This window comes from Eutrigla gurnardus (assembly GCF_963514095.1).
Source record: "Eutrigla gurnardus genome assembly, chromosome: 13".
Taxonomy (NCBI): Eukaryota; Metazoa; Chordata; class Actinopteri; order Perciformes; family Triglidae; genus Eutrigla; species Eutrigla gurnardus.
The window spans coordinates 6,746,731-6,890,909 of record NC_139936.1 but is presented as its reverse complement, the minus strand read 5'-3'; the positions used below and the strand labels follow the sequence as shown (position 1 = coordinate 6,890,909).

At 40.9% G+C, this 144,179-nt stretch overlaps 1 protein-coding gene across 3 annotated transcripts; it reads right to left on the bottom strand.

Annotated features, from left to right (window-relative positions):
* Nucleotides 1–35,291: 35,291 nt before the first annotated feature.
* Nucleotides 35,292–128,743, bottom strand: edil3a (EGF-like repeats and discoidin I-like domains 3a). Of its 3 annotated transcripts, none has more exons than XM_084025630.1 (10): nucleotides 128,454–128,743; nucleotides 103,069–103,092; nucleotides 94,164–94,292; nucleotides 79,513–79,626; nucleotides 69,782–69,963; nucleotides 63,350–63,505; nucleotides 62,139–62,283; nucleotides 61,783–61,967; nucleotides 45,440–45,595; nucleotides 35,292–38,404 (listed from the first exon to the last, which is right to left on the bottom strand). In XM_084025630.1, the coding sequence occupies exons 1-10, from the start codon at nucleotides 128,515–128,517 to the stop codon at nucleotides 38,255–38,257; spliced, it is 1,305 nt and encodes a 434-aa protein (XP_083881756.1). In that variant the 5' UTR covers nucleotides 128,518–128,743; the 3' UTR covers nucleotides 35,292–38,254. The 3 variants fall into 3 exon arrangements, with proteins under 3 accessions (XP_083881756.1, XP_083881755.1, XP_083881757.1); XM_084025629.1 differs by having other exon boundaries at nucleotides 103,069–103,095; nucleotides 128,454–128,742; XM_084025631.1 differs by lacking the exon at nucleotides 103,069–103,092.
* Between the last annotated feature and the right edge of the window lie 15,436 nt (nucleotides 128,744–144,179).

Genomic DNA, 144,179 nt, shown 5'->3' with positions numbered 1-144,179 from the left:
ACACTTTGTATAACATAACTCTCTTGGACTGCACCACATTCATGCTGTGGGCCCTGCTGGGCAATAAAGCACATTCGTTACTGAACATCTGACTGTTTCCAATCTATTCCTCAGGTTTTTCCAGCAGCAGGTAGTAATGTGACAAAAACACATAGTTGTTGAAAACCTCAATGCAAGAGAATGTCGAAAGCATCCAAGCGGAAAAGCCGCCTCTTATCCAATGAAAGTCGGTAGCAGCACTGGATCCAGAAAGCCACCAAATCTAGCGAGAAAGTCGCTGAGTCAGCAGCACTTTTCTTTCACGTAATGTGGAAACTCTAGATGTGCTGTAACTTTTGGCTACCATCATCTCAGTGTATCGAGGGAGACAACATGCACCCTGTTGTTTGAAATTGTTCAGTAAAAGCTGATTATTATATTGCTTCCTATTACTTTTATTTCTTATTTCCACACTTGAGCAGTGCATAGTTGTTCCTACCAAGATTTCAACACCTCCACATGCGTTCCAGCATGTAAGGTCAATTAAGCATGATGTAAGTCAAACGTGTTTGAGTGCATGACAGTGGGCACAGACCCACAACAGTGGTAACCTGTCACAAGGGAAGTATGAAATAATTAGACATCAAGAGCAATTTCCTGTATTAACAGGATGTATTATGCTGAGGTTGTCACATTTACTGTATGTTTAGGTGAGATTAATTCATTTTGGAGTGTGCTTTAGGTCGACCCCTGGCACTTTCTCAGTATTTGTAAGCTTACAGGATCGTTTTTGGCCAGTATTTGTCACTCCTCCACCCCGTCACTAAACCGATTCCCTGTGAGAAACAACCAGTCACAATGTTGGCTGCTCTCTGGTCTTAATTATTTCTCCATGCAAACTGAAACTGTTCACACAGACGTTCATTTTTTGGATTAATTTCACACGTACCGCAAAGTGAAAAGAAACCTGTTTGCACAGCAGGCTGACAGCAGGATATGGATCCTGGGATCCTATCTGTAACATAAAGCTGATTCAGCAGAGCCGGAGGTCAGCGCTGTGTGTCGGTCTTTTCTGGATACCTCTCAGCATGAGGTGCTTAGCTTTGATGGAGGCCCACGTTCGCTTTCAGTAACAAGTGGACTTCAGTGAGATTACGTAACCCAGTAGTCCTGCCATCTGCTACACCATCAGTGTTCTAATGTGCATGCTCTGTATCCAGTCAGCTACTTAGCTAGGGAACATATGTATAAAAATATGCAAAGACTACATCATGAATGACTTTCAGGTTCTCTATACAGTATTCAGAGCATTAATATAGCAGCAAACAACTATTAAGATATATTGTCTACCCGAAAAGAGAATGAAGTCGCCCTCCCTCCGTGTGCGTTGTAGTCCGAGCTTCTCTGTTCTTCGTACGTAGCCAGGTACACTGCCGCCGCTTTGCCCTGCTCTCATTCGGCGGCTGCAGCTACCCTCTGGTTCCCCCTTGAGTAAACACAGCTAGCTCCGTCAGCAGTCGTTTGCATTGCCAGCGTTATTTGCTGCAATTCACCCGCTCAGCCGTTGCTATGTTGAGAGCGTAGACTGTACGATGTAGTCCTTGTGTCCCCCACTGGATTGTGGACTACGGTTTTGAATCCTTGAGTTTGCCATTTTGGCAGGCGCCATCTTTGATTTTTGCTACCGTCATCTTGGAATGTTGTGCAACCAGTGAACAGAAGTGACCGTTTTTGAACAACCTTACTGCATCTGTCTCAATTTGGCCTCTGGTGTGAAGCTGTTAACCGCGGTAGCTTCCCTAATTCGAGGTAGACTTTACAGCTAAGTGTTAAAGTCATCTTCGGGGCTAATTGAGGTTGAGAGCTGTCGAGAGGCAATAGATATAGAGTTTTGTGTTTAACTCCTTTAAACTGGAAATGTAAGAGCAATATAAATGTGATGGATTTTTCACATGAAGCCTTTAGATCAATGAATTATCCTTTCATAGATTTGGAATGGATTCGACCAATGAGCACAATAGGAAAAAAATGAGACATATAGCCCCTTAAAATCTATGATTTCCTACAGTTTGTCTCTTGCATATGTGCTGGGTCGACTTGAAAGTCCATTGAAGCCAACTAATTGAGGATTGAGGGGGAGGTTAGCTTTTACATTTTGTAAGCTTAGATCAGATTGAGAGAACCAGCTTCTCTGCTGTGCTCCTGAGAATGATTTTGCTCAACAGTGATCCATTGTTAAAAAAAAAAAAAACGGAGGGGAAAAAACATTTGGTACCAATTATTTCTGAGGAGTCCCATATGTTTCCTTTGGCATGAAGGGCTGCTGGGAGGGACACCTGAGATTTGTCTTCATCTGATAATGTACTAAGGGAATATTTATCTTATTTATTAGGACAGAGCAAGGCAGGTATAATATAATATGTATAATAAATAAATAATTAAAAATTAAATTAAATTCATTACTAAGTCTGAAACATAAGCAGTCTGCACATGCCAAGCAAGTCAAGCCAAAGCAGTATGCAATGCAAATTGATGCCAGACTCATACAATACAGTATATCGGCATTGTTTGACTGTTGTGGTTTTTCTGACTTGCTGTGCACTTTTTTCCCTCGGAGTTTCCCGTACAAACTTGCATGTATGACCCATATACCGTAAACTATAACTTCACTGGTGTGCTGACAGCGTACAGAATTTGCATGTGACGCACAAACGTAAAACTCAACTCTTCACAGCAGGGGTGCTGGACATTCAGGTCGGTGAGGACTGTTGTTTAATGAGTCATTCAGGCACAAAGCTGGCATGTAAAATCCATCTAATGATGCAGATATTGTTCTGCAGGACTCGGTAAATAAAGCTCATATTGTGTATTGTGTATATATTGTGTAAGCAGTGGAGTAAAAAACCTGGACTGGATCAGAGTGTAGAGAGAAAACTACAATCTCATATTCACACCTTTTGAATTTCCAGTTCACCTAATCAGCAAACATGCAAACGTCACACAAAAGCATCACATGGCAGATTCAAACTCAGGAGCTTTTCCTGTGAGGTGACAACTGATGCAAAACCCCATATAAAGCATCTTAATTTCAATTAAATACATAAAAACAAAGACAGCCAGGTAAGATGAAGCACATATTATTTAATGTGTCATCATCTAAAATGCTACTGACAGGATAATGAATATCAGTAATCCTGAATTTAATTGAATCTCTCAGAACACTTCCTCTCAACACAAGCAAAAAACCCTAATGTGCCCTGGCCTCTACTGGCCTAACAGGGGCACGGCATTTTAATTAACTGAGCTAACTCACAAGTTGGTCAACAAAACACTACTGACTATGACTGATGATTCACTGCTACAGTGTAATCATGGCTTGTACAACATAAATCCCACTCACTAATTCTGCAGCATTAAATAAAGAAGGAAATGTTTTGTTTTTTCTCCTCTGGCCATCAGTTACATTTTTGTAGACTATAACAGAAAGTAGTCCTAGTAATAAAATATGATTGCAGAATACACATTAAAAACTCAAGTCACACAACTGTAAATCCGATAGATTGGGCGACAGAGCCTTCTCAATTGCTGCCCCTCCCTCTGGAACTCACTACCCCCACACATCCGAGCCTGCACTGACCAGACCACCTTCAAATCACTCATCAAAACCCACCTCTTCAGAATTGCCTTCAACCCCCCTTAATCCACTACTTCATCTGTATTGCATCACAAACTTGTTCTCAAATGTGCCTGCTTTTAAACCGTTTTATAACTTTATATTACTTGTTTTTAACCGTTTTATAACTTCACAGTACATTTTTTTAACTTATCTCTTAAGAATAGCCTGCTTGTTTTAATGCACTCACTTGTAGCCTCCCTGTTTTTAATAGTACTTGTTTTAAATGTATTGATTTTTAACCATATATGTAAAGTGTCTTTGAGATCCTTTGAAAAGCGCTATACAAAATAAATGTATTATTATTTATTATTATTATTGTTAATCTGAATAAGGTGAAAAAAGTAATAAAACCCCTTCAGATTCACATGACCAAATAACCTTCAAAAACAGTTTGCTCATTAGGTTGATCAGTTCCAGTACCAGAGAAAGTCTGTTACTGTTAAGAAAATAAGGGCTGATTATTTTGTACACATATATGTGGATTTGACTTGATAACTTCAATGTTGCTGCCATTAGAAACTTAAGTTTGTTAACCAAATGTTAAAGTACATCTCTGCTGATTTCAGACTGAGATTGCCACGTTAGATAAAGTGAAACACTTTATAATAAAATATTTAAATAGAGAAAGTATTGCATTAATGTATAAATGTTGCACCAAATCCAATTCTCTCATTAACTAATTTGAACCCAGTAACCGAATGACAGCAATTATTCCAAAACCTGATTTCATATGTGAACTCCATGAGATGGCACTTAATAAAACAAGACAGGTATCTATACAATACATTTATAAAAGACAGTAAAAATCAAAACCTTCACCATACTGGTCTCCTGAGCAAATGTAACCATCTCAGAGAGAATTAGCATTAATTAGCACTTCCATTGTGTGTGAACTGAAAAAAAGCCTGACCTCTGTGTACGTTGTCACACATCTCAATAAAACTTTTCTTGTTACTCTCTTGGGACTGTTCTTCACTTTCCTGCAGTAAAACCTGCTCTGAATGGCCTCCAAAATGACGCTTTAAAAAATGTGTTGTAATTCCTTCAAACAGCCTCGCTCAGGGGTTTCCTCATACATATTGATGTGCCCCTGTTGGGTAATTGCCTTGAATTATTTATTTCATGTCGCTACTGTATATACTGACGTTCTCTAAAAGGCCCACACGGTCTCTAGCAGACAGGTCAACCTGAGTGTCATGGCACCAAAATCCTTATTCATCATTACGGAGCTAAAACATTTTTGGCTACTGCTCACTAAGAGAGCAGGTCTGACCAAAGCTATACTTGTATCAAAATGGACTGTATATCAGTATTATTCTGTTAAAACACTTCTAGCTCTGGTTAATGACTGGATAGTGCAACAATGACTGATGCCATTAACACAACAAACGCTGTGTAATGCTGATAAGGAGCCACGGTGACCCTCAGAGGATCCCGTAATTGTTGAGATATGACACAATGGTGTAATGTTCTGCAATAAATGTAAAGTTAATCCCTGGCTGACTTTGGAGAGAAGCATGACTCAACACACTGACAGAAAACATGCATGGAAATAAGCTCCTAACTGTAGGAATGGCGATGTACAGCACACACTGTTCTTGGTCAGTGGTCCCATGGTATAGTAAACCAAAGCAGAGCATTAGCATCAGAGCTGGCAGTTACATGTGCAGCTGTGCTCTTTATCAATGTCGTCTTCTGTTACAAACGCTCTATTATTATGGCCAATTCATGGAGTTGCTCAGCGAGTTGCCTTCCTCTTGCTAGAAACGTTTTATTTATTAGAATAAAGACATGTATATATACTCTGGACTAAAAGGGGGTCCATAAACAGATACAAAATGCAAACCTGGAGCATAAAGAGTAGATAATTTTATCACTTTTGCACAGTGATAAAACTGACAATTTTAGTGGGCTGTGGAGTAAAATCTGCTTCAATCATCTATTATCAGATCATCTATTTTGAGATAAACTGCAGTTTGGAAGGCGTGTGATGCAGGTAGTGTGGCCACTGGCCCTTTATATTTAATAGACATGAGAAAGAAACAGTGTTCTACAGTTTTTGTGCTGGTTCTCTCACTGTCATTGTCTGTTGGAATAATGTCTGATGGGTTTTTTCCCTCACAAGACACCAAACTAAAGATAAAGTTGTTTTTTCATTCATCGTACACCAGAAATTCACAATTCAAATGCCTGATGCTGACTTTAAAATGCAGCTTATATTTATTTACAATTGAAATAATCGTACTATAATAGATTCTCCACCACAACATTGATGCATCACTCTTCTTGAAAGCGCACTCAAGTGACAAAAATCGTGAACGGTCACTTTGTTGCTCAAATGGCAACAAGGCAAACAGCCTTTTTATGTCTGAGCCTAGGCATAATGCCTTGAGCAAATTCCCCTGTGTAGCTCGCAGCGAAGCAACAGCTGGGCGAGGAGACAAGATGAATCGCTGGAGTGACAGCCAGCAAAACACCCACAGAAAAGCTCGGTCAGGCTCAGAGGCTGCACATGGATGTGCACACTGACACACAAAGCCAGTGACAGATTCATGCAGGCACTGGGTTTGTGGTTAACACAACCACAAACACACACACACACACACACAAATCATTCGACCCTCTGTTCTGTATCCTCTATGTGCAAATAAATGAAAACATTCCAGCACATATGGGCGCCACACAATTGAGGATTTTCTAAGCTGTGAGCATATACATATATGTACCTAGTATATGAACAGCAAAAAAAGGTTATCCAAGTATCTTCCACACATGCACAGAGCACACGTGAGTGCTGTTTAAAAGTGAAGCCAGCACGGCCCATAAAGTCTGTGTGGATTCAGCTGCGCGGCGACTCAAGGCAGAAGACATGCCGTGCAGTTTATTAGAGATGATGAGTAATTTGACTTCACAGTAAACGCCCATCACGCAGACATGGCATGTGTGCGTTCAGTCACGTGGCAATCTGTGCAACTGGGTATTGTGAAACAGTCAACATGAAAGAATATCCTAGCTTGAACACTTACCATGCACATCGTTGTAGAGAAACGTGTTCTACTCTGATCGATAGCTAATTGCACTCATACTTTTTGAAGCACACATTCCCACACACAAAAAAAGAAAAAAAAGAAAAAGAGAATGCAGTCGCAAATGAGCACCAGGTTTGAAAGTGTTTGGGACATGTTCACATTAAATACCAAATGTTACCCTGAGGAAGTGACTTAGTCATGATAATTGGAAGCAAACTTCAAAACAAATGCACGGAGTTCAAAAAGCGACCCTCCCCTACTCCCTCTGTGAATGTAATGACTCTACTTCTCACTCCCGGGGCACAATGTGACATTCATACCAATCAGCCTGCCACAAAAACACTTACTTTTACTCTTACACACTCTTACTCCTGCTTTCTTTCCCTCCGTTTCCATCCACCCCTTCACATTTTATTTTGTATTATTTCCAGATTTTTCAAAGGGACTTTTGTGCACATCAAGGACACATTTCAGTCCTAAAAAAGTAAAAAAAAGCTTCTAATCATTAAGAACATGAAACATCTGTTATAACATATAATATCTGTAATAAGAAGGGGGGATAAAGTTGGGAGAGCTATTTCCAGACACATTGTTAGTGGAACCGCGAACTGGACGACGATCCGAGGCCAAACAATCCCGAAGGCTACGAGGTTGTTTCTCATCATGACAATGAAAAACAGCATCAGCAACAACAGTTTATAGTGCACCACCAAAAAGTAAGTTGTGCCCGTGCAGTGCAGTAGAGTCATGACAAATGAAGGGACACTGAGTGGAATCCAGGTGACATTCTTTGGCTGCCTGCCTTTTCTCTGCCCACCCAGGGGAGTGATTTCACACCGTTGAGAAGCTCCTGCACACATTTTTCAAACAGGAGAAAGGAAGCAGCTGGAATGGATCGTACCATTTGATTTCCCATGTGTGCGCCTGATGATAAGTCCGGTTTTGAGAAGTGTTGTGGATTATAGAACCTGGGAGTTTTCTGAAGACTGCTTCACGAGGTGAAATTAACTCTCTATCTGGGCAAAAAGAGGACACAAAGCATATCTGCTATGATAGTTCAAAAATGAATCTCAGAAGCACTTGTTCATTGTTTTTGCCCTTTTGTTTTGGTCCTCCACTTCTCTGCTCTCCTCACACAGTGAAGGAAAACAGGGGGAGACAACTGAAAACAAACCAGTAGTCTGTGATATAGGCACGCCACCAACCCAATCCTAGTTTTCTGGGTGAATTCTCATAAGGATTGTCTATGGTTTTTCTATTTGTTGACAGGTCGATTGAACAGCACTGGCTTGTTTTCTCTTCTAAGAGAGGACTCAGAGTCCTGGAAAATACTTTGTCTGCCATCATCAAAGGCTACAATAATCCCTGTGCTGAGATACAGTAGAGACTCCTGTCATAAGAAAGAAAAAGCAAGTGGACACGAGAGGAATACAAGAACGTAAAGCAGCAGCAAATACACGTTTTCTTTCAGTATTCTTAGACAAGGTTTTCCTCGACAGGCTCGTCCTGAATTACCTAATTAGTATGACATACTTCCACCACATATACATAGCAAACATAGCCTTCCTATATGATCAAAGCTCAACCATAAACATATATAATGTAGGGAGATAATTCTGCTGACTAGATAAAATTCACAGTTTGTAGACTGCAAAGTAGCCCCTCAGCGCCTCTTTGGATATAAGAAGCTGCTGGACTCTTTAAACCTCCTTTTAACTGCCGTTAAGTTTTTAGCTCAGTGTGTTTCCTGCCAGCGTTCAACGAGTGAGCCCATTCGATTCAGATTTGTTCAGGGTCAAAGGTCATACACAATCATTTTGCACTTACATGTTGCAATAATCATAATTGCATCATAATAAGTGAGGGGTAATTGTACTTAATTACCCTTAAAGGTGCTCTATACGATATTCAGAGCAAAAACAAAGCAATTTGCTGTGAAAAGATGTAGTGGAATAACGTCTACCTGAGCAGAGAATGACGTTGTTCTCTCTCTGTGTGTGTTGTGTATGGCAGGTCAAAGGTCAAAGACAATCAGTACTATTCAGCGAAGGTGACAAAGCGGGAAACTCTGGTCAATATTGACTCTCTCTGTGTACCTACATTCTTCCTACTGGGAAACCTGAGGGAGACAATACAAGGACAGCAGACTTGTCTGGACCTTTCATCTCCCTGTACACTTATAAGACTTTTAATGAAAGGAGGAATGACTCAGACGGCATTTTTAAGGGAAGAAAACTTCAGCCAAACTACATGAAAAGGTTTCAGAAAACAGCTATCAGCTTCGTTCAGATATATACACATTTTTTTTTTAAGTAAAAAGCAATGTTTGTCACTTGGTGAAGAATGACTTTGAGGAGAAAGCTGTCACGGTGTCAACGCAGACACTTGTTCCTCATAGCAAACGTTAGGTCCTCTTCTCGCTGGCTGTGATAGGTGTTTGAACAGGCAAATAACAGCACAAAGAAATCACAGGCATCCTGAGAGTTACACGCCACAAAACAGCAGGAAACAGACAGCTGTGTGAACGCAGGCAAACGTGTCTCTTCCCCTCCTCCGCTGATCCACCACGTTGTATTCGATTCCTGCAGATATGAGACTTCAGGTAGGACTCTGACACCGTTTTCACTTGCTGCAGTCCAAACGTAGGAGTAACCACATCCAAATTAAACCATTACACCCTGACAACTTCTCTTTTCAACCCACACAGGATCTGCCCTGCTGTTGGCCTTATTGAGCTATGATTGGCTGGTCACATTGACCTCAGCACATCATCAATCACTGCCGCCTCCAGGTGCCCCAGTTTTTCACTCCCCTTATTTGTCTCTGAAGGGCCAATGCTGTGATGGATATCACCATAGGGATATGTTTTATTTCTTCGGGGGCTGGTAATGGGGAGGGACCACCCCCACATTCAGGCAGAGACATAAGAGAACATAAAGACCATGAAGAGAACAAGGAGGTTAACCAACGGACCATTTAGTGCTGTATATCTGATGATACATCATAACTGATGCTCTTCACTGAGTAAGATGTTTGTCAGCGCTGCGAGAAAGGCGTCATTCTCCGCTGAAGATTATTGCATCCAGCTCCTTTATCGCCAACATAATATTAAGGCTCTGGAAGAAGGATGCATGCAGTAGTCATCCTACATAAGATATCCATTCTGCTCCATTTGTCGTTCAACGTGCACCTCAACAGAGCTGCTGTGGCATATAAATAAACTCCACACAGCAGCTGAAGCTGTCTGTACAATTAATGGACCAAAAGTAGATAACAATGCATGTTTAAATAGATTGTCCTTGTCTGAAATCACCATATCTTTGTGGAATAGAATACCTTCTATGGTACATAATGCAGTATTATCTATGTTTTTATAACTCTGTGTTATAGTATGGAGTTAGCTTGTTTGTGAAAAGGATTCCATGATTTGATATGGTAACGTTATCGTGATCCTTGTGTTTAAATTGGGCTATTCATAAAAAGATAGTGTTAGTAAAAATAGGCTGAGATTAGACAAGTCAACACTGGATCATGTTACGTACAATCCTTGAATACACATGCAAAACAGAGCGCACAAATGAGGATTTTGAAGTAGCAGTTGTAGCTCCACAGCTCTCCGTGGCTGAAGGAAAATCACACATATGCAGTTTGAACTAATGTGACATCAGATTGAATGTGACAGGTGATATTGGAAAACAATTCTTGCACAGCATCCATCTGATATTGAAGAGAACATGTCAATACATTTTGGCGTGACGTTTCCTCCCACAAGAATTTTAACATCCAAGTGCACCATGCAATTAGATGCAGTGTGACTCAGTGAACAGCAGATGGCACCATTGGACACAACATGCTCCCCTTATTTCTCCTCTCGTCATACTGGTATGAGATGGGTTGAACAAGGTTGGTGGATGCAGTCGCTGCTCACTGTATGCTCATAATGTTCAGGCATTAGTCTCTCTTGTCCTTCCATACCTTCAAACTTTCCATCTAAAATTCTCAAATAAAGACAAAAAAAATACAATACAAACACAAAATCCAGAACCCTTCTGTGATACCTGTAGTTCACGCATGTTCTCACAGATATGTGATTACCTGTAGGCTACATCAAAGACGTACCCTTATCTCAGTGGAAGTGAACTGAAGTGCATTGCATAATGTACACTGGGGTGCCTCATTACATGAATACACATGCTGTAACTATGCTGCAAGAAAGTCAAAGTATGATGGCATGCACTAAATATGAACAGATTTAATGCTCAGGGTTTAATGGCGGCTTTGTATTGTGCAACTCAGTCTTGAATCATTATAGTTACTTTGCATTTTATTTTACACAAAATTTTACGCAAAATATAAAAAATATGATCGGCTTATACAATGTGTTCTATTGTGATGGACTTAAACACCAAACATGTGCTTCCCCTCAACAATCTACATTTGTTGTGCATCAGTGTGGTGGTGGTTCGACTGAGTCCGACTGAAATTTAATTCAGTCATTATAATGTCAACCTCTTTTTTAAATGTGTAATTGAGGGGGAAAACTCTGCGGAATGTTCCTTTTGCTCTCAGCAGCAGCAGGAGGGGCTTGTTGGTGTTTGATTGGCAGCAGCTGACAGGCAGGAAGAGCAGCTAGCAGCTAGCTTAGCTAGTGCACACTGTCTTGTAAGCTAGTCTAGCTTACAAGACGTGGACAGACAGTGTTTTGTTGTAAGGACCAGACCGGCGTTGAACCGGATCAAAGTCATATTTGCAGGTACGTTTGCATGCTGTTTCTGCTGCAGCTCAGCAGCTATTTAGCTAGCTAGCTTGCAAACTGACACCAGCAGAGAACTTTTCCTCTGTGGATGTTGGAGTGTTTGTTTGTGTTCATATTTGTAGGTTGCATTAGAAGGTGACTGAAGCAGGAAAGCCGGTGTGGATGTTAAAATCTTATGTATTGCTGGTGTTTATGTTTCTTTATGCTAATATGGTTTAAATTGAATCAGTTTGATTGACTGTATGGAAACACGTTCTCAATCTAAATAATAATGATCTGTTTTCCAGTATCAGCCGGTATGTTTCACACAGGAATATATTTAAATCTACTGAATAGAAACTCTTCTGTGATGTATCCCAAAGGCCAGTGGAATCATTGAAGGATAATGGCTTTTCCTGAATCCCCTTTATTAACTGCCAAATGTGACCCAGACACTTTTACACTCGGTGTGAATTTTGCTCTTTTAAGATGAGTGTTTCTGAATAGTGGCTTTATGAGTGTAAGTCTTTATTCTTCCATTCGATTATTTTTGGATATTCATTGGGGACCGGCAACAACACACTTGGGAGTGAAATATTGTGTTGTTCGGTGTGTCGTCCTGAAAGTGCGACGACGCTGTCTGGAACTATATCCCTGCTTTTATGTCTGAGAGCGAGAGAGAGACAGAAAGAGACCACACAACAAAAGATGCTGTTAATGATTCTATTTAAAAGGGGAAAAATAAGTTTAATGGAAATGGACTTGATAATAGCAAATGGATGAATAGGCAAAGGAGCATGAATAGTGGCTTTGGGCAGAAGTCATTGGTGTTTCAAAGTAAAAAAAAATCGTTCAATGGAGCTTTTAATTTGAATGGTGGACAGCTGAAAGACTGGATTTAAACATCTAAAGTCTGGAAATTGGAGATGGATCCAGCTCGATCTGAGGTGTCACTTTTTCTCCCAAACAAGCCATTTTATTCATGGAATAAAATGGCTTGGTAGTGATTCATGGAATAAACATTCTTATACTGAAATAAATCAACTACATAAAAAAACAACCTTTTTTTGAGCGGAGCGCCTCGCCAATCTGATTAAATGTGTCCAAAACAAAAGTCGTCTCCTGCTACGGCATTTAACCAGGTGATTATAAATTCCATTAGCGGATCTTCCGCTGTGAAAATCCAACCTAATGGTAGTGATTAGTCCCAGTGGGTCTTTTGTCAGTTTGGAAAGCATCAGGCTATGCTCAGTGTTAGCATACTTCCCCCAAAAGTCCCCCTCCTGCTCAGTCCAGCTGCGAGGTCACTGAGCTCCAGCTAAACCTCGGATGTTGTGCCAAAAGGAAATTACTTTTTTTTTTACCATGATATTAAATGTACACGGTTGGTTTGATTTTTAAGGCAACCTTTCAGACTGTCTCCGGTGGACTGTGGAGTAAACACACGAGGGAGAATACACTTTTGGTGACTTAAGTCAATAGGTTTTCCGTTTCTCGATACCCTCAACATATTTGGACATGGAGTCTTACCCTCACTCTGTTCATGTTGTCTTTGGTTTTTAGAGATCTCCTTTTCCCTGACTGCTCCCTTCCTCTCTTGCTCTGTTTGCTGAGGAAAGAGTAAAGCGGTATTGTGGTATTGAGGTATCCCCACCACCACCACCACCACCACCACCTCACTGCCTTCTGGCCCTGCATTATTGAACATGCTGCAGTACGGCCAAGCGGAAAGACACCAGGTCAGTCAGAGAATCAGGATCAGTTGTAGTGGACAGGCTATATTTAAATCGGGGTCAGGGCTGTTCTGAGACAAGCATGCGGTGCATTACCATTTGTTAATAATCTTTGAGTGGATCCTGTCTGCCTTTTAACATCATTGACGTTGAGTTCAGAGGCCCTAATCCCTATCAACAAGAGTTAATGGGAAAACGAATAGCAAAGCAATACGCCCAGATTAAAGCTATACTGCAACCATTTTCTAAAAAACAATGCATGGACTGATACAAAAATAATCCATTTCTAAAAGGAAATACTTGTTTTATCGGTGCTGTTGCTAGCTAAACTATAGGCCTAGTCCCCCCCCCTGTGGATCATCAAGCATTTCCTCCTAAAACCCCCGGAGCTCTCCGATACTTTCACACATGAGCAGTTAAACCATCCAATACCCTGCGTGGGTCAGAACCCTGAAGTATCAGCACTGCACAGGTCATCAAATGTCACACTGTAGCTCTCCTGATGTCTAATTTCCCTCACTTCTTTCATCCATCTGGGTGTTTTATTCTGAGCTTTCACTCTTACCAGACCATGACATTCCAGTTGGGTGTGTGATGCCCATACGTAAAGAACTTTAAGGTTGGAGAGGGATCACCGGGAATGCCAAGGCAATTAATCCTACGACCTGCTGTACTGAAGGTCACAGGGAGACGTACATGGGCGGAATTTCATCACTTCTAAGGAAAACGGTCCAGAACTGGAACAAAACTTTAATCCAAGTCTTTACTGCCACGACTATAATATGCCTCTGTGCGTGCTATTATTCTTAGTCACTACTTGCACTTTTTTGTTTGTTTGTTTAATACAATTTTGGACTCAAAATGATGCAAATGACAACCTCCCATAACACAATAGATCCTTTAGTAGTGTGACACATTTGTGAAATGAATATAAATGTGCCATCTGCAGAGCTTGGATCATTGGCCTCCATTCAAGAGACACAAAAGTGGGTCGCAGTGTGTTAGACGGTCCTGGAAGCTCCAGCTCTGTGAAGACGGTGTGAAAACTTCAGCAGCACAGTATGAAGAGCAGGAAAAACTTCAACCCAAATATTCAAGTGTTTACATCACTATGCAATCACTGCCACACACCAGTGTAGGAGATGATGAGGGGTTTAGTGCGGTGTACCGGGAGACCCTGAGCTGAAGAGCCGCTGTGATAAGTGAGCGAGTGTGTTTCTGTGTGTGCACAATGATACCACGCAGCAGTGACTGAGCTGCTCAGTATGACTGGAAGACCAGCTGGAGCTGAAGTTAAGATCGGATGTTTGCTTTTTCCTTTCCTCTTTTTCTCCTCCAGGTGTTTTGACAGCATCCATGTGTACACTTTGACTCCCTTTTTGACTACCATACTAAAGTCTGGTTAGCATCCGCCACCTCCGGATAAACGATGGGGAAAGAGTCAGAAACCAAGCAACAACATTATTCTTATGACTCAGGCGTATACTGATTACTGGCTGGATGCGGAAAATTACACAATGATTCAAGCACATAGTTTCCCATTTTAAATAAAGGGTTTGGACTAAAAGTGCCAAGTCTTTTGTCCTTATCAGAGTTTTTCTGGTGTAAGGCAGAAGAATTAGGATATTGGAGCCATGACATTTTTTTTAATAATGTTTAATAATGTGCCCCTTGAGCATTAGGTAAGGTTTTATGGGAAACCCCCCATCGCAAATGGCAGGGTTTGATGTGTAACAACTGACCTGAAGTTTAGCTAGGGAAGTGTCTTCAGAGTCTCATTTGTTGACATACAGAATTCATGGCTGGAGGCTTTGAGAATGTCCCAATTATCCGTGTGTGCCATAGAGCAGCACCGTTTGACTTGGATGTAATGCTTATGTTTGACTCCACGGAACAATCTGGAAAAGGTGCTCAGACAGTGAAGCTAGCAGAGAATCAGCAATTTAAAGCTGTGTGTGTGTGTGTGTGTGTGTGTGTGTGTGTGTGTGTGTGTGTGTGTGTGTGTGTGTGTGTGTGTGTGTGTGTGTGTGTGTGTGTGTGTGTGTGTGTGTGTGCGCGCGCAATTAACTGGTGGTTAACTGGCGATACTGGCCGTCGTCATTAAAATACTTTTAGCCAGACAGTGTACATTCTACAGTGATGTGTATGATAAACAGCATGTGAAATGCTGGTTTCTTTCCAGGTTTTAATGTAGGTTGTTGCAGCAATGACATTTATTTTACAGATTCATAAACAACATGGGGATTCGATCTCTTAAAGGCTTAACAGAGAAACTGAAGAGAACGCCACTATTTCAGTACGCCGTCGTAACAAGATGTCTCTAACAAAAAGCTGTCTCATAAAAAGATGACAGAAAAGTGGAGTCGGTCCTGTAGAATCACCATACTTATCACAGAGCAAGATTGTATATTGTGTTTTCGCCTTGGTCGGGAATTTCTTCTGTACTGTGTAGACTTAGGAAAATGTCTCCAAATATAACAAAAAAGTATTTTTTTAATAATAAGACAGCTGCAATGTTATGGTAGTTATATGTCGATATAAAGAACCATCAATACATTTATATACAAACCACCAAATCACACATTTTATTGCAGTTAATCATTTGGGGGTAAAGCACATCTAATTGTGGAGGTGACCTAAAAGTGTACATCTTGGGGCAGCCGATGCACATGCAATACACAGCCTTTGGTTTTCTTATCAGCCAGTGCAACGAAAACTCAACCAAAAAATATTGAAAAGGAATAAAAGTGCAAATAGCACAGCCAGCCTAGAAGCAGAGTGAAAATCAGTTGAAACTAAAAATAAAAATAGACATTGCTGGGGGAAAAATGGTATAATTCAGACTGAATTCATCAAACTACTTGCTGTGCAGGCAACCAGGTGCTTGTGTTTGTGTACTCGTGTGTCTTCACAACCGGTTTTGAAGAGAAGTCCCCTACAGGTCAGAAAACTCTTTGATACAGAGAGAGTTAGTCGCTCAGACAGAGCACAGGTGACAGATATGCATTATGCATGGGAGAGGAAGGAACGGATGGCTATAAAAAGCACACTAAGATATTCACAGTTATATACACACATACAGATGAACAGAGCCATACTGTACTGTTGCCTGTGCACCTTTATTAAAAAAAGACTGAGACAAGCACAGAGTGCAGTCGGTACAGTTTCAAACACATTAACGGCAGAGACTGCACAGGTATATATATGTATGAATAAAACAGCGTATAGATAGAAGACACATAGGACACGCACATATTCTTGTGAGCTTTTGTGCACGTATAGCTGACGTACAGCTGATGTGGCGCTCCTTCTCCCTCAGGCTCAGAAAGCAGTCTGAGGCTGCACTTCAGTGCCCAACGGCAAAGAGCAGCTTTAAAAGGAAAGTCTCAGGTCTCTCCATCTGTTGTTCTGTGCTGGGCCAGGCAAAAAGTGCTACAGTAAAATCGCTTCAGTGATCAAAAATGTCAAACCCCATGTCAGCAGAAGCACAGTATCCCCAGCAGTCCCTCCACGTTTGTCCTCCTTTGTTTTTGTGATTGATACTGCAGGTAGAGTGTTCGCTACTCTCCGTTGGTACAGGTGTTGATGATGTCTCTAATTAGCTGCAGAAGATTAATGATGCGGATTAATTGGCTGTAGGAATTTCTGCGTCGTCCTCGGAGTTAAGTTAATTTCACGGAGACGTGGATGATTTGGTCCCTTGTCCGTCTTACGTAGCTGCCTTACAATGTTTCTCCATTTTAATAGGTGTAATAGGAGTGTGAAACCCTTAAAGCATGATGGTGAATTCTTAAAGCTGTATTATATTGATGTTACTAATCAACTTTAAGGGGTCCCTTGTTGTGATGAAGCAATAGTAGATGGACTCCCAACTCTTCAGGCATTTTAGTATCTTTAAGCTCATTTTTTTGGCTAATACAGCTCCTTATAATTATTCTTATGAATACATTTCCAGCCACAAATATTAAGCCGCTAAAGAGCTACATGTTTCCCTCAGAAGTTGGTGGAGATCCTTAACGTGATGCCAATGACTATTGCCACGTGTTTGCTAACACTTTCCCATATCTGTTTTTTCAGGTGATTATTTGGGTAACACTGCTCCCAAAGGGTCGAAATAATCAAGATAAAACAAAAGTTATTGTAAGCATAATCCAGCTTCATGACTTCCCTTTTGTCACAAAATTACTTAGCATTGATACGATTTATAAAAACATAAAAACAGCTTCTTTACAGTAACTAAACCCAAACTTCTTGTTTCTTCTTCTTGATAGATCTGAACTAATAATGTCAGCTGAAAAGTAATATACTGGATTAGAGGGGGGAGGATCAGAGGATCTGAGTTACTGCGTGAAGCCAGGCAGAGTGGAAATAGCTGACATGGGAAACCTATGAAGAAAGAGGCTTAGTGAAGACCCCGAAGACTCAGAACAGAGGACTAAAGGGAAGACCGAGGGGAGGGGGGAGTAACACGCTTACACACATACAAACCACAAGTGGACATACTCCACGATGCATTTGTGAGGTGCTACCTATAGTACAGAAATTAGCAACTGCCCAGAGCGCCTCATAATTAGTCTTTCAACAGGCTGGACACTGTTAATCTTAATCTGTCTCTTATCTCTGGTTCCAGATGAGGGGAATTAGTGGTCTTCACCCCGCCACTTGGCCTCTCTTCATGCCTCAGCCATTTCTCCTCATTATGGCATTACAGGACCATGTGGCCCAACGCGATACCGCAGCAGACCAAAGCTAGCTCGTTAGCCCTATTCTCATTTGTCTGATGAATGATATATGCCCTCCGTGGCATCGGTGTCTCAGCGCCATTGATTTTTGCAACTCGAAAGGTTCTTTAATCATGTCAGAATTATAATAGAGTGCTCATTGTGTTCTTCAAGTGCACATGAGCACCAAGGTAGTCTTGCGTTCAAGGTGGGATAAACTCGTGCACACACACTGAAACACAGGAAATAGATGTTCACTATCTCATTCTTAAACACACACCTGAATACCCTAAATACCCTTAAAGCAATGTGTGCATATGAAATTCCTCAAGCTTGTTTTCCCATACGCATCATGTGGGTTTACCTTGGCATAGTTTAAAAAGAAATGATCATGTCGAATTTGCATCTGGCATCCTCCCTAACCACCCAGATGAAGCTAATTAATACATACACGCTAAAGCCATTCACAGACATGATATATATATATATATATATATATATATATATAGTGTTGTTCCAACAGAACCTCTGCATTTACTATTCACATGTTGAAGCTGGCCGCTGCTGCAGAAATCTGGTGAAGTCTCTCTCGACATCAGATAGTTACATAGCAGCTCATAGCCATTCCATTCGCAGCACAGTAATCCCACAACAAGCTATGCCAAAAACAAGAGATAAATAAGTAATGAAGAAGTGAGCGAGAGAAAAACAACAGCAAGAATGGAAGACAATATGAGAACACTGAGTGAAAGAAGATGAAAGCGCTTGTGCATCTTATCTATGAAAGGTTTTATCCCCCTTTCTCGTTTCAATTAAAGATATGGCCCTGGTCTTGTCTCGGGAGGATGACACTTTCTGCACCATCTGATTGCTATTTCACTAATGTTATTTTTATGCAAATGTGGGTTTTCCCTCATCCTTTTTTCCCATGTCCTAATGAAACGTCTGCTATGCTGGAAGCGTCGCCCTATCTGGCTACATGGAGGAAAATACATGTCTTCTGAGTGTCGTCTTCACTTCCATGATGCTGTTGATGAGACGAGCTGGAAGCCTAAAGCAGTTCTGATGATACAAGGAAAAGAGGTGATGCTGTTTATAAATATTTAAGATGTAAACATCACAATAAGGGATTACATACAAATATGACAAGTAGCAATTTCCTGCTATCATAAAATGTGTCTTAGCGCTAGTCTATTGATTCAGAGAAAGGACTTCCTCCATTTAAACTCCTAAGAAAGAAAAAAAAAAAGTGAGCCCCCTTGTTAAATACTTAAGCCAAACTACTTAATCAGAAGGCAAACTCATGTTTTGTGCCTCCGCTTACATTAACTGTATTGGGCTCGGGTCAGTTTGGATATAAAAATAGATAGATTGTCTGTCGGGTTTGTGTCGTGTTTGGTTGTTATTTCAGACAGAAATATGTCAGAACTGAACTGGAAAAGAAAGCTTTTAGATTTCCTGCGTCTACTGAACAAGCTTCAGACTGATCTTATAACCTCTAATAACCCTGAGGAAGTTTGCAATATTGCTTCCAGGATGTCTCTGTGCAAATGTTTGATCTGATAAGTAATAATGTTACTGAATGCTTATGCCTTATGACATAAGGCTTATGTCATTTGTTGAAGCTCTGGTTTGCTGCTCTTCTTGTCCAGGTCTCCATTGTGAAAAAATCTCAATGGGACAAACCTAGTTAAATAAAGTTAAATAAATACAAATAAATATTTAGTTCAAAACACTTCTGTGCTGAAATACAGCCTCACAAAACCACTAGCTTGGCTCTGGACTTGTAAAAAAGCCAGAGAACAGTTTGTCTTGCTCAACCTACACAACGCCACTGTTAGAAGATTTATATGATGCATTTACAATAAAAACCTGAAAAACAAACAAAGCCATTAGACAAAAATATTCTTGTAATCATGAACTTACTTAGTTTTTATTGGTCAAATTAATCAGCAATATGCTCGACTGTCACTATTGAAAATGACCTGATTTAGATTTTTTTGAGGAAGAATGCTATAAAAAAACAAAAAAACAATGAGAAGATGAAAAACAACAAGGAACCACTTCTCATACACCAGCCAAAGAGTACATTTCATGCTTGCACAGTTATTGCAAATGGTAGAGGAGAGAACTGAGAAGGACCATCTTTTATCACCAATCTGTATCGCTACAACACTAGAAATCATCACATACACATGCATCCTGGAAAAGATGACACTTCTCCAGGGATATTTTAAATGAACATACGGCTGCACATATTTGTGATGAGTGACTGTGATACAAAAGGAAGTGTTAAGTTTGAACTGCAGACTTGTTAGCTGAAATGAGAGATTGTTTTTTTGCCAGGGAAACCAGACAGTGTGATTGTGTGAAAGTCGCATGAGGTGTGAAAACCAGGAGAAAAAGGAAGTAGAAGTTAGAGTTGCAGAGATAATGATGGATTACAGAGAGGTGCCAACGAGGTTGTCTCATGAAGAAAATGTATTGATTGGATAGCAAATAAGTATGCCTTTATCACCCTTGTTTTCTGTCTTAACAGCCTTCATTTTGATTGATATTAATGTGATATGTTAACATTGCACCCCCCATTGTTGTCTTTTATAGGGCAGAGGGGCTGCAAAGATAGGGTAAGCCACCATAAGCATCCTAAAGGTTATTTGACTGTCCTTGTTATAAAACAAAGGCAGAGAATCCAAATGACTCAGTAATTAAAATGTCATTAATTTGTGGTTTCTTATCAGACCCCACAGACAGCCCTTAATGCGGGCCTGCGAGGAAGATAGCTGCGTGTTCCCGGACGGCACCGCATGCTGGCTCTCACGTCAGCTATCTAAACATGATATATATATATATATACACATTCACGTATGTGGCTGCCACAGACTGCACCGCATTTTGACAATTAGCCAATTACATTTCATATGTGTATTACTGGGATTGCTTTGAGGGAAAATATTCGCCACGTGCAAATATCTCATTAAAAAAAGTAAATTAGGTTTCACGATCACTCGCTTTGATGTTTCATAACCTTTTCACCTCACATCACTGACACATGTTCACACATGCAGCTGTGCTTGTGTACATCAACACGCAGTGTGGAGCACATACACATATCCTGTCGGATGCAAATTACGTGGGCCAGGCCAACATTTTAATTTCAACCTCATGTGGAAGCGCAGCCTGATAAGTTCCGTTATTTTCCCTGAATAATTTGACACATACAATATGATAAATGTCCACTGCTTTTTCATTTTACCTAGGTTCCTATACCACAACATGCAGTAAAGGAATATTCCATGTAAAATGACAGTAGAGAAATTCAAAAGATGGACGACATTATGAGATTGAACATAGCACAGAGGGTCATTTTACAGCATCGCGCTTGTTTGAACAATTAACTCTCTAAAGGTCCGTGTTGGCTGCTTGTATCCATTCAAACCCTCATTTTCTTCTTTCTGTCTCCTGTGGAATGAAAATACCTATGAATTGTAAGTCCAGGTTTGTAGGCAGGAACAAACAAATGCAATTGAAGGGCTTCCCTGATGTTGCACAATGACAATACATGATCCTTGAGAAGCACATCTCTACAAACAGGAAGCAAGCTAGGATGAGAGACACAGAAGACACGAATAAATGAATAACAGAAACGAAACCCCTAAGCTCTGTGCTTTATTTTTATACCAGCAAACAATAGAAATCAACATAAGTGACAGACACTAGCCAAAGTTATGTGCAACATCTGAATTTAGGGATTTAAATGTTTTCTTCATTTGGCGCTCGCTAGTTCAGCTTGAACCCGTTAACAGTCACTTTTGTTTTACATTTTTTCAGTAATAGATGAAAGCTTGAGTCCCTCTGCCTACCGACACATAACTGAAAAATATTAAAACATGTAAAAATGTAGAAATAAGTTAGAAAACAGTTTTGACATGTGTAGAACATTTAGAGCACTGCCAGATATTTAGATATACCAATCCAGGTAAGGGATTACATTCCTTATTTAAACAGGTCATTATTTACATCAAGTGCCAGTTCAGTGCCGGTGTATGGGGTAATATTTCTTTAATGTAGCAAATGAAAGCAGTGGATGCGAAGGTACGGGTGGTGGAAGGGCTTCGATGTCAGGTGAGTTCAGGTTAAATCATAATCTAACATTTTATGTGTGTGTCTGTTATTTTGCGAGGAAGGTTTTTGTTAAATATGAGAGGGATGGGAAGCAAACAACAGATTGATCATTTTGGCTATTTTGAAGCAGCAATAAGTGATTATCTTATTGGACATAATGTGCTTAAAGTAACAGAAGAGTTCAGCGATCCAAATAGAATTTTGGACTTCCAATCGACACATAAACTATTAGATAACAAAAGATCTTGTTTGACGTATTAGATGAACGTGATGAATTTCCTGTTTCCGTCGTTCCCGTCTGTTTGACCCCCTGTGAGAGTTGAGCTGCTCATGCTTGAGCCGTGGCCTGCTGTCGAGCAGAGCTGGCTGAATGCGTCGCGTTACACACGGGGCTCGCGATGCAGATCACACAGTCTGAGCGATGACTGGATGCAGCCAAGCCACCTCACCTGGTCCTGGTGGCTGAACAACTGGCAACATTAGTCCTGGTGATGTTGGATCCTCCATCCGGCCAAAAGAGGTCGCGGTAGGTGGCCGACCTGAGCACGCGAGAACACGAGCGGGGACAGCTGCCGGGGACAGATGCCGCTCCGAGAGCAATAGTGGGTTTTAACTGCCCGCGTTATAAGGCTGGGTTGTCGAGGCAATGGAGTCGCTGCTACAATAAAACGTTTTCAAACTCAGACGGTGCAGACTCGCTGGTTCTGCTCTAACAGGCTGCTTTATTAAGACAAGTGCTCTGCTGTTCCTTTTCTGAAGCTCATTCAAGAGATCTCTCTTCCCCCCAAACACATGCAAACAGACGCACCATCCTTATATTACACACAAGGGCGCTTTATTGTAGCCAGTAGAGCGTTTTCTGGTGCGTTCATCTGGCATGTTTATGACACAGTGTGATATAAGGACTTGGTTTTACACAGCTCCCTTACATTCAGAATGATCACACACAGGAAGCAGAGTCAGTACTGAGCTATGAGCTATATATAGTGCAGCATCCCTATTAGCAGCCAGACTGAGGATGTTAGAAAAGCGGGTCTCACATGACAGTGTGTGAAATGAGATATCAGTCATATTATCACTTCTCTCGGGCTGTTTGACTCCCACTTTCCTCTGATTCTCGCATCACACCTGTAAGGATGCATTATTTTCTTTTTCTCAAATAACACCTTCAAGAAAATCCCAGCGGCTCCGTAGCTCCCTCCGCCACAGCACCACACAGACCGAGCCGACGTTCCACCCGTTTAGCTGTCATATCACATCAGCAGCAGCCGGGCGGACTCCTATGTTGAAACCCCTCATTAGTCTTTCAGTGCACTCTGATTGCTGATTGACCAGATTGTGATTGCAGGCATCAAAGCTACTTCCTCTTCCCAGTCTCATATTCTCCATCTAGATCCTCTCCTGCTTCTCAGGCTTTAAGGGTTTGTAGAGTTTGGTTCAGGGTTAGACCTGATTGCTCTCATTCAGGTCTGCTTTCTCCTTTGCTGACTCTTATTTTAAACCCCAGTAGAGATCAAAAGGACCTCTGGAACGGCTACAAAACAAATTCTCCTTTAAACCAAATAATGATTGCATGAAAAGTTTAGACAAACATGTAGCAGAGCACGTAATGGACTGAAATGAAAAGAGGATTTCATTTGTATCATATCCCCCCGGATACTCACAAAATATCATTTTACTGAAGATTAAGAGATAGTGCTCTCATTGGCTTACAGCCTACTGACATTGTTTAAAATGAAAACATCCCTTTCTGTTATCAGAGTCATATTTGCTGCCCTTGTTTCTATTACTATGTACCTGCTGTTTACAACCATTAACCAGCCATCAGCTTAACCTTTCTTTCATATAGGATGAGGATTATATTTCCCGCATGCACGTTTCAGCTCCATTCATTTCTCTGAACTCAATTTCAGCGCTGACTATATTTCATGCAATGAAACACATGTAACTGCAGAGATGAGCTCTGTGCTTATTCCTTTTAATTTCCTCCCCTTTCTCCCCATCCTGATGTGGATTTCAAGTCACAATTTTTCACTCTTGATAAAACTACCGAGTCGCTTCCTTTTCCTGTTTTGGCATCGAGATTTAATGACATGCAGCATTCATTGGCAGAGATGAGAGGGCGGTGGGTTTGAAAGGCTCTCTGAAGTGTAACGCTGCACCCAAATGGCTCATTGGGCTTTCATGTCAATTTGGTATGATCTCTGCCATCTCAAAATGTAAATAAAAAAAAAAGCTTATGCAAATGGTCTGATTTTATATTTCCGCTAGGATTTGAATGTTTGTTTACTCAATTGACTCCCAGGGAGGATATGTGTGGGGTTTTTTATATGAAGCCGAATCATACTGTATTAATATGCAGATGGCTTATTTTTGCATTTGATGATGTTTTGCTGATTCTATTGGACATAATATCTTTAAAGGTGGGAATTAAGCAACATAAACAGATTAGATAACAATAATGCTTAAAAAATGTAAGATATAATTGAGTCTCATATACTGTAAGCCACCACAACAATACAACTAAATAAAGGATCACTTTGACGTCAAAGTTAGTCAAAGTTAGTCAAAGTTCATCATTATGGCTAAACTTGACTGTATTTAGTTTCATTCTGCCTCTGTTTATCAGTTATTTATTACAGATTCTAATTCTAATACACCAGGGTTGTGTAAATTCAACGTCGTTGTACAACTGTGTTTTATCAGCAAAGAAGCCACTGCATCCATCACAGCGACCCAGGGATTCAATCTCTGTCGAGGTAAAATGTCCTTTGGATTCTGATCATGAATGAGATAGCATGTTTACCCTCTAGATAACAATCCCACCCTTCAAATGGGCCCAGAGGGCATGATTTCAGCTCTGATGCTGGAGGAGAGGCTCAACGTGGCACATTTACAGAAAAGAGCTTCCTCAGTTAAATTTGGCTGGGTGTTCACCTCCTGCACCTCAGCTTGTGAAGCTGCTCAGCTATTGGAACACTCAAACACTGGCTCTAGGCATTGAACTAGATAGCACATGCAAAGACACACATATTCGAAATGTGCAGAATGTACAACTATGCACATTTCTGATTCTGCTTATGGTCTTGTACGTAAGAATTTAGTCACAGCACACTGTTTTCATCTCATTAATTACACGTGGCTGATACAGGCCATACATCCACACAGTCCACGGGATGCAATGATGGAGAGAACATTCAAGGTACTGGGCACTTAACTGTGTGAAGCACAGTGTGCAGAACCGTACCAAAGTAGAACAGACAAATACCTGGTGGTCAACTATAAAGATGAAATAGCTGATAAAGAAATCACAAAAATCATCGTTTCTCATTATAAATGTAGAAGAAAATACATTTCCCAGTCATACAACTGCATAAATGTGTGGAGTACGATCACAAGGAGAATTTATCTATTCAAATAAATGTAAAAAAAAAAAAAAAAAATCATTGTTATTAATATGATACATCGAAAAGTGTGGAACTTAAAGATTTATTTTCAATTACATAAAGACATTCATAGGTTATTGCAATTAGTGAACTATGTGGAGTTAATTGTGCTAAAGAGCATTAAATTACACTTTACATGGTTTACTACTTTGTACATTACGTCGAGTGTTTTTGCTAAATCAATAGGAAGATATAAGCTGTAACAGGGCAATGAAAAAGCGGTAACAGTATTATACATGTCTAATATTGTTGGTTCTACTGTTCTTCAGAGCCAAAAACATGCTTTAAAAAGCAAGAGGGACAATCCCAAATGATGCAAGGCAAAAGCATTGTTACAAAATATATGCAGTGAAAATGCTTTAGGCTACCCGGCACGCAATATCACTGCAGATACAAATATCCAAGCCACACTATTACTTCCTTGAGGGATTTTGTTTGTATTATTTTATTCTAATTGGGTCCACAGAGGGTCCATGGAGAATGCATATTTGAACCACCAGGCAAAGAAGTAATTTAAACATGTTGGTTGGGTTGTACCAGCCTACAGGATCAACAAAAGATAAGAGCTGCCCAAATGTATTCCAAAACTACATTTATTCAAAAGTCAGTGGTACTAAACCCACGGATCGGTGTGTGTGTGTGTGTGTGTCTCCTTGAAGTTGCAAGAAATGTTTTCTTATTTTTGAGACACCACATCTAAACGTTTCCCAATACCACTTCAGTTTAACCTCTGATTAAATTGACAATAGAATTAGTTGTTTAAACAGGGTACTTTAAAACACATTTTGAAAGATTATGCAAATAATTGCGTGACCACTTTACGGCACTGATTATTGACTGATGTCTAGTAACATATTATACGAATAATATAAGATCAAATGTAATAGCAATCAAACATATTTTATAGCTCATCTCCTGAAATACTTTAAGGTTTGGAGAAGGAGCAGAGTAAAGAGGTTTGGCTGTAAAAGGTGACGTGGAAGCTCACAGTGCAGACAGTGGGAGTTCACCCTGCTCAGGTCTCCGGGTCTAATTGCACCGAGTCTGAAGCTTTCACTGTGTTTTTCGAAGCTTTAAGCATGGAGCACAGAGGTGACTGTCACATGCCCTACACTGCTTTTATGACATGCACTGGAGACTCATTGGCGCTCAGCTCATGTAGCTTTCACAGACTCTGCTGCAAAGTCCTCGTCACCTCCGTCAAACAGTCACACCGCAGAGGGACAAGGACCTCGTCTCCAGACGTCTCATCTACACTTTGCTTGATATTCAAATTAAAAAGAGAAAAGAAGCTCTAAGACTGCCGATATCTTTAAAAAAACACCTCTCAGGATAAAAGACGTCATCCCAGAGTTTTTTCTTGCAATTATCGCAAGCAATAACGTTTTTCTTATCATTAAGAATGCCTATTAAGGGAACTATTCTGCCTAAGTTTCAATAGTTAATGGCTCATTTTAGGGCGATTATTCTGTTCCAAGCTCTGCTTTCCTTTAATTTTTTCACCAATCATTTGGATACTGAAATGTCCACTAATTCTTCTCATTTTCCTTTCACGTCCTGCTGCCAGAGTCATAATGCTCAGCCCTGAACCACACAGGAAAATACAATATTACATTTAAATCATGACAAAGCTACATAGGAATTGAAACCATGGGCCACCATATATTGAGGTTGGACCCCCACCTTTAAAAAATAAAAGTCGTTTGGACCCCCCACATTTGCCATTAAAATATGAGTGCATGACGAGTCTAATTGGCCCCTCCCAACTTGGACTGCTCCACTTTTTGTTCAATCTGATTGGGTCGGCCTGACCCTGGGGTTAGGGTTGGGTTTAGGGTTTGGGTTACTTCCTTCTTCATTCTGGCTCTATCTCCGGAACGGTAAGTCGTAGAGACACGGGCTAAAGGCTTGTGTCTTCAGAAGGGTCAAATTAGGTCTGACACCCTCCGTTTCCGAGATACAAGCAGAAATGTAGTTAGGATTAATTCCTTTTTTTTTATTTTGGCTGTATCTCCGGAACGGTGAGTCGTAGAGACACTGTTAACTGATCCGTCTTAATTTCTTTGCTATGTTTTGCCTGCTAAGATGTTACAGTTTCATGATGTGTCCACGGTTTCCAGAGGGTCACTCCCACTGTTGTGGCCAGGGTTTATTTTCTGGTCCGAGGAGCATGTTTTACCACCACACAATCACAGTGTTTTTAAATACAAAGTCATCACACCTCATCAAACAGTTTGGCTAGCCCTTTCTGAATACATTTCCTGTGAAATAATCACTTATCTTTGGGACATCAGGGAAAGCATGGAGTCTAAATTAGCTTCTGAAATGCACCTCAATGAAAAGGTTATATTAAAATAATGCATAAACCTTCCTGACTTGGAACACAGTTTCTATCTCAGATGCCCTTGTGATATCTGTTTTGATTGAATGAGGCTTTTTGTTCGTGCACTCTTTTGTTTTATCACATCGAGACTTTTTTCCGAATGCTTCTTGTGCACAATACATATGTAAGCAAGTATCCGAGCCGACCTCAATAATAAATGACAAGAGCTTTATGGTTTCAGAAGCCTTTTAGTGCTAATTTCTGTCCCACTTCAATGTTCCACAGGTACAACAACTGAACCCAAAATAACATTTGCATCAGTTCCATTAGATAGGTGATCAGTGTACACAAGACTGGCCTAGTTCTGCCAAAAAAAAAACTCCCCAAAGATTACACAAACAAGATAACAAGAGAGATATCACAGGGCACATGCATCTCATTTGCCCTCAGTACTCATTGTGACAAGCAGAGCGCCGCGCAGACAAATTTAGTCCATATGATAAGTGACACTATATATAGCTATATACACAGTATAATCATTTGTCCCATAGAGCAGACAACAATACACATCCGGTTGGCAGAAAGGGTGATCCAAATCAAACAAATTGTATTTGATTTATTTTTATAACTTTACACAGGAGACTTCGGTGGCCCTGAGGGTCGAAACACTTTTCACAAAACACAACAGCATTAAGGTGAGACTCAAAGCGGAAACACTAGGTCTATATTGGAAATGAGTCATTCTTCTTTTCTCACAGGTCTGGATGATGCGATACAATAAAACTCCATATTTAAGGCAAGCGGACCCAAAGACAGCCGAGGATCACGGCTCTCGTCCACCCGGCATGTGTTGATGATGGGTTTGGGGTTCTGCCAGGAAGAGAACATGGAACATGGAGGATGTACATAGACCTCCTCTGCCTTTGTTGTATATTCATGTTAATACACCAAACAGGATAGAGCCCATACACACAAGCTCAGAAACATCCAAAGCTGGATTTACGAATGAATATAACCTATTACCTAATGTTGTCAGTCAGCATCAGTATTGCCGTATGCCTCAGTAACAAGACATAATGTACTGTACTGGATGTTGTCTAATATACTGCATGCAACACCTCCTGACATGGATAACACACACAGTAAGTATTCACCAGGTAATATAATGACAAGGAGAGCAGAGCTTTCTACTAAGTAACACAGTTTTCATTCATAAGTTGTATACGCTTCATTATATTTCTGTTATTCTTATTATTTTGTTCAGAATAGTGGAAAGATCCATTACCCTGAGCAAACTTCCTCTGCGGATGAAGACAGTCGAGAGTAAGTGGACCTTAAATTGGGATAGTTTTATTCAAAATGTTTCTCTTGCCCCAAATAACTAAACAACAAGGACAGAGATGTAGAGGATGTAGTAAAAATGAGGATATCTACAAACATATTTCTACATATGAGGTATTCTGTGCTGTAGGAGGCAGCCTCAATTTCAACTCCTCTTTTCTTTCTTCGCCAGTCATGTTGCGGTCCTATCAGTTACACATGGGAACAACCGGAGAGCGTTTAATATGATCCTAGCCCTGTCATTTCTGCTCACTTGATAATGTAACATTCTCCAGCATAGGGGTGGACATGCTCCTGATGGAAACGAGGCCTCTAATCTCTACATGTTTCTACAAATAGCTTTTTACAATAGACAGGCAATCAAGGGAGACTCCAGGTTACACTGCACCATGTGAACATTTTATTCACAGCTCTTTTCATTTAAAAACAACCAGTCTGAATAATTCTGTGCTACTCATAATATCTCTCAGGATTCCTATTTAGTGTTAGTGAAGCTCTTTTATGTGAAGTACCTCTACTCTATTAACACTGCTTGTAATTGTCACCATTAATATCTCTGGTCAGCATTTGGTGTCATTATTACATGTGTTTGTGTCTCCTTTTACACCCTGCATTTTCTGATTAACTCTAAATAATATAGTGAATGTGTGCGTTACAATTCAACACATTTCATTTGAGTCAACAGGTTAATCTTAGTATTTAGATTAGGTAAAACAAAGAACAATCTCTTATGTTTACAAGCACCTAGTCATGTTTTAAATCATCAAATCACCATAACTTCTGTCTTAGTGAAAAAATGCCCTCTCTTCAACAAAGGACCTTTTAAAAAAAAAAAAAAATAAGACTCAGGCTACTTTCACCTCAGGTTTACTCTGTGCTGTGATGCTTTAATCTGCCAGCTCATTTCATCAGTTTGCAAAGCAAATTTAATCAGTGGGTCGGAAGAAATATGACATCCCTTTTGATCGCAGTAACAGAATTACGCTCCTTGGATGAGAACAGATAAAAGAAGTGAAATTGGAAAAGGGAATAAAAAGGTCATGAAACAGATACTGAGTCCAAACAGCAACACAAATGTTTCAATTAAGATGGCAAACAATGTGTGGCTGCTCTATTACACTGAGAGCTTTGTGCAGAAAATAAGCTATTGAAGCCAAATGAAGAAGGGATTGTTGTATAGAAGGTAGGAGTATACAACAGGGCAGACACAAAACAAGAAGTCAAAATTGAATTAACAGAAATGTTGTGAAAATTATAGCAATCAAGTTGTGAAACAGATCACAAAGAAAAAGTGAATGTAGCTGTGCTTTGCATGCTTGCAGCAAGAGACAGCAAAATGCATCCACAATATTACAAATATTAGGTATTATTTCAAGCAATATATTTCTTTTATATTTTAGGTTTATAATTCTGTTGTGCATTGCATATAATACTAATACTTTCAATGTAAGGATTTTGATATTTCTTATCAGTTTTGCTGTTTTAAATATGGAGTCCATAGTGGATATATTTAAATAATAATGTAAATTTGAATGTAATTCCACAATAGCACCACCATTTCCCACATATGTATATGCTACTTGGATGGAAATTAAGATTAAAATGCAAAAATCCAGTCACAAAGTAAAATGTTCTAACAATTGAAAATTAAATTGAACTGGAATTTTATTATTCATATACAATAAGGGTTTGCATGTATATGTCACTAAGCTCAAAATATCAATGCAATCTGTCAGTCTTCTCATCAAGGCGGGTCTTCAGTTGTTACGTAACTTCCTTCCTTCCTAGTCATGAGCAAAATGTCTGAACTTTGACCAGCTGACTCTGTTCTTTTTGGTCGGTGAGTTGCTTTCTACCGCAAAAAACGTCACTGACCCAACCATGACCAACCCCTGGTTTATTACAGTAGGCCGGTAATGCGCATAAAAAAATAAAAAAAAAGTTTAACATTACATCCACATGCTCCAGCGTTACAGGCTAATGCTAGCTAGATCAGGGTAAATTTGTCTGTGTGCTAACTGTAGCAACATACTCGAGCTAAAGCTTGGCTACGTTTACTGCTGGTTGCTCACACATTTAAATCACTAGAGACAACATCGATGGCAGAATAATTTCTGTGGCATAAAAAGACGCACACACGTGCATTTTCATACCAACTTTATTATTACATAGCGATCTGCCGTGTTAGGGCTGTACGTGCTGCTACCTGTAGCCACTAATACAGTCCATCATGGGTGAGATGTTAATTTGTTCCTCTCCGCATATAAACAAGTTAATTGAGCCCGCAGGTTAAAAAAAATAACTACAAAGCAAACAGCGCATTAATTAATGTATGATGTTACTACACTAAAATACCGAATAGCTAATGCTACTCATCACTTACTATATATATATATATATATATATAATTTGCTTTTTCTTTCATCTTTTACATATTTAGAAATCTAACACTTTTGGATATGCAATCTCCATAGATGACATGCGGGAAGGAAAGGAATGTTATACAGAACTACTTCTCTGTGCTGAAGCTCTGATATCTTTTGTCATTATCAGCGGCGTTGTGTTTAAAGGTGTCGAATATTGAAAGCATACAACATATTTTCAACTCCTTTGCCTCTTTAGCTTTGTTACAAACTTATTGAAAATTCATAAATTATAGTATATGGTCTATCAGAGACACAGACTTTCAGACATCATTCAGTACGATTTACATTTCCCGGGAATGCCATTGTCTCTGATGTTGAACTTGAGATTAGCAGAAGCTGAAATTACAGCCTGTTTAAGTAGCCAATTTGTCTTCTTTGTTGGTTCTCCGAGGAAAGATGCAAGGTGTTGAGGGACGAGCAGCACACTGGATGGCGACACATACATAAAGGTGAGGAGAAGTGGATCTGGAAATCTACCTATCTAACTATACACAGCTTGAAACTCCAACATTCGTGATACTTTTTTTATTTTTATTTGAATGAATGTGTGTTTTTGTTATTTTGTCTCTCTGTCCTTGAAACAACACTGAAGGAGCAGCTGGAGAACCACAGGGAGGCTCATGAGAAGCTGCTCAGAAATCTGAGCTGAGCAGAGGCTGCTGGATGAACTCAGATTGAGGACATACATGTAAAGCAAACATTTTGTCTTGAAAAAAGAAAAAAAGTCATAGTATAGCATGTCCAAAAAAGTCAAACTAAAAGTCATAGTATAGCATGGTGGTATCACTGAGCCCGGAAGTGATGTTTTAACTGAAGACCTGCCTTGATGAGAAGACTGACAGATCATTGATGAAGATTGCAAAGTGTGGTGCTCTGAGAGAAAAAAAATTAAGAGAATGAAGTTAAAAAGTAAAAAATAAAAATGAAGAAACCAGCAATTATTGTGTAGAAGGTAGGTGTCCTCAGGTGGGAAAACAAGAAAAATGAATAAACAGTAATGTGAAAATGATAGCAATAAAGGTATAAAAAAGATCACAAAGAGAGCTATATCCGGCATGCGTTCAGGAAGTGACAGCAAAATGCATTCACATGTACATTGTACACAGAAATTAATATTTATATTTTTTTACAATAATTTACATATATACATTGTACACAGAAATTTATATTTATATTTTTTATAATAATTTATTCTCAAAACATTCTTTCGGAATTACCTCATGCAATATATCATTCCCTTAATGTGTACATTTTAGCGTGGAGATTCTCTGCTCCATCTTCTTGCTTCCCGTCCTTCCATTGCTCTGCATTGCACATCGGTAAGTTCAATTGCTTTGAATGCAATTTTTCTTATCCGTTCTGCTTAGCTGTGCTGATTACAGCCAAATAAAACTCCGCTTTCATGATTGATCATTGCGGTCAGAGAAAATGACCTTCTCTGTGAGACGTTGCTGCAAACTTAAATGTTCTGAAGGGTATAGAAGACACAGCATGAGTAGCTCACTTGCATTCACTGCATGCAAGTTGTTTGCTTGACGCAAAGTCGATGTGTGAACGCAAAGTTGTGTTCTGTATTGGTCTGACGCAGGTAAAAACACACAGGAAACATCCATTTACGATCCAACCCAAACACCTCCAAAGAGTGGTTACTTTGAATGTAGAACCTCTAGTGAATAAGAACAAACAGACTAGACTGATAGTTTTCTAATCAGCTTTTAATTGTCAAGTAGCCTCATTCACCTGAGTTAAGAGGCAATTACCTTCCCCTGCACTGACACTTTGATAACAGAATCGTTACTGGACATTTCATCCACCGCCACTGTGTCTCACACTGGGAACTCCTGCCACAACTGTGAGAACTCATTTGAGACACAGAAACTGGCAACGGCAGGACAAAGAAAATCAATAGAAAGCAGCTTAATGTGGTAGAACCATGTTGACACGGAGCCCAGCTTGATGGAGTAGAGGCCCGGGCAGTGCAAAGCCAATAGATTATTTTGCAATCTTAACTATTAAGATCCAAAGATCTAAAATGATTTAACATTCCTATTATGTTAACAAATGTGTAGGGCAGTTATGGTTAGCTGAGACAGTAATGTTAACATTCCATGAGCTCAACCCAACATAATCATATTTGGAAACTTAAAATGTAATCAGATCTCAATTTTTATCTACTTGTAACCTTCTTTGTTGCTGCGTTACCCGTGACACTCTCATGAGTATCTAAGGGTGTGGCCATTTTATTCTTCTGGCAAAAATAAACACAAAAAAGTGCTGCTTATTATCTTAACAGTTAGAAACAAATTCTCCCTTTTTTTATTTTTATTTTTTTTTACAGTTTATCATTTGATTTTACAAATTGTCTGTAAGCTATAGATACACAGCCTTTCGTTCTTTACCACCTATGGAACCAGCTATGATTGACGTTGCTTTGCTTCCAAGGTGTAATACATGCAGAAACCACAGATTGGCTGCCTTCACATGTAGTGCTGTAATAACACCAACATTTACATCATATTATGCTAACTAACTTTACAGGTTCCTAAAGGCTCACAGCTTTAAAGCCACCTAATGTTACCGTGATGATATAGTGGTAATTTACAGTAGAGGACACTGTTTTTTTTGTGTTTTGGATGTTTTTCATATCCTGCCATCTTTCTACACAGAACTGCCACCATAACTTGTACTTTAAATACATATTTTGACATGTCGGAACAGCTGTATGGTAATGTTTAGTGAGCTTAGCTTGGGGACCTGTGACTTGCTGGAGTCTCAACTTGTTGCCAGGCAACTCGTCCCCACCAAAAAAAATCCAGCACATGAATCCCCTTAAAAAGAAGTGTAGTTTGGACACTTTTCATACGGATTAAACAAACGAGATAAGCCTGGACTACATGTGAATCGTGATCTTTAGAGGTGATAGTAGGTGGATTTCAAGGTGGGTTTTATTTTACTAATGTATAACTGACTGCGGGGCTGCACGGTGGTAGTGGGTAGCACTCTCGCCTCACAGCAAGAGGGTCCTGGGTTCGATTCCCGGGTCGGCCCGGGTTCCTTCTGTGTGGAGTTTGCATGTTCTCCCCGTGTAAGCGTGGGTTCTCTCCGGGTTCTCCGGCTTCCTCCCACAGTCCAAAGACATGCATGGGGATAGGTTAATTAGTGACTCTAAATTGCCCGTAGGTGTGAATGTGAGCGTGAATGGTTGTTTGTCTCTACATGTCGGCCCTGTGATAGACTGGCGTCCTGTCCAGGGTGTACCCTGCCTTCGCCCAATGACAGCTGGGATCGGCTCCAGCCCCCCCGTGACCCTGAATACAGGATAAGCGGTAGACAATGGATGGATGGATGGATAACTGACTGCTAGCTCAGGCTACATATTGAGCAAACAAACACCAGTTTCAATTTTCTGCAAGAAAGCAAGCAGCCACCATTAGCTAATATAATAATAATAATAATAATAATAATAATAATAATAATAATAATCAGCAAGTCAGATAATATTTAGCAGTGTCCAGCTGACAAAGACAAGTAACGTTACTGTAGTCTGGTAAAGTCAGAATAAACACAAGCTCAGGTTTTTTTTCTCACTAATTGCAGAAAAAGGCAGCAACAAGGCCAAATGGTAGAAGGCTGACAGAAGACTTTCACAATGGTATAGAAAAAACACTCCAAAAGAGAATAAGGAAGGTGGTATAGAGAGAGCATGAAAAAATAAAACAGGATACATGACTACATATTTAAAGAAAACAAGGCAACAACGTAATTTTCACAGATATGTTTTTATTTGTCAAACTGAAAGAGCTTTTATTTGAAGCAACATCTTCTTTTCTTTTTCTTTTTTTTTTACTGTACACAGTTTCTCACTCTCTGCAGGCTTGAACCTAACCAGCATTATAATAGGTACGTTTTCTAGATAGTGATTGACACTCAGACTGACGAGGTAAGAAATAATACGTGAACAGCAGACACAGAAATACATAGACAGGATGAGTTTACACTCTGCACCCCCTTTGAACCTGTGAGATGAAGTTTTACAATGCACAAGACAATCGATGGTTCAAAGTAAAGCCTATTAGATCTTTATGAGATTCAAGAACATAATGTGCCTGTGGACATCTTTGTTATACTGTACTGTTCAAACTCATACATCATGCAAACTTCCTCAAAGCTTTGTAGCAGGCCTGCTGTCAGGAAGCTGACTACAAAGCTCAATCAAGCAGATGCTGGCCAAGATATAGTTATTAGGCGATAAACAATTAAAGAGTGCACAAATAATCTGTTTATCCTTATCCTGCGTCCATGAACCTAAGGAATGACAGTCACTGATTCACACCAATAACACTTTTCACATGTTGGTAATCTACAGCAAAGTCTTTCACAGATCCAGTTTGGCAACATAAAACGAGTAAACTTTTCCAAGATACCCCAATGTGATCGCCAAACCAGAATAAAAATTCCAATTATCCAGATAACAATGGCAATATGTTTTATTTTTGTTTTTACGGTTACTTGTCAACTACAACAACATCCATGTTGATGGAATGATAGCTGAAAAAGCCCTGGAACACAACGATGTAAAGAAAGCACCAACATACGGTGACACATTTAATTGGTGTTTTTCTTGCTGTGCTTTTAGAAATAAGTAAAAAAAAAAGTTTTATACCAATGCATTTTCATTTACGGGATATAAATTGAGGAAAATAACAGTGGCACCCTTGCATTTCCAATGTAGTCAGGCAACCCAAATCATCCAGAGAGGTTGATGCATTAAATTAAATCAGGTTTTTCTTGATTTTCTTTTTCAGTTTGGGCTGCAATAACATAACAAATGCATTGCATTCCTACAATATGAAATGATTGGATAGTTAAGTGACTGAAAGCTGGTAAGTCTTAAGTGGAACACAGAGTATAAAAGAAGCTCCCTTCAGCTCTTATTCTGGCACCCAAGAGCTTTGGGAAAACATATATGAGAGTAATCCAGGCCTATTTTTAAGCCGTGTAGAATGGGGCTGTAAGGTTCGACACTGCTGCGATACCTCAGATACTTGTTTACTTCAATTTATCAAACCAGCCAAGCATCGCTGTGCGTTTAGACGCAGCCAACGGCAGAATCCATACAGTGAAAACTGCATAAATAGAACGCATTGACATATTGGCATAACGACATCTTTATTCCCTGCAACCATAACACGTCCAAATATTTTTAGCTCTTTGAAACCATTAGACCATGCAGAGAGCTGCTGTCATGTTGTGTGGAAATACCCACAGGCTCTTTAACATGTCATTCTATCACTATCATGATAATAGAGATCACATCCCCTGAAATAAAGAGGACGTCCACATTTATGTTGTTATCAACGTACATCATCATAGTAGGTTTGAGATAATGACAAATATTAATATGAGATAATGACATATATTAATATATTATATCTTGGACATTTGCTCTCTTTTGAAAAAAAAGTAGACATTAATTAATTATCATTTAACATATCAAAGGGATTAAATAAAATAAAAGACTGCTTTTAATATTTGAATAATGCATATTTGGACATGATTTAAATAATTTGACATTAAATTTGAATACTAATACAGAGAAATCTTTAAATATGTGGCCAAAAATGATACATTTGTGGGTTATCATTATGCATGAAATCTATCCTGAGCTTTGTAATTGATACAACTTAGTTCTCCAAGACAACATGAAGACATTAAACTCAGATATTATGCATCTGACAGCTGAGTCAAATACATCTAAATAAATAGAAAAAAAGAACAAGCACAAATAATAATCCCTAATATCTTAGAAAAAGTGTAGCGATACTCAAATACAAATAAAAAATTAAAATCCTTACGGGAGCATTAGGACAATTCAACCAGAGACATCCTACAAGTCTCAGTGTCAGTGCTGCAGTACCAGGTTTAACTGCAGGTTTAACATATCAGTTATCTTCAGTAAGCTTTTGCAGTGTGTTGTAATGTTTCAGAACTATTTAAAAATGCACATAAAAATAGGTCCCTAAATCAAAGCCATTGCTCTCAGGGCTGGAGGTTTTAAATGATTTGTCATTAATATACATTTATAATTCACGCACCATGCAATTTCTTAGTCTTTTACATATAATACAAGAGCATTAATAGTGTTTTGATTGATGTAGTAATGCCAGTGTCCATTGGGGTAAAGCATGGCTTGAGGAAGGGTGATAATCAAAGTAAAAATATTAGATAATGTGATAACGTGTGAGCTCAACATGGTATTTTCTTATGGGTTTAATTATGGCATGAAGTTGGTTAATTATGTCTAATGAAGCACGGCTGACAGATTTCACACCTTTGTTAAAAAGTGACATTGTACAATAGCTTCCATGGCAACAAGTTAAAACCACAGTGAGAACCCTCCTCCGACTCCACCCCCACCCCTCCCATATATATTACAGAAGTTCATTCCAAACAGGATGGCAAATCTTGAGAAGAATAAAAAGACACAGATCACGCTTTAAAGAGGAAACTAAAAGACAAAAGTGATCAAGGGCAGGTTTTAAATCATTGTACAAAAGGAAAAAACAGCAACCCACCACAGCCAAACACGTATTCTTGAAAAATCCATTGGAAATGTATTTCTTTTTACAGGTTGCACAGTTTATTTTTGAAATACTGGATGAGATACTCCAGTATGCCAAGGGACAAGGGACAATGACGAGAAAGATGAAAGGGAGGACTTTACTCGTCCTCTTTGCATCCGAGTACTTCTGCACGCAAAGTGATCCTGCCGTACCATGACCAGGGAAGGATCCGGATGAGGCGAGCGTAGATGGGCGGATCTATCACGTTCTTTCGGTGTGTGTCGTTGTCAAAGTTCCCTTGGAATACCTTGAAAGACAGCAGCAGGGAAGAATTATTCATTTGGAAAACAGAAACACATTTTTGGGCTGCTTAAGACCAAGAAAAAAAATGGAAATGGAATTTTAATGGTGCAACATTTGCCTTTTAAGACTTCAAATATGGTAATCAAATGCCTTAGAAGTCAACTTTGTGTAGGAAAATAATCTTCTGGGAAAAACAACACAGGAAGCAAATTGAATGTCCTTTTACTAAGAGGTTGCAGAACATTCCTGTTGCGTTTCCTGTCTGATTTCTCCAGACTGTTGCCTTCAAGGTCTTGAATGAATGAAGTGCAGCCAATCAGAGCTTCAATCCAAACACTGGCAATAACAGTACGTTCTCTGAATTCAGTCATATTCTTTTCTTTCTTGTAACACCATGCAAGCACATCAACAGTTTCCTTCTGTGGCAAATTGTGTGCTGGTAGAATGGCACAGCTGGAAGTCACACCAACACAATTACTGATAGACTAAATGCCATGTCCACACGTACCAAAAAAACAAAACAAAAAAAAAAACCTGGGACCTTGTTTCAAAAAAGTGCATTTACAGGCACCAAAAACTCCGGATCCGTGTGGACGGTTGGCCCTAACGTGCAAGACTTTTCCGTGTGGACATCATGTTGTTTCTCCTGCTTCCTCAGTGGTGTCATTAAATGCCTTATGCTTGTTGGTCTTGTTTTCCTTCAATTTTGTTGTTCTTTTATTATTTTCACCTGGCATTATAAAAAAGGTTTTGGTGGTTGCCAGAAAGGCTGCCACGAAGGGGGAGTCGTGTTCCTTGAGTATTGGCTCAGTATAACTCAGACCATATTGTCCTCCTGGATCAACACACCTACACTCTTCATTGAAGTCCTGAGAATCTAGTCCTATCTAATTTAGGCTGAACATTTAAATAATAATTAGTAGAGAGATTTAAGTTAATTCTATTTCAAAGCATTTAGATAAACCTTAAAAGCACAGTTCAAGGGTTAACTGGCTACCAGTCACAAATGAGTTAATTGGTCCGCGTGCTCTATTGCTGCTCACCAGAAGCTTTGTGTTGATGTGTGCTTAATAGACAGTTGTATTAAGTAGATTAGAAAGAAATGTACCTACAGAGCTGCTTCATTGAAGGATATGATCATTTCAATTAAACAGACATGATTATGCCTGTGTAATTAGGATGTAATGGGACTCACTGTTGTGTGAGATGGAAAATCAGTGGGCCAAATCCAAGCAGGCGCTGGAGACAGAGGTTGACCTTTTCAGTGTAAAGCTTCAACTCATTTTATTTCAAATAATCATAGGAGCTGATTCAATAAGTCGAAGCTTTAAAACGAGTTCTATAAATAATGACCATGCACCAAAAAGCACATGAAAGGTTTGGGAAAAAATGTTTAGAGATTGTATGGACAACATATTCACATGGCATATAGCCTTAAAATAATAATGAATAAAAAAAATACCCTAGATAGATAAAAGAAAGTTTTTTTTTGTTTCACTACAAAGAGAGTTTGGTTGCAAGAAAGAAATAATTCAACATAAACATTCTATAGAAGCTTAACATGAAAAATATGGTTTACAGATACTGTAATATATTCTGTTATGGACCATTCAGTTATCCAGTAGCAGCTGCACATATGCAATATAATCAGCATTGATCAATATGTGATATGATGATATAAGTGACGATATCAAACCTCGCCTCCTCTTCCAAGCTCGTGTTTCCATTAATACGACTGCTTTCATGTAATTCTTTATTCTGAATTCTCTTTGATAAAATCTGAAATTGTGTGACAGGTGTATGAATGCATTCCTTTTATTTCACGAGTGCAGAACACCTTTTCTTTTTCATTATTGTCCTCCTGCAGTGAAACCCATTCTCTCCCCTGTGTTTCTCATCTATATTGTAGCACTGAGCTGAGACTATATTCAGACAAGGCTTCTGTAGACAAGCAGAAAACATTACATCACTGCCCTTCCTGTCATCTCTCCCTCTTTATATGTCCTGTTTTTTCCTATAAAACCCACATCATAGGGCTTAAGGTGCTTTATATGCTTTAAAATATATTGAATGTTTAAATGTTGATGAGTATCTGATTTGAATCACTATGATGCAATGTAAAGAGGTTGTTTCAACGTATGGTTTTGAGGGCACAAAAGGAAACTTGTAATTGTAACTTGCTGGGGGAGAGAAGGTGACTCTTAGATTGAATCTGCTTCGCTTGAATTCTCTGCTTCTATCAGGACTGCATGTGTTCTTTGCTCAGTCAGAGGAGATGTGGTGTTGGGGACGAGGGAACAAAGGCAGTGTTCCTGTAGCAGGGATACTGATAACCTACCTTATGGTGTCACATTGTGTTTGCTACAGACAACAAAATACAATCTATTTCGAGATCAGCCCAAAATTGCAGATATGTTTGTGGACCTCTTAGTGCATGTGTCACAGTACAGTTGGTTTTGTCAAATCTCAGGTTTCTTCATGTCATGGGGCGGCACTAAACCATTCTGTTCTGGTGGGTTCTTCTCACTTTTCATTGTATTTCTGCAACATTTGACGGCGTGAGATGAGAAGTGTGTCATTTTTTTCCAGGAGGGTTGCCACAACTGTAATGTGACAACCAGAGCACAGGATGGCACAATATAAAAGGCAGGAAAGAAGACCGTGAAAGCAGCAGCTGATTGAAATATGACAAGAATCTGCCCTAGACTGTCTGGGGACCTGCACGGTGAGAGAGGCTGTGTCTCTGAAAAAAAAACGTGTCTGGAACAGGATGTGTGAAGAATCACAACAGGACCAATACTGTAATGCCAGGAAGAAAAACAGAAAAAAGGGTGAGGGAGGTGACGAATGCATCTTCAACAACAACATACTGGCAAACAACTTTAAGTGAATGAAATAAATTGGGGGCAGAAAGAAAGTGAGTAGAAAATGCTGTATGTCAATTTAATTCACTACACTGATCATGGAGAGTTGCTCAGTTCTAAACCAGAGGCACTCTGGATGTGAACTCTTTAAAAGCTGTGTGACTCTTTGCCATCTTCTGAAGTTTCCAATAGCATTCTAAACTGTGGCTGCTGCCATAGAAGCAAGGCGTCATATGCCATAGATGTATCGTCAAAATCTTGTAAATATATTTATTCCACATGCGTACTGGTTAGTTTAAGAACAGAGGCAGAATGGCTGCCTTTAAAGATACTTCAATCACATTTCTGTAACAACACTAGTTACATATGTGATGCAGCTGCAGCTGTTGAAGCCCAACTTGGTGTGCCTGACCTGTGGGCGACCTGCCTGACAGCAGCAGAATGAGGACAATGGAGGACGAGACCTCAGCTGCTGACAGGTGGAGCAGACTGGGAGGGATTTCTGCCAACTAGATTAGATTAGATTAGATTTAACTTTATTGTCACTGGCAGAGTACAGGTACAGAACCAATGAAATGCAGTTGACGTCTAACCAGAAGTGCAAAAGAAGCATTTAGAAGCATTTAAATGCCAAAGTGCTATTTGAGTGTTTCTGTGCAGTTAAGTAGGCAAAAGAGATGTATTATGTACAACAGTGTAAGGTTATAAATACAGGTTTGTCAGGAGTTTAGGGGGATTATGTACAGAGAGTATAAATAGACATTTTATATAAATACTATATATATACATGTAGTATATCTATGTGTATTGTGCAAGTGTTGGTAAATGTAAACAGGTGAACATTACAGAAAGTGACATGCAACAGGTAAGCAGGTAACCAACACTGCTGCATCTCATTTTAAACCTAGGTAACGCTGGATTTGGTTGCCAAAGTCCAAAAGAAAAGAAAAAACATAAATCCAAGCTTAAAGTCACTTTTTGATTTATTGTTTTGTTACATTTTTTAGATCTTAAATTTGAGTTATATTTGTGAAGGCTGGTTGGGAGTCTCACTTCATCGCCACAAAGTATATTTGAGACACAGGCACACAGGGCCCAGTTCTCTGTGTGTATCTTCAAACTGACCCAGGAGCCACAACTCTGCTCCCAACTATTGATTTTCCAGTCATGGGTACGCTTTCTAAAGGCAGGCCTTGAACGACCTCCACACTCCATTATTTAAACCTGCTGCACAGGTCAATGGAGCAGGAAGCTCAGATCTCCTTGCTCTCTGCCCTCATGTTGCCATAGCAGGCCATGGAGATAGCAGGGAAACTCGGCCACACCTTCACAGAAAGGTCAAGAGGAGCCAGTCGGCTAAGAAGAGTCGGTCACTGAACTGTAACTGAAAATGCTACTTCCTCATAGAGGAGTGCGATATGTAATCTAGATTTGTGTTTTCCTGATTTTGTGCTGCATGAAACCTCATTATTAGTGGTTAATCTTGAGATGATTGTATTCACAGCTGTCTAACATTCAGTTACCCTCTGACCTGGAGAGAACTTAACACTCTAATGGCTAATTAACCCCGTGTCACCTGAGTGAAACAGTATTAAACATAAATCAATTACCTTTGTGCTTGATTGCCCCCATCAACAGACTTGTGTAAATATTGACAACCAGGTAAGAGCAGTGGTGCCCGACTAGTCAGCGTAGTGACCCTGGTGTGTGCATACGGGAATGCAGCCGAGCCGATATGTATAATTATGGATTGTATCCCGGTTTAATTATGTTCAAACAATGGACTATAATGTTACTCGTCTCAGTGAAGGATACAGGTGTTTGGGATTTATGTTTGCAGAAAATGCAAACAAGGCGCTCTATGGATTTTGTAGAGAGAAACTGTGTGTGTGTGTGTGTGTGAGAGAGAGCCACTGTGCCCTGCTTTGACAACATCTGTATTCTGACAGAGCCTCCTCTCTCAATCTCGATCTAACTGCCTGCAGCCTCTGCCACACAGGAGCTGGAGGGGGGAGCTGAGAAGAATACTTACAAGCCTCCATCGCTGTGTTCGAATCAGACACCCAGACATACACATTACACAGACACCCACACGTTCTCAGTATATCCCTGCCAAGTCAAGCATTGTGGTGTGGCAGCAGGAGCCTCGGGAGTCCAACAGCCAAATGTGTCCTCTAGCATTAATGGCTGCTTCAGCTGACTGAAGGGGGAAAAGACTTTGAAGAATCATACATCTGAACAGCCCCATGGCTCTGTCTTGGGACAAAACTGATTGACATTCTCCGAAGCCTTGCTCAACCTGCCTGCCCTCTAATACAGAGCACACACACTTACACTGATGGCCTACTCTTTTTTTTTTTTTTTTGCCCTGACAATAACAACACACGGGGCGGCTACCGATGGTTATAGAAATGGCCTGTATCTAATTTAAAGATATGTTTAAATAATTTAATGTGTGCTCCCCACTGAAAATCTCTGAAAATGAGATTTCAAAATAAAACATAATGATCAGAAAAGGTCTCTGAGAAATACTCAGTGCTTTTCTCTCCTTCCGTTTGCTATCTCAGCCGATACTTGCCAGGCCTTCGGAAGTCATCCGCTCCTCAGTATCGAGATTGCTTGAGTGAAAATCATGCTGAGCATGCAGTGGCCCGTATCCAAAGATCACCGTGTGTGTTGAAATTATAAACTCCTCAAGCAAGGAATGTGAACTGCAGAGCTGAGAAAATATTTCCCGGGTATTGGCTGCTGCTCTGGCTCCACAACAAGGAAACAGGCATCTGGCTATCGAGGGAAGGGTGGTATCTGACTTAACAAGGTGCCGTCATATTTCTGCTCTAGGTCGACATCACTGAGGCAAAATAAATAAAAAGTCCTTCTTTCAGAAAATCTCATTTTGAAACGGCAGATAAAGTTACCCCGATAACCTTTACAAACTGCTCTGGATCGGCTTTCAGAGAAGCCTGACATGGTAGCTGATGCTTTTATGTGCACAGACTGCAGGGCATGGACGGCAGCTGAACCATGAAATCAAGTATGACGGCAAATTAAGGACTAAAGGATTTCAAGCCATTAGAAAACTATCCACAAAACGCTTTCATATTAGATTCTTATTTTTCAAATGCGAACATTTGCATGAATAAATGAATGCGTGCAAATACATATTAAAGATTGAACATAGAGCAATCAAAACCAATCTTTCTTCAATTATGAATCAAATGCTTTGCAAAATGAGGGTCTCTGGGCACTCAGACTGAATCATCAAAAGTGGCCACAAAATATAACAACACATTTTTCAAGGAAAACCCAATCTACAAAATCTTTTAATTATGTTTCATGAACTCTTTTCTACTCGCATTCGTGAACATATTGTTAATGAACACTAAAGCATTCACTGCAGATCAGAACAGATTATACGTTCTCAGATCTCAGTGTTTAACACTGCCAGTGATTTCAAGCACCTCTACAGTATTGACAGAGTCAACACACCACCAGTACATGGATACGCAGAGGAACTTTTGCTTATCTTTCAATAAGAAGGCTAGAGAGGAAAGCAGACAGTGGCTCTCTTGCCACCAGTGTGGAAGACAAGGGGCTTCGACGAGAGCAGCCCCACTGTGCCTGCTGCCGTCCTGATATCACGGCTGCAGCCCTGCTATGTCTCTGTTGTCGTGGGTGATTGGAATGGACATGTACTCTGTTGAAGGGCTGTAAACAAGATTTTCAGGCCAGGTCGCCAGCACGGTCTTATCTGATCCCAAACCAGAGAGAGAGGCAGTAGGACGGACCGGGATCAGTTTGAGCCACAGATAAGAAAATGCCGAAAGGAAGTGGAAAGGAGAAACAGAAATGGAAATGTTCACACTTAATATGAAAATAACAAACAACCTTTTGACATTTACGGCTTTGTGTTTTTGTCTTCTTCAGGTTTCTGTCCTTCCTTATCTGCTTTTTCCTGTTCACTCACTCTACCAAGAATGCTCCTTTCCTTCGGGTGCATGTGATATATAATGCATAACTTCAGGACTGACAGTTTCCACGGACAGACATTTATGATTCCAAATAATTTTTCTGTACAGTTGCCATGTGTACGTGACAAGGACGGATGTGTTTAACAGTTTTGTCAGTGAATATGCTGGTAGACGTGTTATAACCGTTGATTATTATGGGCTTACCTTGTCCTTCCCCTGTTTCTCATCCTGATATATTTTCCACCGCTCTCCATCATTACTGTAAGCCAGTTTGTATGAGCCGACGAACTGGACATGGCCAAAGTCTTTAGCTCCCTGGGTGATGATACCGGTGACCTTGGTCGGCACAAGCAAGTCCACCTGAGAGAGGGACGAAACAGAAACAAAGATAGTAGAATGACACATTTCTCAAGGAACGTAGCCATTGAAAAGGTGTCAGAGATGCACAATTTAGTCAGCAGCATTTTTTTTATGTCATCAGAGGATTTACTGTATAAAGACCCCAGGTGCAAAAAGTCAGTTTTAATTATTCACGGATTATTGAACAACACGCCTCAGTCCAGAACGTCGCCTCAGCAAAACAGAAATTGCACGGCGCAGCAGCTTCTGAGATCCAGTCTGCTCCATTTGGGTTAATTTTTAATAGCTTCCCATTGGTTGCAAACAATTTACAACGCACGGATGCTAGGCAGTAAACACACAAACTCTTACTTATATTGACATTTTATGATTCAATTACGCTTAATTGTTCAGAAAAGTACACAACACCGCTGGGTTCACATTCAAAACGTTAAGAAGACCCAGAATGCACGAAAACGAGAACAAGTGCTACAGCTCCATCACATCTACCTGGCTCCGTCTGCATCAGAGAATATTCAACAATAATGTAAGAAGGTCAGGCTTATTTTCTACACAACTTTTAATTATGTCAAATTAATGTTTGTGAAAAAGTTAAGAGGACAAACAAACATGGCAGTGAAGTGCAGAGAGGCAACATTGTGATGGAACAATAATGTGATGGAACAATAATAGAGTATTACAATAAGAGTATTAAACATAGCAATCCTGCTGAACCTTCAGAAGCATAAAGCAGTAGGTGTTGCAATGCAATGTAATATATATATATATATATATACACACATAATAGAAACAGTGCAGACATACTTTTATATCTCTGTAGCACATTACACCACGTTTGTTGTCGTTTTGTTTATAACAAAAGAACTTCACTACTTCTAAATTAAAAACAAATATGACAAATAAAGGATGTGAAATTACCATAACCTCCCATGCGAATCCCTGTCTTTAAAAGAGCACGTTGTTTCATACTAACCTGAAAAGATGTAAATAATTGATGGCACTACCTTCTGCATTCCCAACCCTTGAATGCTAATAGCCTAAATGTCACTGTAAAACTGTCTCACCTATCACATACGTCCATGCAGCACCGACTCGCAGTCAATACGAGGATGAAAAAGAGAGCGCGACTTGGCATTTTGCTGTCGCATTGGGAAGATAGTGGCAAAATTTAGAAGCAGAGAGAGAGAGAAAGAGAGAGCTAGAGAGAGAAACATACGCATGCAGATTTACTTCTTCTGCTGAATACACACAACATTGAGGCAACCATACATCACACTAATTGGCCTGGTCATAGGCCAACATATACTATGTCACACGGCTATGACACAACAACAAAAAAGGCCCCATGTAGATGAAAACACGTGAGTTACGACTCTGTTCATTGACACATTGCAGAACACCACTGTTCAAATCAGCAATGTATCGCACATTCATTGCCTGCAATAACTTGCAAACCCTAAAACTTCTCCTCTGAGCAGTCATGTGAATGAGCTCACTCCTTACATCTCCTATGAGGCTTCAACACGACACGAGAGCTTCTTTTCCCTCCCAGCTACTTTGAAATGGGTCTTCTTGAATGCAGACCCCCTGCCGTGTTCAGGCAGAGACCTGGGTCACAAGAGTGGACAAGGCGAACCCTGAAATTCATCCAAGTGTATTTACAATTCCAGTTTGAGATGTTAAACTAATACAAGTCGGACAAGCGGCATTAAAGTTTGCGTGCGAACGTAATTTCACTCTTAACAATGGTGGTTACAGGTATGCAATTATGCAGATGCTGCACAGTACATATGCATGCTTCACTTGTGGTGAACACACTATTCATGAAGTTTCTCCTTCAAATAGAAGCAGGCTCTGTGTCCGTTTTTTTGTGTAAAGCAATGCCCATTCCCGTGGCTGAATGCGCTGCGGCAGCAGTTTGGAATATTTACCTGTGATGTGTATGAATACCTTTAAACTCACTGGATGAAGGGAGCCAGGATGAAGTGACAGGGGGCTGCTTGGTTGATTTGGAGGGGCATGACACCTTGCATTGTGAGGCTTTGATTACGCTCCAGTCGCAGAATGTTGAGGTAATCTTGTTCTACTCAAGCAGTCAAGTCTGCCACCAAAACAAAGGCAGGCTTGAAGGGGAACCTGTAATTGCTGTCACAGGTAGCGGTCAAAAAATACAACCGCCCCTAGCGACGCCGGCTCTCAACACTTTGATGGCCCAAACCGAATTAGGGAGCGAGATAAGCTTGTTAAAGCAAGGCCTCTACCGCAGCCCCCACCGTCTGTTCTTTCTCCCATCACACTCTCAACACCGTCCCCTCCTCCAAGAGCTGTTAACCTAGACAATCTAGGAGTATGTGAAGTCTGTGTAGCAATCTCTGAGCACTCATGGCATAGATGTTTCAAACAAATAAACCATGGGAATCAATTTGGGGATTTTGCTTGGTGTGTCTGAGATTAAGAAATAAGATTCATGTAGCTCTAATCTAAGCCTCCAGATATTACCAACAATACAGCTGTAAAGGGACAAAGGGTCAATTACTTGTTTGTACTTCTCTCGTATGGCAGCGGGCAAAAGGGTAACACTTCTGCCAAACAAAACACTCATCTCCTCTTCTCATTTAGTTGGTGTGTAAATCTTGTGTCTATTTGAAGTGGCTTTGCCATTGAAGGATACAGAGATTAATGCAGTGAGAGGCAGCTTTATAGGGAGAAGAACAAGCCCAATACAGCCTTTGCATACATAACGTCCCGCTGACATTCCTCCTCCTAGCTGTGCTAATTTAACTGCATGTTTTGAAGAGTCATTTAATCTTCAAAGCCTCCCTTCAAAGTATGTGATGCATACTTTCTGTATATTCTCCTGGGTCAGAGTGCAGAAGTCAGACCTGCGTGCTCACAGAGGAACGAGGAGGACAGTGTGATGGCCCATAAGGCCCACAACAGGTCTGCTATCATTAAAGCTTAAAGCTGTGGAGAAAGCTTGAAAAAACACCCTGTTTCATTGCTCTTATCTCTACAGGAAGTCAGGAGAACTTAAAGGGGGGGCATTTTTATAATCATATGCTGAGAGACCACAAATTGCTTTACATTTTAAGGGATGTTACCCTCATGTTGCTACTTAACATGACATAAACGATACAAAAAGAGACATTTTTTAACAGAAAGTCTGCATCAAAACTTTTCATTTATTCCATACGCGTCAACAGTAAATGGATTGCAACCCTTGTGAATGCTCACAGGTTATGTTGTGGTTGCCATGGAGTGAAAGGTGGGGGCAACGGTGTGCTTTTGGCCAGAGGAAAAGTGACCTGACTGAATCTGATTTCCATTTGCATGAACTTTTAAACGAGACATCGGACCTGCCTGCTATCTGAACAGTGTTACACATCACATTCCAAAGAAGACTCTTCTGTGCTGCTGCAAGCTCACTATCTTCAGAAAAGCCCCTTAACCTGAAAAGCGAAGCTAAAACGAGTAAAAAAAAGGAAGGATGAGGCTGAAGGCGGACAATTTCCAGACAGATGGCTGACTGAGTGCAGCACTTCTCGACTGAGTGCAAAGAAAAGCCTGTTTGTGTCATGACACCTTTCTGAGTTTCAAAATGTGCCGTTCCACAAGGAGGTGAGCTGGCTGAGCCAATTCATCGAGATGAACCAGGAAGCTGAGTCTCGCTGAGCTTGGAAGCTTCTTATGTGACATATATGGTGTTTTTTCTAGGTGAAAGCACATCGTCGCCCCGGAACCAGGGATGTGAAAATGACCAGGTCTGAAATAGGGTGCAGCATACTTAGAGCCCTACTCAAGAAATAACATCAGCACTAACAAAATAGACTGATAATCATATTAATGAATCATTTGTTTGTTTTGTTTATTACTGCAGAAAACAAACAGCCCGCAGCTCTTCATAGACTTAGCGTGTTGGACAAAGAGGCCCTAATGACTTATTAAAATGTAAAATCTAGAGTGCTGATTATAAATAGCTGCTAGTAAAAATGTTAAAAAGAGCAAAACAAAAGTTTCCTAAGAGCCAACAGCTTGCTGATGGCCAAATTGAAATATTTTGGGAAGGTACACCTTTAGATCTTCTGGCGGTCTGTACCATGAAGCATGTCCTACCTGATGGATGACAATGATTTCATAATAATGGTAAAACAAACCGTTTAACACGGGACACAAGCAGCTGTCTCTTGGTAGAAAGTCCTGTTTGTTTGAAGTGTTATTAAGGAGCATTGAGTATGAAAAAGGCATTGTCACAGAGAGAAAGTCCCCTCAGACTGGCCGGCGTTCACACTAAACCAAAACATTTTCCCCTTTTTATAAAAAACTGACATGTTTTTGGAAGTGTTGAATATGGAATGTGAATCAAAAGCTGAAAGAAACATCTCCACGTGGAATGAGCTGTCTCAACACGAGGATAGCTGGCGGTCCGGTCAAGGCACATTTTCAAATTCAAAATGCTGAGGATATAAATACAGGAAAAACACAGCGCAGTGACTCACACTGAATTGGAATATGGTGGCAAGCACACACATTTCCAAGCCAAACAGTTTATATGGCAAGGACATTGCTATGTATTGAACATCCTCCCCCTCCTTCCTCCTCCATCACTGCACTCTAGTCCTCTTGCCAGCACACTTGCATGAAGCAATGTTGCATGTAACTAAATTCTTTGGTAGCTGTCTAAAAAAAAAAATCATTTTTTTCCACCAGCACGTTTGAAAACACCAGCATGAAGATAACGCCAGGCAATCTGCAAAGTCCAGAATTCTCTTTTTTAGAAGGAAGCCCACAGTGCAGTCATACATTTGAGCCATGATAGCGACTTGGCTCTGGGATCGCCACTATCTGTCTGGCAGTCGGTCCATTGATCCGCTACTGTGGTCATAAACTTAAGAACAGACATCAATGGTGCCCAGAGGATGAATCCTGATTCTGCTGATCCCTTTCTTATCTAGCACCACCAGTAGGTCATATTATATCCAATGAAACATCTAACTAATGGATGGACTGACTGCATTTTCACAGTCATGTTCCCCAGAGGATGTATCCTCATGACTTTGGTGATCCCCTGACTTTTCTTCTTGTTGTAGTTTTGCTGTGAATTTATTTTTAACAATGTTTAAATTGTCCAATACTTATTTTCATCAGTGGCGGACTGTTAAAAAAAGATTTTCTCAAAACGTCAAGTATTGAGGCATGCAGATTATAAATGCTAACATTTGAATAAAGCCTATAGAAGAAAGCAACCTTTTCCTGTAACAGCTTGCAGCAGAAAAACCTGACCTGTGTTCAGCTTTTTGTTTTGTAGACATCTCTTTCTCCATCTATAATTTAGAAAAAAATGACCTGAGTGCTTTGGATAGAAAAAAGTGCACATTAAGGCCATTAAACTATTATTTGATTCCTTTTCTTTCCTCTATAACAAAGGCAGCCGTCCATCAAAGCCAGTGCATTAAAGCACAATCAAACCTAAACATACCTTTGGTCGTAATAGGCCACTCAGAGCACACCGCCATAAAACAGATGGAGAATCTGTTCAGCGTGTCAAGTTAAGTCTAAACGGTTGCATGAAGGGAATTGGCCGTGGCAAGAGGAACAGGAGGAAATCAACCGTGGTGGTCTGGTCTGGATTATTTGGAGCTATTTCATCAAAGAGAACAGCACCTAAAAAAACAGCAAGTTGCACACTGTGTCAGCATGAGTGAAATGAAGGACTAAGACCCATATGTGTGAAAAAAAATAGCCATTGCGATGCAGTAGTATGGCTCTTGGGGGATTTCACACTCTGTTTAATGTTCACTGTGACTAGGTATGTGATGGACACTTGCTCACTGATCAAATCTAAAGCAGTCTGTCTCGCCGTGTGATCTTGTCCAAAATCTAATCTGTAATTCTTGCTGGAGGTGGGAAAAAAAACTGCTTTCTCTTGGAATATTAAGCAAGGGTATCATGTGAAATGATTTAATGATCTGAAATATGGTGTTCCTGTTCCAACAATGAGGATACAGGGTTTTAAATGTCCTACAAATAGGTGTGTTAAGAATAAAACCGTTTACGACTCTGGCTGCTGCACTTCCAGCTCATCATCCCTCCTCTCTCCCCGTTCCTGCTTCTCACATGGTATATCAAATATTCATATCAAATTCTCACACGTGTGCACACACACGCACGCCCACTTTGCACAAAAACACGGTGTGCTTCACACGCAATAAAAAAGGGGACCCGAGAAGTAGCAAAATAAATATAATTTATGGACAAGAGTGCCCTTTTAAAATGATCATTATGCTGAAATGAATCAGTGTCCAGTTTTCTACAGAGTCTAAGGGTCACTGTGGACTATTCTGAATTAATCATACCACTGTAGGTTACAGCGTGTGGTAGTGCTGCTTAAGTGCAGTCCACATTCTCCTGGGTGCATAACATAAAGATGTCTGATTTAAACGGAGGATACCCGGCTTGTCAGGCGATGGCTCACAGACACTCTGAAACCATAAGATACACGCGCACAACACATGGACCCAATCTCTGCTGCACTGATTTAAGTACTGGTGCCATCGCTTCTGACAATTCCTGCAGATCCCACGATTACAGCAGGCGCTGCTGCAGACTCATGAATCACTCATCCCAAGATAAAACAGATAAATGCTTCCCACGTTAGCTGAGAGGAGAGCGAGAGGGACAGAGGTAGAGAGAGGGAGATGAGGATCAGGATGTGGTGTTTCGACGATAAGATGGCTTCCTCGGATAATGAAAACAAAAGAGTAACATTACACAGGTTCCAAGCAGACCTGTACATTAAGGCTATAGTTAGAGGGAGGGGACGCTAAAAAGCACCCAATTGAATCAGGGAAGCAGACAGATTTAGCATCGCTTCCATAACTTCATTTGGAAGCTAATTGAATCAGCATACTAGCTGCAGGGAAAGTGAATAAAATAGAGACACATTGGACAGGATTTAAATGAGGCCTTGATGATAACGTCTTAATGGAATTTACATCCAGTATGATTTCAAATTAGTGTGGATTCTTTCTAAAATTCTCCTTGAATCCTTGGATAACGTTCATTAGATGATTGAATTGCTCAAAAAACTTTTTTTTTTTTGTGCTAAATAATGTATTTAAAGCTACGACGGCATATTAGGGACACTGTAGGAAAAAAAAATAAGAAATGGAGCCGAGAGATGTGGCCAATATTAAAAAAAAAACAATCCCAAATTTGCAACTATATAAAGTAGCAAATTTTCTCGTTTTAAAGTTGCATATTTGCTACTATATTACGATGCTAATCGGAATTTGCCGTTGCTATGACAACAAGTGAAAGCTACTGCTAGCATTTATTCAAACTGCCCGATCAATAAACACCCACAAGATGACAGTTCGGCTCATATAATGTTAACCAACTATAGCTGTCACCCTAAGGACCTTAACAAGGCGTTGTCACACATTGTGATGTATTAATTAGAAAAATAAATGCGAAATTCATGGGATTTTAGCTAACATAAATGCCAGTTGTTAGCATAGTAATAAAGTAGCAAATTTATGACTTTAAAACTAGCAAATTTGCTACTTTATAAAGTCACAAATTTGCCAGTTTTAAAGTAGCAAATTTGCAACTTTTTTTCTCTGAATATTGCCCACGTCTCTCGACTCCGTTTCTTTGTTTTTTTTTATATGAAGGAGTCTCTAACTGGGTAGCCAGCAGCTAGATATCTAGTATCATCCCCATCTGACAGGCTTCTCCATAGAAGTCTGATAATGATCCACAACAATCCCTCTTCATATGATCCTCCATATTCTAAAAAAAAAAACTGTCCAAGTCTTATAATCATGTACTCACCGTACATGGCTGCATGGTGCAAATTTGATCTTGCCGTTGTGAAACTGGGCTGGCACATCTGCCAAGACGAGCATTGGCTGAGCAACTTAAAGTCACATTCACATCTGTTATCCTGGCCTCAGAGCTTCTTATCAGTGTGCATAGCTCAGATTTTGTCGACAAAAATATGTGTGTGTATGTGGGGTTACCATGCTATTGGCTCAGTTGGGAATGTGTAAATCAAACATTGATGTATAATTAATATTTCCATGATAACTCCTGTGAACGTTGAATCATAACATCATTTACATGCAGAGAAGTGTAGATTGAGCCAGGCAGATTACAAGGTATGCAGTGTGCACATATTTCATACTTTTTCCCAGCCTCACAGCTGTGGATAAATGTCTGTGTGCTTCTCACTGATTGCAACAGAAACCACCTGGAGACGTAGTCCCTCTAACATTCTGTTGCTTTAATTAGTTCAGCAAGAAAACTTGTCTGCAGGTGCAGTTCTGGTTGATCCACTTCTGTCTGTAGAGTAGTAGGACAAATAATGAAAGAAAGCTGAGCAGTCGGCAGAATAAAGGATGTATCTCCTAATGTGATTAGAACTTTGAATAGTCATATCTGCCGGGAAGGGACGAGTGCTTTTATCTAGTTCCAAGCAGATCAATATAGTGTGACAGTAATAAAAATGCTGGATTTAAGAGGGGAGCGTGTGGACGCTGCCTAATATTTCATGGTTCTAAGGACTGTGTTTTCCATTGAGGGGGGGATCAAGCTTGAAGGACGCAGACGATATCTCACCCTTGAAAGTTCCCAATAAATTTCCATGCAAGTCATTTTAGCAAAGTACTAGTCACTTGTTCTTGAAATGTGGACACAGTCATTGCTATTCCAGATTATCAAAATCCCTCCCCAATCTTTTCATGTAACAATGCCTTTACTGTCTTGGAGGCAGCTTTTCTGTCTTTAGAAAGAACACTTCATCTTTGCTCAAGAAGAGATGAGTGTTTCAATGGGACAAATTAAGGCTATTCTCCTCTGTGGTTGGATGAAACAAACACCCAGCTAATTCTATTGATTAAAGGAAATATAGTTTTTTTTCAGTAGTGCTGTATTTATGGTAGCGGTTTTGATTAGGAAACTGCGCTCGACGATATTGCTTGAATGATAATACCCGGTTTGGTTACAACAAATGTACGCTCACAGACACTGAGCAGGAATCAATCTAGCATCACGTCTACTTAGTGTTCCTCCTAGCCTCTCCTCCTCGTGGGACAATGTTCTATGGGAGGTGTCAACATGTATTGATGCTTTAGGAACCACTGGCAGGAAGCTGGGATCATTTACTTGAGCAGGATATTCACTTTTCAATAACACTATTAAATAAAACGCCAAACTAATTTCTGTCAGGATTAATCTAATAACTACTATTTCTGAAATAAATTGAATGACTTTAATGGTTGGATACAACTTTATGACAAAACGTAAATAGTTTATTCTGTAATGTCTTCGTATTTAAGGAAAACAAAAGGTTGGTTACAAGCCCAATGGAATCCTACACTATGGAACTCTAACATCCATTAGGTACGAACTGTGAGTGCAGTAAAAACTACCCTTAACACTGGAATCCATTAACATTGAATTTCACAAGATTTATTTTTATTTCATATTTGCTCTCTGCAAAATGTATTCCACTGACTTCAGCTGTCTTGCGTGTGTCCTCGTCTGCTTCTGCCTCTCTACCTGTCCTTGTCCGTCTCCTCCTGCCGTCTCACCGGCGGAGGGAATCACTGATGTCCCTACATGCATTAAAGGCCTCGGCCCGCACTGCCACTCATTACAGCTACGCCCTATTTGCATAACTACATCTACTGCATGCACTCCTCTAGCTGCACTGCAGTACTTTAGTCTGGAACTGTTTGTGTCGGATTAATGAGACAGAAAAGGCTCTGTCACTCACGAGACGAGGAGAAGGTGACCCAACGCAGCTGGTCAGTACAAGATTGATGATCCCAGATCAAGTGTTGGGTTGCATCTATCTGAAGTGCAGCTTGTACTGTGCCCATCCTGAAAATGACAAGGCTGTCCTCTAACATTCAGCCTGCTGCAGTCTCCTCTGGTATAACCAGTGCCACCCCCCCCTGGTGTTGGTAGACTCTGGATCCACAAAGTGCTTATTTATAGCGCTTTCAAGCGTGGATTAAACCCACTTGACCTATAGAAATTCAAGTGGAAGCCAGAGCCTTGGATGAACAAATGCTTAGGGACTTTCACATTTCTCTATCAGGGATTCTAAGTTGGTTAAGAGCCAGTACTACTGAGTTAAATCAGAAGTATGCAAAGCAAGTATCTTCTCCGGTCTTCATTACCTTGAGGGATCCCTCAAACCCTTGAGTATGCAGATTTGTCAATAACTGACCACTTTTGCCCATCACAGATCATAGCATTCTGCCAGGCACTAGTCCTGAACTGTGCTCTTTTACAGAGTTTGAGAGGTTCATTCTCCCTCCACTTCACCTGCTTCCACTGCATTCTTCTTCATAGGTAAAGGCAGGTTCATCTGAGACAATGATTATAGCGTTTTGCACACTGTGCCTTTTATGTCGTTTTAAAGCTTGGCTTTTGCAAGCCAATTATCTCACATTCATTCACGAAAGACAATGAATGGAATATTTAAAGTGGATTTTAACCACGCAGTAACTGGTGATGCCTTAGGATGTCTTACCCCCCTGCTGTGTTCAAAGCGCTCAACAACAATGTTCTTCATGGCGTGTTCTTATGCTTCATCTTTGTGGGTCTGAAATGACACTTTTCGCAGGTTCCTCCAAGGCCAAGCTGAACCATGCTCCGAGGTCTCTCAGTGGGAGGGAACCAGCTTTTTGTCAATTCCAAAAAATCTCAATTTAGCGTCTGGACCACCTCTTTGCTAGGCTTCATCATCTCTGGTGGCTATGTGCTCTACAGACACATTGTATCAGTGCTTTGTACACTACACCATACACTACAGTATTTACTAGGCCATGCACTACCTATGGTACGCCGTACACTACACTGTATGCTGTACACCGTATGCTGTACACCACATTGTATACTATGCTCTACAACATTTCCAAAGTGCAGAGCTTCCTCTGTTTGGTAGCCAATTAAGGAAGCCAGCCAACGTCGCATTGAAGATGATGTCACGGCAGTTTCAGGCAATGTGGCGATTGCGTTCAGTGGAAATGAGGCATTACGATACACGGCCAGGTACGTAAATGACTGATGTGGTACAATAGCTGTACCTCTATGCTGAATTTCACATTAGCACCAGTACACCATTTGTTTAGGGGCAACTGTAGTTCTCTGAAAGTTTTCACAGCCAAGTTTGAGCTCACTGTGCATCATCAGAGGCAGAGGTGATTATCAGGGTGCCACAGCCACACACCGCACATATTTATCACTTTAGAGAGATAATTGGGTGTGAAAACCTTGGAGACGGGATAACAAATGAACTACCGGAACGGAATTACTTTCATAGCTTGTTTCGTAACCTTTGAAGGTGACAAATACATGATACAAGTTACAAATGAAGTGACACATTTTGCACTTAGAACTTCCCCAGATACATGTACATAACACGTTGCGGTGTTATTTAACGAAAACAACGGGATGGCGTGTAGTCCAATCATCATCTGCTGTATAGGTGTACATGAAATGTGTTAAAGAATGTACTCGATGGAATAAGGTAGGCTCTTTGATCCGATTGATTTGCGTTTGTTCATGTTACCGTGTTTATTCTTATACAATCTGTGTCTCTGCACTGGCCACTGATTGAAACTGAGGAAATAGTGGATGGCAATAGCTATAACTAGAGTAGCACAGCAGCACAGCTACTAGAGACCTTTTGTAAAAAATAAAGAGGCAAACAATAATGCGAATCAAAGATGTGAGCTGCAGCCATGTGGACCATATCTGATAGTGTTCTGAACCTGAACCACGAACAGACATTACATCTCACCTACACAGTGAGGCAATGATCTTATGTGGCACCTGAACTGCTTGCTTGCATCAGAAAACGAAAAAGTCCCGTTATGAAAGAAAACAACACAAAAGCATATTGAGTACAATGTGAAGTGCTTTTATTGATACAGCTCTTCTGTAGTGAAGTGTGTGCACAGCACTAGCTTAAGGGGCAGTGGAAGCTGCCCCTCTACTGTAGCTTAACTAAACGGTTAGTATTTTTGTTTTATCTTGTGTAGAAAGCTTAAAGATGGAACCCGAGCAAAGCAAAGTCAAGGACCATGTTGTGTTCATTTCTTTTGCTTTGCCACAGGGATTTGTAGGCTATAAGGGTGTGAGAAAACATGCTTAGTATTACTGTGATAGCACATAGTCAAGTTCATAGCCACATAATACTCTGATATCTTAACATGTTGAGGAATGACAAGTGGGTCTATGTTGAATGGATCAGTGAAGACAAATTCAATATTTGATGCTCAGATTGAGAAATACTGTATTTTTTTCAACTAAAGACACAATAAATAGTAATAGAAAGATACACTTTAAAATAATTAAAAAATATTCTAAAATGGTTTTCTGTCTGCATATTTAGAGGTACTGTGTATGTAACGTAATACTTCTTTGCAGTAGCTTGAGGATGAACAGTGTTTTAATATCCACAGTGTAAATAGACCTGCTTTTATATAAAGATCACTTTACACTATATTCAGACTACATTTACCCGTTCACACACATTCATACACTGATGGCAGAGGAGCCGCCTGCCCATCTTATCTAACGCACTTCTTATCTAATGCCCCATCAATAACAAGCTATTAAATATATTTTTTGGTTTATCTAATTCTTAAAAATAAAAGAAATGACACCGTCTTACTTGCAATGAACTCTTCTCTGCCAGCAGACAGATTTGAAGCTAGATAGGCTGATCCCGGTTAGAACATTTAAATATTTAGTGAAGGGTTTTTGAAAGCTAATTCAATTGGATGTTTAATTGCATCCTTACCTCGATCCATTGCTTCCTGTCTGTCTTCTCAGGCATGTAATTCTGTGAGTTGATACTGTGTTTTGTTTAATGCGTTTGAATGTTTGTGTGCGTGTTGTCTGATACAATGCACTCCCTGGGAAAACACAATATTAACAAACCTGGTACAATAAAAATCAAAACTTGGAGCTTGATGATCTCAAAACTGGTCTGTGATCAATGTCAGCATAAGTCGACCCACATTCAACATATTCAAGGTTTATAAAAGTTCGATTTTTCAGAAGTTTCAATATTTTAATAAAATTATGTATCGATATAAGAAGCTGGTCCATCCTACAAAAGATGATGGTGAGTCTAGTTATGTCAGATTTAGAGCAGCATGATTAATCGAAGCCTGCAGTTTTGATTCAAGCAGGAATATACAGTATGCCGCTTCGTTTCCACTCAATAAATCACAAAACTTGTGTATTGTGTCTTTTTTAGATATTTAATCTATAATAATTTGTTTTGCTTACAGAAGAAAATAAACGCTTTCCTTGAGACCTGTGATGCCAATTTCTACAAGACTCATGCAGGCCCAGTCTGAATGAATACTTACTTTACTTATGGTACATACTGCAGCTGCATGCAGTTTGCATTCATAGTATTTTGTCATAACATTGCACCGCAAATGTTGACCTCACATATCCACAGTACAAAGGATTGTGTCGGACATGTTGGTATTACTTGCTTCCTGCATTTGACATGTTATGTATTGGTGAACTATAAAGATGTGATTCAGGTTTCAACATCATGATCCAGGAAAGTGAATCCTTGCTAAGTAGTTTATTGACTGCAATGCAGTTAAGAAATGTGAGATAAAGAGACATAATCACGCCATTCCAACTATGTTTTTTTCATTGTCTGAAGAATGTTTACCATAATCCCCCAAAACACTCTAAAGAGTCCTGGAACACTATACGTGCCAGGAAATGTGCAGTGTGCGTGTTACATTAACAGGAACACTGTGAAATTGAAAAGTAGCTACTGTTGCTTTGGCAATTTCTCTTTGCTATGTGGACATGATAATGTGCATAATTAACTAATCAGCTTATGCCAGCTGGAACACTTGGCAGCTCCGTCTGACACTTTCAGCTCCTCTCTTGAAAACATCTTGAAAGATTCTAATTCGGCCTCCCTCCGTGTAAATCTGTCTCCTGCTCGACCAGAATAACTTTAGCATGGACTCCAGTTCTTGGTGGTTTTGTTAAGATTTTAGTCTGCTTAACAGCATGTTCTCCACTTGATGATCAAATGATTACCATTGAAACGCTTCATTGCATTGAGCTGTGTATTTCTACCACTAATTGGAACAGTGTGTATAAACTGATCTAGCCCTTAGAGACAGTTTGTCCATTATAGGCTACTGTAGAAATATGGTGGTGCAACATGGAGAGGACCCTTTCCGTGTAAACTGCTCATTCTAAGGCAACTAAACACAGTGATTCTTAGTTTCAGGTTCAGATTATACACTAATAAAAACATAGTTATGAATCTTATATTCCATGTTTGCCAATAAATCCCCTTTGACCCTACACACTGCTCCTCTGAGGAAACTACAAAAGGCCACCAACTATTATTGTAAAACATAAACCACAAAAAATCTGAATATTTACAGCTTGGGTGTACATTTATGTATTGTTAAAGACTATTTTTTTGAGTAAGAAATTCAGAACAGCATAGAACACACAATCTGTCAGCTCATTAGTTAGGGTTAAAAAAATACATAATATTACTATATTAAATCATGTATAAACTTATATTAACATGTATTTATTATTATTCATAGTCACATATATTAATTTATTGGAATAATAAATGAAAAGGCATTAGTATGCAACTAAATTAAGATCTTGTCCAGTCCATGCATCAACAAACCGAGTCTGATATTTGATGTAAAGAGTTCCCCACTGCTTCCACTGCACACCAGAGCAGGCGTCTTGATTAATAGGAATACTTAACTTGTCATCAAGGCTGATTAAGTCCATTAATTTGTTAGGTTTAAAGTCATTCGGTAATGTCACTGGCAATCAATTATTTGCCATGGTAACCAGTATGAAGAAGCGGGAGCTTAACAAATACAAGACGATCACTGAATATAAAAAAAGTGGTCAGTTACAAAGCTGTATCGGTATAAATGTACTTTACAGTATATCACTCTTAATGTGTCCTTTTCAAAAGCAAGATATTGTGAATGCCTGTGTGCACAGAAAGGGTCCTTGGCAGGGGAAGCCATTGATTTTCTCTCTGCATCTGTATGGCATCTCCCCTTTCCTGCCTGCACAGCATGTAATATGAGAGCACGAGTTTTCCTTACCCACGGCAATCAATTTTGCTTCGCCGAGCTCGCTGGGCTGGACGCGGCCTGTCTAAGTACCTGTCTCCTCCGACACACGGCCCTGCATACCCTCAGCCAGGGTGAAAAGCTTTCAGCGTAATAAAAAACATATCTGACACCAGACCCGGCCAATCTAATAACGGCCAGACAAGTCAGCGCGACTACAGAGCGCTAACTGTGTCACTGCTGCGAGGCGGTATGTGTGGAGCAAATGCAACAGAAAGGCCAAGAAATCACAGAAATCACTCTGATCTTCAATTCCCTGAGAAGATGATCCATATCACAATTTCTTCTATGCTATCGGTTGTACAGCTCTGAGTAAGATGTGGTTCCTTACTCTAAAAGCAAAGACCATTTACTGCCTTTTTATCTTAAAGGGACAAAAAAAAAAAAAATCCAATATATGAGGCCATACGTGAGGGCATAGTGGGTGTGATTGAGTTTGATTGATATGTACCCTGAACCCCGCAGGCCTCCATCAATCTCACATATTGTTAAGCAGAAAGACTGGGGTGTAAGCATTCACTTAGAGATGTGTCTTGTCCCTTTCAGGAGACATTTTCAGCCATCAGTTACTGTAATGAAAACAAATGGATTTGCTGTTTTCATAGAGATAGAAAAGCCTGGACTGCAGCCAAAGATAACAAGGCTAAACTCTTCCAACGGAGACAGTGTGGGTGTTGGATTCAAAAGGACTGGCATGAAGAGAAAAAAAGAAATGACTACCTATTACTGGCTGTTTCTAAGAATAATACTGAACGCTGGCTGACAGAGGGAGGATTTTAAGATGTAATTTGCTCCACAACTCACACTGTACACATTAGTGAAGTCTTTCCCCATTAAATGCTGTATAATTGAATTCATTGGCATGCAATACCTTGTACATCCTTCAGCGGAGTGAAAAGCAGCTATCTGCAAGAACCTCTGTTGTTCATTTCCCTGCTAATACATTGATCGAGTCTGGACAGTAGCCGGGACAGATAACACATTTAGGTGGAGATAACATCGTACCTGTAGCCACTGTGACTGGTCACTGTGTCCGGCTGTCCAAGCATTGACCTTGCCCTGTTTGTCCAGCCGGGCCTTTCCAGGCTCCCAAGTGAACATGTCCATGTTGAGCGTCCTGAAGATGCTGGAGGCCGTGACCTGGTAGTCCTGGATATGGCCCGACTTCATTCCCAGTGGTTCAGAGCAGCCTGACAACAACAAAAACAAACAGATTTGTTCTAACCTTCCTGACCACAGCCCCCTCCCCACACACACACACACTCCACATGCCACATGAAAAATGCAGCATGACACAACGGTGCTGAGGCACACTGCAGTGGATTTTCACATGATTTCATGATGAATTTGTGCTCACTCACCTGTTAGCTCACAGCCGAGCAGCTCCATGCGTAAGGTGCAGTGCCTCCTGCAGACTTGGGGGTAAATGCGCACATACTGGGCTTCAATGGGAGGGGTGAAGGAGTTGGCCGATGGAGCGTTGTTATCCACGTTGCCTCTGAAAATCTGTTGCAGGGGATGAATTAACAGCAGACAGGGGCGGGGAGGACGGTGAGATCAGTTTAGCAGTAATGTAGCAGTGTATCTGGCGCCGTCTCTAGTGTCTACTTCACACTCAACAAATTGCTGTCATTCAAGGTCAATGAGCTAGAATTGCAGGGAAAAATAGACAATTTTTCGCACCATTTGAGCCCTCGACTCATAAGAACAGTGGCTGTTTTAAATTAGCGGATCAATTATATCTCTATACCTTCCGCGGAGTTTAATCCCAAAGACCTGAGGTAGTCTGACAGAAACACTCTGATGTGAGTGGCTGGTGTGCTGCATGTGTGAGGCGCAGAGAGAAAGTGACAGAGAAAGAGACGGACAAGAGCAGTGTGTTTTCATGCGATACAGGAAATAGGAGCTGTCACTGGGCGGCAACAGGTCAATGTGAACAAAAACGTCCAATTTCTATTATGTCAAGGATCAGGGTGTGTAACCACCTCAAACACACTGACGGGTCCTACTTTGCACATATTTATCCCAGTCTACTCATACAGTTATAACTTCCACCTCAAAAATCACACACTTGCTTTCTGAAAGCCTAATTCTTACTGACAACTATGCTCCACGATAAAGAAAAACAAGGCAGACAACAAGCAGAAGTCACAGAATAATCAAGTCCAGAATGTAATAAATCTGAAGAGAAGTTTGGAAGTCGGGGTCATTCAGAGCTCGGCCAAATGGAGGAGAGCCGTGGTTCGCTGTCAGGAATGATAGAACGCCGTGTGGCCTATCTGGTGGCTGTTCATCCCCAAATAGTATAAAAATTCAATCTAGAAGCCATAAAAGTGGAGGGGGGTAAGGGGCAGCAAGATGGGCCCGGTGTGTGCTAGCTAATTAAAAAGCCATCTCATCATGTCCTCCACCCTGCCCTTGACTGAGTGCACAGTCTCTAGTCGCTGTGTGCGTGTGTGTGTGTGTGTGTGTGTGTGTGTGTGTGTCTGTGTATTACAGAGTGAGAGGCATAAGAGAAAGATGACAAGGGGTGTGTAAGCGTTGTGTTTGTGTAGCCACGTGCGTGTCTCACCATATCATCATCTTTGCCCTTGACTTTGTATGTTCTCCAGGTCTTCCCGTCATCACTGTAGGCTACTTTGTAAGACTTGACGTACTCTGGGCTGCCGATGCGCTTTGCTCCCTGGGTAATTAGGCCTGTGACCCTCATTCTCCTCTGCAGGTTTATCTGTGCAGCAAAAAAAAAGGCAAAATCAAGAAATGATTCCAGACAGTTTGAATGCGTGCATCCGTGTGTGTGTGTGTGTGTGTGTGTGCAGGAGGAGCATGCACGTGATGGGAATCAAGTCACTCCTTTGTATCTCTTCTGTCAGGGCCATCCATCTTATTCAGAAAGTCTGTGATCAAATGGAACATTTAATCAATCTTCCCGCTCCAGATCCAGTCTGTCAACCCCGTGCAGGCTGTCAATATAGTGCCGATGTGAAGCTGTTTGGAGAGCCACGAGGAAAAGAGGGAGCTAAGAAAGAGGAAAGTGATGAATGTTTCCATGGATCCCGCTTTGCACTCGCAAGGCAGAACCATTATTATCCAAGCACAAAAGATGGGTTTCACACCAGTGTTAGGTTTACTTTGACACCCTTTTCACTCTGATAGTCCATTTCAACAAAATTACAGTTTTCAGGTAGATTTCAGAATAATTTGGTCTATAATACACAGCTATAATATTACAGATTGCTCTTATCTTGTTACTTTATATGTTAAAGCTGAACATCACTAATTGCCTCAACAGGAGTCTTAGCGCATCACAGTCATGCTTCCTCCTCTGCACTCGTGATCCCACGACGTCTTTACCCAAAACTGAACAATCCACATCCCATTGCACGATGGCAGCAAGTCTCAGAGGCCTACACAGTATGAGTGATGTTACACATGCATGCTTCTTAAACCCGTCATTGCTGGTAGACTCCAGAAGGGCCTGAGTCTCCCTGTAATTCTGGGCAAACTTGTTAAAAAAAGGAGAGAAGTCTCTGGAGTTATTTTGTTATTTTTCAGCTGATGACAGCTCACTTCATATGAAAAAGCTTTTGGTGACTAAAAAAGGCACGCACACACACATACAGACACACACAAACACGCACCCTACGCCTTTTTCTTATTTCACAGTGAATATTAACATTGATGCAAAAAGAAGGGCAGATACCACAAGGCTATTTCAGTGTAATAATACTGTACGACACATGTGATAGTCTGTGAGAAACAAGTAAATAAATGGTGATGGCATTTATTCATTTATCATTTTGGCGCTACATTCACAACAAGCTGCTTCATTCTCAGGAAGAAAAGACACTTTGGCTCGTCTAGCTCAGCCTCTGAAAAAGAAAATAAAACCACAGCTGTCTGGCCGTCCATAGCTGCAGAACAGACGGGCCGCAATAATATAGTACTGAATGTGAATCAAGCAAAGGACCATTAACCTGAAACGCCCAAACCAAAAGAAAGAGATGCACGCTAAAACAGAATTTGAATTACTCATATGAATTGGACTAGTCGACTCAAGGTCACATTTATTCTCACTGCTTCTTTTTTTTTTTATGATCGTGCATTCTAGACAACAAAATCCATAACTTCATGTGATGCCTCAAACAAACAGACTATATTTCAGCTCATGTTTGTGAGGCTGAAGTCAGTTGCTATTTAAGAACATGAAACCGTTTTAAAGCTAATCCCTGAGAAATGGAAGTCTAACTTCTCCGACAATGTCGCCACATTCAGGATGGTATTCCGAGGACTTGAGCTCATTTTCCGGTGCAGGAATGTTATTATTACTATGAAATAAGGCAATTTACAAGTAAAATATTTGAGAGTAAAAGCTCAAAAAGAAAGTCTGAGCCCACTAAGTTATACTCTCCTTTTCTGTTAATGAAAAAAAGCCCTCTAAGCTGTGTCTCCTGAGGACATAAGAGATGAGAGTAGTGGCTCTTACGGATCCAGCACAGGAAAATAACTGCTGATGTTCACCAACCTTTTATCAACTGTCAAACTAATGGAGTAATGTATAACAATTATATTGCAGCGTTCATTTCCTTTCTATTTTAAATTTGTAGAGACGAGGCCCAATTAAAGCAATTTTTCTACGTTCTTAAACCAGCTTATCAAGTTAATTATACATAAGGAGCCCTCTTAGAGCTTCGGAGCAGCGATGACCAACTCTTTCTCATTCACGGCATTTCTTTGCTCTTTTCAGTTTCCTCTGTAGCGATAGTTCTCGCACTAATTAGAAGCCCTGTCACCAAAAGGCCACTGGTGGAGTAATTGGGGTGAACCCCCGCATTGTTAATGACCGCTCAGAAACATATGTCTGTCACTTCAGCGCTAATAGTGATGCATTTGTTTGTTTGACTGAGGCGTCGTTGGAAACGTTTGTCTACAGACGTATGCGTGTCAGTATGAAGGCTGAGAGGCAGATAAGCTAAAACACTTCAACTACACACTAATATTATAGTCAACAAACTTAGTAAATAACATATTTGCATAACGCAACGTATCATCTTCCTGGAACTAGAACTATTTCACACAATTAACAACAATATATGCAATGACCAGCAGGGGGCGACTATTCTGGTTGCAAAAAAAATCTGATTGTTTCGAATTATATGAGAAAATGACCCTAATTCTCACATGATTTATTACTTCAGGAACACTGTAAGCATGAGTTTATGGTCTCAATCTCTTTTTCAATACAGCATGATGTTCATTTAGTCAATGACGGCCCATGAAGACTCAAACGGGATCAAACACGGTATGGTGAGGCTACCTTGTGATTGACAGGTTGATGAAAACATTTTCTTTTCAGTGTTACGTTGCATGAGCCATGAGAAAATAACTTCATCAAATTACTTTAACCTGTTTATTTTCTCTGATGCAAGGCATTCATTGTGTGTAATCATCAGTAACATCCTGGAACTGATAAAGTCCTGTAGCAGTAATTCACACACAAAGAGGGAGACGCATCCTTGATACGTTTGGAACTGATTTTCTATAACCATTTTTAAGATGTTACAAAATGGATTTATGTTTTCATCTAGATTTAGCGTTTTTATCTATTTTTTTTAACTGTGCATCATTTTTTGAGCTGAAACTATGTTTTGACCATCAGGAAATGAATTGGCAACTATGTTAATATTCAATCATACTTTACAGGAAATGCTCTCCGGAGATCATTTTACCTTATTTAGACAGGCAAAAACACATTAATGATGGCCTTGATCATTTCAAGAACACGTACGATTACCAAACATATCAACCAACAAGCAAACGCATACCAAGATCAGGAGCATACAAAGTGCTGAACTATCCTCTGTTACACTCTGAGATCAAAACGGTTCAGGGAATTGCTGCAGGATTGTAACAACTACATTGTCCTGTGTCCTTGAAGTTACCAACGAGCCCTGTGGCAGTGTTGTGTAATAGCGCACACACACACACACACACACACACACACACACACACACACACACACACACACACACACACACACACACACACACACACAGATATTTTAAGAGCCTTTTCTCTCTCATTGTGCTCTCTTTTTCTATAACACACACAACATTATACTCAAATCATATCAGCATTTTCCATTTTCTTGTTGGTTTTATTTCTATGATGCTGGGATCGTCACCGTGGTAACTCCTTGAAAGAGTAACCCCTCAACCGGTGTCCCTCCAAGAGCACACAAGAGCCTATCACAACCTCACAGCAATCATATGCAATCATATATCATTGTGTTTGGCCACCAAGGACCAGGACTAGACAGCCCCACCAAGGACCAGGACTAGACAGCCCCACCAAGGACCAGGACTAATCAGCCCCACCAAGGACCAGGTCTAGACAGCCCCACCAACCACCTGAAGATGGCCAGTGTTACACAGCTGTTGGAGAATTACTCATAGACATCTAGGATTCTCTAGAGTGCTGCATTGAGGTTAGGCTCATGACTAATTTTCATCTAAGAATTAGATTTGAATATGAAATTTGATTATATTCCGATATAGAATTGTTATTTAATAATGTAGAATAACACTTTTTGTACTGCAGCGTATGCGTCCGAAAGCTTTATTCACCAATTAATGACTGCAGTCATGCTGTGAATAAACTGTAATGGAAAGGCATTTGTCAGGGTCACATCTCAACCACATAACAGACTGCCGAGTGGAATGTTTCAATTATACGGCGTGTGTGTGTGTGTGTGGAGAGTAAAGGCACCAGTGGTACAGGTGGTTATCGGAGCACTCGGGGCTCCCAGATATGGCCATGCCAAAGAATGTTGGAGATCTGCATTTGACCATTTTGTAATTAACTGTTTAGTTCCATTAAATTATGTATCGAGCCTCGAAAACTTCACAAGCCATTTGAATTGCTTCATTCTTCCAACGCAGCCGGCTGGAGCTACATTTTGCTGGTATTGGCCGGACCGGCAGCATATTTCCCTTGAGTCTTCAAATGCAATTTCATGTGTTAGCTAGTCATGGCGAGGCTGTAGAAAACTGATATTCTGACTGCACATAGATGTGTGAACAGCAGCAAGTTCAATTGGCACACAACCCAACGCAAATACAAATAAAAACATAGACAGTGAATGCATGCTTTGCTCTTCACTTCTATGATGTATTATTCTGTAAGTGTGGCGCTCTGTGTTTGATTTGAGAGTGATGACACTGGACGACATTGAAAAATACACACTGCACAAGAGAAAAACCTTGACGAATAGCCAGAGAAATGTCTATCCCTGGTAGAGTTGTCATCTGTCAGTTTAACCTGTTTCACATGACAGACATGCAAACGCAGTCACGCCACATCACTCTGCATGACTAAAGCACACCACCGACTCCCTAACATAATCCCAAAACACTGACATGACTGTACACCTCCTGTTCTCACGTCCCAATTATCCCGGCCCTCTGTAGAAAACACACAATGCCTACAGCATCCCGCGCAACATCCCACGTGGCATCATTAAAGTCAAACAAACCGCCTGAATGTTTTATGTCCCGTTCTCCTCAGCCTCTCTGTGTTGTCAGCCTCCCTTTCTCTCACTCATGTCGCCTGTATATTTGACGCTCTCTTTCTCTCTTTTCTCCTTTTACAAATCCATTTTTGCCCCGCGTTACTATTCTCTTGTTGGTAGGGACAGCTTCACTGTCTCCGTGGCGCTGTCACGCTGTAGTATGTTTTTCTATTACATTTTGTTCACGGTTCACCGTCCGTGTGTCATGTATCTGATAACAGCCCACTGCAAAGGTTGCTGTCAGCGTTTCTGTCATCACACAGGTGACTCAAGAGCAAGATAAATGTAACACAGCTGCAAACCCATTATTTATATAATAGTTCATTAATCTACGTTGACTATCTGTCTATATTCCTGTCTAAAATCTGAGGTATGAGAGCGTCATCGGGACTCAACCGAACCTTCGGACTGATCCAGGGACTGGTGGTTTTTATCTATACACCGTCATGATGTGTGACTAGTTGCCCAGCATTAATAAAGCCAGACATCGGTTCTGCATGGGCCATAAGCTGGAGTCGGATCATTTAAAGTGAGGGAGCAGCAGCAGTCAATACCATCGCTTCAATCAGCGCCTGATGCAACGAGGTCCCTCGGGTTACACGTCTATAAAAGAACACGTTGGGAGTGATCTTCTGCTTTAACCCCCACCCAAAAAAAAAAAAAAAAGCAATGGAATCTGGAATCCAGACTAATTGACAACATGAAGGTTATAACTTTGACAAAATCTGGTAAGAGGAGACCTGCATGTATTAATGCTTTTCTTTCCATTTCACAATCACAGGGTTTTGTTGAAGGGCTCGGGGTCGTCATAGAAACATCTGGAGGTATTTAGGAAAAAGACAAAGAAAGGGATTGAATTGTGCTGAATTCCAATTTGCAGATGAGAATTTGGACAAGGCGAAACAAAAACAAATTAAAAGCCTTGATGCGTAGAGTATTTATAATACTGTACGTCCTTACTTGTGTTGCAAGGGAACGTCTGCTGCGACACAAAGGGGCGGGGGGGCACTTGCAGTCGCTGTGCAACTGTGATCAAGGCACAACCGAACAGGCGACTCGAGGTGACACAGTTGAGTAACTGTGTAACAAATCGTAACAAATCGTCAGCACGGCTGAAAACGTTGATACCCTTTCACATTGGTGATCGCTCTCGAGTACACCTGCATCTGTTCTCCCCTCAGCTCACACACTTTATTACACACACATTAAGGCACACATTAATTTACAGTATTGGTAATTAGCTCATCAGTAAAACACTGGTGCATTTTCACATTTTATTCTACAAAAACAAGTGTTAGTAGGGGAATTAAATCATTTTGACGACACAACAAACAAACGAGAATAAAATGCATTTATAATTCAGACTGTGTTCATTCATTTGTGTCTGGCCTTGGCCCGGCCCCGTGTGTGTCCTGTGCTGTGACTGTGTTTTACCTGGATCCAGGGCCATCTGTCATTTTCGGCAGCAGTCCACGCATTGACCAGGCCCTTCTTGTTGAGGCGTGAAAAGTACGGATACCACTTCTGCAAGCCGAAGAGAGCGCGGTGGGTGGAAGAGGCCGTTATCTGTTGGTTGGAGATTATCCCCCCCTCCATGCCCAGTGGTCCAGAGCATCCTGAGTGGAGAGAGGGAGAAAGAGAACGATGAGCCTTCGTGCAATCAGGAATATGTGTCACTCGGTCTGTGCATTGCATATGGATTTCTATTCCACAAAAAGCACATTTTGTAAGGTCATTGATTTTGTTTGTCTCCACATCAGATATTCTTGTTTATCTCAAAGAGGGAAAACCTTCTGTACTTGGACAGCATTACGCTCGTATATTAAAACTAAAACCTTTCCTTCACTCTCCTGTTTCTAGTCTTTGAGGTCCTCATAGATTTATCCACCCTGACTCCTGTCCCTCTTATTAGAACTAATTTACTCATGCTAAAATATTTTCCAGTCACCACAGTCAGCAAGAGGACTGCCTTCATGCTGTCCACATCTGAGGGACTAACAGGTTGCGCCTTCATCTCCTCCATCAGTGACAGAGCCCTCAGGCTTCTTTCCAATGGGCTCATGCCACTTCTGGACAGCATTATCCCCAATGTTAACAAGGTTTGTTCCAGCATCAAACAACCAACAGGCTGCAGTGGGGAGGAATGACAGCAATGACTTCAGACAAAAACACGGTCCTTTCTTCTGGACTAACTTGTTTTCCCTCTTAATCCTAATTGGTATGTCCAGGCACATCAAGAGCATTTTAATAGACATAAATACCTGTGGTGAAAGGAGTTCTGGCTGTTTACTGTGCTGCAAAACAACTTCTTTGTGTCTCCAATTTACAAACAAACCCTATTGGGAAATTAAATACTAATAGAAAACACATAAGTAATGAAACATAAGAAGAAACAGATGGAAAGAGGTTGTGGATCCAGACGGTGTATTCAATAAATATGAGAGGACTTGACTTCGTCAAACATAATATACGTTTTTATTGCAGAAAATTGAAAGCAAAAACAAGTCACTGCTCCCTGAATGTGATTTTCATATTTACACACCAAAGTTAGCTCAGGATGGATTCAATTTTGCTGGGATTTGCACGTCAATAGTTTACCTTTAATCGTAAAATGACTCTTAATTGAGGACTCAGGTGTGCCAAGAAAACAACCTCAAAAGTCCAACTGGGGTTGGATTTTTGTTCCAGACAGCTGCGGCGTATCATCGTCAAACGTGAATCAGGTGTGACTGCAGGTCCTCAGAATCCTTCAGCCTGATTACAGTGTGTTATAGTGTTGTGGAACAGAGATTGTGAATGAGATTGTGACTCCATTGGATAGCATTCAACCCTTAAGTTGTAATAAGCAATTTATTCGCTTAAAATCAGCTTAGAAATTGGTTTTCCATGCTGTGAGATTTGAAGAAAAACAAGCAGCTGAGAGGTGAGACAAAGTCAGGATGCAAAGACCGCTGCATCGCTTATTCTGGCCATGCAGCATCGCAGTTGTATTTACTGTAAGATGTGACGTGTTAGTCACAGATGTTTAGGCTTTAATTAGTCAAAGTCGAGCATAAAGTTGGCAACAGAATGTAAGGATTTATAGCCAAGCATTTTTGTTTTTTTGTGAAACAATCTTTCCCTGTCATCAGGATTTGCAATGATATGAATACTGTGTAGTTCTGCAGCTACCACCTTCTCAGCTATGTGTGTCTCTATAAAAGTGGCTGATTAATTCAAAGATGAACATCCATTGCAAAATACACCGAAGATAAAGAGTCTAGTGAACAGGAGGAATTTACTGGATGTTTAGACGTGCTGTGCAATGACATGGTAGTGTGTGCTGCACAGAGAAATGACCTGAGATTGCAGTTTGGAACGTGCAATTCTCTGTCAGAGTTGAAAGTGATGTGGTTAAGCTAAAACCCCAAATGCGCTGCAAAATATAATTTTACTGACAGCAGCAAACAAGTAGTCACAGAGGAAGCAGTGTGTGCATTTTTCTTTTTTACTTTGCAAATGTATTTTCTGAATGGAGTGATGGTTTTGTATTACAGAGACGAAACGATTATTACTGATGCTGATGCTTTAATTTGAAGACGATTACATCGGGTTTATGGGAGGTGTTCCTCCTACTCTGGGCTTGGTGTTTATTGCTAATGACAACGGGGATAAAAACGGGTGTGAATAGTAAAACAGATGACAGTTTGTGAACACATGTCTGCTGTTAGCGCGTCGACTGGTCAGAGATGATTAAACAGCCGGGTTTAGGAGCGTAATAGGGTTGGGGGAAAGCTGAGGGGAGGTCGAAGAGTCCCATAAGTATGAGGACACATCAAGCACAAAGTCCAGCCAGAGGCTCTGCTCACTCTGCTCACTCATGCTGCCTGAACTGTAAGTGTCCGTGTAAACCAGCCTTCAGGGGAAGCCTGGAGCAGCGGTCACCCGAAGGCTGTGATGCCTTCACCGTTTAAGCTAAACCACTAAGCATTTCCAATGCAGGGCTGACAGACACACACACACACACGCCAGCAGACAATGAAGCTGGCGGCTGTGTGTGTGTGTGTGAGAGAGAGCTGTGAGAAGACTTTCACCACAGAAGAAAGCCAAGAGTCAGAGAAGAATGGAACAATGAAAAGAGCCCCAGCGCAGTTTATCCAGCTGCTCAAACCGAGGGGCTCCAGGCAACGGGGAGGCAGGGAGTAATGTCTGAGGACGGTCTGTGGGGATCGACCGGAGACTGGGAGAGAGCAAAGACTACATCTGTGTGTGTGTGTGTGTTTTTAACTGACAGAGATGTGTTTATAAATTCCACTATGGTAAAACACTCTTGCCTGACTAGTTCTTCCTTGTGTGTGAGTCATTGCTTCCAGACTGATGCGAGGATGGTGTAGGTGGATGCTGTGGCCTACTGCTGAGGCTAAGACAACCTTCACATTATCTGATATCTATATTCCAATTCCTCGAATTTGTCAAGTTTTTTTATACTTAGCCTAATTAGTGGAACATTAGTTTCTATAAATGACTAGAGCTAATTTCTCTTCTATATGTCACTAATTGTTTATTATGTAAACAGTCCATTTTCTTGAAATTACAGTTGATTATGTTCGTATGTTAACAGTTCCATTCCATTGTGAACAAGAAGTATTAGATCATTGCAAACCAACATGTTGGTAACATTAAAACAAATATATATTATACGCTTATTCAGCCACATCACCAACTCCATCCATCCATCGTCTACTGCTTATCCATCCAAAGCCTAATGCTCACTCCACATGAAATGCACCTCCATTACATGGCTTCCAGCAAGCTTTCAGTGAGAACAATGGGTTCAAAATAGAATCAGAGATCCGTTTTAACCGAATATTCTCTGGTCTAGGTCTCCTGTCTGTGAGGAGAATCTCCATCATACTCTGGAAACTCGAGAGCAGAGGATATTAATGGTTCTGTGAAACACAGGCGATGCTTTGGAGAGCGGGTTGAAGGTGAATGGTCGTTCTGGCAAAAGCACCGCAATGTGGCACCTCTTCTCAAAGCTTTTCAATAGGGCCATCATAATTCAGACAGTGTATTAATATCTGTTGCATTTTACCATTCTATGACTAGTCTTATAATTTAGACACCATGAATATCTGTGTATAATAGTGGCTGTCCTCACAGAATATAAACATTGCCAAGGAGGTGATTCATCTGTCAATGAGACATAATTAAAAAAAAATGAAATTAAGAAAACCAACACTCACTAAATATTACACCACCAAAGAAATGGCACAATTCATTGGATATGTTTTCTCATTGAAGATAAATAAGAGCTTACAGCCAACGCTACAACTACCAGAGAAAAAGTCAGAGGATGAGAGTTTCCTTTGGGCAATTACACACGTCTATAAATGTCAAACCAAGGGGTGTTAAGTGACTTGAGGGGGAAATCTCTTTCTCTCAAATGTAAAAAATATTAAGTGTCCAAATCAATACAGGGAGCAACACAACATCCATCATGAATCCTAACTTTGTTAGGGACCCTGTGGGCTAACCCTGGCATGTCAGCCTGATTTAACGGCTGAAAGTAAAATGGAATTTACTTTTCCCTCGGTACGACCTGACATTAATGTAGCGTCACCACGGTACCATACGTGTTTTCATGTTGCAGATCTCATGGAAAGGTATTCTATGTGAACGTTGTGGCAGGACACCGACGCAGTCCTCCTCACCTTGCAGCAATGAAAGGCCAGTCTTAACGAGCTGCCTGCCAGTCGTCCGTCAGGGCGGGCGGAGGCAGCCGGCCCCCGGGCCATGGCCTGCTGGCCCCCTGAGCATACATCAGCCCTTGCGACAGCACACATCACTAACGCCACCACTATGGTGATGTGACAGCTGAATCCATCTCCCACAAGCCCTACCTACAGCCTAAACAAATTAGAGCCCCACTGAAATGAATGCCAGTGCACCAATACTAATGAGAGCATGTGGAGGAAAGAGGGGATGAGGAAAAGAAGAAAAAACACAGGAAACAGATGTCGGCCACCATGTACGACGTTGGCTCCACAGGTGAGACTGAGACGTGAAGTGAACCTGTATTACAACTGGGTGTATGAGTGTGTCAGTACGCTCAGTTATGCAACAGAAATGTGTAATGCAACAATCAATATTTAAAAATTACTATAAACTATCTGACAATAAAATAAACAATCAAAAATACATGTTTTCATACAGATTATAGCCCAACTGATACCGGACTTTTGAGGCTGATAATGAAAATTATATTTGTAGGTCAGAGAAAAGCGTGACATTTCTAACACAGTTTCTGTATTAATAAGGTTTATTTTCATATGCGACTGTTAATTCGGCTCGCAATGCTCAGAGACAGTTTCTGTGTCTGCTCCATTTTCTCTGAGATAATCATACAAATACACTGATAAGCTACTACAAACAATATAAATGATATATTATATATGATAAAAGGATTTCATTCTGGTAAATGATAAGTCCATCCCATGCTTTTAACTTTCCTCCCCTTTCTCCCTGCTGTTCTCCCGGATTCCCCTCCCAAACGTCAAAATCCGTCCACTATATTTATTTGAAATACTTTTTGATTGGGTTTTTTTTTTATTAGGAATTTATCCCACATATTCTTCAGTTGTGTCTAAAGAGAGAGCGAGCAACACGAGCAGACCCACACGGATTTAGATCGAGATCAAGGTTGAATTATGTGAAACACTAAAAACATTTATTTTAGCTTAAATGCTGGTTCAGACCTAACAATGGTAATTCACTGGGTTTGCTGAGCGGAATAAGTGGTTGGGAGAGAGAAGGACGCAGAGAGGAGGAAGATAAATAGAAAAGGAGACAAGCTGAAATTACTGAGAGAGAAAATCAAGACCTGGGAAAGTCAAGAAGAGAAGTCGGTTAAACAGACTTTATTATCTATTTGCTGTTTTCCGACCTGATCACCCACCTGGACAAGAACGGTCAGGAGAAACTTACACTGCTATTCAATGAATCCCTCAAAGATGCCTGGGAAAGAAACAATGGCTACGTTCACACTGTGAGCCTTTGTCTCTCAAATCTGACTTCTTGAACGCACTTTGGGGCATGTGAGTGTTCTGGGTACTGTCAGAAATAGTGACTGTCAGGACAAGAGATATAAAGATTGGTCTCGGCAAACAGAAATTAAAACGCCAGTGATACATCTCAGCCCTCAGCATGGTCTAAGATGAACTTGAGGTCATGGAAACGCAGGCTGAAACAGTGAAAAGCCAGAGCTTCCATCATACTGCACTTTATTTGATACATGGCTGCTGGGTTTTATTTATATTTCATTTATGTTACAGGGTGGGAAGTTAGTTTAAGTGAATCTCGGTCTACTTGAATGGATTTCGACTTTGCTCAAGGCAGATGGTGCGAAAATCATCGTAGCCTTAAGAAGCTTTTGTAGAAACGGGGCCCTGAACAGACTTCACCTTTCCTCAATATCGGCTCTTTAACCGACCATTTAACCCGTATTAGAGTCTGAAAGAGTAGAACGTCTCTGGACGAATACCGTGGGAACAATCCGAAATGTGCTTCAGCAGAAAGGCTGAGGCGGCTTCTGCTGACTGTTATCACACTGTATTTTGTGCCTTCTTGTATATATTATTGAGGTTTATGTTGGCAAGCGACAGATATGATTCTTCTGCTCACTCGGCTGGCTTTCCATTGGATCGTGGGAATCAGGGACGTCACGAGGATTTAAAGACAAAATCTTTGCGCTTGCATCTTTTTAGTACTGTATTGGAACTACACAACAACCAGTAAAGAAGTCAAGCTAGGAACACGTTAAAAGCAACAGACATTGTCTTCTTCCATTCTCTTCTGTTGAACAAAGAGTAACTGTAATGTTTAGACACATTAAAGCTGCATGCTTAGAACCTGATTATGGTAATTTGTCTTAAAGTGATACCATATCTAATTCCTCTCCCAATTAGATAAGCTGCAGGTCTAGAGAATGTCATGTAATTACACCAATTACTGTCCTGAAGATTGGTTCAATCAGAGTGTGATTCTGCTCTGTAATGTTTCTGTCATGAAGTACACAGTCGAATAAACCAAGACTGATTTTAAAGGTCGCAGTGAAATCTGACAACATAAATATGAACTTTACCCAAATAACTGTATTTTGTATGTATTTATTCTGTATTTATTACAGCAAAATGAGGATAGTGTCTGTAAAAAAGAAAAGAAAAAATTACAAATAGGCTGGCTTAACAGAGATGATTAATTCTAAAATATATTCTTTCTACAGACTATGATGCTATAATCCTAAAACTATATGTATACCTTTTCATCAGTATGAGATTAGAGAAATTACAGATGACAAAATAAAGAAGAATAAAACAAAAAAAAAAGGCCTAACAACGTCACTTATGGGAACAATACCGAAGGCACTGGAATTATTTGGATAAAATTGGATAATCACCGAAAAGACAGACAAATGGCCAAAGCTCACTGCTGCCTTCACATCATTCTTTTCTTGGTACGGCCAAAAAATGTGCTGCTGCTTAATCTGCAACAGCCAATGTGTGTGCAGGACTTGCCCACACACACAACGTGGGCTGAAGGAAGAGTCAGAGGAGATGACGAGTTCTTGCATAAAAGTAGATTCTGTGCGTTTTCCATTGCCTGCCTGTATTTCTTATGATTGGGCTGCAGCATATTCAACCAAAAATACATTTAAATAGCAAAGGCAGGATTTCGATTTCGATTTAAAAGTGGCATTCCACCATGTTTACACATGAAGTCCACTTTACTTATCACAAGTAATGCTAGCTTGTGATGAAGACGTTTGATGAAAAAGTTTTCATCAAATCTGAGAAAATAACAATGTCATCATGGTGATCTCAGCCCTGGGCTTTAAGGCCAAAAATGTTTGGCTGTGTTACAAAGTGAGCATGTTAAGTTTGTTAAGGGTGTAATGAAAGACGCTATTGAGTTGCATTATGGGAAATGTACGTATCAACCTTTTTGGAAATTGGTTTCAACAAAATGATTAATTGGAAGCGCAACTACATTTGTATCACTTATTATATTATGAATATTTTTCTTTGTTACGATTTTGTATATTTTTGCCTTTGGTGTGGAAAGTGATGGTGATGGTGTGGGACTTGCATTTGCTCCTGTTTATCCAGTCAGGCTGTTATTTTTGACATAAAGCAGCCTTGTCGGGAAAAATACAGTTCAGTCAGAATGTATTAGGAGTATGATTTGACCAGCTACACTCCAGTACACTGGATTTCAAATGTAACAAAACAGAAGCAAGGTTATAGTATAGGGTATGCTGTGTGTAGGACTTATTTCCCTTTTCACCCTCGGGGGGTTTGTATAAAAAGGGCTCCACATTTTACACAGCTAATCTGTTGTGGTTGTAAAGCCCATCACATGAAAGCTGTGAGTCGGCACTTTAACGCCACGGTCATTGTTAGATTTTAAATCAGACCCAAAACAAACAGAATACTTATGTTACTTACTTATGGGGCAACTTTGCCTGTCTGAATTAATGGTTGTAAAATATCCATCCATTATCAATCATCATGCATAATCATTCACCATGCACACAGAAAGTGTGTAGACCAAGTCCCCTCTTGCTGTGAGGTGACACCATGGAAATAAGCATCACTGAACAAATAATGGAGCTTAGCATATGTTCAATCAGCAAGACTAAATCTCTCTACACCAACGTCATCAGGCTCTACTTCCTACTCGTACATTTATCTCTGCTTTCTGTCTCATTTCTGTTCATAAAACCAACGAGAGCAACTTGCGCAGCAATGTCACTCTTCCCAATGCAGACCTGAAAGTTCTCGAGTCTGTTGCTGAACAACTGCGCTGCACCTAGAAAACCTCAATTAATTTGGGAGAAGCGGTTCAGGGGTGGCTCTGGGCTCCGGATCCACTGATACATTAATCCTAATATGTTCCTAGAGTGAGCAGACCAAATCCCCACAACAGCATAATAAACACATGAGGCCACTTTAAGCTCTCCAGCGTCTTGCAGAAAGAAAGCTTGTGATAAGACGGAAGCACTCTCTCGTCCTACAGCCACTGGGCAAAGAAAAAAAAAAAAAAAGAAAAAGAAGAAATGAGGGCTTGCAAGCACAAAGTGGCCTTGATTAAACAGCATTCAAATGTTTATTTTATTTTTTTATGCTTAAGGGTTTATTGTGTTTGTCTGAACATGCAGAATGTGAGTTATTTTCTAGTTATTTGTGCTTTATACGATAAAAAAAAAAAATACTTAATGACATTTACTGGGCTGTGTATACCCTATATTGCATATATTTATGATGTCTTAATTCAGAAAACATTTATAATGTGTGTGCACTGTAGGAAGAAAGAGGTGGCGGCCGGTAGTTCCCATGCGCATTGCTTCCTGCATGCCCATTGGTTTGTTTATTACTGGAGTTATTACTGGAGCATGTATGACATATGACAGATGCACTCATCAACATCAGCGAAGGAAGCGTGGGGAATTGATTAAGATCGCCTCGTCCCTGTGTTGCATATTAACAATAAATTATCCTTTTTTATATATTTTCTCACAGAATTCTGACTTTAGAACCCAATTTATTTTTTTCACACGTGGGTCTAATCCTCTTCCACCGTTTAGAGTATTATGAGTTTTTTGTTTTTGTTTTTTAGAAGAAACAATAAATGATTACACTGGGCTTGCAATATCCAAAAAATATAATTTCAGTTTCTATGTGCATTTTCCCTGGAATCCATTCAAACTCCCAAAAGTTGTGTGAGACTTACAATTAACACATTCTCAAATCAAATATTTTCTAAGATAAATTGCTTTTCCAACGTCAAATATTGCAATGCCCTACTTCCCTTCCACCCATCTGACTCTACACTTCACTAACAAAACCAGCCAGCATACTGTGTGAACAGAATTAAATTGTGGGCTACATGTAATCCACAAATAAACCCTGTAATAATGTTAAACGTGGCTATTACAAAACACAAAGCAAAGAAATGTCCTCAAAACTTGCAAAATCAAATGTCAGCCGCCATCCACTGAAGCATGCACAGATATTCTTTATGGGAATCACCAGCAAGCAGTTTGTTATGATGCTGCTGTTAAGAATCAATGAACAGTGGTAAATGAATTGAAAGACAAACATAAAAGAAGGAACAGGAACACTTACTGTATTGACAGTTTCTCCCCATGTACTCCCCGGGGCATTCGCAGGAGTAGTTGGCAACCAGATCTGTGCAAACGCCGCCGTTCTTGCATGGGTCCCTTTCACATTCGTTAATATCTGAAAGAAAAAAAGGTGCATTCATTTATTTGAAGCAGAAGCGTAGGCAATTAAAAAGACCTCATCCTCATTAGAATGCATTGGTTGGGAGCATATATTGAATTTTCTCTGTTTGTTACTTGATTGTGTCTGCCCATAGAAGCTCTCACAAAGACACTGGTTCCTTGAAACCAATAAATCAAATAGCTCCTCGGGAGACCGTTAACGCTAGAACACAGAACCCACTTTTGAAATGTTAAGAACAACTCACCTAGTGAGCTCTCTTTGCAGTTTAAATCATTAAGTTACGTTCCAGTGTACCATTCTGGCTCAATCCTACATTTATATGATAGGCTTGGTAAATCTCCTCAGTCTCTTTATTAAAGAATCACAGAAACAGATGAGCAGAACAGACTGTCAATATAGTAAATTGTCAGAATTATTGCCGTCCTCGCTCTGTAATTGCTCTCTAAAATAGCTCTTTTCTGATTGATTCATCCAAGCAATTACAGAAGGTGACAGACTCGAACCCATACGCACTCTGTTCTATCATAGGTAAAGTTAAGGGAAATGGGATTACGGGGAGGGAAGGAGGAAAAGAGGGACCTTTTTGAACAATTTTGAACACTTTCTAATGATTTCCAAAATTGCCCGTGGCTGCTGCAAGACTTTTAATCCTCTAAAACATACCGGGAGTCATCTGTGACTCGTAGGTACATTTTGGCTTTATGAATATGTAACTAGGCTTGAGATTCGGGAAGTTTAAGAAAGTGAAACATGATTAAAAGAAAGTCTTTCACGGTGCTTCATCTCCCTGAGATTTTATCTATAATATATTTATAATAGTCAGTTGGGAACATTTGTAATATCTCAAAATCTATCTTTTCTTTTTTCCTCTGTGAATGCCCTTTATGCACCGGAGAAATACAGTCATGGTCTTCACACAGTGTGGACACTGAGGTACTGTGCCTGGAAGCAGTGGCATATTTAATCTACAGCAAAGAAGAAAGAAATGGAGTGAAATAAGAGAGAGAGAGAGAGAGAGAGAGAGAGAGAGAGAGAGAGAGAGAGAGAGAGAGAGAGAGAGAGAGAGAGAGAGAGAGAGAGAGAGAGGATGATAAATGTTTTGTGATTCGCCCAAAAACCCATGGAGACAACTATATTTGGGTGAAACGATGTTTGATGAAATTGAGCTGTAAAACCTTGCGCAGGCTGAACTAGAAACACACATCAATTTTTGTTTTTATTTGCCTGGGATGCATCAGGAGACATTTTGCCCTTGTGTCTGTCTGGACATGCAGAATTCTCTCGACGTCTTGAATGCCATCCAACACTGTTGTTTTATGTATTTTGTTATGAGTGAGCACACAGCCAGCAGGCTCAAGACAAGACCTGATGTGACCTTTAATATAGCAGCAACATTCTGCTTCAGATACAGTCGATGATATAGGGAGCACTGCTCGTACGGCCATTTAGTGACACACAGGGGGTGATAAATCAAAAGTACAGCATTTGAAATAAACAGCAAAACTGTGATGTGATTCAACTTCTATTATGTGTTTTAGCACTTCATTCTTGGGGAACTATTAAGCAGCATAAAAGGGTTGATTTTCACAGTTGGCTGTAAAAACACATCAACACACGACTATGCTGGACACAAAAACACTCAAGCAAACAGAAAAGGTTCCACTCGTCTGTAATCATAGTAGAACGCATTAATTATAACAGAGAAAGGAAACGTGTTTACCCAATTATTTTGCCTGTGAAGATTCACACACACACTGCATTTATTCTTATAATAAAACATCACTTTGCAACTGATCTTCATTTTAATAGTTTAACAAGCCAGCTTGTGTAACGATTTCTACAGTGGACAGAGACAAAAAAAAAAAAAAAAAACTAGCCATATAATTTAATGCAATACAACACACAGGCTCTGCCATAATACTACTCAGTGAAGCTTATAATGTTTTATGTTGAAACCATGCCAGGATGATGCTGATTCAACTCAGACTGTATTTAGGGTCACATTGGGGTTACTTAGCCATGTTTTGACAACTTACTGCAAAATACAATTAGCCATGGTCACTTGCAACAGACTAAAGTTTGAGTTAGGTCACTATTATACAGTATTTACTGAAGGGTGGATACAGTGAATACCATTTTTAATTACAGGTGCATCTTTTATTATGACAATCCCAGATACAATAAATATACTGTATACTGTACTCTTCCATACATACAATATCTCCAAAAAACGTTGAATTTCAAAATAAATGTGCTCGGTCTCTCACCGGTCCACTGGAGTGTCTTACTCCCTGGCTTTGCTCCTCTACTGCGATCTAAAGAGCGTCTCAGTGGGACAATAATGAGAGCAATGACTGGTGCTGTGTGGCGGAAACGAGCACTGGCCGTGAGCGCTAAATTGGCTTCGGTGTTGTCCGGAGAGCAGGAAGCGGCGCGCGTTGGGAGGGGGGGTCATCTGTGCCCTCTCCGCTGGGCTGCACTGACCTCTGCAGCACCTGCTGCAGCTGGACCAACGCAGAGCCCAGTGGATCTGCTTTCCAGTTCATTCAACAGTAACGCTGTCGTGTCAAATCTTGCACAACGAAGGACGTCCATGTGCCATAAAGCTGAGGCAAAAATGATGACATTCCTTTTTTTTACCGTTGTATCTGAGTGTTAATACTTCTGCAGATGTTAGAGAGTAAGAGTCAAGAGAACATTAACTTTAGTTATACAACATCATTTCTGCAGTCACAGAACACATACTATATTTGTAATGCTGTAAGAAAGATAGAAAACAATGGCTGTATGCATGTTGCATCTATTCTACCAGTCGTTGTCCTTAAAAGATGATGCAAACATTTAATTTACAGAGTTGATTTATACTAAAATAAGCATTTTATGTTCAGCTAGACTTAATGATATATGCAGTAGCATCAGGAAGCCTAAATCGGCCCCAAAACAACAACATAAATCACACAAATGATTGGAATAAATGCCCGCTAATAGCTTGTAATCCTCTCACACTTGTAAAGCCCCCAAACTTAATTAGCAGAATGAGAGGTAATGTCCCAGCAGTATTGCCCCGGCATCTCATCCTCTTCCTTCATTAAATTACAGTCAGATGTTGGGTAAATCTGGATAATGCCTTCTTTTCCCTCTGCCAAGGCGTTGTAAGCCACACAATTGGAGGTTAGTCAAGACTTTGTTTTGATGTGGAGACGTTGCGTCGCATCTCTCCATCTGGACTCAGTTTAGCCATCATGCACAGTTTCCCCTGGGGGAGTGTCATCGTATCTTATCTGCTTTTATGTCACGGCACCAGTGAACCCACACATGTTTGGTAAGCAAGCACTTCCTCTCGACATCTCTGTCTAGGGGACGAGGAATAGTGACTCTTTGACCTCTCTGGTCAGTGATCGACAGGAATGAAGTGGACAACTGGTTGTTTATACCTGCCACATAATTAACCCCTGACCTTGAACACTCGTACTTCCTTGGAAGTAATCATCCGATTTTCTTTTTTTTTTTATAGCAGATAAGTTTCCCCCTGGGACGTGATTCATGGCCGTACACTGCAGATGTTGAGTTTGATACTGAACAAGAAGAGGTTTGCGATCCACAGACACATAGAATGAATTTATCAGGACTGAAAAACACACAGCAGATGATTTACATTACTCGGGTGCTGGTCAGGCAAGGAAGGGTGTAAATCATTAGCTTATAAGCTCTGTGATGGAGCACTTTACTAAGGAAAACAAAAATGTATGAGAACGTCACGTCTGAGTGAGGATGAAGATCAGCTAGAATATTTATGTGGGCTCCGCATCAAGGACAACATATACAACAGCACAAACCCAACAGCACACGGTGATTTAGTGACCACACAGATACGTCTAAGGGAGCACAACATTGCATATGATTCAATGTTTTGCACACGGCACGCTATACACAGACACTGTATTACCCCATGGGAATACAAACGCATGTTCAATAGTGGAGATTTTGATATGAATGGTGAATCTTGTGCTGTCTGATCTTTGTTAGTTTTGGTGCAACAGAGAACCGTCTCCAAAGGGCAGAGATACACGAGCTATCTCGTACAGCACAGAGTGAGGGCTTTATCACCAGTGTAAGTCAACTACACAGTTTTATTACATGTCATATTGAATCTCACCTCCTCCTTGTGTGTGCTTCACATTCTTTCTTTTTTTAATGATTGAATGTCCGCACAAGCTTCACCATTTACTGCAGCTGCAATACACACGCATGCTGCAAATGTTCCAGGCTGGATGTTCTCTAGTGCGGCTCAGAGCTGCATCTTCACATTTATATTAATATATATATATATATGGCCGATCAGCCTTGGATGTTGTGTTTGACAGGTGCCGGTGCAGTGAAATGTGTCCAGTCCACACTAAGACACGATCTGTCTCTCAAAGTTGAGTCAGAGATAGAAGATGGAACATGGAAGTGCCTGTCTCCACTGTCAATCTACGCTGTCAATCTGCCCTTGCATTACCCATGCCACTGATGTGACTATCGCCGCATATAAAATAGGTTTCCTATACAGGCTCTGATGAAGTCCCACAACCAGTTAAAAGAGATAATAATAACTGATGAATTATACGTGTTTTTACAGAGTTAAGTCTCAGCATGGTCCTCTCAGCAAGTAGCCAGACTCAGCATTAGCATTGATTTCATTGATCGTCCACATTGACATTAAACAAATTAGCTCATCTCACATGCAGGTTGGTTGTCACAGTGGTGCATGCTGCATGTTTCAGGGGATCTGACGATGTATGAACCTGCAAATTCAGGATTACGAAAAGTGTTGGAAGACACGCTTTTTGAAGCGGGATTAGCCCTCTGAGAAGTTATTCACAGCGGCACCCCAGAAGCCCTTGAAAAGGTATCTTGGGATGCATTGCAGAGAGGTTTGAGTATCTGTGAAGCAAAACACTCATCATTTTGAAGACATGCAGACCGGGGGGGGTTTCTGTCGAAGCTGTGGATGAGCAGAATGTGAAGAGCCCTCAGCTCAGAGGCAGAATGACTCTTTGAGGTAAGCCTTAAGTGTCATTTTAAGCCTGAATATGAAGCCTCCACTTAAACATCATCGAGGTACTTACTAGAATGTTTAAGACACATTCAAATAGCATGAGATGCAAAAAGAAAAGGGAGGCAGTCCACAGAGCGAGCACTGGCTTGATGTGGGCGAAATGAGGACAACAAAAAGTATTTTTTTTAATAATGACCATAAAGGAAACGTTAAGGGACCACAAATACCGCTAGAGGACATTGTCTGGGAACCATGTCTGCACCGATTCTTTTGCAAAAGGTTTGAGGTGCTGCAGGTGGCGCTACAGGAAAAATCAGAAGATCATGAAAGCTATTAGAATGGATCCTCTAGGTACCTTGGATTGATTTAATAAATGTTAAGGCAATCCATCCAATAATGTCAAAATAATGAATCAGATCATAAATGTCAAACTCATGGTCAGGGGATCATTAGAGTCCGCAAGACTTCCTCTGGGCAGAATGAAAATAAAGATATTTCAGTCTGGAGCATGGCTTCAGCGACTGTTCAAATAAAATACTGTCAAACTGTTACGACATTAAAGACAAGAACACTCCAATGCATGAGACAGAAAGACAAGTAGATGTTGAGGATTTAATAAGTTTAGTTTAAAACACAACTGAAGACACATTTGCATCAAAACCAAATATTCCAAATCATAAAAAGGGGATTTTTGATAAGGGTCAGATTCTGAATAACTTGCACAGTTTAATATTGATGGTGCTGCCATATTAAGATGCTTCAGTGGTTTCAACAGAGAGTCATTTCACACTGATATTATTATTTCATTTCCTTGCTGACCCTCTCTCTGATCTCTCCTTATCTGTGTAGAGGAGATTTCACTATCATCCCAATAATGGAAATTCCCACATCTTTTCTTCCACGCCGAGTCATGCTGACGATTAAACGAGAGGTGGAATAATTATCCATCTCTCTCGACATCTCGGCTGGGCACAAGTCAAAATAATATGTTATGGTTTGCCAACTGCACATTCTCATGATCGTCAACGTTAATTTCAAACGCACTGAACTCAGTCTGTGTTAAAACAACACTAATACTAATTTGACCACACACTGTATGTCCTGAATTAATGCAGCTCTGTGTAGTCAAGCTGAACATTTATCAATGTTTTGCTTTAGCTTAGAGAGCCAGCCAGAAGCCCTTGGCAGGGATGAGTCTAACTCTTTACCACCACCTGGGATTTGGAAATGCGTCTCTATTTATGCTTTGGCAGCCTGCCAAAAGGTTCATACTTACTGCAGAGGCTAGGAGGTGACAGCGAAGCTCAAGTGTCTGAGGGGGGCCTTACACAATTAGAGCCTGGTAAGAGCTCGTTCCCGACAACTCCTCCACAGGAAGCACAAACCAGGTGAATGGGCACTCGGGGACCGGGAACAAGGCAGGGGGAAAAGAAACCCACTAAACTGAACAAATACAGCCACGCTCTTTTGGGGGGTAAATTCTCATCTCATTATTTTCCTGCTGCGTTTCTTCTTGAAACACAAAGTACACATTTCCAAGGCTTTTGTTTCCCGTCATGTTCTCCTTTAATCTCAGCAAATTTGACAGAACGAAGAAGAACCTCTTCTGAAGCGCTTCAGCACATTCAATATTCTTTCAAACGTTCTGGCCTTTCCCTAGAAGACACAGGTCAGACCACTTTATACAGCTTCTGCTACCAGAAGGCCTCCTGTGTAGGTTTTAACAGCAACAACGCATTGTTAAATGCCTGTAATTTTGCTAGCAAAGCACCACCTTGCCCAACAAGAAAGGGCATCTTACTCAAACTATGTTTCTACAGCACTTTTTTTTTATTTGGCAGGTTTTGCAGTACTGAGTGCTTAATGGAGCCATATGGAAAAGGTGATGCATCACTTTTATATCATCCATGATGGGTCAGAGGACTGACGGATGAGGATGTGAGAGCTTGCATGAGGCCACCGCCGACAAGTTCAGGGCCAAGCACAGATGGATCCTGGTAAATAATGTCTGGTGCTATTCTTTGGATTCAATAAAGGGGGAAAAAAGGCAGTTTTGATCTGTCAAGTTCACGGCTCAATCTCAAAGGCTAAATAAAATATCCAGTGGTCAAAGTCGCTGGCACAGAAAAGGTCTCCCTAAACACCTTGAGTCCAGCTCATTTTCCAAAATGGCCTCTGACAGAGGTGAGACAGGGTCAGCTGCTCCATGATGGACAGAAAAGCAGCCAAAGACATTTGAAGCATCTTTGACCGGCTTCCTTCACTTTGTGGATGCATGCATAGCACACACACAAACACACACACACACACACACACCGAAAGAAAACAAAAACACATACAGTATATCGTCTATTGTACAGGCTCCCTGTACATTTTGATCGTTTGTTCACTGGATTAAATCCAAAGTGGCAGAAATTGTACTTCGGTTTTTACCGCCGCCAGGAGACTACTTTGCTGGAAGGAGAGCGTGCGGCGGCTCCAAGAGTCGGGCCGTTGGTTAGCAGAGCTGCAGCAACTGCATCCAGATACGCAACAGTAAGTTTGCTGATGCGGTGGGGAGTCGGGGACGTCTCCCGAGATCACTGCCTGAAGGTCCGTCTCCCCGGAGCTGCCACCCGCTCTCCTCACAGCGATGTAGTCTCCGGGTGTCGAGGAGGACAGAGCCAATATACGACTCCCTTTCTCCTTTCTGCCACTTTGGATTGAATCCAATAAACAAACTATCAAAGCGAACACAGACCATACAGCTCCTGGTAAGTGTCATAATAAACACAACACATACACTACTGTAGAGGATGACGCAACATGTCATAAACCCAACCCTCTCCATGTTAGCAGATGGAGAATTGGCCAAACTAGTCGGAAGCTACATTATCTTGAAATGCCTTGATAGCGCCCCTTTAAGCTTTTTTCAAGTCACCCAATACATCCTTCAAACAGAGGACATCTTGTTTCTACGATGATCATCAGAATAAGTACGAAGGGGAACTATTCATTAAAGACATGCCAAAAACAACATACTAGCTTCATTATTTTCCTGCTCAGATATATTAAAGAAAGCCATGTGCACAAATAAAAGGAGGATCTGACGTCATGTTTTTAAATAGAGTTGTGTTCAAGCTGTTTTACACACTAATGTGTATTTCTTCACACAAATAAAAGTAGAAGCATCAAAGTCAGACCAGATCATGTTTGAACTGCAACCGCCATAGAAAATAGGCACTCTGTTGTTTTCCTGTGACACAAACACTGGCTTTGAAGAAAGAGAGACCAAATGTGCAGTGAGCTAAAACAACGGGACCGCTGGCCCACAAGCATATCCATCTTTCCATTTTGATCTGCAGAATCTCCGCGGAGGCAAAACGAGAGTCTGCATACACACACTCTCATTGGCGTCTGGCAGTTTGGATCTGTGTGATTGTGGTTGCTTCTTTGGATGTTTGGTGAAATGCGGACCCTTCCCCAAGGCTTCTCCACAATCATCCCTTCCTGTAAACGGGGCCTCCTAGTAGCCACAGACTGGGCTTGGGTTGAATCGACTGAATGCGACTGTGTGAGAGGGTGTCTGGAAATGGCCTTGTCCCCCACACGGTGCTGCATCACAGTAATGGAGCAGTAGGGAGAGACTTGAGGCTGCCGCTGCTCACAATAGTTCTGAGGGCACTTCAGGTGGCGGTGCACATTTTTAGATCTGTGATACAACGATGACCTTGGGTAACTTTATCATGTGGATCTGCACTTACAAGATAAACAACTGGAGGTTTTTGGAAGAATTTCACAAACTACGACACTAAGAAATAAAAACACATCAGACACTAAATAAATACACTAAAATAAACACTGATATGTTATTAAGAGAGGACATTCATTTGAAATAATGCAATTCAAACACGTGTAGGTTTTTTACCCTTAGATGAAGAAGAAGATAAGCAGAGAGGTAGACGTTCTTAATTCTGGAATGGGCATAAATCATTATGAGAAAACAAACTGCTGTTAAAAGTTATTCATGCTGATTTATGCATTTAAAAATAAGGTGGTGTGCAGATTAGCATAATTTCAGTAAAACCTCCCAACTCTTGTAACCCAGAGGCTGTTAAAACCAGATTTATACCTAGCAGAACAGGCCACAGGCACTATGACTAAACTGATGCCTGTTTATTTTGAAAATGGGTTAACTTTCTGTGGACAAAATGCTTCTTCTGACTGTTTACCCTGGAAAAGTTTTTCTTTAACAAACTTTCTTTCACTAACTTATAGATGCTCTTAAATCAATCTTAATCCATTTAGCTAAGCCTGCCCCCAAAACTTCTTTTTTTTTTAAAACTCAGAGTGAAAATCTGCCCTAAAACAAAATTCAGCTATACTGCTCATATGATCTAAGACAGTTAGTGGATTTCTGTATATGGACAACTTTCCCCCAGAGCTATAAAGAAAATAGCACCAGCACATTGTGGAGCTCCATCGCTGGGATGGATGCGAGGCTGATATTGTGGATGCAGTGAAATTTGCAACATCATTTGCCGGAAATATGGAGCCACACTATGGACAGCAAACAAATACTCATTTAGAACAAATGTTTGAGATTCAACTATCAGAGGAGCTACTAAAGAACTGATCTTGATAAATGCTCCTAGATATAAATTTAACATTTAATTATTCTTTTTTGGGGTCATTGTTTAAAGCAAGTTAACAAACTGACGGACGTTTCTCTTAGTGACTGATATATCCCTGGTGAGATGATGTTATCAACGGCAAAGAAGGACAAAGAAAGGGCGTTTCCATGCTTTATCATGACCGTTGATTTTATCTGTGCAGCCTCACAGGAAGACAACTGGCTCAATCATGAGGAGAGAGAGCATGAAAGCCAAGCCCACCGTCTCTCTCCAGCCCCTCTGCTGTCCTCTCTCTGTGGCCTCCATGAGAGCTGTGGGAGATTTGTGGGCTAACAAGAGTTCCCTCCTTCCCTCCCTCCCTCCCCCAGCTATCACAACAAACTGAAGATCCGGCACTACAAAGTCACCTCCTGTGAGGCAGTGGCAGGTTTGAGAAGGGCAAGTCATTCCTTGCTTTAAGAAGGGCAGGTAAGCACTGTGTTGGTAACGTGGTGGATGTTGACGAGAGCAGAAGGGATGCTGGGAGAACCTGTCGGACCTCTGCCTCTGCCTTGTCCCTGACAAATAGAGTCTATTTGCAGTCAAATGTTTAACGGTTAAGATGTACATAACCACTGTCCTTCTGATACGCATTCACACTGCCTCGGGCTGCAGCGCCATTGTCTAAGATATCATCCTCACACAGCAAATTGAGCAAAACAAACAGATGCCAGCAGACAATGAGTCAGATCTCTATTTCTCTTGCTCACTATCCATAAAAACCCAAGTGGAGGAGTCCGTCTGGTGAAACATTAAGGAGGAATATGATAAACAAGAAAAGGAGAAATAACTGTAAAACACCTGCAAAGCTCACCTCACAGGTCACCAATGTACTCCTAAATGTGGGGCCAAAGAGGAAGCACAAAGCTAGTCCTTGTGGAGTCTCTTTCTTGTCCTTTGTGCTGGGGGGCCGCCATCAAAAATACTGTCTGATTGTCCTGTGGCAAGAAGCTGTGGAGGCAGCAGGGCTAATACTGCATGATGGCAACTGTCAATACATGATCAAATACTGGGCCACGCTTTAAAAAAAGATCCCACACAACCTACATTTAGTCTCAATCAATGCTGTGCTGCTGGTGTGTTTGAAAAAGAAAGGCAGAGACGCGCATTGATCAAAGGCCGAGACAGAATCGTCTCTATGGACTCGCAGGTCAAGAAAGGATGGAAAGAGATTTAGAAAGTCAACGCCAGTCATCTAAAAGACAATTTAGACAGCTTAGCATTGCTAATTCACCGTTTCTGCATAGACATCCAGCAGCCTGAACACATGAGCTCATCCTGTCTGGAAGCAGTTTGCAGTAAGCTGCACATATGTTCAGAGTCCTGAGTGGGAGCTTAAAGGTATAAGACAAAACCAACATCTTTGAAAGAGAGTAAAGGAGACGAAGCTGCAGAAAATTGTGATCAAGCCTCCCTGCTGAAAGATAAAAGAGGGCAACATGTCTGCATCTGCTCTGCCAACTTTCACAGGCATTATTTAGTTTTACTGCATCAAATTCAATTAAACTGTTGTTTTACTCCACCATGAGGTGGGCTTGTTACACAAGGTTGTTTATGGGGAGAAAGCACATTTCCGTTCAGATATAAAAAAAAAAACCCATCAGTTTATACAATTTATACTTCATTTGTCCTTGATGGGCTGATGTGACCTAAAAATGATCTGAAACCTCACGACGACTGAGGCGATCGGTCCCAATCTCCACACTGTGACAGGTCATTACATTGTTTGGCTACGCACCCAATAGTGCGGCACTTGTTCCTCCTGTCACCACGGAGACGTGGCGCCACACTACTGGAAGATGAAAGACTTTGTGATGATAAGGGCTCTAATGTAAAATCGGTGACATTAACGGGTGGTGGTGTTGGGAAAACTGTTTATGAAAACTACTTTCTAATGTTTTGTCTGTGTATAATTTCAAGAGTCAAAGCATAAATCAATGCTATGGGATACAGACTCTACTCAGCACGGGCGCATTAATAATGCAACGAGTTAAAGACACCTTTGTAGTTTAACATTTGAGCAATATTTTCTCAGACGGAGAGACGACCCTGTGAGATTTAACTGCATATAAAGCGGCTGAGTGAAATCAAACTTATGAAACATTCACTTTAAAGGCTGAAGTGACTGCACACCCTGCCAACACATGCAGCTGTGATTATCTGGCATCTGCCCGTGAGAGTCTCAACACCTCAAGTCGAGTCACTGAAGAGAGTGTTAGAAAAAAAAATTATAATAAAAAAAAGAAGAAGAAAAAAAACCCCAAACCCATCAACAACATTAAGCGCCTACAGTATCTGCCCATCAAAGAAGTCTGAAATAGCTCGTACTTATCCTCGCTGTCCATGTGTGACATCATTGCTGGCTGTGCTCCATAAAACAGGTCTAACAGGCAGGATATGTAGTGCATGTATTTAGGATAACGTTCAAAGGTGTGAAATTGGATTTGGCACTGACGGAGCAAGGAGATAATAAGAGCAACAGTAAAAAGCCGGGGCTGGCCCACATATGTACACAGTATATTATGTTATATCTGTGTGCTATATACAAAGCCAAACACTTATCTAGGCCAGGGCTGATTCAAAACACTGGATTTGAAAGGACATAAGATAAAGGGGAATCCTACAAAATGATTTAATCTTGACTTCCCCTGAATACTGTATGCTGAGTGAAAGGTTTGTTCCTCTAAGGATGTTTGGAAAGGATTCCAAGCATCCTGTTGCAACAGCTGTGAGCCTATTAACGAGAAGACGTAATTCACGTATTGATGAATTCATAGTATCGACAGATGCACTACCAAAAAAGTTGTGTACAAGTTTGAACTGCCAGCAGCAGGGAAATGGGTCCATCATTATCCAAGTCGCTACATATTCATCAAAATGATGCACACATTAAGATTGTTCAGCAGGCGCCTTGTTTTTGTGTTGCTTCTTCCTACAGAATTATCAGTCAGTGTTTTTCTTCTCATTTTTATCCTTTTTAGTAAGCTTGTCATCCATTAAAAGCCAACACCACCATGCCATAACAAAGCCAGCTAAGCTGTCATTCTACAGGAACAATTATGAATACGCCTTTATCATTTAATTGCAGGAATTATCCAGACGGTAGATTTGATTATTAACAAAATCCTCCCTCTCTCGCTCTCTCCCACTCTCTTCCATTCAACTGTAATGAAGGTGAGGGATCTTGGCAGACACAAATGTGTATTCAGCCCAAATCGAATCAGTTTCTCACCACCCTAAAGGCTTAATAGGAAGCATTAACTGAATTATGACATGAATGCTAGCCAGTTGCTCACAATTCTGGCTGAAGACAACCACAATGACAGGCTGCTGTTGATATAGAGACTGGCTCAATTTCCTTTAATTTTTTTGTTTTTGTTTTCATTAAATATGAAAAATGAAATGGTGTTGAAACAAATACAGAATGACTGACACTGACAACACCTTAACCTTGGTGTTATAAATGATGTGAGTAAGTATTACTTAATATCTCTCTTTTCTCTTCCGAAACCAAAAAGCATCCATCTCACCACAGTTTGTACCATGATACATTAAATCCATTACTTAGAAGAACACCTGCAATGAAATGAAGGACAACTGTGCTGCGCAGGCTAATGCAATGCTCAGCCAAGCACACACTCAGGCGGCGCAGCCACAGGACTCGGCCTATATATCAAAATGCAGGATTTAGCCAGGTTTACCACTTACAGATGAGGAGCTGTGTGCTGTTTCCGAATCCTGTCATCTCCCCGGAATACACAAGGTTTTTAAAGCAGCGTATTAATGTTTAGGATTTCATGCTAATCTTGTGTATTTGCACTGCTGGCAAGCTGATGTTGCTACAATCTGATACTTGCAACTCAATTGACACATTCATGATTTTTTTGGTAAGTGGTGCTGAAAGCAATATAACAGAAGCAAGCCTTGACACTGCTATGAAATCTACTTCAAAACTGCTGAGAACAGTAAAAAGTGAGGTGTCAGAAAGGGGGGGGGGGAGCAACCTTTTGAAATATTAAAAGAGCTCACTCTGGCAGCTTCTTGTTGCCATGTTAGCAAATCAAACAGCTCCGTTGTTTGGTGGAGTTTCAGGAGGAAGGATGGGGAGAGCTTTGCAACAGTAGAATCCACAGAAGTTGTTGGGAAAAGCTATGTTGCAGATTTCCTGATGCTTTGCTTTCTTTCCTTGTAAGACGCCTTCACTATCACACACTAGTAAATCACCAATTATATTGTGGTGCAGAGCCAGCAGGGCGCTCGCACAGTTGCAATGACACATCCGTGTGCGTGTCCATGTTTTTGCAGTTCCCGGCGTTGGTCAGACCCACCTTCGCTTGCACCTCACATTTCCGTTAGCGATTACGTCTGTGCCCAGTTTCTGGCCTTTGGAGGCTTACGGGTTCAGAAAGTCTGTTTAAAGATAAAACATAAATTGTTCTAGGCTCGAGAACAATGCCCCTGGTCTGATGTAAAGTATTATCTCCTCGGCAGCAAAAACCTTGTGACACTAACCTTTATTAAGAACAGGCTCGACAAAAGAAAGCCAGTTCAGCATTCCTTTTCTCCACCTAACCCACTATCATTTTGCTGAACTCGTCCTTTCAACAGCGATTTACTTCCTGTCAGCTGTTGGACATTTATTTGCTGCCCAAGGTCATTATTTGTGTTGGAAAAATCTGTGATCTCAAACAGACAGAATCTTACTTCATGGAAAAATGTAAAAGAAGACAGATTTTCCCCAAATCATATTAACGTTCATATTTATTATTTGTATCTTGCGAGCAAAGTGTTTCAAGGCCTTTTAGTCACGGCATTATGGAGAGAGTGGTTCAACTCACTGTGCTGGCAGTGAACTCCACTGAATCCTGGGGGACACTTGCACATGTAGCCGATGAAGGTGTCTCCCCTGTAGGTCTCGCTGATCTCACATGTCCCTCTGTTGTGGCACGGGTTTGGATGGCAAGGGCCTGAGTGGAGAAAAAAGAGCAAAATACTGTTGATATGATCTGTTTTGTGCCAATATTAAAACTGTGTTACAAACATTAGACATTCAGTTAGACATTAATAATGAGCTACATTTTTTTTTTCATTTACTGTGTATACAAGAACACAATGTTCTGATTCACTCTGGTGCAATACACTGTTTTTCAGAGTGTACTTGAATACAATGAGGATTGCCATGCCAACAGACAAATGATATATAAAAAAACAAAACACATTCAACCTTTGATTTAAACCAAACTCAACTAAAAACTTCCCTTTGGACACATTAACAGTGACGTTTGAATGAATAAATGACCCCGAGTTGGACCTTGTGAGACCGTGTACAAGTAAAAAAAAATGTGACAGGCAAAGCCGAGGTTGACAGCAGGGCCGGGGGGGGCTTGCAGTGACTGCTGCTGGTCTCTGTGGTTTGGAGGGCAGCCCAAGGCACAGCAGTCTAAACATCATTGAATATATCCCCTCCAGGCTGGCAGCACTTCGTCCTCACAGCACTAAGTGGAGAGGCAAGCTGCTAGGTAGACAACTGACACCTATATGCACAGAAAAGCATGCAGTGGGTTAACATTGTGCTTTTATGCAAAATTCCAAAGTTAATCAGATAACAGCCAAATAGTTTAGTTTTGGTATTTGCACCCCCAATGTGGCGAATTGTCAATAGTGCACTATTCCACAGAGCAAAACAGTATTTGCTTGAGTGACTGCATATGCTTTTCCTGCTCCGCTGGGCACGAGACACACGCAGGATAATTAATAAGTGACCTTCTGCCTTTGCTGCTTCTATTTATTCATCTTCTGCTGTTTCTTAACAGAAGGTGTAGCACAGTGGACAGTACAGTAACACGGCACACTCAGCTTTGATCTTTACCAGGAGATAAGTTTGCAACTAGAATTGTAAATTAATACATATTCACACATTTCTTTTTTTTTAAGTAAAAAAAAAAAAATCTGTATAAGATTGGTATGTACAACATATGCTGACGGTGTTTATTGGCAGCTTACTGGTGTGAACTCTACAAGACTGAGAAGTAAACAAACAACAAATAAAACAAAAGCATATGTCTTCTACTGCAAAAAAAGAAGTAAACTTTAAAAAAGGTAAATACTGGCCTACTTTGTGAGAGTTTCCATACGTCAGTTCAGCATTACTGACAATCAAAGGGTGCGTATGATGCACCCCGAACAAGAGAAAAGGCTCTCATGCACAAAACATTAATTTGCAAGGGAATTCACACCCGTAGTCACTAAGCACATGAATTCTTGCTGCGTGTGCGCACCCCATTCATCATTACCACTGCTTTTTCTTTCATATTTGGGTGTAGTGCACACTAGGGTAGCCTTGCAGCCGCTAGTGACTTCATGCTTACGGGAATTGGCAAACAAAAGGAATTCAATAAAAACAAAAACACAGCTGCTAATGATTAATACCTCAGTTGGAGCACATTCTGCTCTTTGAGTGTGTGTTGTTGTTTCTTTCAATTTATTCTCCTCATGATTTTTATCTCCTTGGGACCAATGGTGATAAGCACAGCTTTGAATTAAAGTCATCACGACCAAACCTATATGGAGCCGCAATATATTACTTAATTGGCAGCGCCCACAACACGGTGTCACATTACGGCCATCAGAAATACTCCTTGGTCTAACCTGCAGCGTGGGGCCAAATGTAAATGACGAGGCCTTGACGCAGGGTTATTGGTTTCATAACTCAAGGGCCTGCCAATAGCTGTCTCATCTTTTAAACATCGCGTTGTACGGCTGCCCCGAGTGCTGTCAAAACTTTGCGGTTTGAGATTGGATGGGAAAACTTTAATAGTCTACCGTTGGATGTTAATGCAAAAGTTCAGTTTAAAAAAAACAACCTTGTGAGAAATAAGTCGTGTGATAACTTGTGGTCGGTCTGAAACTTTGAAAAGTTTGCTGAGAGAAGAACGTGCAGAAGCAACACAAATTTGTCTCCATGAGCCATTAAGCTTCCCGTCTCTTACTTTTGTAGTCTTTCTAGTCATATCTGAGGGTTAACGGGCAAACAGTGCTTCGGCAGGTCTATTATTTTATATTAAGTGATAAGCATCTCAAATGAGAGGCCATAAAATTGACGATGTCAAGTAAACGGCTGCAGCTTTGGATTGTATATATAATTATCATCATCTCCTCAGCCATTACAGACCTGCCCTGACTCAGAAAATGTACAAATAAACACCACTGGCAAGCTTATTATTGTTCTCTGGTTGGAATTAGACGGCCTCTGGATATGAATCACAAACCAGTTAATCCTATCGAAGTCATGCCATTTCAAAGGCAGGACCTGTATCAGTAATAATGAGCCCGGTGGCTAATCAGTGTAACAGAGGGACGTATAATAGCTTTCACAAAGGCCCTGCTCTCTGGGGGAGGGGGTTGGGGGGGTGACAGGTTTCAGGGCTGTTCTGACGTGATGATCTATGGTCGCACCAAGGCGTCCTGACATCCTCTCTAATGGAGAGCATATAAAGCAGAAAAAAAGCTCAGACTGAGGCCGACAGTGAGAAATGGAAGAGATGCAGAGAGTGTGATCTGGGTGACAGCTGCTTTTGAATCTGAAATTGTATTTTTTTTAAGATATAAAAAGCTTGAAAAGATTACAAAAATCTATATTTTAACAAAGGTTGATTCACTGGTTGTGTGATTTATGGAGCTGGATGACAATTCTAAACCAAGAATAGAAGGTGGGAGAAACACTGTATAGTTTTATACCATCTGTGTTGAAAAAAGCTGGCATCTGATGGACTGCAACAACATTGTGAGTCAGGATCATGAGCACACACTCGGAAAATAAACAATCCAATCAGCATATTAGATGAAAAACAGTTCTGCTGAGATAATGCAGGCTAACCTTGTCAATAGGAAAAAAACACATCTTATTGCTTTCGCTAAAATCATGTCCTCGGTGCTTTGAGATATGGAAACCTCTTAAGACTGACTGTAAAAATAAACAAACATTTATGAATGTGTGGACTAAAAAGGCTGGTTCTTACTTCCTGACAAGATGAAATGTACACCATAGATTCTAGGCTTCCAGCTAACAGCGACACTTGTTTCCATTCATGTATTTCCATTTAAGAACGGCTTAATTAAGTGGTATTTCATGCTTTAAAGATACTAAAATTCACTGCAACAACTGAACATTTTCAGTAAAGCATGAATGCATAGGGGACTGACGTTCATGATGGAAGAGGCAAAAGGTGAGAGCGCACAAAACCGGAGATCACATCACATCTGAGAATAATAAAAACAAGCAACTTTTCCAGTAAAGGCAGGGAGGCGGACATTGTATGTCATCTGAGGAGATGTCGTCAGGCTGTCAGCAGTCACTCTCAGGTTGTGTGACGCATGTCTGGAGGAGACGCTGGCAGCCTTCTTGTGTGAATGTCAGCTGCTGCTCCGCTATAAAAACAAACGCTCGCTCTGTGATTGATGCGAGCCCGTGTTGCGGCCAGCAGGAGCACTGTGATTTCTTCTCTAGCTTTCAAAGAGAGTCCAATCCATCAGCTGTGAGAACCTGACCAATGGTTAAACACAGGAAAGCATGCTTTGTTTCCCTGCACATCAATCACACGGCCCTCACATTTTCAGGGTTAAAGCTACATATATGTGCTCCTACATCTCAGCTGACGGCTGTCACAAACAACCTTTCTTCAAATGCACAAACTAATTTTAGACTGCACCTTATAACCTCTCCCTATAAACATGATGTTGTTTACAACAATAAATGAAGCCAGGAGGTATAAAGACTTACTTTATTTCACAATACTGATATAGTTGACTATTAAATATGACAATGAATATTGAAATGCAGGGGAAAACAAAGAAGTCTTGCGGCTGCTACCTCTGTGGTGGGTGGGGTCATGAGGAGTTCAGAGTGAGCATCACTCACTGTTTGGTTCCAGGCATGGATTCTCCACCTGCCCCATCAATGTTAAATATCATCCCTTAACCCCACATTTTGTATAATTTAATAATTCCATGCAACCAATCATAAAAACTTCAAAGTAATATGCTTTGCTATTATATGCGATTGGTGGGTTTCTTGTCTGATCAGCTTTCCATAAGCGCCGGTCAAACAGCTGACTACCAGGTGTGTCTTACGATGAGTTTAAGTAGGGAGTGATAAATCTGCAGTCGGAGTAGTCCTGCATCAGAGCACAGAGCCGTTACGCACGACTCTTCACTGTGTTTACCTTCATTAAATCTCCTAACGACACCTGGCTGCTACGCTAGAGCATAAAAACCTCTACACACATCACACTGGCTGGCGATTACTCAATATTATGCCTTTTTTTAATGAAGGAGACACTAGGACCCATAATAGCCTCTTTCCCAACTTCATTTTTAGCAGAGGTATATCACATCCTTAAAACACGCTGAACTAAATACACCGTTCCGTAACATTAATTCATAGATATGTGACCATGTACGAATTGAGAGATATAGAATTATTGCTCTCTGTTTCACCAAATTAATTAATGTATTATTGTACCGGTAAATACCTGATGGGAGCTCCATCTGTCTCTGCGGCGATGTGTGTCATTGTCGTGATGCTCTGAACCAACCAGACATATCCGGAGGTAGATTACCGCTTTAGCGAGCCGTCGTTATCACGTTTAACTGTGATTGGCACAGCTGTTCCAGAGCCACGAGACCAGAGATGTGTCTGGCTGACAGAGTATTCAGGTGTGGAGTTTATAAATAGAGGCGCAAAAAGGGAGAGTGTAACCCAAAACTATTAATAGCTTTTCATATAGTGTGGGCTAAAACACAATTTTCCTTTACACTAATTCACAACTGTGCATGTTTACTAGCAGGTTGGCAAATGTGTTGAAATGTGTAAGAATTGATATCAGTGTATATGATGGAATAGAAGCATGAAAATGTGCCAGAGGAAACACATTTGGGCTTTTACTGGCTGACTACTCCTCCTTGTGGAAAGCCACTTGATTACTGTTCTCAGCCCGCCTGCACTCGCTGGGGTGTAGCTCTAGATGAAAACACAAAACTGTTGTAACTTACAGCTAACCCTCATATAACACTGGGCATTGGTGGCAATCCAGCATCTCTTACTGCGGCCCCATTGGAAGCAGTGTAGAGTCGGGGCTGCCGTTGCTTGATGCAGATTCCTGCAGTAAAGTGGGTCAGTTTGTGGGGCCAGCTGACCGTTTACAGCAGCAGTGGAGGACTCTAATACTCCCGTTAAACCCAAAGAAGCATCTGCACTCGTCATGGCCGTGCTCAACCAAGAGACACGCCCCCCATCACACCCACTACCGCCATTGAAAAACCTTCACTCCAGAGACATTCACTAGATAATTTAACTGGCTGACTGCAAAACGACTGACTGCAGCTCTGAATTCATACACTATCCATAGTAGAGTTATCAAGCCGTCCCATCAGCCACCTTGTTAACCTTTTATGGAATCTTTAAAAAACCACACATTCTACCTGCCTCATGAGATTTACATTTACATGGAAGCTCTTCGGCTCCGAATGTGCAGCCAGCCACATCACAGAGAAATCTGACATGGCCTAATTGTGTCAAATCTATTTCAACCCCAGCCTCTCTCTGTATGATGGCTTCACTGGTTCACAGGCTCATGGTCACTGCTCCCATCCTTCACCTCGACTGATGAAAGTTGGCACCGCACCACCAATATTACATCAGTGCTCTCAGCGTGAGCTGCCCCACGTTCCTGCTTTTAGTGCAGCCCTTGGCCTCCTGTTCTCCCGTGTCCTTGCCACTTTGCCGTTTCAGATCATCAGCGTTTGACAATGTCAGACAAATGCACGCGGAGTCGAAAGAAGTACGATTCTCACGGAAACCAAATGGCTTGTAATATGTCAAATGGATGTCCAAATGGAGAGGTCACGCTGAAGATCACCACCGTTGTAGGAAGATGAGGAGAAAGGCAGACGTGGAGGTTTGTCTCGTCGGAGACTAAATGCCATGAAAATGTCAGAGTGGCGTCCCCGCCTCCTGAAGGTTTCCTCTAAAAAGGCATTTTCTGATTCTAATGTTTGTGAACAATGCCAAATTGTATATGGCAGCAGAACGTAGCTGTAACCTAATTTCATTTTAAAACTATCAGACGGAGGCTGGCTCCATCCTGTTCAATAGAGGACTACTGTTTTCTTTATCCACTTAACCTTTATGCTCAGTTATGCCTCTGGAGGTCTCAGTGACCTGATGCAACCACGAGCTTGTGCATTAATAGTATTAGTTGTGATGTTATCTGTATTTGCGGACGGTGCATGGAAACCGGAGGCGATCCCTCGTGGATCCCTCTCGAGGAGCCGCACCCTGAATACCACAGAGACACAGTCTCTGTACACAGTACATGATCTCTCTCTTCCTTTATGTCTTTTATTGTCATACAGACAGAAATTCATTTTATACTGAAGACATTGTCTTGCACATGATGCGGTCGTTTGCTGGCGCTGGAAGCCACGGAAAACATTTGAGCATGTGTCGATCTGAGAGGACAGATGTTGAAGAGGAACATTTTTCTTAATGTGGATGTTTGAGTGTCTGCTGACACATAATGAAGATGCCCATTAAAATCATTTCCTGTTCATAAAAAGGGACGGGGAAAAAAGTGCAAATTATTTTCAGATGCTCATTTAACACATTAACTTGCCAGTTCAAATGTAACAAAATATATTAAAAAAAATCAAATTGGTAATTATGTCACAAAGTAATATGCAACATTAAAATCACAGTCTCCCATTTGCCATAAAACTCAATAAAAAGGTGAGTGAGGAGGCCGAGTGTTTACTACATCGATTATTGTTATTTCTCTGTGGGATGTTTTGCAGCAAAAAAAGGGGAAAAGACACAGTGAAGGTCCTCATTTCTATTTTCGTTGTTATTAAGACGTTTCCATTTAGTGTGGTATTTGAAACAGATGAACAGAGTGGAAGTAAAGAAAGAATCCAACCTCGTAGCTAAAACGCAGCCAATTTCTTCAGGTTATTATTCCATTGGGGCGGAGGACAAAATGAAATCCAGAATTCTCTCATATTTAGCGCACTAAGCAGAATTCCTCTCTCTCATCCTCAGACTTCGATTTAATAGGAGCTTCAGATGGCGGGCAGATAGTGGGCCAGTGTTCACAGACTGCACTAAAATACAATCAGCATGATGGCATTGACGCAGAGACAGAGACGCTCACAGGAGCTGAAGGAATACGGCCAAACGTGCTAAAGATCGTCCTCTTTAAGTTTGCAGACACAAGGCCGTGGATGTGTGGATTTAAAATACGAGGGCTGTGAAATAGCAGCTGATATGCTAATTTCTTCAAACCTGTCACTAGTAATTTGGCCTTCCACATCGCCCCGTCCTATTTTCTCTCCAAGTCCAGTTCCAGGTCAGTGGTCACAAGTCGCACATAATTCGGGTCACTTTCAGATCTGATCATTATTTCTTGTGCTATTTGCTGCATTCTTCTCTGTCAACTGAACTGTGTACTGTACATAAGAAGAAAAAAAAACGGTTAGGAAAGAGTTTATAAAAATATTTACTACAGTTATTCCAACAGTAGCGTTTATTTATGCCGATAATTCAATAAAAGTAGAGGCGACATGTTTTTGTTATGTGCTCTCTTTCTGTCATAAAGAGGAATTATGTGTTCTGACTTATGTGAAATAGTTGACATTAAAATGAGCATTTCAGTCATTTACTTTTGTGTCAAATTAAACAAATGTCTTGTAATATTCTATTTTCTTTTAATTGAAAGTGTGTATTCAGATTATGGATATCGGTGTGTTCATGTCTTCTCTAAATACATCATCCTTGTTTTAACCCGTTTGATCCCAAACAAAGCAGCAGATATTAATATTGATGAAAGAAACGTAGATGCTGAGGGTACACTTAGAAGTAGGAAGTTTGTATTCAGACGCGGTACTTCCTCAGGATGTGAAGTGACATTTTAATTACATCACTGATGAAGATAAATCAGGTTCTTGTTTACTGTTGTCCTCTGTGGTCTTGCTTTTGTAATAAAACTTGTCACACTAGTTCTTTCAATAATGAGAAGCACTTCTAATGAATACCAAATATAGTCTCGGAGGAAGATGTTATTAAAAAGAAGTTTCTGTATGAGAATTCACAGATATTTGCTCCTTATTATAAACACTAAGATAAACACTTTATAGCACATTATAAACACTAAGAGCAGCACAAAATGCTCCTCAGATAATGGATCCAATGCACTGCACAGTCAGACTGATGCTAATGGAACGCATTTAAAAATGCATTGCATTGTACTTGAGATAAAAAAAAAAGACATTTTGAGATCGTTGGAATTGCTGTATATTAATGCTACTCTTAAGTTAATGGATTGTAAAGTAAGGAGTGATTTTCAAAAGCAGCCCAAGAAATTCAAGAAAATGCTCAGGTATTCAAAAAGGCAATCAAGATGAAGCAATCACAGGCCTGAAAACAATCTCATAGCCGCACCAGACAAAGACGAGCTATTTGGCACGAGGCGCGCTATTAGAGAAGGTTTGAATAGTCCCGCCTTATGAACTGAACTACCAAAACGATATATTAATGAGTGCTGCTAACCGGGCACGATCACTGAGCTCATACAGGAACCAGTCAATGGTAGGAAAGGGGGCTTCGCCAAGATTTAGAAAGTGAAAGGGCTCTCTCTCTCACACACACACCCACACACAGAAATCATGTTACCAAGCATAAAAATGTCCCACCTGCTGAAGTTGGTTCCTCACCATCTGCTGCTGTTGAGACACAGAGGAGGGAGAGAAGGAGGAGGGGGAGAAAGAAAAAGAGCTTTATCCACTATGCCACCTTGTATTCAGTGCTTCTGCTGCATACAAACACTGCCAATTCAACTACATGGTATCTACGTGAAGTAACACTTCACGTGCAATCCAAGGGATCTGCATAAAGCCAGACACACCTGCTACCTGTAGGGTCCAACATCCTGCCAAGACAACTGTGAAGCGGCACTGTGTCACCGCCCATCCCCCATTCATACACTTCTACAACGCTGCGTCCTGATCGGTGGCCTTTGACTAATATGTGCTCATCATTCTGGACCAGTGTAGGATTAGCCCCTGTGACATACATACGTGTTTACTGCATCCCTGGCCCCTAAGCCCCCAGTCCCGCTCCACGGCTGAGATTTGGCCTGTCTGCCATCGTGACTAACCCTCCCATCTCCATCACTTAAAATTGCTTCCAAAAATGTGCCTGATAGCTGGACACAGCTACACAGGCAAAGGATGGAGGGCTTCAGATGCATGGGATCCATTTTGGCGGGGAAGATCAGAGATATGTTACAGGATGAACCGATTTCCCTTGGCTGGGTTTGCTGGATGGATGGATAAATAAATGTATTGGGATTTGGTGCTCTGGTATATATCAGTGGCTAATGATACTGCCTACCAATGAGCATGCTACCTTAATTAAAGTATGATTCAATGTCATGTACATGTTTTCATCCGCAGCGTTGCATACTAATGAGGTATTAGCATATGGAGAGGGTTAATGCCACATAGATCATGAGGCAGACGGGGATACAGTTATGGAAGCCAGTATTTCATGTAGCTGTAAATGCATTCAAATGCATCTTAGAGAACTAATCAAGTCTCATTTCAAATCATAACACAGAGTCGCATGCAGAGAGATTTTTCTCCTCTCCACAAACCAAACATCACTGCTCCGCCAGTCCGCATTCCCTGTGGTGTGTTTGGATGTGGAAATAAAATCACTTCACAAAGTGCTCTCAGAGGGTTATTAAAAACTTTTATATTGCCAATCTAATTTAATGCAGTACCTTATTTCTGGGGGGTCGGCATGCACTGTATCTACTGAACGTTGAGCAAGACAAGCTGAGCTGACTGTTGTGACAAACAAAGGACACCGCTGGAACAAATTATTTCAACTCAGACAGCAGCCGTGAATTCCTCAGCAGCTGCGAACCCAAAAGGGGAAAACGGACTCACTGAGACATCACTGTGAAAAACAGACAGAATTAAAGAGTGACCGCAGCATTTAACACTTCTTTAACTGGGAGACAAAGCTAGAATTGAAGTCACGAGGAGCCAAAGTCAAGCACTTTCCCAACCTCTCATCTGTCTGGCAGCAGATGCTCCCCTTTGTGTTTTCCTTCGCACACGGGCCAATGTAATCCCAACACCGAGCACATTCCACGCTTCACTAACCGCGGTTTCCTTTCTGCCATTTCTTCCCCTCTTACCGTAGGGGTCAAGACACACACATGCAGGTCCACAGACACATATTGTAAAGTATGAACACACAATTACTTTAACAAAGCACGAGGAAAAACACGCCTTCGAGTGCAGACGGCCATTCACTCCCACACACAAACATTCACTCCCACACACACATGCCGAGAAGACGTATACAAAGGATGGTTTCGTTTGTGTGTGTTGTGTGCGGATGTGGTGAATCATAGGATTGCCTGAAAATACTCTGCGATGGTTGTACCCCACACTGAGCTGGCGAATGTAAGCCTCCAGTTGTTGGTGCTCCCGAAAAGATGAGTCGAAACTCCCCATGAGTTGCATCACAAGAGTTATTTTCAATGGAATCCCGCATCCTGCCTTTAGCACCCGAGATGATTGTGATTGGTTTAAAGGAACACCCCCCCCCCCCACATACCAGAATGATAATGTGTGGAGCCAGACATCCCTGTAGTGCTGACACTCCACTGTGGAGATAGGTCTGACAACGCGAGACTAATTGTTGTCTGACAAGAGAAAATGTACTTCCCATTTAATGAAGAAGATGAGGAGAATGTTGGCCTCATGCTTAAATGGTGAAACAGCACAGTTGTCACCTGTGAATGCCACGATGACACACACACTGCAGACACGACTTCACATCATCTAAGTGTGACGTACAGGAAAATCAGGGCCACTAACCTCGATGAGACTCTTTAATGGACAAATGTTTACACCTTCTGTATGATGTACTTTCCTCTCTGAGAAGCAAAGGCAGAGATAATGTAGAAGAAGCTCTTAAGGAGGAAGTCAGGACAGGTCGTTGGGTTAACAAGGTATGTGATTGGCTTATGTGAGCATGATGGCAATACAGTCAATATTGATTTTTCTTGACCGTGATGTTTTTTTCCTCATCTTAACCAATAACTACTATTATCCAGGTCTTATATAGAGCAACATAACTAGGAGAGAAGGAACATAAAGACAGTTATATTCATTTCCTGGCAACACATGCCTTTATTTGAGCTTCGGCATGTTTCTGCTCATAAAATCCGGCAAATATACATCTTTCAATTTCCCTTCCCATAAAGGTGGTCATTAAAGCAAAACAAGCATATTTCCCACAGCAGAAGGGCTATAAACAGATCTATAGTGATTCTTAAAACAATCATGATTTACCACTCGGGTGTGCTCGCTCCATACTGTATCTCAAAAAGCACTGTGATATAAACACTGAGCCCTCAGTTCAGTTTGATGTCTATCATCAAAAAGTGGTGAAAATCAAACCCGTCCACACATTTGAGCTGTAAGCATACAAACATATCATTTTCTCCATCGTTTAGGAAGAAAACTATTCAACCTACAAATGAGTTTATAAAACCAACTCAACGTGTTAGAAGATTATTTTTCTTACAGTAGTGCACATGTGCCAAGACTGTAAGACAATATTTACTATAATATCATTAAGATAGATTGACGGACAGATCAATACATATATATTATTCCATTTTGTACAACCGCTGCTGTACTTATACATTTGTAAAACATGGAGGGTTCTGGAGATGACTCATTTAAATAGTCCCTCCTCCTTCCCAGGAGAAGGTCCTCTCTGTTGCATGATGAGCCGCCATCATGGGACATATTAGTTTAATCTGACTGACAGCCGGGAGGCAGTAATAACTATCCATAATCTAAATGGCAACCAGCCAGCCAGCCTGTCCAGCATCGGGCTGCTGTGACCTCAAGGTGTTCCTTGGAGATAGATTGGGCGCTGCACAGGACGAAACCAGTAGAAAACCCATGCAAAACACACATATATAGGAGGAGGGTACGTATGCATGTATGACAACACACATGTCGAGGTGTTCACCTGTATAGATGTCACTCCTTTCATTCATCATTAGCAGCAGTTTTGACACGTGTGTGGCTGACTGACCATGCCCTTCAACAGCAATGACCGATTTAACACGTGCACACACACATACACACACACACACACGGTGCAAATTACATGAAATCAAAAACACAATATAGCCTGCATTTTAAAAACAAATAGATTGACCAATAGCATCTGAACTGCTTTTGTTCCCTAATACTGATGTTTTGCATCTGCAGTGGGGTTGTTTCCTGGCATTAACCTCTGGGTCTGAGAAGAGAAGCCAACGTTGAAATGCTTTAAACATGCATTCGTGCTAATGGCCATCAGGGGGAAACTCCTCCTGGTTGCAAAAAGAAGTCTGATGGTATAGAAGTCTGAGAGAAAATGACCCTACTACTCATTTGATTAATTACCTAAACGCATGGATGCACACATAAGTTTATGGCCTCAATGGCTAGCTTCAAGTCTTCTTTAATACATCATGATGTCCATTTAGTAAATGATGATCCCATTTAGAGTGAAATAGACGATAAAGCAGGGTATGCTCCAGGGCTGGGCTACCTTGTGATTGACAGGTCACTACCACGCCGTTGTCTGGTCTGAGAGCTGCCAATATTTTTACTCCTTCACAGTTCATCATAGTTTATTAGAACATGTTTGGTTAAAAAAACTATAACTAAGCTCTTCCCTCTCATGTCAATTCTGGTTGTATAAAAAAAAAAAAAAAACAAGATAAAAAGAAAGAACAAGATGTCAACAACCAAAATGTCAAACTGGAGGCTGCAAAACTAAAGAGTGCCGGGTTAGAAGTGAAATCTGTCTTAACATAAACACCTCCATTTATTCAAGGTGGTTCAGCACATATTTGCTTAAGTAGTTTCTAATATTCTTAATCTAATTATATCTTAATTCTAATATTTTTAATTTCATTAAAATAATAACATGGGCTTCAATACATTTGCATTATCAATGATTTTGAGATTTATAGAGTCGATAGTCGATATAATATATTTGTATTAGGTGGGTCACACTAGCTGTATATAAACTATTGGTACAAAGCAAAAAAAGTGAACAACACTTTTATTTTCTTGTTAAAGGACATTCAAAATAAAGTCCGTCATCTGGTCTGTGGTTGTGTTCAGTTGTATTTTCTTTAATGCAGTCATCTTAAATTCCAAGAAGCAAAAGCACTACTTAAATCTGTGACAGCTGTGAGATTCCTAGCACATAATGTCGGTGTAAGTGATTTTACAGGCAGAAAATCTAGACAGCGAGTGTCTTCTTCTCTCTCAATATCACTTGAGGCGACAAAAAGGTTTGATAGCACACTTGTTACCTGACTAAAACACCTGTATGACTGGGAGGCTGACGATGAGGTGCAGTAGGTAGTTTGAACATTGGGAGGAGCAAAGTGAGCATCGTTTAGGTAAAATACAATTCATGCATATGTGAGATTTAAGTCTGGGTAATGCAAAATTAATCGTTTCCGATCTTGTCACGCCACAGAAAAATGTGTTATTAAGCACCAAAACAAATGTGAATTTAAAAAATTGGCAGGTATGTAAATTAGGCTCCAAATGCATGAAAATGAGCTATATTCCTATAGCCCTGAAACAATGGGGGTGTTTCTGCTGAAGGCTCTAATGATGTACATTTACAGTACATCATATTGGCCATTTCACTGCTGCAGGCTACTTTTGCAGAATGAGCTCTATGGGCAGAGAATGGGCACCAGAGGCTCCGGCTAACTTACACTTACACTGTAGCTTTATGCTAACTTGAATGGGGATAAAATGATTCAATCATATGTTCTTCTAGACTTTCCAAATGTTATTGAACCATTGAATTGAGTCATTTTGTCGGGATTGTGTTATTCAAAAGCATGGTTCCACCATTTAATAGCTGCAAAACTACAGCACCGGAGTAGTCCAGGCTATGGCAGGGCGGGACACGGTCCATCAGCCCACAGATGCCAAAACATCCTAAATTCAAAAATGGTGAATGGTCCAACTCCATAACTCTGTCCTATATAAATCAGTGTTTTCAGGGATTGTTTCCTAAAATGTACAATATGTACAAAATCTGATTCTACCTCACACAGACTTTAACATTGTGAGAGAGAAAATGTGTCTAATTTAAAGAAAATCATAGTCCATTGGATGAAAATTGATGGTTTATACATTTAGATTGTTTCGAGTGGGAGGAGGATGCATGAAACATTTTCTGCACTTTTTCCAGTGATGTTTCCTTAGCATTAGCTAACCCCACAACCCCGTAAGGCATCATAATAAAGATGGAAATGTTGTTTTGATATATACACATTGGTCTAGGTGAGAGGTCAACATAATGATCGCAATAATTGCAATTATGATAGCAATCCATAAAAATGATGTGGGAGTCAGCGAAGTCGTTGTGTTTGATGCCACTGACCCGTGGGATGTTTTGCATAATGGAAAGCCAGTGGAGGACCTTTGTTTCCATGTTATGCTTATTACAATAACAAGCTTTTTTGAGTGTTACATATTTTATGAGTTGTTTTTGCCTCGACTTTACATATGAAGATTGTACTAAAAGTCAAATCACTCATGGTTAAGATCTAATGTGCTAACATGGTCCAAGTTAGCAGGTTATACTGTAACTGCTACACCTCTTTGTATTGGTTATATTGCCAAACATTAGTGATTAGCTGGGATGGAACAACTGAAAACCCCAACCATGATGGCCAGGCAGCATTCGGAGTGAGATCTGACACGATGGCTCTATAAAGCTTATCACTCTTACCTTCACGGCCAGTCGGCCCTCGACAAAGTCAAAAACAATCGGGGTAATGGATCGTATACCCATTTAGCAGTGTAGCATTAAGAGTGACAGTCAGCTGTCACTGCTAATGCTGTCGGTCCAGACACCACTAGCTGGGCCTGACAAATCCTGTTTGCGCCTGTCAAGTGTTTCATGTTATGAATCTCAAGTAGTAAAACTTTTGTTGGACTTTTCATGTTTCTCCCCTGCGTGTGGCAGTGAACAAACCCGTTTAATTTGCCACAGGACTGCGTTTAATTACTGCATGACTCAAGTCGCTGCTTAAAAGGTTCCATGTGTTTTCAGCCATAAATGAGCTGCATTATCACAATCAACTTGCCAGGCAGCGGCAGAATAAGACTGACATAAATTGTTACATACGCGTTGAAGTGCTAATTCTAGGTAAGAGTGTATTAATGTAACAATATAGCATATTAATGTTAGTGACACAATTTAGCAAACCAGCATTTACACTCACACTTAGTTTTAATGGCACTCACATTAATTGATCAGCATATTTGGAAAAGCAGACCGGGCTGGTGGCGGGGGTGTTTTGTTTGTTTGTTTGTTTGTTAACAGACCTCAGTCCAACTGGAAAGAAACTGTCAGAATATGTATCATCTCATTTTCGCTTTTTCTGACAGAAAAGAAAAAGTCTAAAGTGGTCCACCACAAATGAGGATTTAGTTAGCTTTGCTGTGGCACAATCTGTGCACATGTGCTGCATTAGCACTACAGATATCACCTTTCCTTGTACCCCCACCCACACACACACACATACTCACACACACACACACACACACACACACGCTGACTCTCCGCACACCAGCAGATGCTCATTGCACATCTATCTCCCACATAACATCACCCTTAAAAGTGTTTGTTCCATCACAGCAGTGCTTATTAACATTAAATCATCTTGCTATGGAGTGGGTGGCTAACTGCGAAAATGACTCGCATACACAATACCCACAATAATTAGAGAGGCATTGTTGATGTTCTAATGACAAGGAAGTGCAGCAGCGCATCCCTTTCTATGAACCGGAGTCTCTTTAAGGAACTAACCCATCCATCCTCATGTTACCTTTTTGTGCTCCATTAACGGACGGCTCTTTGACATGTGCTTTGGGAGGAAAAGGAAAAAAAGCCTACCACTCTCCAGGATGAGAGCAGGGATTGTTCCTTCCCCCGAGGAAGGCTTTACATGCCATTAAACCTCTTTCAAGTAAATAACCATCGATCAAGGTAGGAATATTGGGAAAAACAGGGCTGCACAATATAAAACAAGGACATCTTATTAAAATTCTGACCTACACTAGAACTGTGACATGATTTACATTGTGTAACATTTGTGCTTTATAGCTGTTTTTTTCACTGCTTTAACAGTTTTTTTTATTATGGGAACGCACAGCAGTGATGAGCAATGACATGTTTCGAAATTCAAGTTCATAAAATTTTAAAATTGGCAGTAGTACAGTCAGTACAATCCCAACCCATCTTTAATGCTGCAAACGGCATGCAGATGAAATATACATGGACAAGTGAGCCCTCTCTTTTCAATAAATACATTTGCCAAATGTAACATTTAGAATATATGAAACTATCATAGTTGTCTCTGTTACTGCAGGCCGTCAGAGTTGTGTCTCTTGACATGTTTTGCTAGTAGATAAATATGAAATAAAACTGGAAAGGGAAACTGTGAATCTTTGTTAGCAAGGGGCCTTTCCCACCTGACTGTTATCAGTTTTTTTTATTATTATTATTATTATTATTATTATTATTATTATTATTATTATTATTATTATTATTTATAATAATAACTTGTTTGACTTTGCAGTTTGATAGAAAACCAAATGAACCGTGGTCTGATTTAAAGTGGTGGTCTCAGTCTCAGTCAAACTGAAACATGGTACAATTCTTATTGTGAAAACATGAATCTGATGGTCCAGACTTTTGGACCAAATACAGGAATCTCTGGCATAAATGGGAAAATGAAAGGAAAAAAAGAGTCAAGAGGATGTTCACTCAAACAGAGCATTAAATTGCAATCCTAGGCATAAAATATAGGAAACAGATGGATCAGGTTGTCAACAGGGAAGTGTGTTTGTAATGTGGTCAGTACAGAGCGCAGACATAGCCATGGCATGATTCATACTGTGTTTCTGACACGCAATCAATACATTGTTTTTTAGGTCTGCTCTTAAGTGTCTGTGCAAAACCAATTGTCAGCAAAATAATACAGTTCTCAATAGTGCCATGGTTTTATTGATTGTCCTCAGCTTATAGGAGGATACCTCCGGAATACAGACACGGACACAGTTGACAGCTTTTACTGACAATTGCCGATAAAATTCAATCCCTAATGCTGGTAATTGAAGTTGTGCACAAATGCCGAGATTTGATGGATTCCTCAGGCCATCCAGTCGGATAACAAAGCTATTCATTTACAGATTGTGAAGTCTCGCTATTCTTCCAGAAATGATTCCAAACTGAATAACTGTTGTTGCACTGTTTAATGAGCACAAACCAGATGCCCTGGCAAAGAGGCTGTTATGCATGGCGGTGCAGCAAGTGTTCTTTTTCAGCAGACACTGCTTCTGAGTCGTTTTTTTTCTATATTATTTTGTGCTTTGTGTCCTACTGTGCAAGAAAAAGAAAATAGATCTTACTGCTAAAACATCTACGGTGGATGTCTTCAACCTCACACTTAACTGTCAAGTTAAAAATGATCGCAGGGGAAAGTTGCTACGACTACGTGAATTGAATGTATTGTTTTTGTAAAAAAAAAAGAAATACTTAAATTCCACTTCACTTACAATATAAACATCATGGTCAGATCAAAATCCCAGCTTCTTTGGTTTCATTTGGCTATAAAAACAGAAAATAAAACATATAACAACACTGTGTGCACCTTTACAGAGAAGGCCCCTTTCCCAAATGGAATGTATATTTATTTGATCTGTGTATCCAAATGAATAATGCAAGTAGGGATTATAACTGCAACAGTGCAGGATGAAAAATGGAGGAGGGAGTCGAGGAAGAAGAAAGGGAGGAAGCAGAAACAGCAGACACAAGCAGCACAAGCCAAGAGGAAGGAGCCTCGATACGAGACAACGTGCCTCCATCTTAAAGGAACAGTTCACGTCAAAATGAGAATGCTGTCATTATTACCTTAAGCCCCATGTATGTAATCCACCAAAGTGTGTACGACCAACAGACCAGAGCAAATGAGTGCCCTGACCCCATTATGTTGCATGAGCTTTAAATGGGGTTATATGAGGTATTTATGTATACAGTGTGTAAACTAGATGGCAGAGACACAGCCAGAAATACTGACATGGAAGTTAAGCCATGTACTGATGTATAATAATATGTTAGCAACCTTAAAGAAAGCATGACCTCTGTTCTTTACGGTTTTCACTGATATGGAGGGTTTTCATTGAATGTATTTTTCCCAGAATGTAAAACAGATACTTTATGGCAACTCTCATGATATTATACCAAACTTAGACAATCATAACTCCAGCTTTAATATGTGTGGCACAAAAAGCTGATGCATGGGCTTTGGATGCACTTAAACTCAAACACCTACCAGAGCTGCCATCTGTTTAAGAGGATTTACTTCTCACTAGTACTTGACACCTACAGTATGATGCACAGTACTGGGGATAAATTAAAACTACCTTTTTAATTATATTTCTTTCATCAATAGTTTAATGCCAGTGCTGATATGGGTCACACAGCTTTCATGTACTTTATTTCTTAAGTGCACTTCAAATTATTTTCTAGTAAAAACAACTAGAAGGTTAACTGAAGGTCGTTTGTAGACCATAGTTTTTGAAAAAAAAAGCAAGCACTGTTTGAAGGTCATCTTGAATACACGATGCCCTACTTTATATTCAACTAAAGTGTCTCTAAAGATGGCTCATGCACATGTTCTGCGGAAAAAAGAAGAACAAGTAACGGGGAATCACATCACTAAGTCAGCACAACTGGCATGAATAATATGAGAACAGCTGACAGCGTTCATGGAAACGCTCGTGCTTCAGGGAGAGAGCGCAGCATTGGGATGATTACACTTTGTGATGAGTTAAAACGTTACCACAACGCCCCTACTATATGTACGCACATATTTATACTGCTACAATACCTCATATCCAATAGCACTTTTCTTAAGTTGAAATAGAGCTGCTGAAACAAAGGGACCCAGCAATCCACACCGAGTGGTCTCTTCTTCCGCCGTGTATCCGGTAGTTCACCAAATTACAAAGAAGCCAAACTTGAAAGAATGAACTGGATCTTTGTTTCCTTGCCAAGTATGTATCTGAAGCATAATTTGTTCACATCAAAGACGAGAGGCGAAAAACCCTGACTCATTCCACTGTATTCCACATTGTTAGTGTAGAACGGGAGGAGGGGTGAATCTCTCACTCCTCCTAATTGGATGTAATAGCCAGAGGGAATAAGCTTGCAGTGGCCTGAAGGAGGGGAACACGAGAAGAGAGAGGAGATGTTGTTGAAAATGCTTCCATGGAAGAGGAGAGAGACAGACGGTGTGGTCCGACGAAGCTTAACATGCTGAGAAACAATAAAGATAAATAATGTACATGCAGGAATGTGGACTGGAATTAAAAGGCGACAGATGAGACTGTGGAGAGACACCGAGACAAGTGATTCCAATCAAGTCCAGATCTAATGGTTTGGTCAAATCAGCATTTAGGGACATTTCTCTGCTATGGAATTTTCACCATCACTAATGTTGTTCATCTGTGCAGCTCTGTGGAGAGTTGAGCTTTGACATGTGAATTTGAGTCATTGACTTATTGGTGCCAACAGGCAACGCTGACCTTTGAGGCACCAACGAGTCCAAAGCGCAAGAAACTAGAAATATTGCCGTGTAGATTCACCCAATTGTATTAAACAATACAACGTCGGGAGTATAGGCAGCTTCACAAAAGAGATGTGGCATGTTTTGCATCATGAAACAGTATCGGATGTTAAAAGTTCTCTTGATCAGTTAGCTTGGCTTTGGAATGAGCCAGGCTAACTGCTTCCCCCAGCGTCTTTATGCTAAGCTACGCTATCGCCTGCTTGCAACAGCTTCATCTTTGCATTACAAACATAAGAGTGGCATCTTCTATCTTCTTCGTCGATCTTTAAGCAAGAAAGCAATTAAGATCATTTACCAAAATGTATTTTCTTACTTGAACTCACTACTTATATTAAATGTATTATATATCACCATATAATATATTTATTGTTTGTGTATTTTTCTTATATAGCAAATGGGTCTACAAACTAAATTGTGTTGTGCAAATCCTACAATGGCAATAAAAACCTTGAGTACATTTTCCCTTCCTGTTCTGAGAAGGCACTAATAAAGACTGATATACGTGGTATGGCATACATATGTGATGAAAGACCTTTTTTAAATGTTATTCCTCTCTTTTTGAGCATGAAAGAATCTTTTGTTCCAACATCATTATGGCTCCCACCACCATACAATATGATGTCAGCCTAACCAAAACCTACAGCAGTCATGGAGTCGACCCCCATAACAAAAATGCTGTGTTCGAGCTTTGGTCACTGTGAGGTTTGTGGCTTCAGCCAACATAATATCATCTCAAAGGCTTGCGCGCACACACACACACACACACACACACAAAGTCCTCTCTTTGGAGTCCTTGACTCAAAATCAACTCATGTTGCCAAAAAAACCTCCAACCAGAGCACTCAAGGAAGTGGGAATCTTTCTTCCCAGCCAGATGTATCCTTCCCTCTTCGGTCTGGGTAAGCCCAAACCACTTTCTCTGAGAAATGCTTTTGATCGATTCAGAACACCTCCACTGCTCCTCTGACTTCATACCGGGAGAAAACCAAATTTACTTTTCAAACAGCTGATATATTCCCACAGGGGTCACACATTCCAGATAAGACCGCCGAGGCTGCAGTCAACAGTGTGGTTAAGACCTAAACTGTGCTCAGAGAAAGAAAGACCTGCTTGTACGGAGGGCATTAACAAGTACAAACAAACAAAAATGCCAAGCAAGCTTCTTTCTTTTCTTTAGTGTAAAGGTCTCCATCCTTGTTAGGAATAAGCTGGTCCCCCATTCTGCCCTTCTATTGCTGTCATTACTGTGCATCCTGCCTCAGCCATCTCTAAGCCCTGCCGAGGTGCACAGAGGGCTTTAGTGTGAGGATAAGATCGATACCTCTCCTCATCATGGGCCAGGGGCAGCAATAATGCACTCAGCCCAGTGTCTTGAGGGTTCACCGGATTCTGTAGCAACCTGGGACCAAGGACTCGAGCTACCCTCAAGTGAAACCGTTGCCCGTGTACAGTCATGAACCATGAAGTAGAAGTATAGAATAAAAATGTGCAATGTCTCCAAAACTATGGTGACATTATAAATGTGTGGATCTTAAGATATTAAAATGGATATCAAGGATTACATGAGGTGATTGAAAGGGATATTATGCCATGCTGCCATTATAAATCACTATACTACATGATCAGATGTTGTTGCACCATCCATTTTAAATGCATGGTTAATAATTCCCTGCTTGATTACGCCCGTTTTATGAATCATGTAGAGAATTTGCAAACTTCCGCACCCAACCAAGCAGGTCAAAGCCTGCAGACCCAACTCATGAAACTGTACTGAGCAGCTTTCTTTCATATACTGCAAAGATCTTCATTCATGTGATGGTCTTGGCAGGTTAAAACGACTCACTCTGAAGCAAGTTAAGTGCTGGGGGTATTTATTTTAAGTTTACTATCCCTTTAGGTCAATAGTATTAAATTAATAATGATTATGACACTATAATCTATATTGTTATATGCTAATTTATGCATTATAAAGTTTCACAGGATGAGGAATGACCCCTCTAATCTTCAACATAACTGTAGCCATCCCAAACTATGAAATTATACATAACATAAATGTGAGACAAGCTTTACACATGCATGAAAATGCTAATACAATTATGTACTACTGTGTTTATCTTTCCTGCTTGATCCCATGGTGACCTAAAATAAATCACCAAAACAAATGGTGTGTCTGAATCTGTTTGTTGTAAATCACAGACCGACAGCGGAGCATAATATCAAGGCCCTGTGATGGATTGTGTTAATTAACATAATTCATATACATCCTGAAGAATGTCACTTTGGAATTGACATTCAATTTGAAATGGTTACAGTTTTCACATCACTGCTGCAGAGTATACGGAACAGTTTTTTTTCTTCTTTTTTTGTATTCTTCGTATTACAGACGTTTAGCAGCATTGAGTTGGACTATCAGAACAATAAAAAACATGAGCATGTGCAAATCTATGTGGAACAAATCAGTTTCCTACCGTAAATAGGATAAATATTGTCAGACTATTAACGATTTCATTGTCCTGTGCTTGTATATACTTATATTTATATCTGTACATAGTACAATTGTTTGTTTATCATTATTCATTTGGTATTCTGCACTCTTGCCCCAGGGGCTTGTCCTTCCTCCCTCTTCCTCCTCTTCCTCCTCCTCATCTGGTTTCTGCTGCCTGAGATATTCACTTAGCAAGTCATCACTTGGGGCCATCATCCTGATGTACTCCTGGATCTTGGTCGTTTCATCCTGGACAGTGGCTCTGATGCTCACTAGTCCTCGGCATCCCTCCTTCCTCTTAGTGTACAATCTCAGAGAGTGTTGAGCTTGAGGTGAAACCCTTTATATCAGGCTACTATCTCTTGCTTTGGCCAGGTTTTTATACCAGCGAGGTATCTGATGACCGGCAGCGAGTACATGTTTCTGGTTCTGATCTTGTTCTTTGCATTCAGCTGACTTTTCAAGACTTGCCTTACTCTGAGTAGGTATTTGGCTGTGACTTTCTTGTGGCCTCTTCATGTATATTCTGTTCTGAATTGTTCTTCAGTCAAAGTTTCTGAGAAAACACGCCCGTAACTGAACAGGAGCTACGGTAGGACTTCCTCCTTACATCCACTGGACAGCTGAGCTCATGGCTCAATTCAGGTTGGCACCATGCCTCTCTCCCTTCTATCTGCCCCTCCCTCCCCCCACCCCTCTCGTTTCTCTGCACGCTCATTACATATGCCCTAGTTTGCTCGTGAGCCAGAAGAGCCTTGCTAGCCTCATTACAAACTTGGAAACATCCCATCTTTTGTACCTTTTTTTCTCTCTCTGGGACAAGATCTCCCACATTCATCCTTGTATCCTAGAAGTGGCATAAAACGATTCATCAAAGATGTATAAAGAAGTGGAGCTCACGTCTCATCTGAATCTTCACAGTAACTGCTGAAGACGAAGGTGTCTGATTGAAAGTGCTTGTGCACATTAACAGGCGAGTAAAGGAAAGAAATGGGCGAGCGGGGAAAGGCATTTTACTTGAAAACTGTGTCACTAATTCAAAGGATGCATGCATATTCAACAGCACATGAAGGCATGTGTGTGACCCTGTTCATTAAATGTTTACCTCATTAGCTCTCTTGTCGGCTTCGTGTTTTCCATGTGACATTTTGGAAGAGAGGGAAATGATACCACACAAATACACCCTCGGATTTAGAAAGTCACAAAGGACGCACTGGTAAGGCAAATTCATATGTTTTGTCTGTTTGCGTGAGTGTGAAAGACAGTGGGACACACAGCCGGTTGTACTGTTATTTCACTTGGCTGTTCTGTATTAAATACACAGAGGTGGAATGGAGAGTGTTTCTGTCACTGAGCCTTCAGCAGAGTGAAGCTGTGTTAAGCGCCACGCCTCTTTTTCTCCCACAATACTACGTGCTGTTTGAATTCACACGCTGGGGCGGCATTTATTATTTGTCTCAGTGTGAAAAAGCAATGCATTTCTTTACACTAGTATTGGAGAATATCAGTTAGGAAGAGGGCTACGGATGGCTTCAAAGAACCCATCAGAAGTCTGATAAAGCCAGGAGAGGCATTTCATTCTGTCATATTTTCACATTATTAATACATGTTTCTTGGCATTGAAGGAAACATTTCAGAAAATATCCACTAACACTCACAATGACAACAAGACTTCATGCAACAGTGGAACAGCTGGCTCCAGCCGCATATTGAGCAGACAAATATGAGAATGTTATCGATCGTCTCTTCTAAAATGCAATTTCACACATAGCACACCATGTTCCACAATGCACTGGGCCACTTCTCACCGCACAGCAAGTCTCTCATACAGAACATTGCTATGGCACATTTGGGTAAGGTCGTACTGGCAATTTAAACGAAAGATATTACAAGGGGCGCTCCATGTGCTGTTGCTCTATTCCACCACACGCGTGTTAGAAGTGCATAAAGAAGTAGTTACAAAATAGCATCTGATCCACTCATCACACACCCGCTGGCCTAAGCTGGGCATTGTGTGCACTGGAAAGGGCAGGCCTTGACAAATTCAATTGCTTCATCCTGCTTACTCCTTGGTCAGTGAGTTTCATGTAGCAGCCACTATTTCCTCAAACAGCCACAGTGTTGAGCGAGACAAGGCTCAGCCTACAGTAGCTTTATGAGTGATGATCTACAGTCACGGTCGATTACTGGACATCAAAACCTTATGCTGAAGCGACTTTTCAGAGATCATTTTGTGTCTCGTTGAATTGACAGTCTTCTGTAAATAAGGTAGCTGATGTATAGCTGAACAACGGCTTCAAACACAGAGGCATCAGACACAAACAGGCGAGCTGCGTGGGCCCCGGAGGACTGGCTGATTGCCATGGCATCTGCTAAAGGGGATCCTTTCAATCAGCATTTGCTCTTTTGCTTTTTAAAAAACACAAACCACCATGACACAAATCACAATAGGCCTTTTCTATAAATCCTACGATGTGTGCATAAATGACCGTTCCTGACCATATTTACTGCCATTTCCGTCCACTCACACCTTATATATCTTAATACTTAAATCAGCCATTTCAGCGGACATACCTTTAAAAAATGCATATGTATTTATGTATTGTTTATATATATATATGTATATATATATATGTACGATGGCATTTTAAAATACATTCAGGCCCCCTCATGTGGCTCAAAGGTGTACTGCAGATTATAAATGTCAAAAGAATTCAGCAACATTTTTTGGGGCGATGCACATAAAATCTCCTGCAACATAAAATCTCCTGCAACTCACCCGTGGCTTCTGACCCCGTCTTCGGGAATGACTGCCTTAAATAAACAAATGAAGAAGCAGCCATGTAATTAGCACATGGGCCATAATAAACACACACAAGGCCAACACAATACACAGTGCTGGTAAGAGCTATGAAAACGTTTTATTCATTACATCAAGCCAAATCTTTGCCCGGCTGCAGCAGCTACCTTGGAACCGCGGTTTGATGTGTTATAATTATAACTTGGAGAGGGAGAGAGAGAGAGAGAGAGAGAGAGAGAGAGAGAGAGAGAGAGAGAGAGAGAGAGAGAGAGAGAGAGAGGAGCTATCTAACAAAGACCCCTCTTTAATGCTTTGAACCTGGTTAAAAATACGCTCTGTGATTTAAACTTTTGAACCACTAATTTAACTTGTCACACTCTTCACAGCTTCAACACCAGATACAGTACAAGAGTTACCAAAATAGTGTTCACAATGTACTTCAGCATGGCTGCATCTGCAGTGGAGCACACCTACCTAGAACAGCTGAGGCAGGTAAGAAAAGATCACACTTATAAATATTTCATACCTCAAACAGTGGTGAATTATACAGAGACCACACTGTGGAACGACCTGGTTTCGAAGCGAAACAGGAGACGACGCTCAGCGTGGTGGATGGTGTCGGTGGAATTAGTTTGGATGTTCAAACACGGAGACAAAAACAAAGATTGAGCACTATTTCATTAAGTGAGCGTTTAAAGAAATGCTGTGTGCAGTTCATGGACTGAACTTAAGTGGTCCTTTTCAACTCAGTTTGACAGTAAATGACAAGCTGAAGACAGTGGAGGAGTTAAATAATCTTTCAAAGTCACTGCTCGGTTTTATTGCATTAAAGCATTCTGTCCTCCCTTTCCTTCTACTTTCTCATATTAAAAAAATCAAAGTATAATAATGAATTGATGGCTTAGGTGGTAATGTATACTTAATTGCTATCTTATTTGACAGACGGTGAGACTGTGTGTCTATCTATGGTGGCTCTGTAGCAGACGGTGTGTGCAGGGCGAACCGGGCCTGACGCCCCAGGCTGCCGACTCCCGAGTGTAGACGTTAATGACCCACACAGAGAGCGTTGTATGGGGGCAACGCCATCACACCTGCAGCAACCTTTTTAGTGCGTGCCACGCGTTCAGGAGTTGGATCTTATCACCACTGTGTCTGCTTTGGCTTGTGGGCTTTGCTGTCCGTGGAGAGGAATCTTTCAGGAAAAACAAACCCATTGTAGTCGTATTAAATTAAATGTGCACCAAGAGGCATTATTATCTTTTAATAAGGTGATATAATATGATGTAATAAATCCACCTCATTCGTTTAACTGATGTCCTTGTAAATCTGATCTGACAGAACCTACAGAAAGGACAACAGCAACTGAACTCATGTCAAAGAAGCTTAATAGCAGAAAAATCTCGTCAGTTTCATTTGAGTGACTAAAGACTGCTTGTTGCACACACACCACTAAAAAGAGCAACCGAATCATCAGCTCCATACTTAGATAACATTTACCAAAATGTTTCCACTCTTGCATTTTGTGTCAATGAACTTTTCTAAAAGGCTTTACTTTGAAGTTTGGAGGTGAGTGGTTGCTGTTCATTGAACATCACATTAAAGGCTGGTCCTGGCTGTCAGCGCTTCCCCCTGCCTGCACACATAGAGTAATACCCTTAAAACATGTATATAAATACAAATATATAAAAATGATAGTTTGGAGCAGAAAAGTGTTGGCAGCTGATGAATCAGATGATATCCCTCCCCCACGAGAAAAAAACAAAAACCCCCAAGAATCTTTGACTCGATTACAGAATGTACAAACTGCTGAACTGAACATCTAAGTCAAAGTCATAAAAACCTAAATAAATGAATCTGGATATTATCACGAGGAGGATCTAAAGTGTGCGATTTAATTTCATGAATGGATAGTTACACGGCTGGATTATTTGGAAGGGAGAACTTTAGATTGCTAAGTAAGTTAAAGCAACATTTGAATGATTTATTTCCGTGCCTGTCTGCCTGTCTGGTATCGTGGACAGGAGCTGATAGTGTTGGGTGACATTGTGGGGCCATTAAACTGAAAGGGGGTCAGATACGATACCAACATATCAGCTGTTCAACGGGAACACAACACTTGATCTTTCTAACCCTAGTGCTGAAAAGACTGAAGGTTTGGGGAGTTTTTATGGAGTGGAGATTTCCTTTCTGAAACAATTAAAAAATATCTCTGATGCATCTGACATTGAAAGCCATAATTCAAAGTATGCATTCATGGCTGGAGTGTACTCACTACAAGCAGCCCATTAATCGGCCGAACCGATTCATCAGTCAACCTCTGACATACACTTCATGCCACAACCTCAAAACCCTCTTCTGAAAAAGCACTTGGCACTAGTCCAGGGAGGTTTCTTCATATCAGAGTGGAAAAATGTGTTGTCAGTTGAAATGGATGAACAGACAACATACCAAAAACATTTTTTAAACATTACTTTTACCCTCTTCTCATTCTCTATCACTCAGCTAACACCCCCTTGTTGGCATTCAGCACAATTTAGTGTCGAGCAGGCTGGCTGACATGATAAATAAAGGGGTGTTGTTTTTGTTTTTCTGGCAAATGAGTGAAGTATGGAGGCACACGCTGTGCTAAAGAGCCCGGATTGTTGCCGAGACTTTGGTGTGATGACATTTCTGGGTTACCTCTCCCAGCATGGAGCGCGCACACACACACACACACACACACACACACAAAAAACAACAAAAACAACAATAAAACTACTCTACATCATCAGCACAGGTATTGGCATAATCAAATATACGTTAAGATGCTGTAAACTGCAGAGCTGATGAGTCTGGGAATAAGATGAAACGCACAAACAAATCCTAAAACACGTCTATATCTACATTTCACGAGTGAAGGGAAAAAAGGAGAAAATCAGAATGATGGATGGATGGAAAGAGAACAGCAAAGATGGAGGGCAACATGAAGAGATTTCAACATCATTGTTAAGCAGTCACTACTGTTTAGTTCATTGGGATGAACGTGCAGATTTGAGCTCCTGTGGGACTCTACATGCATGCAAAGGAAGAAAACGGTTACTGATACAGGTTACCTTCTGGGCCTGGTGTGTAAACTATAACATGGCGGCTCATGATTTAATTTTGTGCTTCTATAATGAGAATAATAACCCACATCTCCTCCGGGCTTGTTGGAAGTAAGAACCTAAGCCACCTGCAGACATCTGATCTCAAATAAGTAGATTGGGCTTATTGCAAATGCAGTGGCGCTCCAGAGCCCGATAGAGAGACTTCATCTGACCAAAGCAAAGCTCATTGATTTAACCCCTCAATCTGTTTTTGACTAACGCAGGATTAACTTCAATCTGCAGCAACTAAAGCGTGCTTCTCGGATACACACAAGCACAAAGGTTGCATTGGGTATATTTGAAAGTTCCTCCCTTTACAAACCTGGAAAAACTCCATGAATGACAAGCATAAATACATTATATCTTCACATATAGCAGCAGCAGCAGCAGCAGCACTCTACGCATCATTCATTCGTCCAACAAGCTTTAATCTCTGAAAGTCTGAAAGATGACATCCCATTTTTAATCCCACTGTTTTAGCGTGTGGAGCTCAAACAGGCTGAAACTGCTCACACCTCCTCAGATTTTCAGACTGTTGGAGTTCTGCACTGAATCCCAAATAATGTATTCTGCTTATCGATCTGCCGGGGAAAGGTGGACTCTTTCACTCACGGCCAGCGACCATAATGAATTGCTGATGCTGTTCTGACACTCTCCTGACAGAAACAGGGAGGGTCCAGAGCGATCGGTATCCAGCCTCGCTAAAATATGAAGGCTGTGCTCGAAACTCGTGTGAGGAATGCAATGAAAATCCACCCTGATGCTTGTCAGTGGTGGGCAAGTCACTTTCAATATGTCATTTATAACATATTGCTAGTTACTTTCATTTCATTTACTTTACTTTAATCAGCAGATGACAAACACGGCACATAACCATGGTCTGGGTCTTTTCTGTAGGTGTTGACAAATAGCCTAATCTATACATACACTGCACCGCTACGTTCACAAATATAATGATACTCCTAACGTCCTCCTAACTCTTTCTCTCTGTTGACAACACACCGACACTCGCTAGCATTTAGCACATAACCTCCCCACTTCCTTGAACCCTGATTAATTCCATAAAGTGGTCTGCTACACATTTTAGTTTGGAAAACATCTCAAAAATACAGAATTGGGCCCGACTTGCAACACACCGGAGGAAGCCACGCGGAGAGAGATGACATTTGTCCCGGCCCATTTCATGCACGAGCAAAAGAAGCAGAGTGAGGAGAAGGAATACAGGAACAACACACGTCGACAATGATTTGGACTGTTTCTCAGATTAGTGCAGCTTCAGAGTCCAAGTCAGACTGTGTGGGTGTTGGTTGAATTTAAGCTAATTGCATCCCGACCAACTCAAATGCTATTTTCGAGAAAACTATAAAGCTTCATTAGAACGAAGCCTATCACGACTTATTGCAATAAGCATTATGAATAACTGCAGTGTTAACATTTTATTGAAAATCTACCCACGTTTGCATGTGAAATCATTGAGTGTAGCTAGTTATTACTTGCCTTTATATTAAACTATAGCAGACACTGATTAAAAAAAAAGAGGCTGTACCCATTTCAAGTTAACAATTATTTGTCTTCAGAAGAATTTAGGGCCAACTGTACCATCAAATTACATGAATTACTTCAGGGGCAATGTGTTCTGTCTGGATGCCTTTGGATGTTTTTCTTTCTTCATATACTTCTTTTTAGGAAAGTGGTGAGCCTCAGGAAAATCCCAAACAATATGTTAGAGTGAATTTCAAACCAGAAATCACATGACTTTAATCCATCCAATGTTTTTTTTGCCACTCAGACACACACACACACACACACACACACACACACACTGCAGTGTGGGCCTTCTCCAAACGATGAGTCATTAATCGTGACCCAGTGGGATTACTTAAAACCAGCGTGTGGTCTTCTGAATGTTCAGACTATGAAAAGATGTGCTGCCGCATGCTCTTAGCTGGAGAAGTGAAGTAGGCCTACACTCACCATGAAATGACACTACAAACGAAGACATTCATATCATCTCTTGACTGTTTCAGCAGGCCTTTTTATTTATTTTTCTGGCACAGGCACAGTCTGAATTTTGACAGTGGCATTAATCAAAATAATGTTACATGCTGCTTTTAGAAAATGTTAGTCCTTCAGCATGTCTGGGAAAAATTCAAATCAAGGTTTCCACAGTGTTTTGGATTGTCTGTTACTTTCTTACCGCTGAAAGGCATTTGTATTAGTCTTTTACACTGTTCCCTTTCAGCGTTGACGTATGAATGCAGAGGTGATATGCATTAAGTCGGTCTGAAATTCTCGACGTGGGCCTAAAGCACAGAACGTCGCCAACACCAATATGTTGGTTGAGTGAGGCATTTAGGATTAGTCGGGGGAAACACAATCGTCTCGGTCTGAGAGTGCGTTAGCTCAAACTACTTATTTTACCATCGTGCTTCACGTTCCGATCTTAAAGTTCTTCAGTAAGCAGCACTTGCTCAGCGTGTGTCCTTGCATCCTCTGTAACCGTCCCTCCGGTGTCCTCCCATTAAGTCAAGCATGAAGTGTAGGCAAGACTACAGCAGAGACAAATTGCTCCATATTCATTAACTTGTCAGCATAGGAGGCAGATGATCTTTATTAATGGGATTAAAAAACGAGGATTAGCCCAATCGGGTTCCACAAAAAATTAAGATAGTAGCCAACGAGCAGCAGGAGATGGTTTTGTGTAAAGATTGATTCCTACGTTCAGATCACCCATGTCTAATTCCCTTTTGGTCAGTCAATCTGTGTGTGTGTGTGTGCGTGTGTGCGTGTGTGTGTGTGTGTGTGTGTGTGTGTGTGTGTGTGTGTGTGTGTGGTCCAATGAATTGCTTTCATTCCTCTGCTTATCATGGCTGCTGATCTGACAGAGGTCTGACCTCTCTCCACTGATTGAAGACTGTGCCATTTAAAACCAGAGTGAAGGGCACTGTAGAGGGACGTTGCTAGTCATTGTTATTAAAAGTCACCTATACATCCGCCACAACCTTCAATGGCCAGCAGCCAGTAAACGTAATGAGTTTTTTAGATAGATCACTATCATCTGCATCCATTTAAGGAGAATACATTCCCAGCTGTTTGCAAACATAAGCCTGGTTTATTTCCTGCACAGGGGCAGGCAGGCAACAGAACAGTATTTAACTCAAAGTAAACCAACGGCAATTCAACAATTATCTTACATTACCTCCAAGGGTATGAACAGATTTTTTGAAAAGAAAAGGCCAATACAATGGCTGCAATATTTTTACTTTATAATACTTTTATTCAGATTATTTATTTATTCATTTATTTGACCAAAATCCCCAAATAAACTCTAGAGTTTACAATCAGAAATGACAAAGAAAAGTATCAAATCATCACATCTGAGAAAATTAAGTCCAAAAATGTTTGGAAAATGTGTTTAATCAATTATCAAAATATAGTTGATTGATGTTCTGTTGTTTGACTTATTTCATCAAGTCATTGCTGCAGCAATGTGTTTACAACTCTGAGGTTATATATTTGCAGTGGTCAATGCATCATAACTCATGGAAATTATAGCCCACTGTGCATATAGTGCAGTAAAATAATGCATCTGAGGAAAATGTAAGTGGGTTAGTCTGTCCTGCTGGAGTTGCTCCATGTCCTCGTAATGTCTCAGCAGTATCACGTTACATCCATCCAACTCGTTTCACGCTTCTATTGTTTATCCAAATGTACCAGAGCGAGGAAGTAGCCTTTCAGTCTCCTCCTCAAGTTTTAAACTGACCGATATCTATCTCTGTGAGCGCGACGGGAGGCTGATCGGGCCGATCTCAGCCCACAATCATTCTAGAAGCATCAGTGCATTGTGTCGTCAACTGTGTTAAAGCGAGGCAAGACTGAGTGAAATGAACTGTGACCGTCGGTATTAACACTTATCATGATTCACCAATAGCAGACAACCACATCGCCCCTCCAGATGGCGGTCCATTTGCTTAAAAGGCTCTAATTGTGCAGCTATTATAACAAGACCGATATTAAAATGGCGATGCATAAACTTAAACAAAACTGACTCTACACGAGCACAAAAGCATCTTACAGACAGAGGGCCTGCTGGTGCAGTCATGTGCTTTGTCCAGGCTGGATCCCAAACAATGCGTGAGAGTCAGCACCAGTAACCAACCAGAGGAAATGATGTATTGCACCCTGACTTGGAACAATGCAGCCTGTTTTACCTGAAGGCGAACGTTTCTACCCCATCAATTTGTTTCAGTGGACGGAGGCACCCTGTGACATCCTCAATAGAGTGTTAGCAGCTGTCTCCGAAGACACCTGCTACCTTTCAGCAGCCACAAAAGGTAAGTATAACGTAGCAGTTGTATGAGGCAAAAAAAAATTTACAATAGCCATGGACACAATGCATTCTTTATTATGGGGGAGTCTGAATGCTGCTGGACCTTTGGAGCCCTGTCCAGCCCGAAAGTCCAGAGCAGTTATGTTGCTAAAATAGCTGCCAGTGTAACCAAGGATGGTTGTTCTGTGCTCACACACACTTCAAATACTGTTAACACCTTCCATCCACCCCCCGTTCCTCTCTCAAACCAGCAACTTGCTCTGAATGAGGTTACTGCTGCACTTGGTTAGGAAACAGATGGACAAAAATCCCTTTACAATACCACAAATCTAACAGGGATGTGATTAATTGAGGGACGTGTTCAGGGTGTATTTTTAACTAACTGAGCCTTGAAACAAGTCGACCCACAGCACCACAGCTCCCCGCGTTTCCTCTGTATCCATTATGCCAGCCTACCAGGGAGTATTATGTCTTGCAGCGGCTGATTCTGAGTTGACACTGCGAAGGCTTAGGGAGCCTTAGAAACTCTGCTTAAGGCACACTCCCGGTGTAGAGACTGACGCCTGTCTGACATGTGCGACTCCCGAGGCGAGCGTGTTGCTAAATGAATAGAGACAGGACGGATGGCATGACCCACTTCCAGAAGGGCTACGCTGCTTTCTTTACACAAATCCCACAGGTACTGTTCTGCTCTGTTTCTTGGAAAATATACAGCGAGCAAAAGCTTTAATGTCCCTAACGGAAGGGCAAAGGAGATGTAAAATCATTTAAATGCGAGGTCAGGTGAATATAAAAAGCTTGCACCAATTCCCTCTCTACATAAAGCAGTCTGACAGTTTTTTTTTTTTTTTGGCACGAGTGGACATTAGACCATCTCCTGGAGTCATCCTAGTCAATAATGGTGCCATGATGCATCTAACAGGCAAAAAAGGCTCTCAAGAATATCTCCTCTGTATTATAGCATCTGGGTCTATCTGAAGCACACATTTCAGAAACAGATTTCCATGTATATTTTTTTTTTTCAATGCAGTTTGTTAAAGAAGAAAAAGTGACGTAATTTCTGTCTAAACCGAAGATGGCTTTATCTGGACGCTTTATCCTCTGGAAGCATCGCGGAAGACGCGAAGCAAACAGCGGGAAATCACCACGGAGAGGGCGCGCAGAATGAACGGAGAAGTGCACATTTCTATGTAGAATGTGCGCGCCTGGTGCACGCGTATAGAGACATTACGCACGGATAACACACTGATCCATCCGTTTGATCCACTCAAACAAGTGTCCTTAAAACGCAAGTAAACCAATTAAGCAACGAGTCGTGCACAGATTACAAGCGAGAGTTTCCTGTGGTCAAACCGCGCTGAAATGCTGTTCCCCGCAAACAATACAGGCTCTCCAAAAACGCACATTACATGCTGCCCAGCTGGGCTTTTTAAATAGGCTAATCGGATTTACGCGGTCGCCCCCCCATTGTGTAAAGATGCTCCGATCAGCTGCTGGTCAGTTTTTGGGGGTACTCCCACGCTAAGGGCTCGTCGTGTAAAATGTTAAGGACAGCCAGTCACTTTCCCCCACTTACCGTCCAAATGCTGCGGGACAGCAGCGCCCAGACACAGGGCGATGGAAAGGAGAAGCGGTCCCATCCTCTCACAATAAAACAGGTCTGACTTCCAAGGGTACGGAGGAGGAGGAGTGGAGAAAAATAAATCACGGAGCAATAACCAAAAGTTGTCCCTTCCCTTCGCTCTCGCCGGGCTGAAGGATTGCCCTGTGAGCTGTTGCTATATACGTCCTCTCAGGTAAAGTCCTCCTCTGAGCAAGTGTCGCCTCCACCTGGGTTGTTTTCGTGCAGGAGCAAGTGAAGTGTGCGCGGCCGGTCCAGCCTCTGCTGCTGCCTTCCCCGCTCCTACCGCAGTGGTGCGATGTAGTGGAGAGAGCGGCGTGCGCGCTCAGTGCTCCCGGACAACAGCCGCCAAGTCTCCCGGAGCAACGCGCGTCAAGCGTTCCGGACCAGACCTCCAAAATAAACCGGACCATTCCTTAAATTTGAATCAAGATCTGCTGCATTGGATTACTAGTAATGTAAAGAAGGATTAGGCTCATACATAATGTTTTATAGGCACAATTTAATCTCATTTTCACTCTGTTTACTACTTAAATTGCACTGTTTTTAGCTATGAGATGGTGTTTCACTATATAGCCGATGCAATGCATTGTTTAATGAATGAAACGAACAAAAGAATTGGCTTTTATTTTGAAGGTCCAAGTGCCTGGCATCCGGGCTAGGCGGTGCGTATCGACGCAGCTTCAAGGACAGTCCGTTTGGCTCACCGGGGGATGTTCACTTCGCGGTCGGTCAGAGTAAACCAACCGGGGCGCCCTCCCTCCTCCCGAGCAGCACTTCTAAAGAGTCTGCCGGGGTTTGGACTTTAAATTGTGTATAATCACTTCTCCTTTGCCTTTCCTTAACCTCTATTTTCACTCCACCACCTTTTTAAGCCCGGGGAAGTTAAAGGTGTTTCCAGTAGGCTCTACCTTCCCTCTGAAAAGTGTTTTATGGTGCACATTTTTTCTCAGCAGTTCCACCCAAAAGGTTCAATGAGTTCATTATGTGAAGTCTTATAATAGTACAACGAGCTGCTTAAAAAATATTCTTCCCATGTCTTTGAATCTGCATTGAGTTGAAGACAGATGTAAGACGTATGTGATGCTCGCTGAAACACAGTGTAACAACTATGCAAGGAACTTGATATCAAAGGTAAATGCCCATAATGCAACATGCTTATCGTGACATCAAACAAATGACATCATAATGGCCTGCACCTTGTTGTTCCCCCCAGTTGTAAAGTCACTCCAGCTACACAGTGATTGAAACATGATCTGATAATCTGACTCAAAAGGCTGATTTTAATGACCAGCCTCAGATTGTATCCATCCCTCTATTCAGGCGCCACTGCCGAGGCCCTGATGAAACTAGAATCTAAACTGCTATCTCACAGAGCGCTGGCATTTTCAAAATTAGATTATTGTGCACACCGGTGGGCACCACACTGATTCATGTGCCACGTGTGATATTTCAGCCGCCACTGATTGGATTTTGATGAAACTTCGGGTTAAATAAATGTGACAATTGCACTTTGGCGATTTCAAATTTACACTGATTAACCCACGGTGGGGAACTGTAATTACAGGTGAAATTGAGTGCTATTTCTCCACTTTGTATTTCTGCATATTTCCTGTCCTCCATGTTACCTAAGTATAATATTTGATGGCATTAATAGGAGTTTGAAGTGTTCGCTGTGTTGGGGCTCCGGTTTCCTCTTAGGACATGCATTTTCTGATTTGATGTTCTCCGGTGACTCAGGTGACATTTACTGTAACTCAGTAATTAGTTGCTAGTGAGAAAGCATCACTTTTAAAGTGACATCATCCTGTTTAAAACCATAGTTTCTTGTTGGTTTAGAATTTTCCAAAACTGAAAAAAAGAGCAGGGCAGTGCTCAGACTGTGAGCTGATGTCATCACCCAACATCCTAGTTATCAGTGTGACCTTGAGGTTTTTCCGAGCCCTTCGTCATGAATCATGAAAGAAGTGTCTCATGGTTTTATCTAGATAGAGACTTAACTGTGCACTTGGTCAAGAAATATAAATCATATGAAGTTGGAAAGTGTCTGCTATCATCTTAATGAGACGACGCCCCACATTCCTATGATCACAGCACCTCCCACTATTTCAAAAACATGGTTTTGACTATGTCTGGAGTTGGGAAGGAAGTTACTCAGATAAACACAATAGCCTTTTTTTTATCTGTTCCTTTAACTAGCTAGTGTGCAGGACAGTAAAGTCCTCATTAGGCTTCGGTTCCATGTGTACCAGAGAGAGAGAGAGAGAGAGAGAGAGAGAGATAGAGATAGAGAGAGAATCAAACAACTGATGATCAGAGAGGATTCACGGAGGCTAGCTGGTAAAGCTGTACACTAAATAAAGGCCCCTTGACCTCCTCCCAATCTCCGCTGCCAGCCTACACACTGAACACGACTGCTGCAACTGTATTCCGTAAATCCCCCACACTAGTATATCTAAACCTCGCAACACAGCCAGTCCTTCTTCCAACTCAACTCTCCTCGTCTCCTTTGCCCTTGTCGAGCGGCTGAGCCCAGACCAGCGAATCCTCTCCAGCTCACATCCATCCTCATTTAGGCCACAGGGACCCATTTAAGATGAGCAACGGGCTGGAAAACACAGTGACCTTCTCATATTTTACTCATTTACTGCTGTTTTCATTTCAGCCGCTAAAAAAACGGTGGCTGTGTTTTTTTTTATTTTTTTTATTTCCAGCAAAAGTTACAGAGTTTGAGAGGAGTGGCGACTATTTATATCTCAGCGATAATCCACACCTTGAAGGGCAACAAGATTTTATCCTTTCATACAAGTGGAAAGGGGGGGGGGGGGGGGGGGGGGTGGACAACATTTAGGATGCCAAAGTAATCTGAAATTGAAACTTAATGGATGAAGAGTCTATGAATTCAGACTGAGAATATACCATTGGCACGAGGCTTTATTATCTACCGTGCCCTCAGCGTTTTCATAACCACAATTTTAATGAGGTTAACCTCTTTAAAACAGTGGATAAGGGGCTAATCACTTTTTTCTTCCTTGCCTGTCTGTGTTTCTATCAGTGTGCTCCCTCTCCTTTCTCATTCTCTCCGTCTCTCACAGGGGGGAAAAAGAGCTTTTTTTTTTCATATCAACTCGCTGCCTCTCTCATCTCCCATGTCTCCAGGTTCTCGCACTCTCCTTCCCAATCAGACTGCTTGAGTCGTGTTCAAGGCCTCCCTCCTTCTCTCTGCACTCGCCACAAAGAGAGTCTAACAAAGGCCTAAGGCACAGAAAGAGAGAACGGGAGACGGCGAAGGGAAAGAGAGGGTGGTGAGAAGGGTGGTGGTGATGGTGATGGTGTGGGAGGGCAGGCACAGAGCAGGATGGAAACAGCGAGATAGTAAAAGAGATGGATGAAGAAAGTGGGAGAGACAGAGAGCGAGGGGCAGATTGAGACAGTAAGGAAAGCAAGCAACACTAAATTAGATGCTCTTGGAGAAGAGACAGTGAATTAATTCCAAAGAGAATATTGCATTGTATCTTCTCTTGCCTTCTTCTTTCAGCACTGGGACACAAGAGCGGAGTTATGTGTTCCCCCAGCAGGCTTCTCTATTCCTCTCCCCTCTCTTCTGTAAATCCCAGTCCGTTGATACCACTGGCACCAGCTCACACTTTCCCCCTCTCTTTTGTCATTCTGCTTATTATTAGACGCTTTTCGTGCAGCCATTTTAATGAACCCACTTCTAACTTTACAAATGCAAGGGGAAATTAGATTGTGATTGAGCTATGCTTGTGATGTTCAATGTGAAACAGAATAACACAGATTACACTTTAAAAGTAGAGGGTATGTTAATCTCTTCACTCCGACAACTATCAAGATACTGAATTCACACCAAAAGTATTCCTTTTTTTGTACAATGCCACCCATCACTTTTAGTTTTCCAAAGTGAATGAACCAAGATGCATTGCTTAGTAAGTCACATTTTCCATAACCAGCCCCCACTGTGTGACCATAATAACGACGGTCTGCCACTGTGCACCCAGTCCCATCTGTTTCCACTGCAAAAACGTCCAAGGCAGCAATCTGGTGGTTCCCTGAAACACTGGCCTGAGCCCCCGTCCACCACAAACCTGCATTTCTTATTTAAACTACGGTTGAGAATCATAATATTTGGCTGGGTTTGCTGAGTAGTCAGCTATGCTCCGCTGACGTTCCCCTCTACAGTGTTTTTGTCAGTTTGTGCTGAATGCATAATAGAGTGATGCAGCATATCAGCTTCTACTGAATGATTGACATGAGCTTTCACCCTATTCTAAACTTTCTAAACTTCGTATAGCTGTTTAATTAGCCGGGAATTTAGCCTCTGAGTCTCGTTATAATTAAACATCTGTCAGAGCTGACCTAACAAGCAGGGTGCAAGTAATCCTATACATCACCGTTGCTAAGTCTTTAATTCAGTACACTATCAGTCAGCGTCTAAAAATAAGTTAATTTCAGGGAGGCATCATCGGGATAGCTGATGATACAAATAACACCAAATTCAAGATGCAAATACAAATGTTTGAAACAATCAAATCCTTTTAACATAACTGCTCAAGAGGACTTAAAAGCTGTTATTGTAAGACTGAAAGTTCTGGTTGAGCTTTAAACAGCTTTTAAACACAGACAGCTTTGTTGATTCAGATTTTCAGGTTTCGGTTTGGATAAAGGTTTGTCTTGACACGTTCAGATTTTATCCACATTATTTGACTTCTGGGATCAAGGACTACATTTTACAGCCTACAAGTAAAAGATGTTATTTTTTCTGTCGCATTGAGCAAATATAGTCTTCCTCACTGGTTGATGGCTGGGTCTTACTGGAGGAACAAATGCAGAGATTACACTCGACCCTTCACTGAGGACTTCACTTCAAAGCCTGTGTAAGTGCATGCTGCAATCACGACACATACAACTGCCACCGCTGTTATACTTTGATACAAACATATAAAAGAAACAATGGTGAAGACACAGATGCACGGTAACACCGAGGATTGTCTCTTTAAGTCTGCGAGTTTGATGTTCTTCCCCGAGAACGCCGCAACTCATTTTCCACACCACAATGCCACATATCCACATAAGCAATTGGCTTAGAAGGACTATATTTCTTGTGGAAAGATCAATACGCCGTTCCCCTGCATGAGACAGCAGGATTTATAATGTAACAATGTGAGTTATGCGGAAGTCCTCCCATCCCCCCTCCTCCAACACTCTGTTGGTCATCAAAGACTTGAGTAAACACAGGACGCCCACCACCACGCCATCATCTATTATTTCATCCTGTTGCTCATCCGTAGTTTTTATCAGAAAAACGGCCACTAAAAAGATTTAACGTCGGCCAAGAGGAGTCTTCGCCGATTAAAAGTGTGACCTTGTTGTGTGGGATGAGTTAATTACAACTTAGGGTTGATTTGATTAGCGTTTTAATCAATCAACTGTTCCATCGCTGGCTGACTGATCAAATCAGCAACCAGGGTATACTGAGCGTTTTGGCACTGCTCTGATCTGCATCTTCCCAGAGAGGTATACTGTAGATGTATAGGAAATAGGAGGCAGAGTGAGTGATGCACATTTAACATAGCAGTATGTGTATTTGAGCGGAAAGCGAGTTTGTAGATAACATGTCTTTATTTTCTGGAGGAGAAATGTGGGTATTCCTGAACGGTATCCTTTCTGACAAGAGTGATTAAAGGCATTTCTTCCAGTATCAGCCATGATGATGAATCTTGTTTGAAGTTTGTTTTTCAGCAATGAGCTGCTGGCCCCTGTTTGCCCTCGCCGCACTAACCGCAGTCGAGACAAACATCTTCCAATCAATTCAGCTTAAACCAGAAATACCTGGAGAAAACTCGAGTCACACAACACGAGGGCTGGGCTTTGGTTTGGGTTTTCCTCACGTAACGTTTGCTGTAAAGCCTGCGTCTAGAGACACATGTGACTCCAACTCTTTGAAGAGCGAGGGCACATTTTAAGTCCAAGCAATAGAATAAATCAAGGGAATTGTTGGTCCGCGCCACAATTGCCAGAACGTAAATCGTATCAGTGGTAGCATGTGAGGAATAATGGTGAGGGGAATCAGGTAAGGAGACATCATGCTTCAGTGAACTGCTTATAAAACCATTTGACGGGGCCACTTTAGGCCCCGTTCCATTGGAGCCGTAGTATTTACTGACACCCACAGGCTCTTGTATTTTATCAAGCAGCGCTCAATCGCTGAATGTGCATTTTGTTTGTTGATTACCTGTGTGTGTGTGTGTGTGTGCATTATATACTTGTGATTGTGTGTGTTTGTGTAGTATTTAAAGTGTCATAAAAAGCAAAGAGACATTCTGTTTTATGGCAGTCTGTCTAGAGTACTAAAACAATTGTTAAGTACTGTGAAGGATGCCCAAACTGTCTGTTTCATCACCACGGTTAACTGCTTCAACTGTCCACTTAAAGTTCATTAACGTATGTAACGTACAAACTCATCTTGCACCAAAAATGCGACAAAGACACAAACGCATCAAAGGTCCCCGGGGGCCATACCACACCAGGAATATTCTGTTATTATTGTTATTATATAAATATTTGCTTTAAAATGTTGAATTAAGCATCAGGATAAACTCACCCTCATATTAATGCAGTGGTACTGCTGCAAAAGCAATAAAAAGAGGAGATCACTTCAGGGCATTTACAAAAACAGCAAAAAATAGTCAAGAGAGTTCAGATAGGTCCAAAATGTAAAAAAATTAAAGTGGTTTGCATCCACTATGAAATAAAGTTCACCAAACAAAGCAAACAAAAATATGCACAATAACTGTACTTTCTAATGTTTGTACATTCTAATTCTGTCTATATTTCTACTTTTTGGCGTGTACTGGAGCCTCACGCACTCTTTTCCCTCCTGCTCTCCCAGAGTGCCAATGTCAGTAACGTTATATAAGTGATATTTAGAATGGCAAGTACTCTAATGATAGACCACATGGATACAAAGTTAACACCTTACATTACATCCTTACTGTGTTCGCTAGTACTACGATCAAGTTGTAGCTGATAATGCAGTCCCGAATTACAGCGTCTAGCCACCCTACGCCGTTCCTTCTGTTTGCACTGTTAGCTGCTAGCTTCCAGCTCAGACGTCACTGTGTGTGGAGGGAACCAACCCCGGCCAACGTTGACTGAATCATAGATATGCAGTGAATTCCATTTAGTGTATAATAATAGTAGTTCTGTAACACAGTATGGCTTATTAAATGTGCTGCATTCCAAATTTTACTTCAAGTGAAGAGGTATATTTTTTATATTGTCATATTTTTGTCAAATCTGAATTTAAATTGGAAGGTAAATGTACTCCTGAGTCCTTTCATCTGAAGTAGAAGCAGTATACAGTAGAGCTAAGTTATTTTGGAGTACAATGAGCTAGAATAGTAACATGATTCCATATTTTTTATTCTATAAAAAATCTATAGCTGGGGCCCTTTTAGTTTGGGGCCCCAGGCCATTGCCTATCTTTCTAACACTGAAGTCTGCTCCGGGTGTTTTTTCCCCTGAACCAGGGTGTATTTCACTGGTGTTTCTGACTGTGAGGAGTCACGACTTGGGTGTATGACGCAAATATGTCATGACAGATGTATTGCTCAGGACCAAAGGAAGCGCGGTATCATGTGATGTTGTTGTCAAGAAAGCAGCGGCACCACAGGCCAAGCATTCGGCCCGGTCTGACCGAGGTTCTCAAAGAGCTTTTTCATATTGTTCTCAAAGTAGGAATTCACAGATGCCAAAGCCAACAACGATGAAAAGACTCTGTAGTTGGCCTAGAATAAATAAAATACCTGGGTTAGATCTGCGGAACATGAGTCATTGATTTGAAGTGATATTTTAAACTGTTGACTCAAAGAGCCCCTGAGGGCTCATAAAGCTGTTTTTCACCCCGAGTCCAGACACAGACACAATGATGCATTGAAGCCAAAGCACATGCAGCCACTCTGTGGGTGGAAGAGAAGGAGATGAGAGGCAGAGAAACACGAGCTGACACTTTACATCAAGTTTACATTTGTAGAGCAAACAACAGCATGTCAGTAAGAGTCTGCTTACTCACATGTGACAACTTTCCTTTTTAAGTCCATTCATTGGATAATTAAAGGGAGATGTTGGCTGTAATGGCAGCAGATGTTACGGATTGCTTCATGTCAGCACTGCAATTTTATTGTTATTCAAGTGTTATGCTTAGTTCAACTAGTCTTACAAACATTTAAGCAACTCAACAAATTCAATTACTTGACAATGTTGTATGTGTTAATTGTCATGAGATCACTTATGTTGTGATATGATATGATATATATAAATAAAATTGACTGGTGTAGAATTGACTTATTTACAATATTACTGTGCAAAGCGTCAATATCATAAAAAGAAAGCTGATGACAAGTGTTTGGTAAAGTAAAACAGACGGGGCAGAAAAAAGAAAGGAGCAGGGAACATAAAAGGTTATTTCCTCTTGTGAGGTACATCCAAACTAAAGAGCTCATTTGTAATGGAAACAAGTGTATGAGTGTGTTCAGTAATCCGATGACCTTGTATTAGTATGCTACAGAAACATCCCTTTAACCGCTGGTGCTAGAGAACATTGCCACGGAGACCAGCATCCTTGAAAAGCTGTCTTCTCATGACAGGTAATCAACCACAACAGAACTACTTTGTTTGTATTTACTTTTCAAATGTCGCCAAACGGAAATTGTAAAACACTTTTGGTTAAAAAACGATCAAAAAATGTAAGACCCTGACATTATGCACTCTGTAGATGTATTCATAAAGACAGTGGGAAGGTAGATGTTAAAGATTAATCCCTGCATCAGTATTGACTGCCTTGGCAAAAACTATTAAATGATCAATAAGTTAAGCGGAGCTAGGATGGCCACTGACATGAGTATCATTGGTCCCTGGGTTACGATCGATATATTGACCCGTGTGGTGATACTGCCCCCCCTTTTCTCACCGTACTCTTCCACCAGCACATGGTCTCAGGCTGAATGTTGTAATACTATAATATGATAGCTGTCGGGAAATGTTTGTGTCCATTCCCACCATATAAGAACCCACTGCAATATGTAAATAATTCAGACGTTATGAAAGGGATTGACTTGGCTGCGCCTGTGTCAGGCACTGAGAAACTCTCTGCTAGGCAAAGGAAGATTTTCAATGTTCTCATCGCTCGCTTTACAAAACAGTACACTTGACATTTTTCCATTCCTATTCAAGAGCCATCTTTGAGCAGCACAAACCTCCCAAAATGTGTTTTCTTCTCCCCTTAGAGATCTGGAGAACAGCTGGGAACGGAGGACGCTGCAGGCTAATTAGCACACTGTTGGTGGAAGTGAAGCCAGTGATACTAAATATGCTTTTCCTATAGGAGAAAAGGAGTTGTTTCAGCCAATCACGAGATGTTTGAAAGTCTCATGATTTGATATCTATATCTATATACAGAATATTGAAGGTATTCCATCAGCATAGCTCAGGCTCAGCAAGTAATAGGTCTTCAATACCACCACCCACGTATAGGTCTCCATGGAAAACATGTGTGTTAGAGGGCACAGAGGAGATAAACAGACAAATGCATAGCGGTAGTTTTATTTTGCATCTGTACTACTGTTAATTACACATGTGGGTTAGTTTTTCACCATATGGTTGATATTTACACTTGTTTTATCTGGAAAACACACACACACACACACACACACACACACACACATACATGCGTATTGTGTACAGGCAGTGAATCTTTTGGAATCAGGGAGAGAAATAAGGTGCTTTGATCTGAATCTGACATCAAGAGAACGTCTATCAAACCGCGGCCTAGATAATAAACTCAGTTATAAAGTGGCAGTGGTTCAGTAAAAACGAACACTCAAAGTGTCTAATTATATGACAAGCCCACATAGAAATGGTACAATTTTAGTCATTATTGTCAAGTGCCTTCTCTTCCTTTTTTTTCTCGTTGTGAGTGAATTATTTCTCATTTTCATTGCGACATGGATTTTGTACACCACATCAGAAAGCTGAGCCACTGGGTTTCAGGAGAGATTGGAATTCAACTTTGTACTTTGGAATCCACTCACTTCTTGCATACAAAAATGAAACACAATTGACTATTAAAAACAGGTGAAGAGCGTCCAAGAGTGTCCAAGTGTGGGCCTCGGGTTACAACAGTCAGGGCCTTTTCTGGAAGCCAAGAGTCTGATTGATTGATTGATTGATTGATTGATCAAATCTGAGACCTTTCTGGAGCACACATCCAGGCCAAGACCCAAGAATGCAATTTGATTTTATTCATTTCGGCAAACACCACCAGCACCAAAGTCAAGTGAGTTCAGCCTCTTTCCCAATTGCAGAATACCATACAGTGCAGCACCAGTGAGAGGAGAGGTCTTGTGAGGTTTTCTCTTCCGGTCTCAGTAAAGGACTGAGCATCTAACACTGTGTTCGCTTTCCTGTTTTACAAGTTATTGATGATTTTAATACAATGATCTGTGTTTTTATGATCCTTTTTGGGTTTTGTGCTTTAGGGCCAGCTGGAAAAAAGAAAATTTAGCCTCATTAATCGCATGTTCAGTGAAACTAGAACAAAAACACGTGTTACATAATTTACATGGGGTACAGCAAACACACAATGTATGTGCATGCAGCTAAACTATGCAGGCTCCACATGTTTCACCCTTGTTTTCTCACGCCACGCTCACAGCATCCACATCCCAAACAGTGTGCAGGTCAATTCAACCATCTGAGGGATTGCAGCTGTTTTCCCATTCAAGTGTGAATAAACTTGCTTTTGGGAATTTGCATTGTTCTTTTATTTTCTTCTTGGTGTCAGACTTGGAGCGTGTGAGTGGGTGAGCATGTGTGTGCATTTAAGTGTGCAATGATACACTTAAGATAAGGAGAAGGAGAGATGTACTCATACGTATGTCTATAGGGTGTGGTTGAAAAGGAAGGCACACGGAGGATCATCTGTCACAAGGCCATGCAGCCTTTTCCAATTAGAATAAAAACTGAAGAGAAAAACTGTAAATGGAGTAAAAGGTGATGACAACCATGGATTGCACAGCACTTGTGTGTGCATGCCAGAGACCCAGAGATGAGTGTACAGCAGTCAAAATCTCCACAGCTTTTTATTTATTTACTTTAGGGAAAATTAATTCTCTGTTGAATACACAGCGTCTCCCTGTCAACACAACTGATGAGTAACCGTTCTGTTTAGCTGTCGCCTCTGAACCGCTCCTTTGAATGCTCTGCGTTTTCTCTGAAGTAAAGCACATTTTTCAAACCTTGCCAATAAGTCAGATTCTTGTTTATTGAATCCCACCTTCTCATTTTCGCCGGTGTAGATTTCTGTTTGACTGATCTTCTGCCTCCCATGCCAACCACGCACTATGCAAAAATGAACAAGTCTCGTACCGCAGACACTCGCTCTCCCTCGTTTCCTGTCAGTGTGTCTGTCACGGTCTCTCTTTTAAGTGTTTCTCCTTTTTTTTCCCCAAGAATCGTCTCTCAGGAGATATCTGCATCTCTTAGAGGTCACAGTGAGAGTCGCGTCTCATAGCTTCCGCCAACTAGACCACAAGGTCACACTGGAAATCTGTATAATCCAATAAAAACTTCAGTTCATCAGAGATAAAATAAAATAAAATGAATAGTTGCATTGAAAGACAGTGTCGAAAGTTCACTTGCTTTCTTTTGTTTGACTGATGTTTTCCCCATGGCTTTAAAAGGAGAGGATGAATAATGAACGGCTCTTGAGGTAGTTTAGGTTATTCCTGACAGGAGTATCTTGTGTTTTTCTGTCAAAATAACAAGATTAATGTGAAATGAACCCAAATAGTATTACACGGTTCTGCTCAGCCTCTTCAATCATTAAAACCATTATGTTAACAACCACTTGCCTTCATTTTGTAATGGTAATTGCAGAGTGTAACTCATAAACAGCTTTTCACCTGCTAAGAGTAGCAAATACTCGTATTTTTATTACATTATCATATTAAAAGTAAATTACTTTGATCAGTTACAATCAAATTAAAGTGAAACCTAAACCTCAACTGTCAGAATGCTGGGAGTTGGGCGTGCCTGAAAGAGAGACTTCAAGACAAGTGGAAATCATGACAAGTGGTAACAATACGTCTTTAGACCAAATTATTACTGTGGTCGGAAATTCCAATGGTAGAAAAACAATGAAAGGCTCCTGCCCAGGCAATGTCTACATTCCACAGTGAAAAGACTGTAGTTAGGTTTATGCCACCTATTTTCCACAGTGTCATTGTCAGTCGGAGCTGAATCATACAAGTTTAAAAACATTTACGTTAGACAGCATCTGCTTGATGCTAGCAGCTTGAGCGACACAGCTAACTAGGGATGGGTAAAAATATCGATTCAGCAATGCATTGCGATTCTTTTCCCCGCAATTCAATATCGATTCAGCAATCTTCTGAATCAATTCAAGCCCGTGGCCAGTGGGGGCGCTGTGACCAACACCCTCGTGTGATTCGCGCTGTACGGACGGGGGCCGCACTAGACCAAACCATTACAATGTGGCGACCGGAGTGAGTATAGCGTTCACACCGGCCGCGGAAGCGCCGCGAATAGGCGCGTAGCGGAGCCCGATTCCTTTCAGCGCCCTTGTTAAAGGAGTCATCACCAGGAAATCGCAATTTCTCTTGTTAAAACATGCATATCTGTGTTTGACCTCAGTTGAAACTTGCCTGAAAGGCTGGAGTTTGAAAGTGGCGCCGTTTTTTCGCTTCTGCTCTTTTTCCGAACAGGAATAGCACACAAGGGTGTGCATTCCTAAAGCACGAGATTTTGATTCTGCGCCTACGGTGACGTCACCGTGGAGGCTACTTGCATAAGCCCACCCCTCTTTCACCACCCAACCCCGCCCCGTCCGCTACCTGAAATCGCCTGAATTCCGTAAGGTTCGTCATTTAGTGTGTGCGCCATGACAGGGGGCTGTTTATGTTTTGGAGTCTGCATGCAGGCAAGCCCCCCCGGCTCTCTCCTTCCTGCGGCGAATCAACGCGCGCCTCATTACATATTATACAATGCACATCCGGACCAGTCAAAACCTCGCGCGTAATCTCGCGTGATAAAATCGCGGTACGAAAAAGGGTCAGAACAAGCTCAATGTTTGATTAAAATTTTTTTTTTTTTTTCTAATAAGTTTTACGAATTGATCCAAAGCGATCCAAGGGGGGCTGGATACGTATAAAACCAGGTTATGACTCCTTTAAGCGATAGTGTCGTTCACACCAGACACGGAGCGCCGCGAATAGGCGCGGCCGTCCCGCGCCGTGAAACGATCGTTTCGGCGTCTGCTCTATTTTTTGCGCGTGCCTCGAGCGAACGCGTCAATTCTGGCAGTAAATCACACAAAGAAACACGAGACAATCGGGCCAATTTTCAAAATAAAAGCAATTTTCAAAATAAAATACCGCGATTGACAAATGCGATCATAGTTGTGTATCTCAACTCGCACTGGGAAACAGGAAGAGAAAATACATTTAATAAATGTGAAGAGTAGATAAACAAATATGTGCATTTCAACGGTATATCTGCACTACTACTGTCTACTGTCTCTATAGCTCCCGCGGCCGGTGTGAACCCGTTACATGCACTGTAGTTCAGTGTTTAAGCAGTGTCCTGTTTTATCATGCTATGAGTTAAACCACGGCTGTTCATAAGGCATGAATCGTGAGAATCGAATCGTGAGATTCTAAACAACACCCAGCCCTACAGCTAACAGAACACGATCGGATTGCCGGTGGTCAAGTTGTTGGTCAAGACTCAAAGAAGACAGTGGAGAGCAACCAGCAGCATAAACTGGACGTATGAGAGCAGAATATAACTGACTTTGCCATTAAACTTTACTTTAATTAATATACTACTTTGTGAAATGTCCGTTTCTCTCTGTTCTATCAGGCTACATTCCCAGAGGGTTGAACCGGCTGTGATTCAGGTAGTTTAGATTACTTTATCCATTTCAGTCATTTTCAATTCATATTCCATTCAATAAATAGACGCCTGAAGTAGACCTACTCTTTTATATTAATCCTCGGATGCAGTTGGTATGCAGAGTAGAAGCCCCCACAGGTCTTTAACAGAAATATGGATGCAGACTAACGCCTGTGTCTCAGTTTATCCTTGTAATTTCAATACACATAGATATGTTTAATATATGATCTTCAATCTGCTCGACCTTAATTTTCTTTGTGAAAAACTCCTTTAACCTTTAATGTCTTTGTTTTCCATTTGTTCTAACGTGCTGTGGAATTGGAAGAATGGCTGACTCACATTTATTTTGGCCTTCGTATAATAAAGGTACACGTTGAGGTTTACCAAATCTCTTACTGCAATGCAAGTTTATGAAAAGTATTTATGTTGTTATGAAGTTAATTATAATCAACTCTGGTTACAATTCCCTGTCATATAAATTGGATTTTGATTGTTCTAGTGTTTGTGATGGCTGTTGTCATTCAACTGATGATGTTTTATTCAGTGTTTAGCACTTTAATTGTGTAGTTAATATTGATGTTATATAATCTAACTGCGTCTGACAGCTGAAGCTGATTGCCATCACTCTCCTTCACCTTTCACACCTAATCGTGACATCATGATGCATCATGTTGACTTATTAATTACCGTTACATATCTTGACATTCATTAATGATCAATTATTAAATGGGCTAAAAGGCAATAACGCCACAGCTCCATTTGAGCAGCTCTCACCGGCGTGAATGAGGCGTCGTGTCTGAGCACCTCGTTCATTGTATAATACATTCATGTACGCCCTTCAATCCAAAGCCACCATCGGATCTGGCGGCACACCGCTTCAAGAACGCTCGTCAAGGAGTGAAGAGGTACTCGTGCCTGAGTGCCACTTTCAACCCTGGGAACGTGTGCTTCGCTGCCCACTTCACCCTCACCACAGGCGGGCTCGTCTCCCAGTGGCTGGCGTGCATGATGTCACGTCACCACTGAGCATGTTGGAACGTCCCCTCCACAGTCACCGGCAGCAGTCTCATTTTTTATATTTTTTTATTTAAGTTTATTTGTCAAGGGACAGTGTGCATCACTACATTGATAATTCAGAAAATAAAAATATGTGCTCACTTTTCTTTCGTTAAAAAAATTAATTTCCATATGTAGTCCCCAAAAAAAGCAGACACAACAAAATACAAACACTCCATAGGTAGACAAAAAAAAAAATAACGACTAACACCCTATGCACAAAACTATATATAAACTAAATATAAAATCACTAAGTTTTATTTACTATGAAAAGGTATCCTACATGATACATAAGGCATCCTATACAATTAAACTCATGGTACACAACAGTATTTATGTGGAATACATAATGCAATTGACTATATACAATGCTCACCCTATAGAATACATCACTCCTTTCTGTAGCAAAGACAAATCTGAAAAGAGTCCAGGCATCCCAGGGGATTCTAGTTTAGTACCACTTATCATTATTTATTTCTGTCAAAGTTAATGCACTGTGCAAAAGAAATAATAATAATGATTGCATCGGTATCTGGCTGGGTGCCAATCGTGACTTTTGGGGCTTTGTGGCTACTGTACACGCATTAAAGGGACCTTCTTGGCCTAAATTAAGACTCTGCACTTAGTCTCATC

Coding starts and splice junctions, on each gene's coding strand:
- edil3a (XM_084025629.1), bottom strand. CDS start 128,517: ATGGGACCGCTTCTCCTTTCCATCGCCCTGTGTCTGGGCGCTGCTGTC. Junction 94,293..103,068: donor TGAGGAACCAACTTCAGCAG/GTGGGACATTTT, acceptor TTCTCCACTCAG/GCCCTTGCCATCCAAACCCG. Junction 62,284..63,349: donor AGGGCAAAGATGATGATATG/GTGAGACACGCA, acceptor CCCCTGCAACAG/ATTTTCAGAGGCAACGTGGA.